At 46.4% G+C, this 137,595-nt stretch overlaps 5 protein-coding genes across 16 annotated transcripts; 1 reads left to right on the top strand and 4 right to left on the bottom strand.

Annotated features, from left to right (window-relative positions):
* Positions 1-20,108: 20,108 nt before the first annotated feature.
* NME6 (NME/NM23 nucleoside diphosphate kinase 6) lies at positions 20,109-29,589 on the bottom strand. Of its 11 annotated transcripts, XM_061637981.1 has the most exons (7): positions 29,486-29,589; positions 27,915-28,075; positions 25,946-26,129; positions 23,726-23,828; positions 22,999-23,038; positions 21,362-21,522; positions 20,109-20,803 (listed from the first exon to the last, which is right to left on the bottom strand). In XM_061637981.1, exons 3-7 carry the CDS (start codon positions 26,036-26,038, stop codon positions 20,640-20,642), a joined length of 561 nt encoding a protein of 186 aa, XP_061493965.1. In that variant the 5' UTR covers positions 26,039-26,129; positions 27,915-28,075; positions 29,486-29,589; the 3' UTR covers positions 20,109-20,639. The 11 variants fall into 11 exon arrangements, with proteins under 11 accessions (XP_061493965.1, XP_061493961.1, XP_061493960.1 ...); XM_061637977.1 differs by lacking the exons at positions 27,915-28,075; positions 29,486-29,589 and adding an exon at positions 28,841-28,858; XM_061637976.1 differs by lacking the exons at positions 27,915-28,075; positions 29,486-29,589 and adding an exon at positions 28,696-28,756.
* RABL2B (RAB, member of RAS oncogene family like 2B) lies at positions 27,879-39,466 on the top strand. 2 transcript variants are annotated; one of them, XM_061637982.1, is made up of 9 exons: positions 27,879-28,075; positions 29,486-29,637; positions 30,796-30,825; positions 32,967-33,046; positions 33,771-33,850; positions 36,068-36,179; positions 37,343-37,440; positions 37,625-37,708; positions 39,078-39,466. In XM_061637982.1, exons 2-9 carry the CDS (start codon positions 29,522-29,524, stop codon positions 39,147-39,149), a joined length of 672 nt encoding a protein of 223 aa, XP_061493966.1. In that variant the 5' UTR covers positions 27,879-28,075; positions 29,486-29,521; the 3' UTR covers positions 39,150-39,466. The 2 variants fall into 2 exon arrangements, with proteins under 2 accessions (XP_061493966.1, XP_061493968.1); XM_061637984.1 differs by lacking the exon at positions 27,879-28,075 and adding an exon at positions 28,659-28,806.
* A 23,818-nt stretch (positions 39,467-63,284) lies between these two features.
* On the bottom strand, positions 63,285-71,904 carry LOC133390840 (acrosin-like). Its single transcript, XM_061640259.1, has 5 exons — positions 71,900-71,904; positions 71,532-71,732; positions 69,811-70,082; positions 68,194-68,342; positions 63,285-63,905 (listed from the first exon to the last, which is right to left on the bottom strand). The coding sequence occupies exons 1-5, from the start codon at positions 71,902-71,904 to the stop codon at positions 63,285-63,287; spliced, it is 1,248 nt and encodes a 415-aa protein (XP_061496243.1).
* A 12,213-nt stretch (positions 71,905-84,117) lies between these two features.
* LOC133390839 (acrosin-like) lies at positions 84,118-94,182 on the bottom strand. The gene is made up of 6 exons (XM_061640258.1): positions 94,112-94,182; positions 92,428-92,628; positions 88,797-89,080; positions 86,547-86,692; positions 85,740-85,981; positions 84,118-84,142 (listed from the first exon to the last, which is right to left on the bottom strand). Exons 1-6 carry the CDS (start codon positions 94,180-94,182, stop codon positions 84,118-84,120), a joined length of 969 nt encoding a protein of 322 aa, XP_061496242.1.
* A 2,019-nt stretch (positions 94,183-96,201) lies between these two features.
* LOC133390837 (acrosin-like) lies at positions 96,202-122,183 on the bottom strand. Its single transcript, XM_061640257.1, has 8 exons — positions 122,172-122,183; positions 121,830-121,858; positions 109,200-109,400; positions 104,254-104,537; positions 103,159-103,304; positions 98,059-98,250; positions 97,441-97,834; positions 96,202-96,335 (listed from the first exon to the last, which is right to left on the bottom strand). Exons 1-8 carry the CDS (start codon positions 122,181-122,183, stop codon positions 96,202-96,204), a joined length of 1,392 nt encoding a protein of 463 aa, XP_061496241.1.
* Between the last annotated feature and the right edge of the window lie 15,412 nt (positions 122,184-137,595).

Below are 137,595 nucleotides of genomic sequence, written 5' to 3'. Positions count from 1 at the left end.
AATAAATAAAAATAAAAATAAAAATAAAAAATAAAGAGTAAAATATTGACTTCCCATTTGTCAAAGATCAGATCAGTTATAAGTCTATAATATATAACAATCCTGTCTCTTAAGTCATATTATAAAATCACTTTCCTCCAATAGTTATCTTACTTAATCATCAAATCTCATAAACATTACTATATTCTTTCCACAAAAAGTCAAAGAGAGGTTTCAATTCTTTAAGAAATATATCTATCAATTTTTTTTTCCAGATAAGCATATCGATTAATCCATCTCATTACTAATTATGATAATCTTATTGTCATAACCATAGTCAAAATAAACATTTCAATTAATCCATCACATCAGAATCTGTTAGGTTCAGTAATTTCAGTAGCCATTGTTCTATTATCCCTATTAATTCCATTTTCCATCTTCCATCTTCAGTAGTCTTGTTAAGTCCAGTAATTTCAGTATCCAATCTTCCATTATCAGTATTCCATAATAATCTTGCTGTCAAAGCCATAGTCATATAGTAAGAGTCTGATGGGAATTACCTCTATCCCAAATATTTTCTTGCCATCCATTCTAAATAGGTTGCTGAAATACTGCTGTAAAATCATATCTCTGTTCTTTTTTTCAAAATACACTGGGTCATCTCTTGAAAGTTTTTCCATTGTCACATGGCTGCAGTTAATTCCATAGATTTTCTCTATATTGGGCTCCATCACGTCATTCCAGTCCAGAAGATTATCCATGCCATTGATAACTTTATCTCTAGAATCTTCATTAATTTCTTCAGAGATAACATTGAGTTCCAAACAATAGATTTTATTTCTAAAGTCCATAGACTCCAAATCTTTTTCCTGTTCCACGTTTGTTCCAATCTCCGGGGTCTCCTCTCTCACAGGGACCCCTATTCCAGTCTCCAGGGTCTCCTCTCTCACAGGGACCCCTGTTCCAGTCTCCAGGGTCTCCTCTCTCACAAGGACCCCTATGTCTTTAATCTCCTGTGTCTCCAAACAATAGATTTTATTTCTAAAGTCCATAGACTCCAAATCTTTTTCCTGTTCCACGTTTGTTCCAATCTCCGGGGTCTCCTCTCTCACAGGGACCCCTTCCAGGGTCACCTCTCTCACAGGGACCCCTATATCTTTAATCTCCTGCGTCATTTTACTCAATTCAATTTTCAACTCCTTACAACCCTGTCGCAGGTTTTGTTTCGTTATCTCAATCTCATCCATTATTTTCTGAAACATAGTTATTTCCAGATTCTCAGCCACTTTCTTAATTGCCATTTTAAAAGAAAAATATAGGAAAACCACTTCTTATTTCAGCAACAATTGGGTTAATACTCCAAACTTGGTGACATCACAGTATAAACAGAGCAGACAGCCTTATCTCTCCATAGTTAAGTAAACAAAATGCAGTTCCCAGGATCGAAACAATTAATGGCAGTCGTCAGAAAACAGATTCGTCAAAATAAAATAGACCAAAAAGAGAGTAGTCTCAGACAATATAATATTCTTCAAAATAAAAATCTGGAATAGAAATCCCTCTTCTGTGTATATCTTTAGAATGCAAATCCAGGACAGCTTTTTGCAACAAAAACAGAGATAAGCTATTAATTAGTGCGTAGCAGAGAGAAGTTATGGCTCCCCAGTGAGATGTCAAAAACCGATCAATCTGGCAAATCTCTTTTAAACAGCAACAATTTAAGTCAAGTAAAAGAAAAATATAGAAAGAAGGGTGCTTGCCTGTTAGTGCGTTCTCTCTTAGAAGATAAGGTGAACGTTCGCTTTATCAGATAGAGCTTGCTGTTGAAAATCCGTCCCACCTTCGTCGGCTGGACCTCGTCCCATAAATTAATGAGATCTGGTCGCCCCAACAAAAATAGGCTTTGAGGTTAATCTCTTCGTTTCTCCCTACCCGGGAGAAGTTTAATCAGTCAAAAAAAAAGAAAAAACTGACTGATATATCTGAATAAGCTTCTTTTGAGGCAGGAGCCCGTCTCAAAAGCAGGCACAGGCTAAGTCACCCTTCCCGGAAGTCTATCCCTTTTTGAAGATTGGCGTTACATTTGCCACTTTCCAGTCCTCAGACACAGAGGAGGACCCGAGGGACAAGTTACATATTTTAGTTAGCAGATCAGCAATTTCACATTTGAGTTCTTTGAGAACTCTCAGGTGGATGCCATCCGGGCCTGGTGATTTGTCAGTTTTTATATTGTCCATTAAGCCTAGAACTTCCTCTCTCGTTACCACTATTTGTCTCAGTCCCTCAGAATCCCTTCCTGCAAATGTTAGTTCAGGTTCAGGGATCTGCCCTATATCTTCCACTGTGAAGACAGATGCAAAGAATTCATTTAGCTTCTTTGCAATCTCCTTATCGTTCTTTAGTACACCTTTGACTCCCTTATCATCCAAGGGTCCAATCGCCTCCCTAGATGGTCTCCTGCTTTGACTGTATTTATAGAATTTTTTGTTGTTGGTTTTTATGTTCTTAGCAATGTGCTCCTCAAATTCTTTTTTAGCATCCCTTATTGTCTTCTTGCATTTCTTTTGCCAGAGTTTGTGTTCTTTTTTATTTTCTTCATTCGGACAAGACTTCCATTTTCTGAAGGAAGACTTTTTGCCTCTAAGAGCTTCCTTGACTTTGCTCGTTAACTATGCTGGCATCTTCTTGGCCCTGGCGGTACCATTTCTGATCTGCGGTATGCACTCCAGTTGAGCTTCTAATGTAGTGTTTTTAAACAACTTCCAAGCATTTTCAATTGATGTGACCCTCTGGACTTTGTTTTTCAGCTTTCTTTTTAACAATCCCCTCATTTCTGTGAAGTTTCCTCTTTTGAAGTCAAATGTGACCGTGTTGGATTTTCTTGGCAATTGGCCATTTACATGTATGTTTAATTTAATAGCACTGTGGTCACTGCTCCCAATCGGTTCAACAACACTTACATCTCGCACCAGGTCCCGGTCCTCACTGAGGATTAAGTCCAGGGTTGCCGTCCCTCTGGTTGGTTCCATGACCAACTGGTCTAGGGAGTAGTCATTTAGAATATCTAGAAACTTTGCTTCTTTGTCGTGACTGGAGCACATATGCGGCCAGTCTATGTCTGGGTAGTTGAAGTCACCCATTACTACCATATTTCCTAGTTTGGATGCTTCCTCAATTTCATATCTCATCTCAAGGTCTCCCTGAGCATTTTGATCAGGGGGACGATAGATTGTTCCCAGTATTATATCCCTCCTGGGGCATGGTATCACCACCCACAATGATTCTGTGGAGGAGTCCGCCTCTTTGGGGGTTTCGAGCTTGCTGGATTCAATGCCTTCTTTCACGTATAGAGCGACTCCGCCACCAATACGTCCTGCCCTGTCCATCTGATATAGTTTATATCCAGCGATAACTGTATCCCACTGGTTTTCTCCATTCCACCAGGTCTCTGTTATGCTCACTATACCAATGCTCTCCTCTAAGACCAAGCACTCCAGTTCTCCCATCTTGGTTCGGAGGCTCCTAGCATTAGCGTACAGGCACTTGTAAGCAGTGTCTCTCTTCAAGTGTCTTTGGCACTTGTGGTTTGGCCTGTGGTAATTTTGCTCTTCTGAATTTATATCCTGTGCCCCTGCTCTCACAATGCCTACTTCTAGGCCTACCCCTTTTAAAATTTCATCATTTCTTTGGTTTTTATCCCAGGGGGGAGGTTTATTCTGAACTGGACCTTCCTCAGCTCCTGTCGGGTTTCCCCCCCTCAGTCAGTTTAAAAACTGCTCTGCCACCTTTTTAATTTTAAGTACCAGCAGTCTGGTTCCATTCTGGTTCAAGTGGAGCCCGTCTCTTTTGTACAGGCCCGGCTTGTCCCAAAATGTTCCCCAGTGCCTAACAAATCCAAACCCTTCCACCCGACACCATCGTCTCATCCACGCATTGAGACTGCAAAGCTGGGCCTGTCTGGCTGGTCCTGTGCGTGGAACTGGTAGCATTTCAGAGAAGGCCACCTTGGAGGTCCTGGCTTTCAGCATCCTGCCTAACAACCTAAATTTTGCTTCCAGGACCTCACGGCTGCATTTCCCCATGTCGTTGGTGCCAACGTGCACCACGACCACTGACTCCTCCCCAGCACTGTCTACCAAACTATCTAAACGACGGGCGATATCCGCAACCTTTGCACCAGGCAGGCAAAACACCTTGTGGTCTACATGCCCATCACACACCCCACTGTCTATGTTCCTAATGATCGAATCACCCACTACAAGGATCCCTCCACCCCCTGGAGATATATCCTCGGCACGAGAGGATAGCTGCTCATCCCCCAAGGAATGGGTCCCTTCTAAGGGATCGTTTCCCTCTTCCTCAGCTGGATGGTCTCCTTCCCCGAGACCATCGTTCTCCATGATAGCAGGAGAGCTATCATCCTTGGAGTGGGACACAGCTTTAACGTCCCTGAAGGCCTCCTCCACACACCTCTCTGCCTCTCTCAGCTTTTCCAGGTGAGCCACCTTGGCCTCAAGGAAATGAAGTCGTTCCTGGAGACCCAGGAGCTCATTGCACCGAGAGCACACCCACGGCTTCTGTCCAACAGGGAGATAGTCGTACATGCTGCAGGCGGTGCAAAACCAGAGCTTGGAAGATTACTTTTAAAAAGTAACAAATTACAGTTACAGTTACATGGCCCAAAAAGTAGTAATTACCGTTACAATTACAATTGCTCTGAAAGTAACTGATTACTTTACTTTTCCTCCAAAGTAATCACTACAATTACATTTCAGTTACTTTGTTAAAAAAAGCCTACAAGGTGCTGGCCTTGGCTTCTGCACATCTAAGTAGCCTAAAACAACATTAAAAATAAACAAACATACAGAGGTAGTAGAATAATTATTTTTATCCATAAGATAGCAATGGTGGTCTCTCTGCTGGTAAGGGAGGTGGGGAGGGAGGCTGAGGCCACTACTCAGATCGTTGCACGTCAAACCAAGTGCAACCCCCCCACTCAGCCAGCCAGCATAATCTCTCTCACTTAACCACCTCCCGGGCCCTGCCCTGCCCCCAACAAAGGGACACTCACCCAAGCAAACATTTTCCCCTGAGATGCAAAAATGTTAAAATACTGCAAATGCAGCACAGTAGCCAGAGTTGGTGGTGGAGGCCATTTTGTGTGCCAAGTGCAAACACAGTATTCACACACACACACACACTGTGTCATCTTTTGCCTCCACAGTTCTTTATCTCCATTCTGCTGCTGCCTCCTACTCCTTTATTCATGTTCTTGACCTCCGGATCCTTTTCCCCTCCACTCCATTCTTCACCACCACTATACATTTTTTTACATAATTGTTTTCTCCACTCCACCCCATCTCACTCTCCGCTTCCTCCCTCGTCGCCTCCTGCCCATCCACAGAGCATGAGGAAAGAGCGACGCTGCACAGAAGCCCAGTTTGAGGCACATGATTTTCATCCACAAATCAGAGGAGCAGAAGACTTCCCCTGCTCCCCCCCAAGTAATGCCCAAAAGTAATTCTGGGAAAGTTACAATTACTCCACAAAAGTAATAAAATTACTCCTAGTTCTATTACAATCAAAATGTAAAGGAATTACCCACTTGTTACTCAAAAAAGTAATGAATTACAAGTTCTGTTGTTCACCGCCCAGAGAGCTAATGCTAGTCGGGCGGTATATAAATCTAATCTAATAAAATAAATAAAAAAATAAAAAAATAATTCATTACTTGTAACTAGTTACTTCCAAGCTCTGTGCAAAACACTGGAAAGCCCCCACACCCCTGCTGGCTTCTTACCTGCATAGTTTTGTTTAAGGTTTATTACGTCAATGGGTTGGAAACTGCAGTTTAGTTGAGGTCAGGGAACAGATGGGCAGAGTGGGGGGCCCTGGCCTCCTCGCCCTGCTGCCGAACTTGCTCTGCTGCTTAACTCGCCTTGATGCTTTGTCAGCGGGGCCTTGACGCTTTGTCAGCTGGGGCCTTGACGCTTTGTCAGCTGGGGCTCCCGGCGTCCTGCTTTTCAGACTTCTGGGACACGGCTGGGCAGGAGCGCTTCCAGAGCATACATGCCTCCTACTACAACAAGGCCCACGCTTGCATCATGGTGAGGACGCGGGTCGTGTTGCCTGGCATGAGCCACAGAGTGGTGCCAGGGCTGGCGGGCTGGAAGTGGGGGATCTGGCGGCTTTGCGGAAGTTTGGGCGCCCAAAGGTTTGGGTGGTCTGTGAACGGGTTGGGCTATACTGTGCGACAACTTAGATCATAAATCATAGAATAGTAGAGTTGGAAGGGGCCTCTAAGGCCATCAAGTCCAACCCCCTGCTCAATGCAGGAATCCAAATCAAAGCATTCCCGACAGATGGCTGTCCAGCTGCCTCTTGAATGCCTCCAGTGCTGTAGAGCCCACTACCTCTCTAAGTAATTGGCTCCATTGTCGTATGGCTCTAACAGTTAGGAAGTTTTTCCTGATGTCCAGTGGAAATCTGGCTTCCTGCAACTTGAGCCCATTATTCTGTGTCCTGCACTCTGGGATGATCGAGAAGAGATCCCGGCCCTCCTGTATGTGACAACCTTTCAAGTACTTGAAGAGTGTTATCATATCTCCCCTCAGTCTTCTCTTCTCCAGGCTAAACATGCCCAGTTCTTTCAGTCTCTCCTCATAGGGCTTTGTTTCCAGTCCCCTGATCATCTTTGTTGCCCTCCTCTGAACCCGTTCCAGTTTGTCTGCATCCTTCTTGAAGTGCAGAGACCAGAACTGGACTCATGGCCCTCACCCTTGCTTGCCTTGTTTGTGTGGGTCGTCAACTGCTGTCTTTCAGTCTAATTGAGCTCCTTGCAGCCTATGTGGTTTACCTCCTGCTGTCTTCTTGTGGTATGTGGCTGAAGTCTAGAATTATTATGGATGCACAAAGAAACTGCCATTGGGGTTTGGGGAGGGTTAGACTGATTCCGTGCATTGAGCCTCAGATGTCCTACTGGAGGGGTCACTCACTGTTTTAGGCTCATAGGAAGTGCAGTGGGCACCATCCTTTCTGGTCACTCCCCCTCACCTGAATTAGCTCTACATGCATAGGAAAGAAAGAAAGAAAGAAAGAAAGAAAGAGAGAGAGAAAGAAAGAAAGAAAGAAAGAGAGAGAGAGAGAGAGAGAGAGAGAGAGAGAGAGAGAGAGAGAGAGAGAGAGAAAGAAAGAAAGAAAGAAAGAAAGAAAGAAAGAAAGAAAGAAAGAAAGAAAGAAAGAAAGAAAGAAAGAAAGAAAGAAAGAAAGAAAGAAAGAAAATGAAAATGTATACATGTGTATACACTTAGCTTTTCCAGGGGATCTGTTAAAAGTCAGATCTGCCAGATTCAATGGAACCTTGAAAAGCACATCGAGCTAAAAAAGGGAGTAGAAAAGAGTGGCACTCTTCTAACTTCCTCTTTCAACTTTGTACTTTTCAAAGGAAAAAAAGTAACCATCCTCACCACTCATGACCGAGGGGGCACCAGGGGTCAGTGGCTTCATGGACACCAGGGGAAGATCTCAAGGGTGCCATTGTGCCCACAGGCACCACATTGGCAATCCCTCTTCCACTGTACTCCCTGGAAAGCATCTAATATCCTTTTTGTGATGGGGAAAGGCATCTGAATTGACTCAACCTACATATCCTAGCAGTCAAGTAGGGGAGGAACCTGACCTTCAGAACCTGCATAGAATTAAGAGTTTCTTTCTAGCAGATCTGAAATGATTTTTTTTTTTTGTGGCAGTGTATGGCTTGACAACACAACCCCGGTCAGCTTCATGCAGGGCTCAGCTCAGATGTTGCTTCAGCAGTAGTCACCTTCAGACTAGGTCTTAAATAGGAGCTACAGCCTCTTCATTTAGTGGGTCCCAGCTTACTTTAGCAGCTGTTGACTTGGACAGAGTGGAAGAGACTGTGGTTGGTAGCACTAGGACTTCTGAACTGGAGCCGGTTGCTGGATCAGGCCAGTGGCCCATCTAGTCCAGCATCCTCTTCTAAGAGTAGCCAACCAAATACCCCTATGGGAAGCCCATAAGTAAGACTTGAGTACAACGGCACCCTCCCCAATTGAGATTCCCAGCATCTAGTATTCAGCGACATTCTGCCTCCGACACTGGAACAGAGCCATCATGGCTAGTAGCCATTGATAGTCTGATCCTCCATGAATTTGTATAATCTTATTCTAAGCCATCCAACCTGGTGGCCATCACTGCTGCTTGTGTCTGTCCTGAACTTTCCAACACTCAGCTTCATTTGTTGTTATATTCTGGACTCCTACTGGGAGCATGGGTGAGATATAAATCAAATCAAATTGTTGTTATGTGCCTTCAAGTCGGTTATGACTTATGGTGACCTTATAAATAAATATCCATGATATGCGCAAAGCTCTCTTCCAACACCACATTTCAAATGAGTTGATTTTTCTCTTATCTGCTTTTTTCACTGTCCAACTTTCACATGCATACATAGAGATCAGGAATACCATGGTCTGAATGATCCTGACTTTAGTGTTCAGTGATACATCTTTGCATTTGAAGTCCTTTTCTAGTTCTCTCACAGCTGCCCTCCCCAGTCCTAGCCTTCTTCTGATTTCTTGACTATTGTCTCCATTTTGGCTAATGACTGTGCCGAGGTATTGATAATCCTTGACAAGTTCAATGTCCTCATTGTCAACTTTAAATTTACATAAATCTTCTGTTGTCATTACGTTAGTCTTCTTGACATTCAGCTGTAGTCCTGCTTTTGTGCTTTCCCCTTGAACTTTCATCAGCATTCGTTTCAAATCATTACTGGTTTCTGCTAATAGTATGGTATTGTCTGCATATCTTAAATTATTGATATTTCTCCCTCCAGTTTTCACACCTCCTTCATCTTGGTCCAAACCTGCTTTCCGTATGATATGTTCTCCGTATAGATTAAATAAATAGGGTGATAAAATACACCCCTGTCTCACACCCTTTCCGATGGGGAATCAATTGGTTTCTCCATATTCTGTACTTACAGTACGCTCTTCTCCAAAGTATAGGTTGCGCATCAGGACAATCAGATGCTGTGGCACCCCCATTTCTTTTAAAGCATTCCATAGTTTTTCATGATCTACACAGTCAAAGGCTTTGCTGTAATCTATAAAGCGCAGGGTGATTTTCTTCTGAAATTCCTTGGTCCGTTCCAATATCTAATGTATGTTTGTGATATGATCTCTGGTGCCTCTTCCCTTTCTAGATCCAGCGTGGACATCTGGCATTTCTCACTCCATGTATGTAAGAGCCTTTGTTGTAGAATCATGAGCAGTACTTTACTTGCACAGGATATTAAAGCAACAGTTCAATAATTACTGCATTTCCTGGGATCCCCTTTCTTTGGAAATGGGATGTATATTGAACGCTTCCAGTCTGTGGGCCATTGTTTAGGTTTCCATATTAGGTTTCTTGGTCTAGACCCCTGATGCCATTGCTCTCAGCTTCAACACTCTCAAGCCCTCTCACCATGTTAAAGTGTGCATCCTAGAGGGGGATCAGCTTCATTGAATGTCCCCAAGTTCCAGTGTTATGAGACAGGGAACGATACGTACTACCTTGGATTTCTGATTGGGTGCAAATGCATGGCAAAGTTACTTTGGAGTGTGCTTCAGAGTCTGCAGGAAGACACAAAAATGGCACCCACCTACCATTTCTTAAACATGGGGGGAGGACTCCGAATTCAGGACAGAGTGTTGGGTGCTGTGGAATTTCCCCACAGTAAATGAGAAGCAGGTTGATATAGATGGCCATGATTAAATACACAGCGATATATAAAAGCTTTTAATAAATAAAATATACTTGAAGAGTTCCCTCAGAAAACTACTGTCCCAGCACTTCTGGGCTATTGAGTTCTTTGTCAGTTCTAGAGATGCTGCAGAGATGACACTACCGATTACTCCCTCAGCTTTTCCCAAACTTTGGGGTCCCCAGATGTGGCTGGACTACAATTCCCATCATTCCTGACACTTGGCCTTGCCTGCTGGGGCTGATGAGAGCTGTAAGCCAGCAACATCTGGGGACCCAAAAGCTAGGAAAGGCTGCAGTGTAAATAATGCTTCATCGCTGAAGTCTGAGTGGGACTTTTCCCATCCCTCCACTTGGGACTTGCACCCAATAGCCAGAAACTGTCTCTGTGGGCCGGGCCACAGGGCGATTGCTAATGGGAAGGAGCTGGCATTATCAGGGGGGTTCGTTAGCCAGCATGTTTATCTGTAACAACCAAATGAGAGGCAAAGGGAGTCATTAAAAGTTCAGTTGCAAGAGGCAGGCTGTGTTCACCTGCCGTTGTGTCCTTGTCAAAACGATCTTTAGATGAGAAATACAATGAATTTCATCATCTCCATCATGCTGTTGTGTGAAATTATATTATTGCCCCTGTCCTCCTTTCACCTCACTTCTGGTAAATGGCAACTCAGGTAAAGAGAGTACCTCAGGAACACATCAAGCACATCATTACTGTGCCCCAATGGAACCCACAACAAGGCTTAACATTTGAACCTGTTGCAAACTTGTTTGAGTGCTATTACAGCCCTCAGGCCAGGACCATCTCCCCCCCAGTGTACTTTAAAACTGTAATGATTTGATTGATTTGTCCATTACTGCCAGCATTTTTTGGAAAGGCGACAATCTGCCAAATGCGATGGCTTTTTTCGCAAGGTCTTGGGCAACTGACTCTCTGCCTCACAAATTTGCTTTCTGTAAGATGGATTGTGTGTTGCAGCAGCACATTTGAGGGTCAAATGAGGGCCTTGGGGCTCAAACCTCGTACATTTTGCTGCCTTGGATAAGTAGGGGAAGGGCCCTAGCTCAGCAGCAGAGCATCCGCCTTGTGTGCAGAAGGTTCAGTTGCCAATGGCATCTCCAGGTAGGGCTGGGAAACATTTATGCCTGAAATCCTGGGCAGCCTCTGCCAGTCAGTGTGGACAGTACTGAGCTAGAAGGACCTTTTGTCTGACCCAAGATATGAACACTTCTTAGGTGGACCAATTTGTCTGATGCGGTATAAGGCAACTTCCTATGTTCCCAGATCACATGGCTCCTGCCCCTTCCATGGACCCCCATCTATCTATTGATCATTCTAGCATCTTTCTCAGAAGCACTGGCCCTTCCTTTCTTTTCTTCCTCCTACTCCTTATATAAGATTACAACTTTAATTACCAGCTTCTGCTTCTAACTGCTCCATGATTAGTATGGCTAGGATTTTAGTGATGAATTGGCTCCTCATTGCACCTCAATTAGTTCTTGTTCCTAGACTGAGGAGGCAAACAGTCATTACTGGTTCTAGTTGTTGTTGTTGTTCTTGTTCTTTTTAAAAGTTGTTTGTTGGTAAAACACCAGTATTAAATGAAAACAATAATAAGAGGACGAAGCCAGTAATTAAAGCCCTGCCTTTGTGGGGAATGGAAACTGAGAAGTAAATTAAGAGTAAATTCAGAATTGGCATGTGAACACCAAGTAGAAGTAATTACAAGGGCAAAAGCTGCACGGTGGAAACCTCTAATGAAAGGCACAGTAGTCCTGGAAACTCAGATAACATTTTGCGCATCCATGCTGGGCAGGCTGATGCTGCAATTGCATTCTAAGTGAAAATAATTGTGACGATCATTGTCCCCTCTCAAAGAAATCTTGTTTTATTTGTATTTTTAATCTTGTGAGCCACCTTGACCACTGAATATTGAGACAAAATGGAAAATAAATGGATTTAATTAAAAAAATATAGATTGAAAGTTACTTGCCTGTCATTCTGATTACTCTGCAATGTACTGTGTACATTGTAGGGGTGTGTATCAGATTCAAACAAATCATGAATCCTGAGATGAAAGTGGGATGACCCAGAGGGGTTTAGGGACCTGTACAAGGCCAAGTGGGATCTGTACCAAACTTCATGCATAAGTCAAAGCAGCCCTCCTTGAAGTGCTTTGTAGCACCTTGGTGATCCAGATATAAAATAAATAGTGTAAACGAATGTACACTAACTGGGGGGGGGAATTCAATGCTAGTCTGTGTTGGGATTGCTTTGAAAGATGTTTTTAAAGCTTTTTTAAAAAATATGTTTCTAAAGATGTTTTGTTTTAACATATTTTAAAGTCTGTTTTAAGATGTTTTAGAGTGTTTTAATGTTTTGTTTGCCACCTTGGGCTCCTTCTAGGAGGAAGGGTGGAACTGAAATTTAATTAATTAAATAACAGTCCTACACAGAGTAGACCCATTGATGTTAATAGATATTACTAATTTAGGTGCATTAATTTCAGTGGGAGTAGGACTTAGTTGAATAAAACCAGAAGTTTACTGTAAGAGGAAGATGCCAAGGGGCAGGGGAAAAGAGGGAACAGCTTTGCAGAATTGAAATTTATGTCTCTGTCACAAGGAAAATGCTCGGATCAGGAACTCCTTCATGACTGACAGGTATAGGTTATAATCAGAGAGAATAATTTTGTCAGGAAAGCAAATCCCTTTTACTTCTTCTCACCCCAAAATCAAATTTAAAGGTGCCCAGTACAAAAGTCCCTGGACCTATTTGTCTGATTTGGCAGTCTTTTTTGCCTAGGGGCACCTCCCTTATATCTGCAATTTTCAGGCCAATGGTTCTACAGAACACTTGGGGAGATTAAGTAATTCCTTTTTTATACACTGAAAAATTGTAAGAGGTGCAGCAATTCTTCTGAAATTTGGCAGGAATTTGTCTCAGAAGGGACAAATTTGCTTGCAAAGTTAATCCAATTCTTCCCCAAATGAAAAAGTTATAGATGTTTCTTTTTATTTAAAAAATGGTGGCCAACACAATAGCCCCTGGACCTATTTGCTTGTAATTTGTCATACTTCATCCACTCTGGAAGGACTAGTATGCTGCAAATTTCTTCCATTTCTGCCAAAAGGGGGGTGATACAGCCTTTAAAAATTCCCAATAGTGAATGGGGTGGTGGCGTGAACTCAGAGAGGCCCCAAGCCAAATTGGGCAGCCTATGAAGCACCTAAGACTTAGGTGAGCTGTTTCCTGAAGTGCCAAATCAGGGTTCAAATTGAATGTTGTGACTGGTACACATCTCTAGTGCATCAATGGTGCTGTATAAGTGCATCTTTCAGGCAGAGGATTTCTGGTGATAGTGATGAAAACCTCCTATGACTAATAGAAAATGAATGTTGTCATCCACCCTAAGTAGTGCTTTTGCACCAGCAGAGTAGAATGGTAATAAAAAATAAATCTGAGTAATTCATGACATTGTTAGACAAAAACCCCTTTGACTCCCACAATCTAGATATGTGTAACTGCAAGATAATACAATGATGAATATGAAAGAAGCAATTGTTCTCGCCTCTGAAGGGTGGTCCACTCCAAGGCAATGGTGCGTTTTATATTTATACGAGCGTTGGCCACATTTGTACCTTCCAATGGGAACAGAGCAGATTGATTCTTAGATCCATCCACGTGTTCACACTTAGCTTGTGCAACTGAAACTCCGGTAGTTTTCTTCTTTCATGCATGCAGTTTACTGATCACATAGTTTTATTCTGTTTTTACTTCATTGTTAAGAAGTCTCATTTGAAAGTTATTGTATGGTTATATGAACTGATACTGATTTTTCCTGATTACATCGTATGTAAACTGCTCAGAGATTTTTTTTTAATATTAAGCAGTATTTACCTTCTATAAAGAAATAAATATGGAGATGCAAAATAAGCTGAGCAAGAACACTGAGATAAAGAAGGATGAGGCTTGGATGCCTACAAAATGGCAGCTTAAGTTGGGAGCTCCTGAGCCCTTTCTGATTATTCTGCCCTAGAACAAGAGGAAAAACACAGAACCCCATGTGCTCTCAACCGACCTGGGCAGGGAACACTACCAGGAGCACAATGGTAAAAATCTTAAGCTTTACTTTAAGCTGAATGGCAAGAAATTGGCTCTAAGGCCTACTGTGGACAGAGCAGAAGGAGGAAAGGTGGATATAGGGCCCGCCATCAGCAAGGCCTCCAAAGGTTTGCAAACAGAAGAGGTGATGGGGGCACCAACTGCATAACAGAGACAATCAAAGGAGAGATATCAAAACTGTTCCACACATTTAAACAAGGTTAAATGTCCCGTTGGATGGACACACTGGATGATAAACTGGGAGACGTGAAAACCAGATTGGACACTGTAGAAGTAAAAAGATTGACAGTGGAAAAGAAAATGAAAATGCAGGAGGATAAAGTCAGACAATTAAAAAGATGCAAAGGGAATCTAAACTTAAACTTGAAGATTTGGAGAAGTAGATGCTCAAACCTCCATTTTCAGGGCCTGGAAGAGGAGAAGAGAGCAAGGAAAAAGTTTTCTCATAAAATGGCTGACCTCATTATTACCAGAGTTTCCTTGGTGGAAGACTTGGAGAGAGTGCACAGGGTCCTAGGACCGGTCAGAAAGGATGGCCCAAGAGATATAATAGCGTGCTTTGCTAAATGCACTGAAAAGAATTAATTGCTCAGACATCTGCAGGAGCTGGAGCAAATAAAATATGAGGACTCAGTGATTCTGGCATTGCAGGATCTTGCCCCAGAATCCCTGCAGAGAAGGAGGAAATTGCAACCATGTACATTGGCATTACAAGAAGCAGGTCTAAAATAGTATTGGGGATTCCTTTTCAGACTGCTGTTGGGGTGACATACTTAGCAACAACTGCAGCAGAGGTAGCCAACGCCTTAACAATATTCCAGGCTGCCAGAAGGCGAAGGAGAGGAGGAAGATGAGGGAGAGTTGAGGATGACAGAAAAGATGTGGTAAAAAGGAAGAAACCGAGTAGAGGAAGACCAGATAAACACAGAGAGGCAATTTTAATTTTAAGAGCAACTTCGCACTGCATTGCAATCTGAGAGAACTGCCCAACAGGAGATGCTGAGATGGAAAAGGTTGACACAATGGGAAAGCTTGTTGGATCACTTGACGCACAAACAATGAGAATTGATTTCTTAGTTTGGGAGACTTGCTAGGGAAGAGATGGGGTTGTGGGGGAGGGGCAATTTGACTGAGGGTTTTTACTGAATTTTAGGGTACGGAGAGTCTTCTGTCTTACATGGTCGACCCATGGAGCAATAGGTCGGAATACCCATGAGTTTAAGTTTTTCTTTCTCTGTAATTGCAGTCTTTGGAAGATGCCCTAGAGCAAAAGGAGGTTCTTCAGTTTAACATGACAAAATAGTGCAGGAGAGAGTAGTTGAAACCAGAACACAAGGCAAGGGGTGCAATGGAAGTTTGGTAGCTGGGATGGGGGCATCAATACTGGTTTAGGGAATTGGGGATATAAAATATAGGGAGGGGGTTGGGAGAGGGTATTGTACGGGGAATTGTGGGAATACTATTGATTGGGGGAAAAGATGAAGAGAGGGGACAGCTGGAGCTCACAAAGATGGACAGTAAAATGAGAGTTTCCATGTTAAATATCAAAGGGATAGGCACCATAATTAAGCACAAAAGGCTACAGAAGTTGATGAGAGACCTACAGCCAACAGTGCTAATGTTACAAGAGACCCACAAGGCTAAGCTAATGGAAGAGTTTCTTAGCAGTAGACAGTGGAAACATACATTTCTGGTTAAAGGAACCACAAAGGCTAGAAGGGTGGCTTTACTTTTACATGAATGTTTGGAGTTTGAGCAGCACAGAAGCTTAATAGTTAAAAAAATGTAAATACCCCCCCCCCCCGGGCACATGTCACTTAGTACACTCGTGGGAAAAGGAATCCCTTGGATACCATGGTACCAAACGGGCACTTTTATTAGGAAAAAAATATAAAGGAACAAGGCAACTAACAGTGGATAAAAAGCTATTGCAAAATAGTGATACTATGGAGAAGGGCTAGGTCTCCAAATTATATAAATTTCTACTGGAGAAGTATATGGGTTCCAACCTAAATTTGAAAATGGGAAACAGAATTGGGATGTCAGATAGAGAAAGAGGACTGGAAGGGAATGTGGACCAAATTCCTTTTCAAATTGGTAGCTACATCTTTTAGAGAAACGGCCCTCAAAATTATTTAGAAATGGTATATGACTCCACTTCGTTTGGCAAACCACATATCACAAAACAGATTCCTTTCTTTGTTGGTGCGGATATGGTGGGACGGACTCATGTAAACACCTATGGTGGGAATGTAACAAAATGGCAGGATTTGGGGCCCTGACACAGGAGGAAATAAAAAAAATAAATAACAGGACAGCGATTACGTTTTACTGCAGAATTAATTTTATTGAACTTATTTACAGAAGAGAATCCAAATTTGCATTATAAAATATTGACTAGGTTTATGTTGGTAGCTGCCAAATCAGTGTGTAGTGCTGTCTTGGAAAACCCTGGAAGGCCCTTACATTGGACAGATGGTGACGCAAGCTATGGGAGACTGCTTTGCTGGAAACATTGGCTCATAAACGGAGATTAGCTGAGGCAGGGGGAGAAGATAAAAGGCACATCTGAGGCGGACTGGTGGCCTTTTATACTTCAGCCATCGCCAGATGAAAGGCGCTGTGAAGTACAAGTCCCAGTTAAATCTTTTTGGCTAACATAACATACGTCCCCGATTTTTGAGCCAACAATGAAACTTTTATACTGACTGAACACCTATGAGATATTTGTTGCGGAGGGTAAGCCAGGGGGGCGGGGAAGGGTGGGTAATAGGGAATAATAGCATTGACAGTCACTGTTATTGTGTAACATTTGAAAATTCAGTAAAAAATATTCCAACCCCCCAAAACACTGAAATAAGGGGTGCTTCCTGACCTGTTTAATGAGCATTCAACCTGTTTGAGATTAGAAGATGACAGCTATTTACAGGAAGGGCCGTGGCTTAGTGGTAGAGCATCTGTCTTGCATGCAGAAGGTTCAATCCCTGGCATCTCCAGGCAGGGCTAGGACAGACTCCTGTCTTGAAGCCCTGCAGAGCTGCTGCCAGTCAGTGTGGACAATACTGAACTAGATGGACCGACTCCATATAAGATAGCTTCCTCTTTAATGAGTGTTCATTCCAACTAGTTTGCAGGGAGATTATACGGCGTCAAGCATTATCCCAGTGCGTTCTCCCATGATTGTACCTTTAGGAAAAATCCGATCTTTTGGGAAAGTGAGTTTGTTGTGCAGGAGCTCCAAATCAGCTTCAATTGTGTAGTCTGAATTTGCCAGGAAGTAACTGAATCCCACCCCAAACATTGACATTCTGGAAGGGCTGGGAAACTGATAAAGTTGTGAAGATGCTAGCTCTCAAGGAAGCTGCGGAACTGAGTTCATTGCCAGATACAGGTCCCTGCCCCAGTGGACTTACAATCTACTCTTCATTCTGGATTATTTTCCAGCATGGAATTTTCAGGTTTCTGAAATACCCACAATGGTTGTATTCAACTAAGTCCTACTCACAGCAGGCCCACTGAGTGTAATGAATCTAAGTTAGCCATGTCCTTTGACTTCAGTGGAGTAGGAGTAGTGCTGAATGCCATGCTATTTCTCTATTGGCTTTTTGTACCTCCCACTTTTCAAGTTGCCTTTCTTAGTAGTCATGGCATAAAGCAGAGAGATCCTCTTCTGGATCTGTAACTGGATTAAAAGCACACACACAAAAGGCAGGAGCAAAGGGTGGGAACTAACTGGTAGTTTTCTCAATGGAAGCAGAGCGATGGATCCTTGCCGTCATCATGCTCTACACGTAAGTTTTCAGAAGCATCTCAAATATATGTCTACATTAAAAAATAGTGACCCATCAAGGTGAATGCAGACAACCAACTATGTTCAACAAGGTCTGCCAAGTGTTTGGAAACCACCGTTTTTGCAGCCCCGTGCAGTAAAACCAGGAACCTTTTAAATTTTGTGCCTTTCTGAGCCCACTCTAAATGTCAGTGAGCTGCATTCAGCATTGTAGGTCATGACTTGTCTACCTGGTTTTTATATTTTGTAAGCAGTTTAGAGCCCTATTTTGGCATTTCATGGTATATAAAAAGATGATTGAAGAGTAAAGTTGTGCAGCCACAGACTAGGTGGGTTCTGGTCTGGCCCACACTCCAAGCCTCAAGGAGCACAAAAAATGATGAGGTAAGCTACTTTTGCTTTTTTTAAAAAAAACTGGCACAATATGAGCAGATCGTTCAGGGCCCCTTAAAAGTCTTGTCACCCTATTCTGGAATAACTGACGTTTTTGGACCATTTTCAAAGATATCCCCATATGCAAAGCATTGCAAGAATAGGGTGTTACTAGAGCATGGACAACTGAAGCGAGTCCCTATCTACAGGGTCAGAACTGGCCTATTAGTCGGAGCTGCCTAAAGGTGGTTTGAGCCACAGTGGTCAGTTGAGCCTCTAATGACAATGTTGGATCAAAGGGGACCCCCAAACTGTGACCCTTAGGCTGCACAGACAAATCATCCACTTATCTGGGTGATTTTCTGGTGATGACTGACCAGGAACGAGACCTTCCCACAAGAGGCAGTGATGGCCACCAACTTGGATGGCTTTAAAAGAAAATTAAGACAAATTAATGGAGGAGGAAACGGCTGTCAGTGGCTACTGGCCATGATGGCTGTGCTCTGCCACCCTAGTCAGAGGCAGCATGCTTCTGAAAACCAGTTGCTGGAAGCTGCAGGAGGGGAGGGCGCACTTGCACTCAGGTCCCGCTTGTGGACTTCCCATGGCATCCAGGTGGCTACTGTAGGAACAGGATGCTGGATTATATGGGCCACTGGCCTGATCCAGCAGGCTCTTCCTATGGTCTTGTCTTATCTGGCTTGATTTCCAATTTATTAGCCTCCATCCAGTCCACTACAACCACGCTCAGGACCTGATTTAGGACGACGTCAAACATGGCAGCAAGTCTGCCACACAAGCAACTTTATTGACCCAAAGACTGGACCAGGTGCTGTTGTGCTGAACAATTCATACGGCCGGTTCAGTGTTTGTGTATCAGCTACAGGAGTACGCGGCACATCCAGAGGGGAACAAACAAACCCTACCCCAACAGACTTTCTGTTCTTTTAGTCCTAAAAATCCGGTCATTAATAGGTTACTCTAAACAACACTTTTACAGCTGAAGTTTGATCAGGAAATTTTCCATCTTTGCCACTCTCCACTAGGGACCTGCACCCAATAGCTTGAAACTGTCTCTGTGGACCAGATCACTTGGGGGTGCTAATGTGGAGGAGTTGACATCGCCAGGGGGTTCGTTAGTCAGGATAGCTTTCTGTAAGAACCAAATGAGAGGCAAAGGGAGTCATTAAAAGTTTCTCTGCCAGAGACAGGCGCCACAACTGTGTTTGTGTTTAAGCATGCCCTTGTCAAAGCCATCTTTTTTTGAGAAATACAATTAATTTCATCATGTTCATCTTGTAATTGTGTGAAATTATATTATTGTCCCCATCCACCTTTCACAGCAGGAGGTTCAGGAGTACATCAAGCACATTCATTATATCAAACCCCACTGCAACCCACATCAATTCTAAAAAAGAGAAAAGTTGTGTGCCCTCATTTTTAAGTGAAGCTATGTCCTTAGCAGTATTGGGTTAAGGAGAATGGTCATCATCTTTTGAATCTATAACTGTCAAGTGCCTGAAAGCCAGTTTTTGCAGTCCAAGCAATAAAATTAGAAAGTAAATTAATTTTGAACCTTTCTGGACTCCCCTCCCCCAAAAAAGTCTCAGTGGCCTTCATTCAGTGCTGTAGGTCACAAGTTACACAACCACAGACCAGGTTGATTGTGCAGCCTGGGCCAGTAAGACAATTTTTTATGTTCTTAATCTGATGCGAGACCCATTTGCATTGCCATACTTCAGTGCTCATTCACCACAATAAATCAAGAGACTCTTCTGAGAGTGAATTCCAGAATGCTTTGATATGGGGTTCCAGGCCTGTCCTGGATGCCTTTCAGCCTTGTTGGCATTTGCGTCCAAGTCCCTTCCGCTTAGAGTGGATGGGAGCAGGATTTTAAGCACTCTGCCACAGCAAAGTGCCCCAGCCCCACACCTGACTGCGCTAACACTGCACCCAAGATGCAGCTCCAGAGTGTGCTTTCAGTGTTAGCTCTCAACCATAGAACATAGAGTGCCTCTGAGCACATGTAGAGGGCTTGTCTCCACCATGACAAAGAAACCACAGCAAGTCAACACGTATTTTGGATTCGAAGGCAAGTTTATCGCTACTCAGAATCATGACCTTGTGACAATCTTAAGCCAAAGCACCTCTTCCATGAGCAATCAAACACTGGCTGCACCTTACCGTGCAAACCCTGCCCCACCCTCTGAACACTCCTGGGAAGGCGTTGGCCACAGTGAAGATTGCACATGGGCACGGATGCATATACTGTCTGGCACAGACTGTGGAAATGGCAGGGGAAAAAACAGAAAAAGGCATTATGAAGCCCAAAAGGAACGGAGCATTTCTGATGGATCCCCAAATGTGCACACCTTAATCCAGCCTGGGCTAGCTATAAACTGGTTTTAGTGGCTGTCGGGTACAGCTGAACGTGTCTGGCTGAGGCCTGTTCTTATCCAGGGAGGAGACATACACCGCAGCTATCCCTGAGCATGCCGTGATGCATTTAGCACTGATGCTCTTTGGGGACAGAAAGGTGCCCCCGTCATCAAGTGAGCATCCACGCGTCCTTTCTGGAACTCTGACCCGTCCTGATCCATGTGTCTCTCAGTCTGCCTCTGTCCAGCCATCTCTTGGCACGTGAACAATCGCCTTGATGTCAGAGCAACCTGCCCTGCCACGCAGCTGAGGCTCTTCATTCCGGTACCAGTCCTCTTCGCTGAAATCTGGGAAGAAGAAGGCGATTTCCCTGCTGGCTGATGCTGCTGAATCTGGGGGAGAGAAAAAGTGACCAAGAGCAATACCAGCACGTTTTCGCATTCAAAGTACTTGACAATGATTGTGACGCTTAACCTCACACTGTGATGACCACTTCCCGTCCTAAACACATTTTCAGGAATTCCCATTTCTCCAGATTTGATGGTAAGATGTACTTGTTTTCCAGCTGCCCTTCTTGGGCTGAATTCTACAGAAGAAGGCTCCCATCCCAGGCCGTTAGCCATGCTGGGCTGACGAGAGCTGGAGTCCAACCACACATTGGGTACCCCAGTACAGAACACCTTGGGACAATTTTAGTGCTTTTTTTGTTTTCGTTTGCCACCCTGGGCTCCCTCTGGGAGGAAGGGCAGGATATAAATTTAAAATAAACAAATAATAATCATTTCACTCTCGTGGCTGTAATGATTTCTTAGCCCAATCTGCTGTGCCCAGACGTCAGGGTTCCTTTCAAAAGACTCTTGGATCTTGCAAGCTGCTTTGAGAACTGTTAAAAATGTACCTAATCAGCTCCTCCATTCCCCAGTCAGTCCTCTGCCTCCTTTCTGACTCACCTGAGCCATGCACGGTGTTCCGAGTGTCGGTGAGGCCAAATGCCCCACGGATGGACTCTGGGTCTGTGTGCTGGGCATGGAACACCTTGGTGGGGCCCATCAGAGACCTCCAGAGTGAGATGGCTTCTTCATGGGCCAGGATGTAGGCCCTCATCGGGCCACTGGAGAGGAATGGGGAGGAAACACTAATAAGACCAAGGGATCAGGTTACACAGATCTCACAAAAGCGGCACAGGTCACCAATTTGCTCCCGTGCACAATTCAAAGCATTGGTGATAACCTTGAAAGCCCGAAGTGCCATAGGTCCAGGATACCTTAGGGCAGCCTACACCCACCTGGTGTCCTCCAGATGTTTTGGACTACAACTCCCATCAGCCGAGCTGTAGTTGAAAACATCTTGAGGCCACCAGGTTGGCAAAGGGTGCCTTAGGATTGACTTTCCCCATTGCATATGAGGAGAAACTGAAAGAACTGGGCAAGTTTAGCCTGAAGAGAAGACTGAGGGGAGATATGACAGCAGTACATGAAAGGTTGTCACATAGAGGAGGGCCGGGATCTCTTCTCGATCGTCCCAGAGTGCAGGGCATGGAATAATGGGCTCAAGTTGCAGGAAGCCAGATTTCGACTGGACATCAGGAAAAACTTCCTGTTAGAGCCATACGACAATGGAACCAATTACCTAGAGAAGTAGTGGGCTCTGCGACACTGCAGGCATTCAAGAGGCAGCTGGACAGCCATCTGCCGGGAATGCTTTGATTCGAATTCCTGCATTGAACAGGGGGTTGGACTTGATGGCCTTATAGGCCCCTTCCAACTCTACTATTCTATGGTTCTATGATTCTATGCATCCTGCCCGCTCCCCAAAATCAAAAGGAAAGGTCCTTTCTTGCATCCCTCCAAAGGTGGAAGCACAGCTGGGTGGTCTACAGCTGGCGCCCTCCCTCACTTTTGTGAATGGTTGAAAAAGACCACCTTATTCCAGCTAGCTTTTTTTTTATGAGCTAGGCAATCTTTAAGAGCTTTAAACTGCTGATCCTGACTCTTTTGTGTGGCCGGAGCTGATGGGTGTTGTAGTTCAAAACATCTGGAGGGCACCAAGTTGGCTACTCCTGTTCTAAGGGGTGGGAATGTGCCAAAGTCACCCACTGTGTGAGCAGCGATGCCTACCATCTGATTCTGACAGCAGGCGTAAGGATGTCTGAGGCAGAATCCATCAGATGAGGTTACTAGTTGTGTTCCTGCTGGCCAGCTGGGAATGACGAACAGAATGGGAAGGAAGTGGCATCTGAGGCCAGAGCTCTTCTACCCAAGGCTGCCATATGGCTGGCCAGAATTCAGCAGAGGAAAGCTACGAGGTTCACACAGCATGGAAGAGAGTCCAGGATTAGGAAGGGGGGGGCTGTGTGTGTGTGTGTGTGTGTTGTATTTTATGTATTTTAATTTATTTTATCATTGTTGTGATTTTACTGTTTACAATTTTATTATGTACGTGTTTGATTTTATTTTTGTAAGCCGCCCTGAGTGCCCTATTATAGGGTAGAAGGGCGGGATAGAAATATTTTAAATAAATAAATAAATAAAAGGCCTTCTTTGAAGATGAACTGCTGAGGAAATCTCCAAACACACCACAGACATACCTGGACATGAACTCCACCAGCCTCTGGTAGAAAAAGCGCCCTGGAAAAAAAATAAGGAGCGCTCCTAAGAGAAAGGCACGCATCTAGCGGAGGTCCTGAGAGAGTTCCTCAGCTGCTCCCACACCCATAATTGTCATCAGCTTTTTTTCTGCACACCAGGGGTGGCTAACATGTCGCCCTCCAAGGACAGTTGGACACCAACTCCCATCTGCCCCAGCCAGCATAGCCAATGGCCAGGGACGATGGCCACAGAGGTTCTCCATCCCTGCTGTGTACAAGCCACTATATCATTCCTGCCTCGTGCATCCTCCGAGGAAGTGGGCAAAGCACATCAGGCTGAGCATAAGGACTTGTCCGAAGAAGGGGCTGACCAGCGAGCCTCATGGCTAAGGACCTCTTCCAGGAAGACACAGCTCCTACTTGGATACATCAGTTCCCATGTAGGAAACTCACTGCATCCTATGTGCAGAACATCACATGTGACAGGCATGTAAGTGTATATGACGCTTCATGCCCATGCTGTGGGAATCTGGGACTTCTCACTCTTGCCTGTCAACAGCATGGACCGCTGTATTAGCCTACAGGTCTGGAAATATAGAAACCACCTCCCTAATCGCCCAGATTAGAGCCGCCTGTTTAAATGTCCTTTCCTTGCCAGATTCCAGCTGGATTTAGTAATGGGGGGTTTCTTGGGGGTGAGATGGGGTGGGGAGGGAATGCTCCTGACCTGAGTGCTCCTTGTAAAACCGCTGGCTCTCCTGCCTGCTCCATGTCAGATCCTTGCTCCTGACGATTAAGAATCTGTTGTTCAGGATCTTCTTGTGCACAGCCTAGCAAGACAAGAAGATGAGTCACAGGCTCTCCCAAGCCAGCCCTATGGACAAGGAGAGGGGCAGGAGGGTCAGTTGTGGATGTGCAAAGGGCAGAAGTCACGGGAGCCACATTTGAGTTTATTGGCCATACCCTCACACGTATCTCATCGCAGAACTCTTTGCAACAATTCTATAAGCACCTGGTCAGAGATATCCCTTCTGCCATGCACTTTGGCAGCTCTGAAGGGAAGCCGCCAAGGAGGTGTTATCCCTTTGGGTTTGTCCTTTGGGGTGTGGAAACAGTGAGGGCATCTCCCCATGGTGATTAGCTGTGGATGGGCTGGCTTCTAGGTGAGAGGCTGGAGTAGCCGACGTGTGTGAGTTAACATGCCTTCCAAGTGAAAACTGGCTTTGAGACTTTTAATAACGTGACTAATAAATGTAATTATTATTAATAATAATCATGAGAGGTGGGTGGACTACTGGGAAGCTGTGTCTGTGGTGAGAACATGAATACAGCTCACTAATGCATATCCAGTGTGATTCACTGGCATTTTGTGATTTGGCTATTTTATATTATTTGATTTACTTTATTCTATTTTTACTGTATTTATTGCACTTTTTTATATCTTTATTCTGTATTAACAACCATTCACAACTTTGGGGGCCTTTGGGCCAAAAAAGTGGTATACAAATAAACTGAGGGCTTCCCACTGGCATCTGGCCGGCCACTGTGAGAACAGGAGGGGCCGCTGGCCCGATTCAGCAGGCCGTTCTTAAGTACAGTGGAGATTTCAGAAGGGAAGCGAAGCGACCCTAACAGACTGTCAGAGGCTTAGGAGCGGCAGGACCCTTGCATTTTCTCCCACATAGGCACCCCCCAAAGCACTTAGGAGGGAGCATCACAGGTAAGGGCCAGCCTCCCTCAGTCACCTTTGGAGCACATCACTGGTTATGGTTGATGTGGTGGTGAAGAAGCTCTGACTCTTTTGTTCTGATCCACACCAAGCAATCCCGACTGATACCCTTCGAGCCTTAAGAATACACCACTGTGATGTGCTCTGTGTGGGGCCGTAGCTCAGTGGTGAGAGCACCTGCGTTGCATGCAGAAGCCAGGCTCAAACCCTGGCATTTCCAGGTAGCACTGGGAGACACCCCGTCTGAAACCTTGGGGAGCTGCTGCCAGTCAGTGCAGACAACACTGAGCTGGCATGGCTCAGGGTAAGGCGTTGTCCTACGTTCCTATGTGCCTCTGACAACTGTGGAGGAGTGGCTCCCCAGAAGCGCACTGCACCAATGCTCCACCATCTGAACTGACTTTTGATTGCCTTCTGGATGCACTCCTAAAATGCGGACGTCAAATGATAAGAAAATGGAAATGGACTGCCTTCAAGTCGATTCCGACTTTTGGCGACCCTATGAATAGGGTTTTCATGTTAAGAGGTATTCAGAGGGGGTTTCCTCTGAGGCTGAGAGGCAGTGACTGGCCCAAGGTCACCCAGTGAGCTTCATGGCTATGTGGGGATTTGAACCCTGGTCTCCCAGGGCGTAGTCCAGCACCTTAACCACTACACCACACTGGCTCTCCAAATGATAAAGCCCTAATCAGATTGGGCCTTGCATAGCTAGGGGTTGCCCCCTCCCTGCAGGCCATGGTGCTGTCACAGAGGGTGCCCCCCCTTCTCAATCCCACCCGTGCACCATGTTACGCACATCTGCAAAACTCTCTTCCCGTGAAGACTCGCCCAAGCAGAGCATTTAAGCACTCCAAGACTATTTTGAACTGGGCTGCCTTCTATCGGCCAGGGTAACGCATCAAGCTGCAAAGGTCCTGAAACATCAGCATTTAATCTGCTTTTTTCTGAATATATGTTTGACATGTAACTGATCCTGAGCACCACAGATGGGCTACAGGCAGAAAAAAGATAAAACTAAAAATGCCAAGGAACGATGCTGAGCCGACCACAGAAGGCAAACAGACGCCCGATTCCATCCCCACCAGTGCGGCCCTGATCCTTCTCACTGGGCTTATGGGCTCCTCAGAAGCATCTGGCTTCCCTCTGCGGTTAGCAGGACGATGGGCTAGACAGACCTTTGGCCACAGCCAGCTGCAGGGGCCTCCTTTAGGTGCTTACCTTGAGGAAAAGGGGGTGAGCCACAGCATCAGGTTTGACAATGGCAAGAGTGAGCTGCAGCACACACGGTGGAGCATGCAAAATGGCCCTCATCCTGATCTCGAGCTCCCTCTGCCCTGGCTGGACCTGGTGGGTGCTCTGCCTGCCAAGCTGGGTTCTGGGGCGGGGGCTTGAAAGCTTCAGCCTGGCAACAAACATCAAGCACATCACAGTAAGGCAAGGGGAAAAGAAGAGCAAGAGTGCTTAGAGGACGCTTAACAGCCAGCAAGTGGACATAACTTGCTGCCGGTGAGCTACTGGGCCAAATTCAAGGTGTTAGGACTTGCCCTAAATGTCTTAGGATCCAAGTATCTAAAAGAGTGCCTTCCCCAGTATCAACCATCTTAGAATCATAGAATAGTAGAGTTGGAAGGGGCCTATAAGGCCATCAAGTCCAACCCCTTGCTCAGTGCAACCCCCCTGCTCTTGGACCCTACAATCGGCAGGTGAGGCCCTTGTTGGTGATGCTGCCACCACCAGCTGCCTGGTTGGCGCTAGCCTGCAGCAGGGCCTTTTCATTGGTGGCTCCCGATTTGTGGAATGCCCTCCCCAGTGAGGTGTGTCTGCCTCCATCACTACTGACTTTCAGGAGGAATTTTTAAACATTCCTGTTGACCCAGGCACTTGATGGCTGAAGGGGACTGATCCTGGCAACCTAGAGATCACTGGATGGAAGAATGCTTTTACGCTGTAACTGTGTTTTTGAATGTTTTTCTTTTGGTTGTTTACATTGTTTTGTGGTGTTTGCCACCCTGAGCTCCTTCAGGAGAAAGGACGGGATAATAAAAAATAGTATGTCTCAGCTGCTGGTGTTAATCTTTTCTGCAACAATTTGAAGTGGCCAAATGCATCTAGAAGAGACTTCCCAACAACCTTTGGAAGGCAAGTGGGTTGCCTGCTATCCCCATTTCACAGAAAAAGAGTTGAGGTTGATGTTACCTTTCTGATATTAGGAGAAGCAGAGCCAGCAGGAAGTGCAAATCACATACACTTCCTGTCCCAATGTTCCTGTCCCAGTGTCTCAGCTGGGGAATGTCCACCCAGGTGTGGGATGTACAGGCTGGTCCTTGCATTATGCACGGAGGTGGAGAATGAGGGGGTCTTCTGTTCTGGATGTTGTGGGGGGAACAGGAGTCACTCAGGACTCCTGCAGCATCTGTCACTGCAAGGTGACCCAATGAGCCTGTGTTGGAGGTGGGACTTGAACCCGGGTCTCTGAGATCCATGTCTGCCTGTGCCTGCTTACCTACATGATCTCCCCCCACCCTTGCAGCAAGTCCCCAATCAAAATCCAGATTGGAGGAACGAAGAGTTATAGGGATGCAGGGAGTCCTATGCATACGCAAAAAATGGGTTCTGGGTTCAAATTTAGCCGTTAGCAAAGGGGATGGGAGCCAGTGAGAAGGGGGGGCAGCCAGGCCAAATGGGGAGTGGGAAAGGGGGCCTTGCCAGGCAGGCTCCTCCCAGCTGGACCCGTGCAGAGGTCTGGGGTGGGCTTAACAAAACAGAACATGGGGTTGCACAGCTTGGCTGCAAGTTTTGGGGGGGGGCAGCAACAAGAGGGGGTGTCTGTTGCGATCTAGAGGGGCTTCCATGGGGAGAGGGACGCCTTGCAAAGATGGGGTGCAGGGGGCCGAGAGTGAGGAAGGCGCTGCCTCCTTCCCACTGGAATCTAGCATGGGACTCCCCAAAGGAACCTCCGTCCCTCCCTTGTGGGATAGTGGGGGGGGGGCAAGAGAGAAACGAGGGCAGGCGCTGCCTTTGAGGATCCGTGGAGGGGCTCCTCTTTCCCGGGGGGCAGCAAGAGGGGCGGCGACCCAAAGAGCTGCCCTTTGAAGTGCTTCCCGGGGGGCGGAGGGTTGATTTCTGATCCTGGCGGGGGAGGGAGAAGAGGAGGGGCGCTCGGCCGCATCGGGTGCGGAGGACGTACCTGGCCGGGGGGGGCAGGGGGCTCAGCACCGGCGGCGAAGGCGCCCCCGGGACGAGCGGGCGAGGCCGGGCCTGCTTCGCGCTTCCCTCCCGTCGCGTAGCAGCCGCCGCCGGGGACGGAGAGCAGGCGGCGCCGGCGCCTGGGCGGGGAAGGAGGCCGAGGTGGGGCTCCCGCATTGGGGGCTGCGGGAGGGACGGAGGCGCCCCACTGCCCCGAGCAGCCGACCTGCGGGGAGGGGGGCGAGGGAGGAAGCCTCCTGCTCCTGGAGGGAGCCCCCGGGCCCTGCCAGAGCGGCGACGGGGGTCCCCCCTCTGCCCCCCAACCCCGGCGGGCTTCTCCGCGGGTCTCCTAACCCCCCAGCCTGGCTCCCCATTTAGGGCCTGGCTCAGTTTGGAAGGAGAGCCCAGGAATGGGGCGTTGTGGGGGCGACTGCGTCTCGGGGGCGGCATTTGGGGACCCTGCTTTGCTTAGGAGGCGGGGGGCTGGAGGGTGCCTGGTGGGGAGAAGGGGCAGCCCCTTCTGGGCAGCGGGGGGGAGTGGGGCCTGCCATGCTGGAGGGGGGCACGGGGGCTAAGCCAGGCCGAGGCGGCTGCAAAGGGCAGCTCACCTCCAGATGGGGGGCGGCGGCAGCGCCACGAAAGACGCACCCACGGTGGGTGGGGGGGCCCGGCGGGCTCTGCATTGTCCGGGCTGGTAGAGGTGGCCCTCTTGGCTTGCCCGTTAAGATGCACTTGGGGGAGCCTCTTTTTTTGGGGGGGGTGATGAGCACCAGGCTTGGTACCTTACAAGACCACTTGCCCAGGCCCCCAGAACGCCAGCGGTGTCCCTTTCTGTGCATGCTGCTTCCAAGGAGGTCCAGAGGGTGTCAAGGAGAGAACAGGCCTCCCCTGCGGTAGATTTACTTATTTCTTACATTCATAGCTCACCTTTCCTCCAAGGGGGGTTAGGGTGCTTAGCATGGTTCTCTCCCTCCTCATTTTGTCCTCACAATAACCCTGTGAGGTAGGTTAGGGTGAGAGGGAGTGATAGGCCCAAGGTCATCCAGCAAGGTTTGTGGCTGAGTAGGGATTTGAACCCTGCTCTCCCGGCCCCTAGTCCACTTAGTCCCCTAGTCCCTGCTCTAACCACTACACACACTGGCTCTCACAACTGAAAAAGTAAAGGCAACATTATAGTTGGTTTATTGTAGTGTCCACAAACCTGCCCCAGTTTATAGAACGCTGTACACAGGGAGGCCTGCCATCATTTCAGCACCAGGCAAAGATATTTTTGTTTTTCCAGGCATTTGAGCAGCACCAGTGATATGATATTGTATTAAACCTATTTCTAATAATGTTTATTTCTAATATTTCCTATTTGTAATAATGTTTGTGTGATTTTACTATTTTGCTTTTTATTTTTATTGTAAATCACCTTAGGACTTTCTTAGAGCGAAGTGGTGTATATATGTGAAAAACATAACTAACTGGGGACACTGGCAGCCCTTCTGGCCCATTGCAGGGACAGGAGAGGTGCAGAGCGCCAGTCCTATCAGGCTGTAGAGACCCACTCTTTTCCCTCTGGCCTTCTAGGCGCAGCACTGGTCCTGCCGTCGGATCCAGAGCCCAATGGCCAAGGAGATGGCCAATGGAGATGGCGGCCTGGAGCTGGACCAAGAGAAATATGATGCAGATGAGAACGTGAAGATTATCTGCCTGGGGGACAGCGCGGTGGGGAAGTCCAAGTGAGTAGCCTAAAGGGTCCAAAGCACGTCTGGCTTGTCTGCCTCTTCTCAGGACTGCGGTACGACCATGACCTTGACTGATGGCATTAGAAGTCAAGTGGCAGCTACTCCTGCTTGGAGGTTTTGTGTTTTATTTCCATTGCCGTTTTGGAGATGCAAGTCTACTAACAACTGTTTCCTTTTGATTGAGTACCATCCCTTAAATTAACTTAAGTTTATGCCAGCCTTTGCCAGCCCTGTGCCCTCCAGATATTTTGGAGTGCAACTCCCATCACCTCATGCTGGCTGGGGCTGATGGGAGTTGTAGTCCAAAACATCTGAAGGGCACTGGGTTGGTGATGGCTGTTAAAGGCGAAATGTAATGAACAAACAGAGGGTATGATCAGTTAATAAACAAAAGTATTAATCTACAAAATTAACCCCCCCTCCCACAACCAATATCAACTATCTGCTTAGGGTAGTTGAACGTTTGTATCTTGCTTTATTTCAAGTGTGAGGAACCTTTGGCCCCCCAGATGTTGCTGAACTACAACTTCCATCATCCTCAGCAAGCATGGCCAGTGGCCAGGGCTGATGGGAGTTGTAGTTTAGAAACATCAGGAGGGCCAAAGGTCCCCCACACCTGGTTTATTTGGCGGGCGGCTCTTGCTCTGATATTTAGTGTCTGAAAGGATAATCCCCCCCCCCATCTTTCAGTGGCGGGTTCACACAACACAGAAAGCCAAACTACGGTTTACGGGGGCCGCGCAAACTTATCTGCTCCCAGAGCTGAGCTCCCACCGCTTTGCTTCTCCCCGGTTTTTTTAGCTGCTGCACTCAGCTGCTGCTGAGCAAAGCTATGCCTTGGCTTTGTGTGCTGTCTAAGCGCTCTCCTCGCTAACCATAAGCTGTAGCCTTCCGCGTTGGCCTTGAACAGAAATTTCCACGTTGAATCCCTTGGAAAGACTCCCTCGCTTGAGTCCCTGGAGAATTGCTGCCCATCAGAGTAGACAGTACTAGGCTAGATGGGCAGATGGTCTGACTTTGCATAAGGCAGATTCATACAGTCAGTATTCTCTGTCTGACACATCTCAGGCTGGATGGTGCGGATTAATCGGGAGAATAGCCTAAAGGGCCTCTGTGTTTTTATGAATGGGCTTCTGTTTCCTTCTTTTTCAGATTAATGGAACGCTTTCTCCTGGATGGGTTGTATCCTTTGACATCTCACAGACTCACACAAACTGCAGCCCAGAGGAAATTATTTAATTCATTTAATTTCTTTGTTTGCTTGATTTTAAAATCCTCTTGCTTTCAGGGCAATGGTTCTCATAACCAAAGCGTATAGGTAACATCACTGTTGCCATATCATACACACCTCAAGTGCAGAACTCTCTTCCCTGAGCAGGAGACGTGTGAAAGGGGAGAGACTGGGGGAAAGGGTCTATTTTGTATATAGATAATGACTACATTAATTGATAAATGAATCTCCAAATGACTGCCATTTGAAAACAAATTTTACCAATAATGCCTGATATTATTATTAGACATTTATTATTTATTTATTACATTTATACCCCGCCTTTCTTTTCATGACTGAAACCCAAGGCGGCTTCCATATGGTTCCCAGGCGGTCTCCCATCCAGGCACTGACCAGACCTGACCCTGGAGCTAGCCTTACGTGCCTTCAGACCATAGCCTAATTTCACTTAAAAAGCACCTCAAGTGTTCTAAGCCATTATTACATGTTAAAAGACTAGACAGTCCCTGCCCATCTATTTGCAATCTAACAGGCACACACAAAAAAGATGGTGAGGGAAGAGGAAAGCAAGCCAATTCCAGGAGAATTACCATCAGAAGAGCCTTGCAGCTGGATGAGGCCCATCTAGTCCAGCACTCTGTTGTCCGGGGAAGGGGCCTGCAGGCAGGGCCTGGGCACAACTGCAACTCTCCCCACCTGCAGTCACCAGAAACCGAGTTCTTGAAGTTGTATCATTTCAGTAACTTCAGCAAGTTTTTATGTTGGCTTCTTATGCAAGAACTCAGTGTGGGTGAGCCATGGGGGAAAAGAAACCTTGTGAGTAGGTGAAAGAATGATGATGACTCAAAAAGACCTTTTGAGCATGTGCAGAATGTCCACACCAGGGAATATCTGCAGCTGCCCTAAAAAATCAGGTGGGAGAGGGTTATTTATATATTGATTTATTATTGCATGAGGTCCCAGACAACCTCAACAATTTAAAATTACAGTTTAAATTACAACAATTTAAAACAAGTTATGGTCACAAGAATAGGAAAGGTCCAAATATATATATATATATCTCAGCCATCAAAGGCCGGGGTAAAGAGGTTCTGTCCTTGACAGAAACTATAATCAAGTCATACAGCCTGTGACAGAAACTATACTGTGTAATGAAAGTACCAAGCATGCCCCTGAAGCTTTTAGGTGAAAGGATGTGGGTTCTTAGGCATCATTTATTTATTTTATGAAACACTTGCCATGAGGCATGCTGAAATAATTTAAGATACAATAAAAGCAAATATCAGATACAGTGCATATAGAAAAGCAATATTTGTCTGAACTTTTTAAAACAGCAGTATATACATAAAATTGGTATCCGATTGTGTTTCAGGCAAGACCGTCTCAAGTCAGCCGTTCCCTTTCCACTTCGGTTACAGCCACGAGCACAGATTCGTGGTCCAGGGGAGGAGGGAAGAGTGTTGCCTTCTTCGTGGGCGGCTCGTGGGCTTTTCAGAAGCATCTGGGAAGGGTGGTGTAGTGGTTAGAATACTGGACTAGGGCCTAGGGAGACCAGGGTTCAAATCCCCATTGAACCATGAAGCTCACTGGGTGATCTTTGGCCAGACACTGTCTCTCAGCCTAAGCTACCTCACAAGGTTGTTGTGAGGATAACAGGAAGGGGAAGAACTACCACCTTGAGTTCCGAGAAGGAGGGGATATAAATAAAGCAGGGTGAGAGGGGCTTTTGTGCTGATCCTGCGGGGCTCTTCTTGTGCTCTTAGATTAAATGCCCCTTTCACCACTGAGCCAGGGCTGAAAAGGGTGGGAGAAAGCCAGCCTCCTGCCACCCAGATTGTGAGCACAAGATGGCGTTAAAGGAGCAGCTGATATTCATTGCACAGCCTCAGAATCCTAAGAAGAGCTTGCTGGATCAAGCCAATGGCCCATCTGGCCATGCATCCGGGTCTCACAGAGGGAATCCCCACATCTGCTCACACTTTGGAGCTTCTCAAGAGCCCTGCTGTGTTTGCTCTCTGCACCCTTCCCTCGAGGGCCACCTTCCCGTCGTACCTCTCACCTCTGTACGCATCTCCTTGACTCCCACCCGCAGCAAACCTCATCAGCTGTCTACTTTTGCCCTGACACTCTACAAATATACCGCCACTGTGGATGGCAAGACGATCCTTGTGGGTAAGAGTCTTGCTGCGCATGGCAGCTGTGAGCCACATCAGCACGTGCCCTCTGGCGTCTGGCACAGCACCAGATCTGATAAAAGCTGTTTAAATCTTTCTCTGTGAGATCAGGCATTTCCCCAGAGGGGGGATTCATATGAAGTTGGATTGGCAACGGTGGGCAAGTTGGCAAGTAGTGGGCTAGCACAAGTGGGTGCTGGGGTCAGGAAGAGATGGGCCAGGCAGATCACAGCATGGGAATCCTGGTTTCCTGGCGGTTGCCTGCCACCCCGGTATCCGTAGGTACCATCCCTGCTATCTTTTCGGCTCCTTTTGAAGACTTTCCTCTTTCAACAAGCCATTTAGGTTCAGACCTATCCCAGTCTGTGTTAGAATTGCTTAATATGTTTTTAATAATGTTTTTAACCCTTTTTAAAGTTTTTTTTAAATGTTTTTAACACTGTATTGTTTTAATGTATTTTAAGATCTGTTTTTATGATGTTTTATAGTGTTTTAGTGCTTTGTTTGCCACCCTGGGCTCCTGCTGGGAGGAAAGGCGGGATACAAATTAAATAATAATAAATAAATAAATGGATAATGATTGAGCTTGGCTGGGAGAGTGTTTATTTCCTCTTCAGCCAACGTCGGCCTCGTGGATTCTGTGACCAGAGAGTCTTTGAGGCTAGAGATGGGGCTTTTTTCTCTGCTGTGACTAACTGAGCTCCCGGCGTCCTGCTTTTCAGACTTCTGGGACACGGCTGGGCAGGAGCGCTTCCAGAGCATACATGCCTCCTACTACCACAAGGCCCACGCTTGCATCATGGTGAGGACGCGGGTCGTGTTGCCTGGCATGAGCCACAGAGTGGTGCCAGGGCTGGCGGGCTGGAAGTGGGGGATCTGGCGGCTTTGCGGAAGTTTGGGCACCCAAGGGTTTGGGTGGTCTGTGAACGGGTTGGGCTATACTGTGCGACAACTTAGATCATAAATCATAGAATAGTAGAGTTGGAAGGGGCCTCTAAGGCCATCAAGTCCAACCCCCTGCTCAATGCAGGAATCCAAATCAAAGCATTCCTGACAGATGGCTGTCCAGCTGCCTCTTGAATGCCTCCAATGTCAGAGAGCCCACTACCTCGTATGGCTCTAACAGTTAGGAAGTTTTTCCGGATGTCCAGTCGAAATCTGGCTTCCTGCAACTTGAGCCCTTTATTCCGTGTCCTGCACTCTGGGACGATCGAAAAGAGATCCTGGCCCTCCTCTGTGTGGCAACCTTTCATGTACTTGAAGAGTGCTATCCTATCTCCCCTCAGTCTTCTCTTCTCCAGGCTAAACACGTCCAGTTCTTCCAGTCTCTCCTCATAGTTGCTCAAATTGAGGACCCAAACCAGAGATGGGACATTGCCAGCCTTTCAGATCACCTGGTCCTGTTTGGCTGAAAGCCACATTATTCCCTCTGCCCATCTGCAGGGGAGGCCCTGCAGATTAGGACAGCCGTTTCGGCTACACGGAAGCCGCCATTGCTACACCAGCAGCAGAATCTCTGATTTGAGATCCCATCCCCTGCATCTACCCCAGTACTGCCCTTCTAGGAACACAGGAAGGTGCCATATACTGAGTCAGACCATTGGCCCATCTGGCTCAGTATTGTCCACACTGACTGGCAGCTGCTCCCCAGGATTTCAGGCAAGGAATCTTTCCTGGCCCTGCCTGGAGATGTTTCTGGGACTGAACTTGGGACTTCCTGCATGCAAGGCGGATGCTGTGCCTCGGAGCTATGGCCCTTCTCCTGCTCCTGTAATGGGCCAGGCTAGAGCCTCCATGTGTGACGCATATTATGGGCTGTGAGTATTCTGTACAGCCAGGGTTCCCCCATACGAAATCCTGGGAAGGATTGCATGCATCCATAGGAATCCTAGCTTTAATTTTTAAACATTAAAAGCAACTGTCTGGCTGTTATGATTGTGAAAGTTGAATGCTGGAAACATTTGTGTCTGAAGAAAACTTTGAAGCCAGAGATGGATTTGGCATCCCTTCCAGTGCTGGGGCATCAGTGCTCAAACACAGAATATAAAATAGACAACACAAGCCAATATATACAAATGGGATACATTTATGCCGTTACTTTATTTTGATATGTGGTGTGCCCTGTTTGCAGAGTGCACATCTGAGAGTGCCCTTGCGTTGTGTGCAAGGCCCCTTTCCCAGGCCTGTTGTGCCTCCCTGTCACCCAGCTGGAGCTTTCCTCAGGGTCACTTCACAGCCCGCTTTGTGCTGACAGGACCCCTTCGTTATGGCCCAGCAGGGAGGGGTGAGCATGAGTGTAAGGCAAAGAAGGGCAACTGCTCCGGCCCTCTAGATGTTGTTGTTTGACTCCCAACTCCCATCAGCATGGCCAGCACCCAGAGAGGATGGGAGTTGTCGTACGAAAGCATCCGGAGGGCCACAGTTGCTCCCCCACTTCTGATGGAACTGGCTTCTGCTGTTCCTTGCCAAAAGGCGTAACTTGCCACCCACCCTCCTGTGTTCCACTGTGTCACAGGAGTAGCAGCGTCTGTAGTGACTTCCAGAAGGGCAGCGTGGAGGTGTGAGCCTAGCCATGAGGGCCCCAGCCAGAGGCAGGGGGTTTTCTTTTGGCCCCTTGTCCAAAACGGCAGCGGGTTCATCCACACCTTTCCTGGGGCCGTGCAAGCAACTTCTGGAGGTGCGCATATTCCCCAGCCGCCTTCCTGGCGCTCCGTTAACTCTCAGTAGCTCTATTACCAGGGGCAGGGATGGGGGGCATCCATTGCCCCATCCATGAGTCTTGTCCCATTGTGGTATGTTCTGGTCAGTGATGAGGGAAGAGAGCAGCCTTCTGCATGCTGCAAGGTGCAGCCTCGATTTAGTCTGGTGGCCTTTGGCATTCATGCTAGCTTTCACTGAACATGCTTTTCCGTGGGGGTGTTTGGACCTTGCAGGTCTCCCCAACCTGCTCCTGAGGTGATTTTTGTGGTTACTGCAGTCCAGAGATCCATCCAGCTGGCTCTTCCCTCTCTCTTGCCAGGTCTTTGATGCGCAGAGAAAGGTGACCTACAAGAACCTGAGCAATTGGTACAAGGAGCTGCGTGAATTCCGGCCACAGATCCCCTGTGTTGTGGTTGCCAACAAAATCGATGGTGGGTCACTTCAAAAGCTCAGGGCCTCTATAGGATCGCTGGGGAAGAACACTGGGTTAACAGAAGCTGATTTTGCCACTGCTGTGGGCTGGTGTAAATGTTTGGAAGTAAATTTGAAGCTGGAAACCAGGTTTTTAATTCTTTAAGGGGATTAATGTTGTGGAATGGGACTGAAAGGCAGACCTTTCATTCATTTTGTTTTCAAATGAATGAATCCTCTGCATCCTCTTCCAAAATGTGGTACTCATTGACATACCCAGACCTGCTTAGTTCCAGCTAGGTAGTGGTACTCATGGACTCATGTGCTTTTAGACAGTACCTTGGAGCCAATTTTAGCGCTGCAAGTGTTAAGTTGGAAATGTATTGTGATGGTTAGGGTTATTTAACTCTTGTAAATTGTGTTTTGTAAATCGTATTGCTTTATTGTATTGCGTTATTGTTTTATCGATGTATTCTTATATTGTATTTTGATATTTGTGTCTTCTGTAAGTTGCTTCGAGGGCCTTGGGCCGGTAGGCGGGGTATAAATAAATAATGATAATGATGATAATACTCAAAGCGTTGAACCAACAACAGAGTCCATTACAATGTCCTACATGCCCTATTCTTTTTATACAGTCCTTTGATTATTTTGGTAGCCCATTTCTGCACCTTTTCCATCTCTACAATCTCCCTCTTGAGGTGAGCCAACCAGAACTGTACACGGTATTCCAAGTTTGGTCGCACCATAAATTTGTATAATGGCGTTATGATATGGGCCGTTTGCTTTTCTTTACCATCTGTCAGGTTCTTTGGAGTTCCTCCTGCTGCCTCCTGAGGGCTCCTCCATCCTGGTGCCCCATATGTGGAATACTCTTCTCAAGGCGGCTGGCTTCACCTGATGTCTTTGGGGAGCAAGACAAGGGTCTTGTTAATCTGCCTGGGCCTTTCAGTGGGTCATCAAGGGATCATAACTCCACGGGTGTTATGGATTTTAGTCGCTTTGCTCCCAGATTGTTTTTTATCGTTGCTGATTTATTGCTGGCTGAGCTTTGCATATCAGTCTTTTAAATATATGTTTAAAAACCCATAAAAACAATGCAATGTGTTGTCCTGCAGTCGTAAAAGCAACCCTCACCAGGTCCAACAACCGGGTGAATCAAACTCCTCTCTTGCTTCTCTAGCCGACATGAAGGTGACTCAGAAAGGCTTCAACTTTCCACGGAAGTTCAACCTACCCTTCTATTTTGTGTCTGCTGCGGATGGCACCAATGTGGTGAAGGTGGGAGAAGGTTGTTGCCTGGGAAGAAAGCAGGTCTAGTAGCTGGCTGGCTTCCGAGGGAGGGGGAGAGTTGATTAGTGGTGGGATTGGCTGAGCAATTGCCCTCTTATGCCAGGAAAGGGGTGGGAAGAACTTGGTGTCCGTCTTGTTCTCTCTAGGATTGCTTCTCTTTCTGTCCCACCAGCTCTTCAATGATGCCATCAAGCTAGCCGTGGCCTACAAACAGAATTCAGAAGACTTTATGGATGAAGTCCTGAAGGAACTGGAAGTAAGAAAATCTCCCTGGTGTGCTCCATCAGTGTCCTCTTGTGAGGCACTCAACCCCTGGGAGGCTCACTCCGTATCCCTTTGGCAAAGCACACGGGCTGCCCTTTAATGCGTTGCTTTGTAGCCTCCCTGCACCTGTTGTGGCCTCTTGATTTTGACAGCCATTCCAGGTAGCTTCAGCTGAAGAGCCCCTTTTCTTGCCTGGCCTTATGCGCCTAGCTGCCAGTGCAGTCACTCCCCCCTTCAGCGGCGACAAGCTCCAGCTGTTTTCCTTCCCTGTTCTCTCTGGCAGTGCCTGCTTTTCCCCGCTCCTCTCTCTTACAGCTTCAGGCAAGAGCAGCTGCTGTCAGGGAGCAAGCGAGAGAAAAAAGCTAGAGCAGCAGGGCCCTTGATTCTTTAGCTACAGAAAAAGCAAAGGGCTGCAGCAAGAGGCATTGGGTGAGGACAGCAGTAGCTCTCCTTACAGGGCAGGATAGGGGAGTCTCATTAATCATTATACCTGCCTTTCAGGGCAAAAAACCCCTCTATTGCTGAACTACAGCTCCCATTACCCCCAGCCAGCATGGCTCCAGGGATGATGGGAACTGTCGTTCAGCAACATCTGAAGGGCCAAAGATTCTTCCAGTCTGGCTTAAAGACAATCACAGATGAAGCCAAACATACTTCTTCAGGGAGTGAATTCCAGTAATGTGGGGCCACTGCTGAGAAGGCCATGTCTATGGTACCCACCAATTTAACGGACCTTAATGGCAAGTCAGTCAGCAGGGTCTCCAAGACCAGTCGTGAGGGCCCAGGCAGTTTTGAGGGGTGTGAGTGGTCGCTGGATAACCTTGTCAAGACGGGTAGCCAGCATGGTGCCCTCCAGATGTTATGGTCTACAGTTCCCATCATCCCTAACCATTGGCCATGCTGGCTAGGGGCTGATGGGAGTTGGAATCCAACCGCATCTGGAAGGCTAACCCTGGTTCAAGGCTTTAAAGGTCAAAAGCAGCGCTTTAAACTCAGGCTGGAAACAAATCAGCAGCCAATGCATCTGGCACAGCACTGGCAGCGTATGATCAGAGTCCTGGAGGGTGCATTTTGTACCTGTTGAGGTTTCAGAGGCGTCTTTAAAGGCGGTACTGTGCACAGCACATTACAGTAGTCTATTCTGAGTGTAGCAAGGGAATTGTAACTGAGGCAAGAGTTCGAGATGGGAGAGCCAAAGCCTCCTTGGCTGCTGCCTCCTGTGCTGGCTGTTGGAAGGTAATGTGAGGAGGACTCAAACATCCACATTGCCTGTGCCATGTTGACTATTTCTTACTGGAATCCACAGAGCAGTGCTTCGTCTTTGACCCTTTGCTGTTCGGCTTTCTCTTCTCTTCCTGTAGAATTTTGAACTGGAGAAGGATTCAGATGACAAAGAGGAGAGTAGCCCAGAAGAAAACCTCCCGTCAACCTGAGCCCCTGGAATGGGGAGGCCTCCTTCTGCTTCCTCGTGTAGGTAGAGGCTGGCACTTCTGTAGGGGCTTGGGAAGGGTAGGTTGCCCTGAGGGAGGCCACCTGCCTGAGATCAGCTCTGTTGTGACGTGGGTGACCAAGAAGAGACCATAGCAGTTCCCTACCCTGGAGAATGGAGCGGGGGGCAGGAAGAGATACACAGTTTGATGTGAGTTGGGGGCTCACAGATGCCCCCACCCCACTCCTTGGGGAGCCTCAGTTTAAACCGCTGTTGATGGCATCTGCCTTGAGAAATTAATATTAAAGGACTAGTAGAAAAGTCTCGATATTTTTTTTGCATCTCCTCCAAGGATGCAAAGGAGCTCAGGTTGTGTTGCATACGAACATAAGGCCCTGCAGCCAGAGGTCCATCCAGTCCCAACATCCAGCTTTCAACAGGATGCTTCTAGGACACTGACAAAAAGGACTTCTGCTCCCCAACCTGTGGATGATAGCCATGGATAGATTTTTTGTCCGTGAGTTTCTTAACATCTTTTACACCACTGAAACTGGAGGCCACCAGCTTTTGCCCTGGCTGTTGCATCGTACGGCTTTTCCCTGTCTGCCTTGTTCCTTCCCAAGCCATTTCTGCCCCACACTTGTCACGTATCCACCCAGCCCATACCGATGCTTGTCTTACCTCCTTGATTCCATCTGGATCCAAATTTCCTCCGGCTTGTTGTCGAGTGCCACCATGGCCTGTTTCAGGACTGACCAGCGGGTGACCCACCCTGAGCGACTTCTGAACCGGAGGTGGCACTCCATGTGTGCCTTTTGCGCCACTCTGTAGAGTTTCGTTGGGCACAGGCACTGCCAGGGCAGACAGCAGCCCTCACTGTGTCATTTCTAAGCCCAGCATCACAGAGCAGTTGCCTTTTCCTCTGAGATGTGCATGGAGATGGGTCCCTTCTGATGTCTTTCAGCCTGGAGGTAGTTTCCGACCCACCCCGTCCAATTGGACCGGTGAACAATGGAAGACACAGTGCAGGGATAGCTGCTTGACCATGCTGGCTGGGGCTGATAGAGCGCTCAGCAACATCTGGAGGCTACCACCATGGTGGCTGCCCTGAGACAGTGGATGCGGGGAGGCCCTTAGCATCTTGAACAGGGTGTCTGTCCGGCCTCCCAAGTGAAAACCTCAGGCCAGTGCTGGCCCAGATGAGAGTACTGGGTTTCCAAACCACTTCTCACCCATTAATTTTTTAGCCTCAACAAGCTCTTGTGTCTTATATTCATTTTTTCCTCCGTCAGGAAAGGGATGTGACTTAACCTGCCCACAAATCATAGAATAGTAGAGTTGGAAGGGGCCTCTAAGGCCATCAAGTCCAACCCCCTGCTCAATGCAGGAATCCAAATCAAAGCATTCCTGACAGATGGCTGTCCAGCTGCCTCTTGAATGCCTCCAGTGTCAGAGAGCCCACTACCTCTCTAGGTAATTGGTTCCATTGTCGTATGGCTCTAACAGTTAGGAAGCTTTTCCTGATGTCCAGTTGAAATGTGGCTTCCTGCAACTTGAGCCCATTATTCCGCGTCCTGCACTCTGGGACGATCGAGAAGAGATCCCGGACCTCCTCTGTGTGACAACCTTTCAAATGTATATGTTTCACTTTCCAGCATATAAAGATTCATAATACTGTTGCAAATTCCCCCCCCCCACACACACACAACAACCTTATGAAGTAGGTGAGGGTGGTGAGCAATTGTGACATTGCCCAAGAACTTAACTGAAGCCCACTGAGCTTAGGAGTTGAGGGTTGTATCCCGTGCTAGTTCTACTCAGTTGAAATTAATAGACATGACTCACTTAGGCCCAATTATTTCAATGGGTCTATTCTGAGTAGAATAGTTGAATATAACTCAAGAGTTAGGATCTGACACACTCAAGTTTGTGATGTCACAAGGCAAGACATACGGGACACCTCATGTCTGTCTTGCATATTATCTTAAGCTAGAACTGAGAAGAAACTACTCTCAGGCATTGTCCTCTGCATAGCTGACGTGGAATATTCACATGGAATTCTCTTTTAATATTTACCAGATAGGAATTCGGGGGAATAATAACCAGAAACTGTTCGGTATTTGCCTTCACTGCATGATAGATGTCATGCTGTGCTTTTTGACTGACATTTCATATGTGAACTCTTGCTGAGATCATAGCCCCCAAGGGAAGCCAAAACACTCAATGTTGAAGTCAGATTTCAGCAATATCTGACATTCTTTGCCTTTGTACATTCATCTTTTCACAGACATTGTCATCCGAAGCCCCAACTAATCTATATACTGTAATGGCTCTGTGGGGGTGCAAATCAGGCTACGATTTGGAATGTTGACTATGGAGCACTGAAGAGCTTTATTTATTTATTGTTAAAGCACATAGCAGAGAGTTTCTTTTAAAAAGTTAAAGTCTTTCATTGTTTTCATTAAACAACCCCCCCCCCCCCGAGCTAACTCTGCAGGCAGCATTTTGGACAGCCTAATGTAAGGCCTATCAGAGCACATGAACAAGCCAGTGTGAAATGGCTATGTTTTTAAGTGCAAGCAAGGATACACACCACCCAGCCCATCTTGAATATTTTAAAATAAGAGCAAGACATTAACCCCCGGTCTGTGGGAGATTGTGGAGAAAAGGGAATCCCTTTTACTCTCCTCACAAAACGCTCCTGGACCTGTGTTCTGCAATTTGGTAGGGTTCATCCACTCTGAAGGGGCTCCTGCGTGTGTGAATTTCATTCACTTTGGCCATTTTTAGATTTCCCTTGATAGTGAATGGGGAAGTATACACTTTTAGATTTCACATGATAGTTGAAAAGGAAATGGACTGCCTTCCAGTCGATTCCAATTTATGGCAACCCTACGATTAGGGTTTTCATGGTAAGCGGTATTCAGAGGCGGTTTACCATTGCCTTCCTCTGAGGCTGAGAGGCAGTGACTGGCCCAAGGTCACCCAGTCAACTGCATGGCTGTGTGGGGATTTGAACCTTGGCCTCCCAGATCGTAGTACAACACTCTAACCACTGCACCATGGGGGATTATACAGAGTGGCTTGGAATGCAAATTACAGATTGATGTGGCAAGAGCACATCACAATTCAGAAGCTGATCTGAATTTTAAAAATCACACAGGTACAAGGTGAATCTTGGGGCCTGTGCACATACCAATTTGAGCCTTCCTGCCCTTTGCTTATGTAGCCCAAATTTCAGCACCAGTGCGCAAGATCAGCACCAAGACCCTCCTCTTTCAACAAGCCTTTTAAGTAGAGACCTTATCCCAGTCTGCATCTGTGCTGGAATTGCTTTTAAAGATTTTTTAATATATTTTAAAGTCTGTTTTTATGATGCTTTAAAGTTTTCTTTAGTGCTTTTGTTTGCCACCCTGGGCTCCTACTGGGAGGAAGGTCAGGATATAAATCAAATAAATAAATAATAAAAGAAAGGTATGTACTGGAAGACTTGGGGTAACCTTGAGGTACACACAAATACAAAGAATCTGGAGGAAAGCGTAAGGGGGACCCCCAAAACAGCTCCATAGAACAGTGGCGCAATGTTGAGTGTATGGGGGTGGTGGAACAGAACAGAGTGCTTGTAATGGGACGTAAGTATCTCATCGTCTGGCTAGACCTCTTTCCCACTCACAAAAGAGAAGCTATTTTTAAATGTCCCCAGGGATGGGAGAGAGCTGCCCATAAACATCCGTGGAGAAATTAAAGACCTTTGGTTGCATTTTCTACACAGTTACCTGGGAGTTAGTCCCACTTCATTCAGCGAGGCTGGCTTCTGAGTATACATGTGTTACAGGGTTACACTGTTGATGGAGCTGGAGTAGGCGGCGAGGGGTTCCCTAAGAAGAACCCTGCTGGATCAGACCAAAGGCACCGATTCGACCTCCCTTTCCCCCACCCGCAAAAGCATTAACACTGGAGGAGGAGGAGGGATGGAAAGGCGTGACTGGGAGCCTAAATGGGCACACCACTCTGCAATATTTTGGTGTGAGGTTACTCTTTTTTGTTCCTTTCTTTTGGACATGGTTATGTTTCTTTGCTGTAGCCAAGGGCCCCTTTCCTTTGTCATTGGTCCAGCCGCTACATTAGGTGTCTCAAGTGCCACTCTCAGACCTACAAGGCTTTTTATTCCCTCCATGTTCCCTGTCCACCCCTCCCAACTAGCGTGTGTGGGTCACACTGAGAGAGCAATGCTGACGTCTCACGCCATGAGACGGGAGCCCACACACTCCCGTTCAAATCTCACCTCAGGAGGGAATTCCCTGGGTAAGAGCACCAGAAGACCCCAGCTACGGGATCAGGCCGGGGGGGGGGGATCTGATCCAACATTCTGTTCTCATAGTGGCCAACCAGGTGCCTCTGGGAAGCTTGCAAACAGGATCTGCTTTGTTGAGCTATGGAACTTGCTCCCAGAAGAAGCAGTGATGGCCACCAACCTGGATAGCTTTAAAAGAGGGTTAGACAAATTTATTCCCGATCTCTATGTACGGATGTGAAAGATGGACAGTGACAAACGCGGATAAGAGAAGAATAAACTCATTTGAAACGTGGTGTTGGAGGAGAACTTTGCGGATACCATGGACTGCAAAAAAAGACCAATGATTGGGTGTTAGAACAAATTAAACCAGAACTATCACTAGGAGCCAAAATGATGAAACTGAGGTTATCATACTTTGGACACATCATGAGGAGACATGATTCACTAGAAAAGACAATGATGCTTAGAAAAACAGAAGAGAGTAGAAAAAGAGGAAGGCCAAACAAGAGATGGGTTGATTCCATCAAGGAAGCCACAGACCTGAACTTACAAGATCTGAACAGGGTGGTTCACGACAGATGCTCTTGGAGGTCGCTGATTCATAGGGTCACCATAAGTCGTAATCGACTTGAAGGCACCCAGGGCCGGCTCCAGGCATGTGGGGGCCCTTGGGTATCAGCTTGCCCTGCCCCCCTGGTGTGTGTGTGCACGTGCATGCGCATATGCACATGCGCAGCCCCTCACACTCCCCCCATGGCCCCCCTACCTGTCTAGTCTTTACCATTGCCCTTAATGAAGATGGTGGCCGCGGTTTCCCTAAGGGGAATGAAGCCTCCACCGCCATCTTTGTTGATGGCACACGTGCATGCTATGCGTGCACATCTCTGCCATCAACTAAGATGGCGGCAGCGGCTTAGGTACCTTAGGGAAGCTGCAGCCGCCATCTTCATTAAGGGCAATGCTAAAAAGCCGGCTGACAGGTAAGTGGGGGGGGCGCAGATCGCGGAGGGCCCCTCAGGGGCCCCTGTAGTTCTGGGGCCCTCGGGCCAGTGCCCAACCTGGCCACCCTTTAGAACTGGCCCTGAAGGCACCTAACAGCAAAAGGCTATCAGACGCTCCTAGCCACAATGGCTGTGCTCTGCCACCATATTTGGAGGGAGTATGCTTCCACATACCAATTGCTGGAAACTGCAGGAGGTGAGAGCTGCTCTTGTGCTCCGGTCCTGCTTACAGGCTTCCCTTTGGAGCGTCTGGCTGGCCACCATGATGGTACTGAAGTGTGCCCGCAAAACATTTCTTGGCAGACGTACTTCTTTGTTTCCAAGTGGTGCATCTTGCTCAAATCCTGTAACTTGTCATACAATAAATGTCCTGAGGGGAGAGGCCTTGTTCCACTTTTGTTGCTCTGTAGCACAAGAATACCCCTGCAGATGGCAATAATGCGGTAACATTGGGAAAGCACTGCAGAGTATCTACTAAAATGGAATGTAGATGTGTAGATGGTCCTGTCTAAATCCACCCCAAAGCATCATTATTGGGTCAATGACATGTCGCAGAAATCACCTGCAAAACAAATCATCAGTTTGGAACGGCCCTTCCTGTGATAAAATACGTAAAAGGTAAAGGTAACATTTGCTGGCTCCTCCATAAGAATGATACATTGTCACTGTATGTAATGATTAATATACCAAGATTACTAACATAACCCTGTGATTACTTGTTCAGGAGTAAGTCCTTGCTTACTCTCATAGAATCATAGAATAGTAGAGTTGGAAGGGGCCTACAAGGCCTTCGAGTCCAACCCCCTGCTCAATCCTGTAAGTGCGCACTGGATTGCAGCCTTGCCGTGATCTGCCTTCCATCCATCCTGCCTCTTGTTACCCGGAACCCACCAGCTCTTTGCCCCTCCAACTGCATGGGACCCCCAGCTGCCACAGTTTCCTCCTGGTTGTTTACATGCAGGAGTATCCCCCCCTTACACAGTGCATGCATATGCACAGCACCGGTGGATGTATGCAACCGGCAGGAGTGACCAGTTTGGGCCAGGTGATGGTCCCAGCAGGTGACGGATTATGGGGCTGAGCAGAACCTCAGAAGGGCCGTGTGTGGTGAGATGGGCAGCACATGCGGTGTAACAAATACAAGTTTATTTCCTTCTGGATTCAATATATAATCTGCCACAAGAGCTCCTCTTAGGGCATTTGGCAGTCACTGCTTAGACCTATTGGTCTAAGTGAGGCACTTGCGAGCCACGGGCCCATCAGGATTTTTCTTCTTGCAAGGACTCTCCACCTCCTCGGTCGGCCCAGCGTCCGATGAGCCTTGCGAATCCTGGAGAGAAGCTGCATTCTCTTCCTCTGTGAGCTCCAGCTCTGTCAGCTTTGGTACCACATTGCCTTTCTCCTTCCTGACTGCACGCAAGAATTTCTGAAGCAGCTTAAAGAAAGCAGCCACAGTGGTGTTGGTAGCTATGTGAAGTGTGGGTTGCTGTGGGGGTTTCGGTTTGGGCTGAAGTTTGGGGGCTTCTGGCTTTCGCTGAGGAGAAGGTTCAGGCTCAAGCACTACTGGGGCTTTGGTCTTGGGATGAGCTGGGGCTTCGAGTTCAGGCTTCAGTGGGGTTTCAGGCGTGGTCTGAGGTGAGGTTTTGGACGTGGTCCGAGTTGTAGTTTCAGGCGTGGTCTGAGTTGGGGTTTCAGATGTAGTATGAGATGAGGTTTCAGGCGTTGTCTGAGTTGGGGTTTTGGACATGGGCTGAGGTGGAGTTTCAGGAGTGGTCTGAGTTGGAATTTGGGGCGTGGTGTGAGGTGAGGTTTCGGGCATGGTCTGATATGAGACTTTGGACGTGGTCTGAGGTGAGGTTTCGGACATGGTCTGAGTTGGGGTTTCAGGTGTGGTCTGAGGTGAGGTTTCGGACGTGGTATGAGGAGAGGTTTCAGGTGTGGTCTGAGTTGGGGTTTCAGGCATAGTCTGAGATGAGGTTTCGGAAGTGGTCTGAGTTGGGGTTTCAGGCATAGTCTGAGATGAGGTTTCGGAAGTGGTCTGAGTTGGGGTTTCAGGCATAGTCTGAGATGAGGTTTCGGAAGTGGTCTGAGTTGGGGTTTCAGGTGTGGTCTGAGGTGAGGTTTCGGACGTGGTATGAGGAGAGGTTTCAGGTGTGGTCTGAGTTGGGGTTTCAGGCATAGTCTGAGATGAGGTTTCGGAAGTGGTCTGAGTTGGGGTTTCAGGTGTGGTCTGAGGTGAGGTTTCGGAAGTGGTCTGAGGTAAGGTTTCAGGCGTGGTCTGAGTTGGGGTTTTGGACATGGGCTGAGGTGGAGTTTCAGCAGTGGTCTGAGTTGGAATTTTGGTCGTGGTGTGAGGTGAGGTTTCGGGCATGGTCTGAGTTGGGGGTTCGGGCGTAGTATGAAATGGAGCTTCAGGCTCAGGCAAGGCTTCGGGCTCCAGCTCAGGTGGTGCCTCAGGCTCCGGCTCAGTTGAGGTTTCAGGTGTGGGCTGAGGTAGAGTTTCAGGCTCAGGCGGAGCTTGGGGTTTGAGGCTTGGCTGAGGTGGGGCTTCTGGCTCAGGTTCAGGTATGACTTCCGGCTTTGATTGAGGTGGAGGTGTGGGCTTTGGTGGAGATATGGCTTCCTGTGTTGGTTGAGATGGGTGTTCAGGTTTCGATTGAGATGTGGTTTCTGGCTTAGGCTGAGGTGAGGGCGTGGGCTTTGGTTGAGGCGTGGTTGGTGGCTTAGTATGAGGTGAGGTTGGTGGCTTTGCCTGAGGCGTGGTTGGTGGCTTACTTTGAGGCGTGGCTGTGAGCTTTGGCTGAGGTATGGTTTGTGGTGTTGCTTGAGGTGGGGTCCTGGGAATTGGTAGAGGAGGAGCTTCCGGCTCAGGTTGAGGTATGCCTTCTGGTTTCGCTTGAGGTGGGAGTGGGAGCTTTGGTTTAGGTGGGGTTAATGCAGGCTTGGATTGAGCTGGGGTTTTAGGCTTGGGTGAAGGTGCAATCATGGGTGTGGGCTTAGGTTGTGGCTTGGGCTGAGGCAAGGCTGTGGGCTTGCTGCTGGTCACAGGTGCTGAAGAAGATGTTTCTGGGGAATGGTAATAAATCTTCATTGAAAGCTTTGTATGGTTCTGGACTGGTTCTGGAGTTGAAGGAACAGGCTCTGGTGTGGGCGGGGGCTGGGGCATGGGTCCAGCCCACCCCTTCATCCAGGCATAGAAGTGCTGTGTGGCGGTGTAGACTCCTGGCCTGCGTGGTTTGCCACAGCCACGGCCCCAGCTGGTGACTCCAATCACCCAAAATGGCTGAGCTGTGTCTTGCCGGCACATGAGGGGGCCGCCACTGTCTCCCTGCAGCAACAAGACAGACAGAAGGAGGAGGGCTGAGCCACAGTTTGCATTTGTCTCAGGCCACATCTGCCCCATACATTTAAAGCACCATCATGCCACTTGAACAGCCATGGCTTCCCCCCAAAGAATCCTGAGAAGCCTAGTTTGTGCAGAGCTTGGAAAAGTTACTTTTTTGAACTACAACTCCCATCAGCCCCAGCCAGCATGGCCACTGGATTGGGCTGATGGGAGTTGTAGTTCAAAAAAGTAACTTTTCCAAGCTCTGAAGAGTTGTTAGGAGACACACACCCCATACCCGTCAGAGAGTACAATTCCCAGAGTTCCCTGGGAAGAAGGATTGACTGTCAAACTGCTCTGGAAATTGTAGCTCTGTGAGGAGAATGGGGGGGCTCTCCTAACAACTCTTAGCCCCCTTAACAAACTACACTTCCCAGGATTGTTTGGGGGAAGAAGCCATGACTGTTTAAAGTAGTATTCATACTGTTTTTTTAAAAAATATATATTGTAAAATGCTGCAGAAATGTGGAGAACTGAATTCCTGACTAGAAAAATGAGGAACCATGAGAAGCAGAAGAGAGAGATTGTCCCCCGCCCTAGTCAGAGGGGGTGCGTCTTTGCGTGGGGGACAACCAGCCTGTGAAGGAATGGAAAGTGGGAGTGGCAGGCATATTGCCACTAAATTACCTCACTTTTATTCTGGAATTAGTGCTTTCATTGAATGGGTTTCACAGTTCCTCAGAGAAACAACGGATCTGTTGGACAAGTCAAGCCAGTCTGCAAAAATGCAGGGCTAAAATGCATCATGGGGCTGTTGTCTTAGGACAGCAAGGGCCCTGAGAGGATGACCTCTGGGGCCCCTTCCAGACGACCTGCTTATTGAGCATTCAGCTCTGATCTGTTTGCAAGGAGAGTGGATGCCATTGCATCAAAGCAAGAGTTATCCCACTTCCCTTATTACAAAATGTCTGATCTTTTGGGGAAGCAAGTTTGACATGCCAGACCTCTCAGTCAACCTCAATTTGCGAGGATGGGATTGAATTCCACCCAAAAATATTGACCATTTGCAAGCACCCTGCAGCTGAAACCACTTTCCAACTCAGTTCCGCGTTTTTACTTGATTTAAACTTTTAACACTAAAAATGACCATCTGAACTGTGACTTTTTATTTCTCTCTAAATCCCAGGACCCTTGTTTGAGTCTGGAGCGCACAATCCTATGCCCTGAATTAAGCGAAGACTGGTTCCAAGTAAATGTGCAGAGGATAGGGTTGTGGATTACTTTTCCTTTTGTTCAAATTGGAAAGTTTACATCATTCACAGTTACGGATTGTAGGGTATTGAATTTGACACATGACTACATAAAGCCTTTGCCTTAAACGTTTCCAACAAGACTTTTTTTTAAAAAAGTCATTCCTCAAGAAGGTGGGTGAAGAAAGGGAAAGGGCTGTAGTGATAGAGCCCCTGTTTTGCATGCAGAAGTTCCCAGGTTCAACTCCCAATGACAGCTCAGGAAGAGATCCCTTCCTGAAACCCTTGAGAGTTTCAGTCAGTGTAGACTGACTGCCAGTCAGCGTAGACTGGGGGTATATTTTATTTATTTATTGTATTTATATACCGCCCCGTAGCCAAAGCTCTCTGGGCGGTTTACAGTAACTAAAAACATTAAAAACAAATATACAAATTTAAAACACATCTTCTAAAAACAATTTAAAACACAATTTAAAAAATTTAAAACAATTGAAAAACACATGCTAAAATGCTGCCAACCCAGCACCCACAGGTGCCCTGGCACCCAAGAAGGTCTTCCTTGGCACTTTTCAGGCAGGGGCCCCAGACTCCGAACTTTCATTTAATAATAAAAAAAAGTTAGTCTGTAATACTGAGCTAGATGATCCAAGGGTCTCAGCATGCAAGGCCACTTCCTATGTTCCAAAATTTCTACACCAAATTTCACAAATCAGCTAAATTTTGAATTTGCCGGTGATATTTCTTTTGATCATTGGATCTCAAGGAAACTCTTCCTCCTTGGATGGCACCACAGAGATAACGGTCTGGCTCTTCCCTGAGTGCCTTACCTGGCAGCTGTCGGCGCCTCCTTCCTCATATCCCGCACACAGGTTGTGATCTCGGATGGCCCCATTGTACCAGCTGCTGCTGTTGCACGACTCAGTGGAGAGGCGGTTGACCTTGGCCTCCTGCATGATGTCCAGGGCCTCTGTGTCAGCTGGGAGTGGAAGGCAGCTACTTAGTTTGTGGCATCTCCTCTTTGCTCAGCACCTTACAGACCTATCTTTGGTCAGCTTGACCCTGGAACTTCAACAAGAGCTGAAGCCCTACTGAGGAAAGCAGGTGGGCAGCCCCCATCCCAGGATCATTAAAGGAAGGCATCACCTGGAGTGCCGCTTGGGCCGTTGAACAGAGGCAATCTTATCAAATCTGACTCCACAAACCAAAGTATTTCTGACACATCCCTAACTGGGCTCAGGATGTGCTTGCTGGTCGATCTGAAGGTCACCAGAGACAACCCAAAGCCGTAAGATTCAGGGAGGTCCAAGCAAGGTTTAGTACAGTCTTCTTCACCAGCCTGGTAGGCTCCAGATATTTTGGACAACTTCCATCAGTCCCATCCAGCATAGGCTGTCATCCAAAACATCTGGAGCCAGAGGGCACCAGGCTAGCAAAGGCTGGTTAAGGATCATTACTTTATTTATGGATTTCTATATCATTCCAAAGCTCCTCAGGTTAATCGGGGAGGCTGATGAATACAACAATAAAAGAGCGATAGGGAGTCTCAGGCTCAGGGGCCTGGTGTGGCCTTCCAGGCCTCTCTGGCTGGCCCTTGGGATTCTTCTCACACTGCACCCCCTTCCCAGCCACCCTCATCCCCAAGCCACACCCCCTCACTGGCCTTGCTTTGCAACCTCCGTGACTATTTTGCGCGGCTGGAGAATGTGCCCTTGAATTTGGACATGCCTGTTGCTTGCCTGGGTGGTGGACAGAGAAGGGTGTGCCGAGTGCAGGTAGAAATGAGCTGACTGAACAAAGGTCAGATCCATAGTTACTGCTCTGGCCACTTTTGGCTGTGGCTCTGGCCACCACTAGCATGTGGCCTCTGGAAGGCTACCCAGAAGGGAACGTGGCCCTTGAGCTGATTACGGTTCCCTACCAGTGGTGTAATGGTTAAGGTGTTGGACTAGGACCTGGGAGACCAGGGTTCGAATCCCCACACAGCCATGAAGCTCCCTGGGTGACCTTGGGCCAGTCACTGCCTCTCAGCCGCAGAGGAAGGCAATGGTAAACCCCCTCTGAATACCGCTTACCATGAAAACCCTTTCATAGGGTCGCCATAAGTCGGGATGGACTTGAAGGCAGTCCATCATCATCATCATTCATAGGACTGTGGCTTGCAAGTGCACTTAAATGCCAATAATTATTAAACATAGAGCAGTTGTACAGTATATAAAAACAACAGGACTTCCTCCTGAACGGAATCTGATTAGGGCTTTATCATTTGGAGAGGCAGTGTGGTGTAGTGGTTAAGGTGCTGGACTACGCCCTGGGAGACCAGGGTTCAAATCCCCACATAGCCATGAAGCTCACTGGGTGACCTTGGGCCAGTCACTGCCTCTCAGCCTCAGAGAAAACCCCCTCTGAATACCTCTTAACATGAAAACCCTATTCATAGGGTCGCCATAAGTCGGAATCGACTTGAAGGCAGGCCATTTCCATTTTCAAACATGATTGCACAGAAATAAATCCCATTGAACTCAAAAAGTATGCAAATGATCAAACCCACCCTCCCTTCTCCTCCCTCCTATCCCCTCCCTTTTGCCCCTTCCCTCCCCCTTCCTTTGCCCCTCCCTCCCCATCCCCTCCTTCCCCTCCACCTTCCGCTCCCTCCTCCCCAACGGTCAGTTTTACCTATCCTAGGACTACAACCTGGGAGACCAGGGTTCAAATCCCCACATAGCCATGAAGCTCACTGGGTGTCCTTGGGCCAGTCGCTGCCTCTCAGCCTCATGAAAACCCTCTTCATAGGGTCGCCATAAGTCGGGATCAACTTGAAGGCAGTACATTTACATTTTACCCCTGACATAAAAGGGAAGTGAAAAAAGGAATCAATCAAGCCCTCAGGAGAAGATCATGTAGGCCTTTCCCACCCTCTCTTGGCTGGCCAAAGTTTAAAGCTACCCTGTGACTTGGGTTTCCAGGTGTGACTTGGAGGCCGGCCCCGACTGACATGGAGGAAGGAGCTGGATTCTCACCTGTCCATTTCATGACTCCCCATCCACTAATGTAGCAGTAGGACAAGGTGGACACGCTGACGGTGCTGTCAGGCAGGCAGGCAGGCTGGATGTAGTCACTGCACTTGACGGGTTGGTCCAGCTCCATCAGGGCAACGTCGTTGAGCTGTGTGGTCGGCTGGTACTCCTCATGCACCACCACTTGCTTGATGTAGCGCACATGAACTTCTGAGCCAAGGATGGAAAGCTTCGAAGCACCAATCACTGCGCGCCAGTGTGGAAGACTCCTGGAGAACATAAGAAGAGCCTGCTAGATCAGACACTTTCCAGACAGTGGCTAACCAGATGCCTACGAGAAGCCCACAAGCAGGATGAGGCTGCAACAGGCCTCTCCTGCCATCTTCCCCAGTGATTCATATTCAGCAACATGCTGCCTTTACTCCTGGAGACAACCCAAAGCCATAAGATTCAATCAGGTCCAAGCAAGGTTTAGTACAGCCTTCTTCACCAGCCTGGTAGGCTCCAGATATTTTGGACAACTTTCATCAGTCCCATCCAACTTTCATCAGTCCCATACATCCTTTGTGACTAGTAGCCATGGACGTCCTTATCCTCCGTAAGAAGAGTCATGTTGGATCAGGCCAGTGGCCCATCTAGTCCACCATCCTGTTCTCACAGTGACCAACTAGTTGCCTATTCTGGGAAGGCCACAAGCAGGAATTTGTCTGTTTAATTCATCTAATCCCTTTTAAAGCCATCTAAGTTGGTGGCCATCAACACACCTTGTGAAAGCCAGTCATACAATTTAACTAGGCATGGTGTGAAAAGGTCCTTCCCTTTTTCTGTTTTGAATCTGCCAACATTCAACTTCATTAGATTACCTTAGCTGGGTTCTGGTATTATAAGGGAGGGAGAAAAACGTCTCTCTATCCACTTTCTCCACATCATGCATAATTTTATTTACTTCTACCAAGTCCCTCCTAACTCACATTTTTTTGTAAACTAAACAGCCCCAAATGTTCCTCACAGGAAAGTTGTTCCATCCCTCTAATAATTTGATTGCCTTTTTCTGAACCTCTTCCCGGACTACAATATTCGTTCTGAAGTGCATTGACCAGAACTTTACACAATATTCTAAGTGAGGTTCCACTATAGATTTTCATTACAACATTACAATATTGGCAGTTTTATTTTCAATCACTTTCCTAATGATCCCTAGCATGGAATTCCCATTTCCCCCTCGCAGCTGCCGCCAAGTGGATTGATGTTTTCATTGAGCTATCTACCACACAACCCAAGGATCCCTTTCCTGGCCCATCAGTGCCAGCTCAGCCCTCACTAGTGTCTATGTGAAGTTAGCAATTTTGCCACAATCTGCATGACTTCACATATACAACCACACTTGCCATTTTAATGCCCATTTAGTTTCACCTAGTTTGGAGTTCAACAGCTGGTATAGCACAGTGGGGAGGACAGCCTGGCTGGGAGTCCAGAGTCTGTGAGTTCAAATCCCCGCTCATGTCTCCTGGGCGTCAAGGACCAGCTAAAAATCACCCCCACAGGGAGTGGCTCGGGTTACGTGCCCTGCCACCTCGGCAGCCGTGGGCAAGCTGCGCAGTCCCAAGGAGCCCAGTTGCCCCCCACCTGGCAGTTGCGGACAAGGAAGGGGCTGGCTTGTGCAGTAGTGGCAAGCTGAGCAGGCCCTAGCCAGCTGGGGAGGACTAGGCTCAGAGGGAGGCAATGGGAACCCCCCTTTGAATATCGCTTACCATGAAATGCCTATTCATAGGGTAGCCATAAGTTGGGATCGACTTGAAGGCAGTCCAACATTACATTAGTTTGGAGTTCAGGAAATAACAGGCTATGGGTAGGGTATTTCCAGGGACGGAAGAATCTGTTAGTTTCCATTCTTCCTGTTTCTCATTTTTCAAACTTTAAATTCAGTTCTGCAGGAATTTGTGGGTTTTTAAAAAAATCCTCATGAAAATTCCTCAGCATTTCTCTTAATAAACATTAATAACACACATTTTTAAAAGCAATTTCTCTTAACAAAATGCATTTTTGTATGTTATTTTCACTAATCTATTCATTTTTTTACACACACTTTCCCCTAATATATGCATTTTTGTAAACATTGGTTGGTTTAAAGAACGGCATCACAAAATGTGGATATGTGTGTATTTCAAAGGATGGCTATATTTTGGTTCCCATATTGTTTTGGAAAGTGTGATTTTGCTAGATTTCAGCTTTAAATAGAAACTGGATCAAATTCCTCCCCCACCCCTAGACTCCTAACTGTAAGGGTGGGTTAATAACAATCAACAGGCATAATGGAGTTGGACGCTAACATGCAAGCGTAAGAAAGGTTCATTCTGTCATCAGAGCAAATCAGGCAACCCTGTTAGAAGCAGGGAAGACTGTGCACAGGCCTAGGAAACGACAAGAGTTGCAGTCAGAAGACGACAAAGGAGAGAGCAGGACCCTCAGAAGAAAGGTTCCGCATTGACTACAACTTCAACTGGCTCATAGATGCTTCAGTGTTTAATCTACTTTCAGCAGTATTGCTTTTTACTGGAATGTCTTTTGAAGATGTTTTTAAAGCTTTTTTTTTTTAAAAGAAGATGTTTGTAAATATGTTTTGTTTTGATATATTTTAAAGCCTGTTTTTATTATGTTCTATAGTGTTTTTTGTTTGCCGCCCTGGGCTCCTACTGGAAGGAAGGGCGGGACAGAAAGAAAGAAAGAAAGAAAGAAAGAAAGAAAGAAAGAAAGAAAGAAAGAAAGAAAGAAAGAAAAAGCTGGCCCAGGGAGGCTGGAAGCTCCCACTTTTAAGGGTTTCAAGGGAGAAAAAAAGAACTGTTGTCATTTGTCAGTGTTACCAAGGTTTAGGTATAGGAGATCTCATCTTATTTATTTTATGTATTTAATATATATCCTGCCCTTCATGGCAAACAAGTGATAAAATCTTCATATAAATAAGGGATAGCAATATTTGGCTCCCTTTCATCTCAGTATTAAAAGCAGTTTAGCGCAATGGTTCCTCAAGAGCTTTTGAGCCAATGAGAGCCTCCCGCAGTATCACCCATCTTGGAGGCTACAATTGGCAGGTGAGGCTTTTTGGGTGGTGCAGCCACTGGAAGATGCCTTGTCGATGTTGACCCATGACAGGGCCTTTTCAGTGGCAGTCCCCTGATTGTGGAATGCCCTCCCTGGTGAGGTCTGTCTGCCTCCCTGTTTACCCAGGCATTTGATGGCTGAAAGAGACTGTTCCTGGCAACCCTGGGATCACTGATTGAGATAATTGCTGTTTTCGTTATTGTTGTGTTTGCCACCCTGGACTCCTTCGGGAGGAAAGGTGGGATATCAACTGAGTCCACAACATCCTTAAAGCAGCTATGGTGCCCACTTGGCCCCTCTGCCTGCAGGTGCCTGCGGTTGGCCAGGGGATTCCCTCCCTCCCTCCCTCCCTCCCTACAAACACACTTTGGCTGTTGCTCACCTTCTGTTTCCAAAGCAGTGGGCGGCCGTGAGAACCCACCGGGCAGTGATGAGGGAGCCTCCGCAGGTGTGCTTGTGCCCTGTTAACGTCGGTAGCTGCAAGCTGACGATCCAGGGCCAGGCCCCTGGGAGGGCATCGGCCCCCGCAACAATCCGCACTGTGCCACCACCCTGGCCTGGCACCAAGGGGCGCCTTCCACAGACACTGGAAAGAGACAGGCTGATCATCATCATCATGGCTTGCTCAGTGGCTCCCAGCGAGTGGCCCATGCCACACATCCTGTCTGGGGCTGGCTAGTCTCTTCCCTGCAGAGAGTGGCCGGGCCCACGTTCCTGCACGCCTTGCCACCCTACGGCTCTGCTCTCCCTTCTTCTCTGTCCGTGGACCTTTGCTCTGCTCTCCCACAGATGGCTTGGCCTTCCCTCCCTCTTCGTTGTTATTCCCCCATCTCCATCGGCTGAGCCGGCACTAGTGCTCTGCCCCCGCGTGGGAGCCCCTCCTGCTGCCTGAAGACTCGTCCTCCCAGTGGCGGCTGGTGGGCCCATGTCAGTGGGGTAACGGGATCTGCTCTGGGTTTTAGCCTGGCTGTTCAGCTCCTTGGACAGCTCCTTCAAAGTGTGGACTGAAACACTGAGTGGATTCTGCTGCCCCACTGGCATGCAGCCACCAGGCGCCACGGCTTCTTCCCCACATCCCAATTCTCGGACCTTCTACCCTCTTGGGACAAACTGTATGGCATTTGCTCCAAGGGATGCTGTGGTGCACTGGAGAAAAGCCCCCGACTTTCCATGTTGGACCCACCCAGGCTTCCCCCCCATCACTTACTCGCAAGTGTCAACTATGGCATGACTGGGCCAGACCGTGGCAAGGATCTGGAGTGGAAGGAGCAGCCATCTCATCCTCCTTGTGGCTCCAGATGCTCTACTCCCATCGCCACATTCTCCCACTACTCGTGACATCACAAATGCACGTAGCCTGGCCACATCCAATCAGCACGGAGGCAGTATGACATCACACAGAACACATGGCTTCCTGGGTGCTCTTTTTAAAATCTGGAATGCATTCTCTGCATCAGTAGAAGCGTCTGGGCCAGGCCCCCGAGCCAAGGTGCATTGGTACCGAAAGCATCCTCCATGTTGCTGGCTTGCAGCCTTTGGAGGCCTGCCGAGGTGCAACCCACATCACAAGCACAGCAGAAAGCGCATTCTAACCCCAGGGCTCTCCTCCATCCTGACCCTTTCGTGTCTGGTATCCTCCTAGTCTGTATGAGAATGCCCATAGCCCATTGCATTTCCCTTGTTAAGGTACCCTAAGAAGAGTAATATCAGGCAGGGCTCCCTTGACCTTGGGTCATCTGCATCACTATTGCATGGAGATGGGGAGGGGATAGGCTGCAGCTAGGCCAGTGCAGAGCAAATGCTGCGGTGGGAGCACAGGATTGGCTCCACCTGTGTGCTTGCACCATGCTGACCTTGCCAACGCCTTGCCTCTCCCCCTCTCTGTGCCAGTACATGGAAGACCAAAAGTCTGGTGAGCGCTACCCTGCCATCTGCTACTATGAGTCAGACAAAATAACCCCAAGTTTCGCCCAAAGGGGAATGAATGCTGGCAGAGAAGAAACAAGACGAACAGCCAAGGAGTGAAGATATATATATACAGGCATACCCCGCTTAACGTTGCCCCGCTTAACGTTGCCTCGCTATAACATACATGCTCCATATGTCCCCATACCCCGCTTAAGGTTCGCGAGCTTCGCAATAACGTACACTTTATTGGCATGACGCTGCTGCCATCTAGTGGTGATTGCTTGCAGTACAAGTGAAGACAATTGCTTCACTTAAAGTAGATTTTCGCTTAAAGCATCCTCCATGTTGCTGGCTTGCAGCCTTTGGAGGCCTGCCGAGGTGCAACCCACATCACAAGCACAGCAGAAAGCGCATTCTAACCCCAGGGCTCTCCTCCATCCTGACCCTTTCGTGTCTGGTATCCTCCTAGTCTGTATGAGAATGCCCATAGCCCATTGCATTTCCCTTGTTAAGGTACCCTAAGAAGAGTTAGGGTCTGCCCCGGTCCAAGGCGCTCAGGACCAGAGGCCTGGTGGTCTCCCCACCCAGCAGAGTGAGGCGGTAAGAACCCTGAGGCAGAGGAGTAGACCTTTCCTTTTCAGAGGACAGGTAGGGCTGCCCGTTTTGAATACCCGCCCTTGTAAAAGTAGCTCTCTGCACGTCAGGGGGGGATGTTCTGCATCTGTGTTGGAATTGCTTTTTAATATGCTCTTAAACTTTCTTTTTTAAAAAATGTTTTTAATCTTAGATGTTTTCATAGCATTTTTTAAGTAACATTTTTGAAGATGTTTTGTTTTAATGTGTTTTAAAGTTTGTTTCTATGATGTTTAAATGTTTTTAGTGCTTTTGTTTGCTGCCCTGGGCTCCTGCTGGGAGGAAGGGTGGGATATAATAATAATAATAATAATAATAATAATAATAATAATAATAATGGTCTAGCCCCGCACATTCCCTTTGTATTTTGCATGGCATTTGTCATGGAGAAGAGCCTTTGAAGAAAGAAATGTTCCCCCTGCCAGCAATGTGAAGTGGTATAGTCCATTCTCCCACATCCGGGCTCTACCACCTCATTCTGCTTTGTGTGTAATACACCAGGATGGCGTGTGTAGGATACAGACCAGCTTTCCCCATCCTGGTGCCCTCCAAAACGCCCCTCAAGCCAGCACACGTGGCAAGTGGCCATTAGCCTTAGAAATGAAGGCCTCGTAAAGAAATAGGAAGGGATTCCAAGGGGAAGGGGGGAAGGATCAGGAGAGTTTGGGGGTCAAAGCCTGAACAGTAGAGAGATGTTTTCTGTGGCAAGGAGGGAGAGGTGTGGGGGGGGAGGAGGGGGCGGGCAAATCTGCCAGTTGCCGTTCCTCTGCGTTCCCCAGTCTTCCATTCTCACATTTCCACATCAGTATGTGATATTTTTTCAGTCCTCCTGAAATTAATTCCGCATTTTAGTGTGAATATACACATTTGTATGCAATTTTGACTAATATAATCCATTTTTTGATGTTTTTTCACAAATATATGCTTTTTTTTCATACTTTACCATAGAATATGGACTTTTTTACACATGACTTGGCTGGGGAGCTGCACATTTTGAAGGCTGCCCATGTTTCGGTTCTTTGGAAAGTGCACATTAGGGAGGTTCGCCTTTAAGTGTGCACTGTATTGAATTTCTCCGCCCTCCCTAGTTGGGAGAGAAGGCATTCCAGTTATAAAAGGGAGCAGCAAGAGAGAAAGTCTGATCATGGAATCATTAAATAGTAGAGTTGGAAGGGTCCTAGGGTTTTGGACTGTGAGTCGGAGAACCTTTGGGAGGGACTGAAGGTAGAGCCTGACACTGATTTTATGCCTTCTACGTTAAATTTTACCTTTGTACTCCCTTTAGTACCAATCTTTCTCTATAGCAGCCTTTCCCAACCAGTGTGCCTCCAGATGTTGTTGGACCACAACTCCCATCAGCCTCAGCTAGCATTGCCAATGGTCAGGAAAGATGGGGATTGTGGTCCAACAACATCTGGAGGCACACTGGTTGGGAAAGGCTGCTGTATAGGTATATATGTGTGTGTGTGTGTATATATATATATATTGTATTTTATGTATTTTAATTGTATTTTATGTATTTTAGTTTATTTTAATGTTGTTGTGATTTTACTGTTTACAATTTTATTTTTGTAAGCCGCCCTGATTGCCCTATTATAGGTAAGAAGGGGGGATAGAAATATTTTAAATAAATAAATGTAATAGTAGAGTTGGAAGGGCCCTATAAGGCCATCTAGTCCAACCCCCCAGCTCAATGCAGGAATCATGTGAGGCAGCAATATCAGGCAGGGCTCCCTTGACCTTGGGTCATCTGCATCACTATTGCATGGAGATGGGGAGGGGATAGGCTGCAGCTAGGCCAGTGCAGTGCAAATGCTGCGGTGGGAGCACAGGATTGGCTCCACCTGTGTGCTTGCACCATGCTGACCTTGCCAACGCCTTGCCTCTCCCCCTCTCTGTGCCAGTACATGGAAGACCAAAAGTCTGGTGAGCGCTACCCTGCCATCTGCTACTATGAGTCAGACAAAATAACCCCAAGTTTCGCCCAAAGGGGAATGAATGCTGGCAGAGAAGAAACAAGACGAACAGCCAAGGAGTGAAGATATATATATACAGGCATACCCCACTTAACGTTGCCCCGCTTAACGTTGCCTCGCTATAACATACATGCTCCATATGTCCCCATACCCCGCTTAAGGTTCGCGAGCTTCGCAATAACGTACACTTTATTGGCATGACGCTGCTGCCATCTAGTGGTGATTGCTTGCAGTACAAGTGAAGACAATTGCTTCACTTAAAGTAGATTTTCGCTTAAAGTATACTCTCCGGTCCCATTGCGAACGTTAAAGCGCGGTATGCCTGTATATGTGACACCAGGAGCAGCCGGTGGGATCACATCACTCCAGTGTTGAAGGAGTTGCAGTGGTTACCGGTTGTCTTCCGGTCCCAATTCAAAGTAAGGAAACTGAAGCCAATAAAAGCAGTGGAGGCTGGTGGCTCTGATGTCAGTGGAGCAGTCAATCTGCCCCGGGATTTAGTCTGAACTTTCTATTTGGTTTAAATGAAACAGAAATAGTTTAGCAGTTCTCTTAGCAGAGTATATATCTTGCAAAGCGGAGTGAGAATTAACCAGCCCACCTTCCCTCATACAGACTAGCCAAATAAAAGCAATAGAGACAGTCTCCTTTGGTAAAAAGTATTAAGAATGTTTTTCTCACAACCTTTCATATGTTCAGGAAACACAGGCTCTAGCTTGGAGAGAAAAAATGGAAGCAGGTAGTAGATTTAGTCCATGATTGGGATCGTCTGGGAGAGAAACCTGTGGAGGCTTCTCTCTCCTGGGGCTTAATGGAGAATAGGCAAAATGCCGCCCTGGGCTCCTGCTGGGAGGAAGGGCAGGATATAAATCAAATAGTAATAAATAAATAAATAAATAAAAGCAATAACAACAGCTCTTGTAACAAAGAGGAAGAGAATAAAAAATCCACCTAGTCAATAGGAAATTACATCAGTAAACAAGCATAGAGGTGTTCCCTGATTCTGGTTAGAAATGACATCTCCCTATTAAAAGCATGCACGCTTGCTTATCCCAACACTTGCATGGAGCTTTCAGCACCTTGGACAGCTGCTTGACAGCTCAGACTAAGACACAGAGTGGATTCACTGTCCTGCTGACATCGGAGCCGCCAGTCTCCACTGAACAAAAGGATGAAATTAAAAAAAGAGGGATGTAGAGGAAAAGGGATGCCTGCAAAGCAGCCAGCCTATGTGTTCTTGGCGTCATCTGTGGTGACGGCCAGAGAGATGGCCCACAAAAAGGGGGTGCAGAAGTTAAATATTCCCATCGGTAGTACATACCCTTGTCTCCTCTCGACTAGACTACTGTAATGTGCTGTACATGGGGTTACCTGTGAAAACGGTCCGGAAGTTGCAACTGGTACAGAATGAGGCGGCTCACCTAATTAAGGGCAGCCGCCGGCGGGATCACATCACTCCAGTGTTGAAGGAGTTGCACTGGTTACTGGTTGTCTTCCGGGCCCAATTCAAGGTATTGGTTCTGACTTTTAAAACCCTACATGCTTTCAGCCCAGCCTATCTGAGGGAATGCCACCAGCCTCATCAGGGATGCCGCTCAACAAGATCAGCCTCAAAAGGCCTTCTCTCTGTCCCACCAATCAAAACAGCTAGACTGGTGAGGACTAGGGAGAGAGCCTTTTCAATTGTGGCCCCCACCTTGTGGAATTCCCTCCTAAACGATCTCCACCATGCCCCCGCTATGATGAGCTTCTGCTGGGCCTTGAAGATCTGGCTTTTCAGGCAGGCCTTTGGGGAGGGTTAGGTTTTGATTACTCTTGGTTGAGATTTTACTTTTTTAATGCATCTGTATGCTTTTCTGTGTACGTTGCTCAGAGTGCCTGGACAACCAGCCAGATGGGCGACTAACAAATATAATAAATAAATAAATAAAATTCACTCATTTATTAAATGGGTACCCTGCTTTCTTCAACGTTTAATCTGAAATATACTGAAATTTGAAAATGTAACCTTTAATGTTATGCTTTAAACTGTTTACTTTGAAGTCTAGTTCACAAGGTTTTAAGGTTGCTTTGGCACTCGGGCTGCTGGTCAAGACATGGATACTTCAGTGGGCTGAAGTCTTGTGCTGGATTGTTGTGGCATGTGTTTTTGAAAACTCAACAAATTAAGTTTGATTAATTATGGATTCAAGTACATTTTGGGCCTATAATTAATTATACTCTTTTTTAAAAAAGAAAATCAAATATCTATCTTGATTTGCTACGAACAAATGCACATTAGAAGAAGTTCCTTGCGTATTTGTCTCCCACCCCTAAGGTTCCCATCTGTTCTGGGCCTTCCAAGCTCATGTTGGCTCAAGTATCTGGAGGCAGGCACGGCATGGCACCATCAGGAAAGGGCTGCAGCTTGGTGGTGGAGCACCTGCTTGGCATGCAGAATGTCCCAAGTTGAGTCCCTTGCCCCTCCTGCGTCTCCATGTGGTGGGAAAGGCCCTGCTCTGTTGGAGACCTTGGAGAGCCAGTGAGAGGAGACAATGACGGCTTGGGTCACGGGTGGGGAAGTGCGGCCCTCAGGGCCAAATGTGGCCCTCTCCATCTGGCCTTCAGAACTCTCCCCATTCCACACCCTGTCCCAGCCACACCCTTCACTGAGCCTGCTTCGCACCCTCCATGCGTGTTCCTGACAGGCTGCAACGTGCCCTTGAACTCTCACTGTGCCTTTTGCCCAGCTGGAGATGAGAGTGTGTGTAGGAACTAGGTAAAATTTGCATCCCTTGCCCCGCCTACTTTTGCCTCTTGCCCCGCCCACCACCAGCATGTGGCCCTCAGAAGGTTGCCCAGAAGGGAACAGGCTGAAGAAGGTAGGTGCTTCCCTCCCAGCGCTGCACCGTGCCCTGCTCCACCCCAAGGGGAATAAATAAGCAGGATATGCTCTGTGGAAGTCTGGCACCACTTTTATGAGAAATAAAATGTGCTTTTACAAGACGTCCCCACGGGAGGGCCACTGCCAGGGCGCCGCGGGAGGAAGAGGCCTTCTCCAAGACTGTGGTATGAGTCGAGGAGGCTCCAGGGACTTTGGGAATCTTTCCGTATTCCTCAGGTGGGATTCCGTTTCTGGTTGGCTCTGACGGTGGGTCCTCGTGAGCTCCGAGCTGTCAGTTAAATAAGTGTCTTCAGGAAACCCTCCTGACATTTCCAGCTTCCCAGGATGGTTGGAAAAATACGTCTGGGCTGCTTTAGCGTGACCATCTGAGCCTTGACCTGCACTGGAGCCTGGCTGCGCTCTGTGGCCACGGATGGGATTTGAGTCAGGCCTATGGCTGTGTTTCTAAGTGGTGGCCAGAACCGGTGGGTCAAGTCACTGGTTAAAGACATCTTTGCCTGGCAGTGCCCTGGTTTGAGATCAGAGCAGGACTTGTGGTTTTAACTTGGTGCCTGAGTTGCTTTCATTTTTTTTTTTAACTGGATGTGCTTACAAACCTAACAAAAATGACGGACTGCAGGGGCAGATGGCAGGTAAGGCTAAGGTTGCTGGGGCTGGGTGCCACATCTGGAGCAAGCCAGAAGAACAGAGCTGTCGTCTTGGGCACATGATCTGGATGGTGGCCGTGACTGAGAAAGAGCCTCTGGCCTTGGTCAGGGCCTACGTGTGGCCCAGTAATTAGGCCTGGTCCAAACCGAGTACTGCCACTGGATCTGGGGCTTTGCTGTGGTCTTCCGCCTGGGCAGCCTATAGATGATGCTTGGCCCCACGTTCCAGCCAAGGAACTTTGTGGTGCTGTAGTACCGGGAAGGCGTTGGCCGGTATGGCGTCGGGCTGTACGGAGGGAAAGTCCTCTTCGGCCCTGTGTACCAGCCCCAGGTGCTACGCGGCCGTGCAGTCGTAGGGCTGTAACCAGGGCGTTCAAATGAATAGGTAGGCCGTGCCTTTCCCCCATACCCAAAATACACGCCATTCACCAATCCATATGTGGGTCTTGCTAAATTTTTTGCGGTAGCCCAAGCCGGGGGCACGAATGGGGAGGTGAGCCTGGTGGTGGGTGGTGTTGTTGGTGTTGTTGGCTTGAATGGTGGAACGAGAGCAGACTCCGGTGGATTCTTCAGTATCCTCTGGATCCAGTAATAGAAGTTCTGGGTGGCAGTGAAGATTCCTGGGACTTTCCCTACAGTGCAGCCGCTGCCCCAGCTGTTGAGTCCAACGACCCAGAAGCGCTCAGACCTTCTTAGCCGGCACATGAGGGGGCTGCCCCCGTCACCCTGTAGCAAGAAGAGAGGAGCAGGGAGACTCATCCATTCGTGCGTAGCTCAGGGGCCAGCTTCACACTAGCTTTAAACTAAGGCATTACTTTTTCAAAGATTGGAAAAGTTACTTTTTTGAACTGCAACTCCCATCAGCCCCAGCCAGCATGGCCACTGGAGTGGGCTGATGGGCTTTGTAGTTCAAAAAAGTAGCTTTTCCAAGCTCTGCTTTTGCTTTTTGGTGTTCTCGGTGTTCTATTGTAAGCCATCCCGTGTTTGAACATCAGAGATTTAAGTCTAAATAAATAAAATACCGATGAATGCAGAATCGACAGTACAGTAATGGATATGTCTGTGTGAACCATCACAGACCAAATGCCTCAGAGAGCAGGGCATGTCTGTCTAACACACCCCAGGGGAGAAAATTCACATGAGTAGTTTTGCATCTATAGATGGTGAGAAACTGCGCTGTGTGCATGCAGGTCAGGGTTGCTTACCCCCTTGTATCCTAGCAGATCATGGACAGCCCTGTCATTCCCCTGTTCAGCTGGGCCAAGTGATTATGGCAAGCAAGTATGTAACCACGGCTAATTCATCATTTTATTTTCATTGTCAAATGCAGTGTGGGAAGACAGGATATCAATGCCTAATCATCACTGTAGCTCCTTATCTTTCTGCACAGCCATTTCTGTCTTCAGAGTCAGACAGCACATGAAACAGCAGTGCTGTTATACAACGCACACACACACACACACACACACACACGTACATACGTTACTCGCTGAAATTTATTTAGATCAGTTGTGGGCTACAGTGCCATCCTGCCTAGGGTTGATAGTCCAAAAACACCTGGAGCCTGGAGGGTACCAGGTTGGCAAAGCCTGCTTGAGAGACACACTTTTGTCTTCACAGAAAATTTGGACAAATTCTGTCCCTAATAACATTCCTATTTATTACAGATAGAACTCTCCAAAAATGGGCAGGCCATACAACCCATGAACAGATGGCAGTCCTCTGAAGGGCAGGCCCAGCTGTTCTGGAGCCTGGAAAAGCTCAGAATGATGTCCATCAGCCCAAAGTTTAGATGGTCCTAGAAGCAGAGCTGGGGAACTAGAAGCTCCAACTCTCACAACAGGTGTATGCCCTGGATAAGTGAGAATTCTGAACGGGGTGGTGGTAGTTCAAAGCCTGCCCCTTTATTTGCTCAGGGCTAGGGGTTGAGAGAAATGTATATAAAATGTTGCTTTTTCAGAATATTCTAAGGATAAATAAAATATGTGATTTTATTGTTAAGAATAAATGGTTAATAGGTTAATAGACTGTTTGCAGTAGATAATTCTATAGAAGCTGGAGTTAACATAGATAGAGAAAAGGGGCTTTTTCTTAGAATAGGACATCTGTCTGAAGTTCAAACAAAGCAGCCAGAACAGACAGTTTGTGGTCAAGTTCCACTTCAAAATAGAAAGGGGATTTACACTTGACTAATTCAGCTGATGTTTTTAGCCCTTCATTGCTTTGTTTGATGTAAAGGGAGTTTTTATGCTTAGTTAATGAGGAGGGGAGGGGAGCAATATACCATATATGGGAAATAATAAATGGTATAAGGTAGCCTAAAACTGAGGAGTGGGAGATGTAAACAGGGGAGGAGTTTCATGTGGCAGGGACAGGCGGATCTGATAGGCTGTGAACCCTGGAAGTACCTGACCAATGGGGAAAACAGGGGAGGGCATGAAGCGTCGGGCTAGGGGATAAAAGATTTGTACCAATGTCATTTGGGTGTGTCTGCCTTCTGGTAGGACACCCGTCCTTGCAAGTACGAAATAAAAGCTTTTAAAATTGATTCACACTTGTCTCTGTCGTGGGTCTTCCACAGGAGACCATTTTTGGGGTCTCATAGGGGGTTTTTCCCTTAAGGAAAACCACGTTTCTTACAGGGTCGCCAACATGGTGCCTGTGGGTGCAGTAGCATCCTTGAGGTGTACCCCTGGTGCCCATGAACAGGGCTGGCTCCAGGAATGCCGGGGCCCTTGGGCATCAGCTTGCCCTGGGCCCCGGTATGTGTGCGTGTTCTCGTTTGCATTCGCACACATGTGCAGCCCCCCCCACCTACCTGTCGACTGTCTTTTACCGTTGCCCTTAACGAAGATGGCGGCCGTGGTTTCCCTAAGAGGATGAAGCCTCTGCTGCCATCTATGTGGAGGGCACGCATGCGTGCTATGCGTGCGCATCTCTGCCATCAACTACGATGACGGCAGGGGCTTCATCCCCTTAGGGAAACCACAGCTGCCATCTTCGTTAAGGGCAACAGTAAAAGACAGTAGACAGGTAAGTGGGGAGATGCGGGGGGGCGGATCACGGAAGGGGAGCGGAGGGGCGGCTGAGGGCCCCCCTGTAGCTCCAGGGGCCGTCGGGCCAGCGCTCAACCTGGCCACCCTTTAGAACCGGCCCTGCCCATGAACCCTCTGAGGCCATTCACAGCTCCCTTGGTCACGAGGTGGTGTGAAAGTGGTTACTTTTTTTTCCCCTTGAGAAGGGCATAGCACTGGAGGAGGAAGTTGGAAGCGTGACACTCTTTCTCATTTCCTCTTTCAGCTCTATGTGCTTTTCAGGGCTCAGATTAATTCTGCTGGATCCAACTTTTACCCAGATCACTTGGAAAAGCAAAGTATGGGGTGTATTCAACTAAGTCCTACTCAGGAGTAGACCCATTAAAAGAAAGGAACTTAATTTAGTCATGTCTGTTAATTCCAATGGGTCTACTCTGAGTAGCATTAAATACCATCCTTTGTGCACAAGCTTTCTCTCACCCTGTCTCTCAGGGGCAGGGGAGGGGGAAGGGATCAGAGGAGGTGACGCCTACTGCACATGCTCAAAAATTCTACACCTGCAGCGGAAATGTTTTTTAGATGTTTTGACAGTTTTATTATGTATTTATTAATTAAATATCTATCCCACCCTTCCTCCCATCAGGAGCCCAGGGCAGCTTGTGCATTTGCCACCTTGGGCTCCTTTTGGGCAGAAGGGTGGGATATAAATCTAATAACTGAAGGAACATCCAAATGTGTCCCCAGGCCTAAAAGGTTTGGTGACCCCTGGCTCAGAATGGTCTGCTTTTCCACACCTCTCTCTCTTATCCACAAAGTGACTCAAATACCCTCTCTTTTAGGAGGTGTGGGTGCAATGCACATCCAAAGGCAGATGCTGCCCATTGCTTTCAATGGGGTTTGCATTTGGATGTACAGCCCCATTCTCACCCTAACTAGCATGTGCAAGATTTTGCACATCCAGCTACCATTTTACCACTAACAGGAAGGAAATAAATCAGGGGGAAGGTGGTTGTGGCAAGTGTCCACACTAGCAGAACTACAACATCCATGTTGAAGCCAAACCTTCCTCCTTACTCTGAGCCAAATAGGGAGGGATCCCTAGACAACAAGAGCCCCCTGCACATCTTACTTGCTTGAAGGGGCAAAGAATGTTAAATGGGGCTGTGGGGTCACCCCGCTTTAACCCCTTCCACTGGTTGCGTGGCTCCTCCCAGCTTCCCATGCGCTGGGCCTTACACGGCATGGGACCGCAATACCTGGTGGAACGCCTCTCCCAATATGAACCTACCCGTACACTGCGCTCAACATCTAAGGCCCTCCTCCGAGTGCCATCTCATCGAGAAGCTCGGAGGGTGGCGACTAGATCTAGGGCCTTTTCGGTGGTGGCCCCCGAATTGTGGAACAGTCTTTCCAATGAGGTGCGCCTGGCGCCGACGCTGCTATCCTTTCGGCGTCAGGTGAAAACCTTTCTATTCTCCCAGGCATTTTAAAGTGTATTTTAATCTGTTTTTAAAGTGTATTTTAACTGTACTTTTAGTGTTGTATTATGATGCTGTTTGCTTTTTGTTGTTATTTGTTTGTTTTTGGTTTTTGACTTTATTATATTTACTGTAGTTATATATTGTGTTGTTTTTATCTCTTATGTACAATGCCCAGAGAGCCGTCAGGCTTAGGGTGGTATATAAATGAAATAAAATAAATAAATAAATAAATAAAAAATAAACTTCCGCAACAGGGACCCTGCTCTACCCTTGTGGCTTCTCTGTGCAATTTAGAACCCAGCATAGTTGGGAGCACCAAACGTAAGACCTCTGTTGGCTCCAGGCCCTTGCTGCTTTGTGTCTGCTCTAAACATGCTCTGCGCCACAGGAAGCTGCTTCTCAGGACTCCTCCTGGGTCTTCATCTTGGAAGAGAGGGCCAGGGCGGAGCTTGGAAGACCAGAGCGATGGGTCACGGCCCTGGCCCTTGGCACACCTACCTTGCAGCGGTCAATTTTTGCTTCATTAGATATGACACAGATGTTCTCTTCTCTGATTCGTGTGTGATACCAGTCGCTGCTGTTGCATATCTTGTTGGGCATCACCATCACCTTGGCCTCTTGTAGGATGTCCGCGTACTCGGCACGCCCTGTGAGCAGAAGGCAGGGAGAAGGCCCACTTTCATATCTCCTTGCCGGTGCCTAATTTCTGAAAGCAAGAGGGGCCATGGATGAAGCCCTCGGGGAACTGACAGCATTTGACCACCCGGCAGGAGCCTTGGCCCCTAAATCTAGGGGCAAGTAGGTGGGCAGTGGGTGTCTCAGAAATGAGGGGAAGCCACTCCGCACCTTCTCAGAGGCACCTCACAATGGCTCCACAAGTTCCAGCACTGGGAGGCAAATGCAGCCCTCCTTGTCCCCTTCCTGGCCACTGGGGTTCTCCCCAGGCAACTCTCCCTCCCCAGCCCCACCCTCATCCCCCAGGCCATCCCCCTCACTGACCCTGCTCCCCAAGCTGCACAAGATGTGCCCGTGAACTCTGGTCAGCCCTTTCGTTTGCCTGGATGAGGAACAGAGAGGGGTGAGTGTCTGTGGGAACTACCCATCCGTACAAAGGTATATTTTGCACTGATTGCTCCTCCCACTCTTGCCTCTGGCCATGCCCACCACTGGCATGTGTCCTCCCCCCCCCGGGAAGGTTGCCCAGAATGCAGCCCTTGGGCTGAAAAGCTTTCTCAGTCCCTCAATATAGGGGCCCTGGGGATTAGCTCTGGTTCCTCAGCGCTCAGCCCATCCTACCCCACAACGCCTACCAAGTCCCTCTAGTTGGCCTTTTTGTGGTTGTGGGGAGCACCTTCCAAAAAGAGGTCTGTCCCAAAGGGAAGGGGAGGGGAGGGGAGGGAAGGAGCGGGGCTCAGCAGCTCAGCGTGCGCTTCCCACGGAGAAGGTCCACGTTCAGTTGACTGGATCAGCCTTCCTCAACTCCAGACATTGCTGGACCATAGCTTCCCTGCCTCCTTCCTGACCATTGCCCATGCGGCACGTGGCTGATGGGAGCTGTGGTCCAAAACATGTACAGGGCACCACCGTGGGGAATGCTGCAGGAGGTGATGGGATGCAGCCCTCTACAAGAGATCCTGGAGAGCTGCTGCAAGTCAGAGCAGGCGGCAGTGGGATAGATGGGCCAATAGCTGGGAGCTCAGGATGAGGCAGCTTCATATGTATATATATGGCCACAATTCCTGGGCTAAATGACTAGTACAGGGCAGGCAAAGCTGTGGCCCTCCAGCTGCTGTTGGATTCCATCAGACCAGCCAGCATAGCCCATGTTCAGGAAGGATGGGGGCTGCAGTCCAGCCACAGCTTCCCACACCTGGATCAGTACCTCCGCTGCAGAATCACCCCACCCCCTGCACCCCATTCCCGTGCAAGGCTTCATAGGTCATTCTGGTCCCAGCAGCAGCATTTCATTCCCACAGCTCTCAGCAAGACCCTGGACGACGCCCAGCCTTTTCTCAAGGCTAGAGACTAGCAGCAAGACCGGGAGCTGATCGCATGGGTCCCCGGGAGCCTCTGCTTTCTTGGGGAGGGGAGGGGTGGTCCTCAGAAGACCCTCACACTTTATCTCCGTGATGCCCCAGCCGCAGGTGTAGCAATGGCTCAGGGATTCCAGGTTCAGGTTCTCGTCTGGCAAACAGGCCGGCTGGATGAAGTCATTGCAAAGCACCGGCTGGTCCAGCTCTATCAGGGAGATGTCGTTGAGGTACCCATTGTGGCTGAAGTGCTCGTGGTCCACCAGTCTCTTGATGGAGCGCATCTGGGCATCCTGGCCTGGGTTGGAGCGCTGAGTGACGCCAATCTGAACCCTCAAATAATCAACTTTTAGGAACCTGAGGGGAAAGAGTAAGGATGAGATTTGTGGAAGAACATATCAGGAGTAGCCCAGGGGCTGAGTGTTGTTGGGGAACTTCCAGGACCCCTATGCGGTGCGGTGGGAAGAAGCAGGTCGGCAGGGTGTGGCTGAGCTCTTGGTACAAACGGCGTGATTCACAGGACTCACCATTACGGCGTATGAGTCCTAGAAATCTGGAGCATGGGATAAGAGAGGGTCAGAGGGACTGCAAGAAGACCTGCCCATTTAGCTAGCCCAGAGGTAGCATCGTGGTGCTTGCCAGGAGTCATCTTCTCAATCGTCCCAGAGTGCAGGACATGGAATAATGGGATTTTGACGGGACATCAGGAAAAACTTCCTAACTGTTAGAGCCATACGACAATGGAACCAATGACCTAGAGAGGTAGTGGGCTCTCTGACACTGGAGGCCTTCAAGAGGCAGCTGGACAGCCATCTGTAGGGAATGCTTTGATTTGGATTCCTGCATTGAGCAGGGGGTTGGACTTGATGGCCTTAGAGGCCCCTTCCAACTCTACTATTCTATGATTTGTGGGCAGGTTAAGTCACATCCCTTTCCTGACGGAGGAAAAAATGAATATAAGACACAAGAGCTTGTTGAGGCTAAAAAATTAATGGGTGAGAAGTGGTTTGGAAACCCAGTACTCTCATCTGGGCCAGCACTGGCCTGAGGTTTTCACCAAAGCTTGGAAAAGTTACTTTTTTGAACTACAACTCCCATCAGCCCCAGCCAGCATGGCCACTGGATTGGGCTGATGGGAGTTGTAGTTCAAAAAAGTAACTTTTCCAAGCTCTGGTTTTCACTTGGCCTTGTAGGCCCCTTCCAATTCTACTAGTCTATGATTCTGTGAACTAGAACTCCCATCAACTTCCAGCACGGCCCATGGGGAGGAGTGATGGGGGTTACAGTCAAAAACCACTGGGGGACCACCCCACTGAGCAGTGTCTCAGAAGGTTGCGGTCAATGCTTGTCTTACTCAGAGTAGACTTATTGCAATAAATAGCCATAGCTAACTTTGGCCCATTAATTTTAGTGGGTCTACTCTCAGTAAAAGGTAGCTGAGTGACAGGAAAAAGCCCTCCTTTGCATTGAACCGAAACCCAACTATTCTTTGAAATTTGTACTTCTCTGAATTTTGTGATGCAGTTCTCCAAGTTAAAAATGCACATATTAGGGAAAGGTGCATGCAAACAAATTGCTTATATTAGTGAAAATAATGTTAAGAAACCCATTAGGGGAATTGATTGTGAAAATATGCATGTGTAGCAAAAATGCATACAAAAGTGCTTACAAATTTTCATGCAAGTGGATGTGGAAATGGGGAGAGCTAAAATGAGAAACTAAGAAAAACTGAAATGGACAGATTTGCCCCTCCTCCCCTCCCGGGGACTTCCCCTCCCCTTACAATGCTAACCTGGTTCTGCTCACCTTTGGATGACAAAGCAGTGAGCTGAAGAAAGTACCCAGCGGGCGTTGATAAGCGAGCCTGCACAGAAGTGCCTGTATCCTTCTCGTGTTGGGAACTGGAAGCTGACGACCCAGGGCCAAGTTCCTGGCAAAACACTGGAGCCGCCCACAATCCGCAGCGAATTGCCATGGCTCATAGCCAACGGACGGCTTCCACACACCCTACTGTAAAAAGACAGCCATTCAGGAGGCCCTGCAGCCAATGTACCATGTGCATATGCAGATGGAATAAGACAAGTGAGATAGCTGAGCCCTCTGGGCTCGTTACTTCCCTTATAGCAACCCAAACACTGGAGCCCAAAGAACATGGGTCCTAAACATTTCCTTACACCATGGAGCACCAGTCAGGTTCTAGGAACCTGCAGGCACACCTTCCTAAGCTCCTGAAACAAAGCCCTATGAGGAGAGACTGGAAGAGCTGGGCATGTTTAGCCCAGAGAAGAGAAGACTGAGGGGAGATATGATAGCACTCTTCAAGTACATGAAAGGTTGTCACATAGAGGAGGGCCGGGATCTCTTCTCGATCGTCCCAGAGTGCAGGACACGGAATAATGGGCTCAAGTTGCAGGAAGCCAGATTTCGACTGGACATCAGGAAAAACTTCCTGACTGTTAGAGCCATACGACAATGGAATCAATGACCTAGAGAGGTGGTGGGCTCTCTGACATTGGAGGCATTCAAGAGGCAGCTGGACAGCCATCTGTCGGGGATGCTTTGATTTGGATTCCTGCATTGAGCAGGGGGTTGGACTCGATGATAAAGACATTGATGCCATTCACAGCAAAAGTGAGATAGAAAACTCTATTGAATAAAGCACTTTAACAACTTAAATGAAGAAGACAAGAAAGAACAAGACAAAAATAAGAACACAAATGATGCCCTGAAAAAAAGAGACAGAAAACGCTGCACAGCCAAACTCTAATAAACAAGATGCAGCAGGACCTCCAGGAAAAGGACCTGAACCCACTCAAGCTGCAAGGTCAACAGAACCTGCTGGGGCAATGCAACAGGAAAAGGCGCAACCAATCAAGGAGATGGGAGAGGCAGCTGACACAGAGAATAAGCGACCAGGAACCCCCATCAATGAATATGCTCAAGCTCAGCTGCAAGAAGTCATCAAGAAAATGCGAGAAAAGACAGCCATGTGTAAACAAAAGCTGACTGATCCAGTCATCTCCTCTCCTGAGCCTAGTCCAACAGCCACACCCAAAAAGAAGGTGCCACCCCCTCCACCAAAAGAGGAGAAAAAGGCAGAAGAAGCCAAAGCAGAGGAGGAACATGACTGTGACATGCTATGCTGTAAATTCAAAAGGCCACCTATGGAAGGATACATAAAGGAAATGAAGCTACCAGAAAGCATAGATGCATACACAGACCGCTGCTACATAGGATGGTTGTTCTTCGTCGTCCTTGCTTATAACTGGAACTGCTGGTTCATCCCACTGCGATTAGTATTTCCAGTTCAGACATCAAGCATGCATTTTATAGTGTATTTTAAACAGTATCTTATTATTGTTATATTTTGATGTTGCTTGGTTTTTGTTGCTTGTTGTTTTGATTTTTGATTCTGTTATATTTACTGTATTTATATATCTTGCTTGTTTTATCTTTTATGTACACCGCCCAGAGAGCCTTTTTGGCTTAGGGCGGTATATAAATTAAATAAAATATATAAATAAATAAAATGGCCTTAAAGGCCCCTTCCAACTCTACTATTCTATGATTCTATGGAGCCACCCACCAGTCGTGGCTGGTGGCACTATGTCAGTGGAGCGGTGGAATCCAGTCCGGGTTAGCCGCCACAGCCACCCACTGAAATGGCACGATTAAGGAAAGGAAGGCAACATTAAGACAATGGTCTCTTAATTATATGAACAAGAAGTATAATTTGGAATTACACAAAGCTTCCTCACTTAAGTTATACATGGAAAGTATCTTGGGATCTCAACATTTGTAAGTTCAAACAAATATTTAATTAAAAAAAATATTGCGTATTGCTTTTTTTTTTTTTTTTTTTTTTTCAATAATTTTTATTCAGATTTTCATAAAACATACAAAACAAAATCATAAAACATTCAAAGACAAAAAACAAAATCAAAAATAGTTAAACAAAAAGAAAAAAAGAAAAAAAAAAAACAAAAATAAAAAATAAAGAGTAAAATATTTGACTTCCCATTTGTCAAAGATCAAATCAGTTATAAGTCTATAATATATAACAATCCTGTCTCTTAAGTCATATTATAAAATCACTTTCCTCCAGTAGTTATCTTACTTAATCATCAAATCTCATAAACATTACTTTATTCTTTCCACAAAAAGTCAAAGAGAGGTTTCAATTCTTTAAGAAATATATCTATCAATTTTTTTTTCCAGATAAGCATATCGATTAATCCATCTCATTACTAATTATGATAATCTTATTGTCATAACCATAGTCAAAATAAACATTTCAATTAATCCATCACATCAGAATCTGTTAGATTCAGTAATTTCAGTAGCCATTGTTCTATTATCTCTATTAGTTCCATTTTCCATCTTCCATCTTCAGTAGTCTTGTTAAGTCCAGTAATTTCAATATCCAATCTTCCATTATCAGTATTCCATAATAATCTTGCTGTCAAAGCCATAGTCATATAGTAAGAGTCTGATGGGAATTACCTCTATCCCAAATATTTTCTTGCCATCCATTCTGAATAGGTTGCTGAAATACTGCTGTAAAATCATATCTCTGTTCTTCTTTTCAAAATACACTGGGTCATCTCTTAAAAGTTTTTCCATTGTCACATGGCTGCAGTTAATTCCATAGATTTTCTCTATATTGGGCTCCATCACATCATTCCAGTCCAGAAGATAATCCATGCCATTGATAACTTTATCTCTAGAATCTTCATTAATTTCTTCAGAGATAACATTGAGTTCCAAACAATAGATTTTATTTCTAAAGTCCATAGACTCCAAATCTTGTTCCTGTTCCACGTTTGTTCCAATCTCCGGGATCTCCTCTCTCACAGGGACCCCTATTCCAGTCTCCAGGGTCTCCTCTCTCACAGGGACCCCTGTTCCAATCTCCGGGGTCTCCTCTCTCACAGGGACCCCTTCCAGGATCACCTCTCTCACAGGGACCCTTATATCTTTAATCTCCTGCTTCATTTTACTCAATTCAATTTTCGTTATCTCAATCTCATCCATTATTTTCTGAAACATAGTTATTTCCAGATTCTCAGCCACTTTCTTAATTGCCATTTTAAAAGAAAAATATAGGAAAACCACTTCTTATTTCAGCAACAATTGGGTTAATACTCCAAACTTGGTGACATCACAGTATAAACAGAGCAGACAGCCTTATCTCTCCAATAGTTAAGTAAACAAAATGCAGTTCCCAGGATCGAAACAATTAATGGCAATCGTCAAGAAACAGATTCGTCAAAATAAAATAGACCAAAAAGAGAGTAGTCTCAAAACAGTATAATATTTTTCAAAATAAAAATCTGGAATAGAAATCCCTCTTCTGTGTATATCTTTAGAATGCAAATCCAGGACAGCTTTTTGCAACAAAAACAGAGATAAGCTATTAATTAGTGCGTAGCAGAGAGAAGTTATGGCTCCCCAGTGAGATGTCAAAAACCGATCAATCTGGCAAATCTCTTTTAAACAGCAACAATTTAAGTCAAGTAAAAGAAAAATATAGAAAGAAGGGTGCTTGCCTGTTAGTGCGTTCTCTCTTAGAAGATAAGATGAACGTTCGCTTTAACAGATAGAGCTTGCTGTTGAAAATCCGTCCCACCTTCGTCGGCTGGACCTCGTCCCATAAATTAATGAGATCTGGTCGTCCCAACAAAAATAGGCTTTGAGGTTAATCTCTTCGTTTCTCCCTACCCGGGAGAAGTTTAATCAGTCAAAAAAAAAAGAAAAAACTGACTGATATATCTGAATAAGCTTCTTTTGAGGCAGGAGCCCGTCTCAAAAGCAGGCACAGGCTAAGTCACCCTTCCCCTAAAAAAAAAAAAAAAAAAAAAAAATATTGCGTATTGCATGAAGTGCCTCCTTATTTATTACTCTGCAGATTTCTACCCTGTCTTTCCATCCCTCGGGCACTCAAGGTGGTAACTAACAACCATTTTAAAAGATACAAATCCAACCATGAAGCACAATACAAGTGATATGAAATCACCCACACAACAAGCAGATGAGGGCAGCTAGCTCAAGTGAAAAGCATCCACCACCAGCAGAAGAATAATGAGCTTAGCATGGAAAGGTCTGTCTCAGAAAAAGGTCTTTGCTTCCCAGCGGAAGAGAGGCCTTTTAGGAGGGAGCCAAAGAGGCCTGCCTGGCCTGGGAGGTTCAGGGCCTGATGGCAGCAGACATGAAGCCTCTGTTGCCTTTCCTGAAACTAGTAACCCCCCTTTTCTCTCTCTCTCTTATTATTATAACAAGAAAAAGAAAAACATACTAAAAACAGTTGAAAACTTCCAAACCACAATTACAATTGCAAAACACAGTTTAAAAAACACAATAAAAATATAGTAAAACACAGCTTAAAAACATTCTTTCATTGGTGATCTTCAGATTGCCAGGAACAGTCCTCTTCCGCCAACCACTGCCTGGGTAAACAGGAATGTTTAAAAGCTCCTCCTGAAAGTCAATATTGATAGAGACAGACACACGTCATTCGGGAGGGCATTCCACAAATGGGGAGCTACCACAGAAAAGGCCAGGCTGCAGGCTAGCGCCAAGCAGGCAGTACTTGGTGGTGGCACCATCAAAGCGGCCTCATCTACTGATTGTAGGGTCCAAGTTGGTTGATACTTGGGAAGGCGCTCCCAAGCCATTTAGGGATTTATATGCTAGTACTAACAGTTTGAATTGAACCCTTTGGTTCACTGGCAGCCAGCGCAGAGCTTTCAGGACTGGTGACACCTGGTCCGATCAGGCTGCCCATTTACCAGACTAGCAGCCACATTCTGCACCAGCTGCACCCTCTGGACCATCTCCAAGGGAAGCCCCACAAATGGTGCATTACAGTAGCCCAGATGGGAAGTCACCACAGCATGGACAACTGAGGCCAGACTATCCCAATGCAAGAACGACCATAGTTGGAAATCGAGGAATATTCCCATACTACGAATCTGTTCCTTCACGAGGAGTACAACCCCTCCCAGAACAGGTCATTCACCTAATTCCCAGTCATGGGAACCACCCACCCACAGTACTTCTGTCTTATTAAGATTCAGCCTCCGTTTGTTGGCCCCATTGCTGCCTCCAGACATCTGTCCACCACCTTCACAGCCTCTCCTGACTCAGATGGAATGGAGAGACAGACCTGTGTGTCATCAGCACAACTAAGGACACCGTGCTCCAGATCCACGGATGACAGCTCCCAAAGGCTTCACATAGATGCCAAACAGCACAGGAGACAGAACAGACCCACAGCCCAAAAGCCATGGTGCTAAGCAACACTCTCCTACTCCTACTTTCTGGTAGCGGCCCTGCAGGTGGGAGCGGAACCACTGCTATGCAGTACCTCCAACTCCCACCTCCTTCAGTTGCTCCAGAAGGATGTCATGGTCAATGGTGTCAGTGCTTCTGTCTCTCCCATGAAAAAAGTCATCAGTCAGGGCCACCAAGTCTGTTTCTGTGCCAAAACCAGGCCGGAAGCCAGACTGGAATGTAGTCTGCAATTTATGGATAAAGTCCATGACTGGGGAGGGCAGCTATGAGAGAACTAGAAAAGGTCCTCAAATGCAAAGATGTATCAGTGAACACTAAAGTCAGGATCATTTAGACCATGGTATTCCCGATCTCTATGTATGGATGTGAAAGTTGGACAGTGCAAAAAGCGGATAAGAGAAAAATCAATGCATTTGAAACGTGGTGTTGGAGGAGAGTTTTGCAGATACCATGGACCATGAAAAAGACAAATAACTGGGTGTTGGAACAAATTAAACCAGAATTGTCACTAGAAGCTAAAATGATGAAACTGAGGTTATCATACTTTGGACTCATAATGAGAAGACATGATTCATTAGAAAAGACAGTAATGCTGGGGAAAACAGAAGGGAGTAGAAAAAGAGGAAGGCCAAACAAGAGATGGATTGATTCCATAAAGGAAGCCACAGAGCTGAACTTACAAGATCTGAACAGGGTGGTTCATGAGAGATGCTCTTGGAGGTCACTGATTCATAGGGTTGCCATAAGTCGTAGTCGACTTGAAGGCACATAACAACAACAATGGATAGTCATGCTATCTATACATAAAGCAAGGAAGCTGTATGAAACTAATCTGATGAGCAAAGAATCAGGGTTTCACAAATATGAGTGGCTGAGTGCAGTGGTGGGTGGTGCCCATTGGGACTTCAAAGGTGGAAGTCAGGGAGACCCACAGAAGGCGGAGCCAGAGCCAAGGACAGGCAGAGTCAGCTAATTCTAGATCTGTCCCCCTCCTCCGCTCAGCTGAGTTCTGCAAGGGCAACCCTGAGACTGAAGAGGAGGAGGAGGGAGCTGGCAGGCAGGGCCACCATCTGGACCGGATGTAAGTCAGGGAGGCAGGTGGAGGTTGGCTAAGGGCAAGCTGAGGTCAGTGGGGCAAACAGACCAGCCTCCAGTGGTGGAGTGAATGAGCAACACAACAGCCACGTCAGCCAGGAGGGGGACTTGCAGGCACCACAAGCACGTGTGGCATCGTGGTTTGCAGGAGGGGAAGAAGAGGCAGGGGCCTTAAAGGACCAGCCAGGGAGGGGCCTGTTGCTTTGTGGGGGCTGGTGCTGATGGATCTGATCTCCACGTAGACACAGGTGGGCTCGTATCTTCTTAGCAGTGGTGAATCTGGTGGAGTTACCCACTACACTGAGCATGTAAACATATAAGAAGAGCAGCACTGGATGAGGCCAAGGTGGGTCATTTAGTCTCCTTCTGCCATTGGCCAGCCAGATGCCTCTGGGAGACCCAAAAGCAAAGAGGGAATGGAACAGCCCTCCCCTTCTTCTGCTCTTCTCCACCACCATTTCCGCCCCAGAACAGGGCGTTATTATTTGTTCACTGGCGGACTGCCTTGGAGGTTCCAGATCATCATCCTGGCTAACTGCGATGTCCTCCCTCCTGCCTTTCCTCCCCCTGGATTCTGGCGTCACTTACGTGCAAGTATCATGTTGAGCACACATGGAACGAAACACGGAAAGGGCCAAAATGGGGAGAAGCAGCCACGTCATCCTACATGGGGCACTAGGCAACAGGTTCCACCAGCTCTTCCCATTGCTCGCGACGTCACAAACTGTCACTTCAGGCCCCAGCCTATCAGCTCACAGCCAATATGACATCACACATGGTAGCCTGCAGTTCTGTGTTCACTCTTTCCTCTCTGGAATGGATAAGAACATAAGAAGAGCCTGTTGGATCAGGCCAGTGGCCCATCTAGTCCAGCATCCTGTTGTCACAATGGCCAACCAGTTGCCCATGGGAAGCCCACAAGCAGGACCAGAGTGAAAGAGCACTCTCTCCTCCTGTGGCTTCCGGCAACTGACAACACACTCATTGATTAAAGCGTTGGGAGTCTGGGCCCAAAACACCCAAACCTCGTGGGATGAGCACAGTGTCTGAAGCCAAACAATTCTGAAGACAAGCAACAAGGACCTAGTGAATAACTTGACTTCCTTGGCTGAGGCCACTGGAGTTCAAACATCCTCCTTTCAGAAAAAGGTTCCCCTACCAATCCATCTGCTACAGAGTCTGTGTGAGTTACAAAGAATTCTGCAAGGCCATCGTCTTATGCAACCAGAAATTGTGCCATAGAATACTCTTTTACTCACTGACAACCGCACTGGGGAAGATTGGGAATGGAGACTTTTCACCCATGTCTTTGCATTGTAAAAGACCATTGATAAGATTCTGTGGGACCTCAGGATTCTGCATAACACAGTTCTGGACCTCTGTAGCCCTTCAGAGCATTTCAACACAAGTCGAGACTGTAAACAAACATGGCCTGGTAAAATTCTTCATAAAGGAGAGTTTATATTTCCAAATGCTTATATTTCCCATGCTCTTCAACGTCTATATGAAACTGCTGGGAGAGGTCATTCGGAGATTTGGAGTACAATGTCATCAATATGCTGATGACACTCAGCTCTGTCTCTCCCTGCCACCTGATTGCAGGGAGGGAGTGCTCATCCTAAACCAGTGCCTGGAGGCTGTGAAGGGCTGGATGTGGGCTAACAAACTGAAACTTAATCCAGACAAGACGGAAGTACTGCTGGTCAAGGGAAAAACTGCACCAGGGATAGGGTTGCAACCTATTCTGGATGGGGTTGCACTCCCCTTGAAGGAGCAGGTCCGCAGTCTGGGAGTCCTCCTGGATCCTGCCCTGCTGCTTGAATGTCAGGTGGTTGTGGCAGCCAGGAGTGCTTTTGGCCAACTCAAACTGGTCTACCAGCTGCGTCCATTCCTGGAGGCAGTTGACTTGGCCACAGTGACACATGCATTGGTGACATCAAGACTTGATTACTGTAACGCACTGTATGCCTTTGAAAACCGTTCGGAAATTGCAGTTGGTTCAAAATGCAGCAGCCAGAATGTTAACTGGAGCATGGCGCAGGGAGCATATCACCTGTGTTTTATCGACTTCGCTGGCTCCCAGTTTGCTTCTGGGCCCAATTCAAAGTGCTGGTTCTGACCTTTAAAGCCCTAAACGGCCTTGGACCAATGTACCTGAGGGACCGCTTAGGCCCATATGTACCTGCCCGGGATTTAAGATCTTCTGCCTCTGGTCTCCTCTGCGTGCCTGGAGTGAAAGATGTTAGATTGACCGGCACGTGCGACAGAGCCTTTTCAGTTGTGGCTCCCAGGTTTTGGAATTCCCTGCCTCAAGAAGCCCATTCTGCTCCCTCCCTGATAGTTTTTCCGGAAACTTGTGAAAACTATCTCGTTCCGGAGAGCCCTTTAACAGACTACATAATCCAGGTGTACGGAACCTTTTTCAGCCCAAGGGCCACATTTCCTTCTAGGCAAACCTTTGCGGGCCGCATGCCAGTGCTGGGCGGGGTCAGAGGCAAAAGTGGGTGGAGCTATCAATGTAAATTTTACCTTTGTCCAGCAGGCGAGTTCCTCCACACACTCGCGCCCCCCTCTCTATCCTCCACCTAGGAAGGCAAGATGCATTTGCAAGGTGCAAGGACTCATTCCAGGAAGGAAAAAATATTGGGGGTGTGAAGCAAAGCCAGTGGGGCGTGTGGCCTGGAGGGAGTTACAAGGACCAAATAGAGAGATCTGGAGGGCTATATTTGGCCCCTGGACCTGAGGTTCCGCACCCTTGATATAATATATAGTGACTTGCATTTCTAAAATGGCAAGGTTACTAATATTAGCACCCTAACCTACAAAGAACGTGGCAGGAAAAAGGGAGAAGGCTTTCTCGGTCACTGCACCCACCCTTTCAAGAACTCTCACCCAGGGGGGCCTGTTTGGCTCTGCTTTCTGTCGTTCTTCCACGGACGTCGAAAGACCTTAGTCTTTAGAGGCTGGTCTGAGCTGCTTGGCTTTGCCATAATTAGCATGTCATTCCCAGAGCTTGGAAAAGTTACTTTTTTGAACTACAACTCCCATCAGCCCCAGCCAGCTGGCTGGGGCTGATGGGAGTTGTAGTTCAAAAAAGTAACTTTTCCAAGCTCTGGTCATTCCTTAGATGGAATTGTTCCTAGGGACTCTCGACAATATTTCATTGCTGTGGCTTTAAATGTTCTTATATGTTGTGGCGTATATTTCTACATAACAACGTCACAACATAGGAAGACTCACTTCTTCTCTCAACTAAAAAGCCCCAAATGCTGCAACCTTTCCTCATAGGGGAGTCGCTCCATCCCCTTGATCATTCCGGTTGCCCTCTTCTGAACCTTTTCCAGCAGTACAACACCCTTTTTGAGGTGAGGCGACCAGAACAGTATTCCAAGTGTGGTTGCACCATATAACGGCGTTGGTTTTAATTTTTTGCCTTTTATTATTCTTGAAGTATACCAAGTATGGCAGGATGTTACGATTTTTAAAATAAACATTAAATTTTACAACTACAACAAAACAATTCAACTCATTGCTGTTAAAGTCAATTGAAACTTCTGGCCACCTAATCACATCACATGACATTTTATACAAGAGTGGTCAGACTGCAGGCTTCTGGAATCTATGTTGTTTCCTAGAACCCCAAGACCCACCAACTGGTGCCTGGCGTGAAAGACACACACTTAGAATTAAAGGAAAACAGATCCCAGAAATTTGTCTTGAGTACTAAACAAATTTCCCACTCTTTCCACATAAAAATCCAGTCCTGGTTATTGTTCGGTATATCTCATAGAATCATAGACTAATAGAGTCAAGGCCGTTGAGTCCAATCCCCTGTTCAATGCAGGAATCCAGGTGAAAGCATACCCGACAGGTGGCTGTCCAACTGTCTCTTGAAGGCCTGCAGTGTTGGAGAGCCCATCATCTCCCTAGGTCATGGGTTCCGTTGTCTTACTGCTCTACCAGTTTGGATGTCTTCCCTGATGTTCAGCCGAAATCTGGCTTCCTGCAACTTGAGCCCATTATTCCATGTCCTCCATTCCGGGACGATCAGGAAGAGATCCCGGCCCTCCTCTGTGTGCCAACCATTCAAGTACTTGATGAGTGCTATCTTATCTCCCCTCAGTCTTCTCTTCTCAAGGCTAAACATGCCTCATTCCTTCAGTCTCTCCTCATAGAGCTTTGTTTCCAGAGGCCTGATCATCCTGGTTGCACTTCTCCGAACCTGTTCCAGTTGGTCTGCATCCTTCTTTAAGTGTGGTGTCCAGAACTGGACACAGTACTCAAGATAAGGCATAACCAGTGCCAAATAGAGGGGAACTAGTACTTCATGCTATTTGGAAACGAATTGTCTGTTAATGCAGCTTAAAATAGCATTTGCCTTTTTTGCAGCTACTTCACACTCTTGGCTCATATTCAGCTTGAGATGAACAACAATTCCAAGATCCTTCTTGTGCACATGCATGCCCATCTGCCTGCCCGCACACACACAGAGCTTTCTTCATTTGAGCAGGATAATGAAGAGTGGGGGAGTCATTTTGTTATTGTTATTGTTAAAATGATTGGGGAGTCAGAAATCCTACTTTATATTATCCAGAAATCTACCATTAAATCCCAATTTACCTTTTGCCCCCCCCTAATATAATTCTTTAAAATGAACTTGAAGAATTTAAATGCTTTAAAGTCTAAAAATATGCACCACTGTGCTATTTTATAGGTTGAGTGGTATAGAAATTCCTAAAAATACATGAATAAATACCATATTCCGCTTAATAGCTAGGATTTTTGGAGGAGAGGAGTGTGCGTGCTATTTACTATGGAGGGCAGCTGCATTCTTCCAAGGCTGCTGGGCTGGGGCTGGGCACAGACAGGCTTTGTTGATAAAGTGTTCCACGTAGTGAGGGCCACAGCAGTGATGACTCAGAGCAAGCGTTTTTAAGAAAAAAAGAAGAGAAACTAAATTTTACAAGGTCTAGGGAAGTCACATGCTTGCTGAAGCTTATCAGTAAAATACGTGCTTGGAAACTGCTGCTGTAATGGCTAACTGGAATGCAGATATGGGTGGAGAAATTAATGTGCCGTGTGCATAAGAAGTGGAGGGCATAGTTAGACAATCAACCAATGGAAAGGTGACAGGTTGGCACTAAGGGGCCAATTAGAATGTGCCATGAATTTTTGCTTGCAATGTATAAAAGTGTAGCACCCCCATAAGGAGTGTGCTTGTTTTGCGAATTATCGCCTTGCACCTCTTTCTGGCCAGAACGAAATAAAGTTATTGGACCCTTCAACCTGGGTGTGGTCATTTGGCTGTACTGCGCACTGGGCAACGAACCCATTTGGGAGACAACAGCAGAGGAGGGTTATCTCTGCTTCCCAGCCAAAGCAACTATATAAAATGATGAGACTCTTGTCAGTCTTCATGGACTTAATGGGTGAGAAGAGCTTCCACATACGGCGTGTAGAAAAGCGGGGATAAATTTGATTTCAGTTGCATTTAAAGGAGAACTAATTCACTCTTTCCAAAAGAAAAATGAACAACCGAAGCACGGCTATCTTTTGAAATGCACACTCCTCTGAATTTGCAGAACAGTTCTCCAGTCCAGTAATGTGTACAAACATGCATATACCAGGGTAACTTGTATGTACGAAAATGCATGCTTGGTGAAAATAACATACCCAAATCCTTTAGGTTAATGGAAGTGTGTGCACTAGGCAAAACTGCATACAAAAATGTGTATATTTTTAAATTAAAACAAATGAAATATGAGGAGAAAGTTGCACTAAAATTTTAATGAGGACTTTTTTAAAAAGAAAAAGAAATGCAAACTAACGTGGAAACTGAAACTGACAGATTTGCCCCTCCCTGTTCTTTAGTCATGCTCTTCATTGACCTTCAAGATCCTCTGAGTTAGCCAAACAGTATGATTGTCAAGGACATCACCTGTGCCTGGAGTTGTGTGAGGGGAAAATGGGACCTGAGAAGAGAGCTCACAAGAGGCCCCTCTGCTCAGTGGCACGGCCTAAACGTGGATCTGCAACCGAAAGAAGGGAAGGGAATGGCAGCACCAAATAACACTAGCCACTCAGCTTTTAGGGCAGAGACACACTTACTGTTGTGCCAGTTCCAGTGCATCACCACCTCTCTTTTCTGAAAAGACGCTAGTCAAACACCGTCCCTTTTTACTCTAAACACTGGTCGGATCAGCTCTAATGTGATTTTTTTTAAAAAAATTCACCCTCAGACAGGTTTCAACTGATTGGTAGATCAACCCATTGTCGCTCCAGGTGCAGCCAATGGCAACACTTTGCTGCAGGCTCAGGCAGAGACGGTGATTGGCCCAACGCTTTGCTGCGAGCTGAAGTCAGTGGCAGGGAAGGAAGGTGTGTCCAGCCAAGGGCTAAGTCACTTTAAAACTCAGCCAGAAAAAACATTCTTGCTGCTATTGAAGTGACAAATGTGCCCACAGCCTTCACCCTCCCAGCTGGATTTCAGGTGCTGCTGCATTTCGTTCTGAAAAACACGACACCACCATCCACCCATTAGTCCATTCATTGCTTCATTAATTTTGAAAATGTGAACCTTTTTACAAAAGTGGAAAGGCCCCTCTTCCCATCTCCCCCTTTGCTAGCCCATGCAAGCAAGCTCTGAAGCCCCTCCCTCCCACAATGCCATTCTCAACGGGAAGCACTTTTTTGACTCTTTCCATAATTAAAACTGGAAATTGGAACAGCGAGGATTTAAGTTTAAGTGTCATTTTGAGACACTTTCAGGTATGTATTTGTTATGGGATGGGTGCTCCTCATGCCTACAATTTTTTTGCACAATCCCCACATCATCATCATCATCAAAATGCCAGCCTATGTCCCCCCGCCATTTTAATCCAGATTAACCCTTCCCAGGGGAAATCTACTAAAGTAAAAAAAAATTCTGTTACCCACAAGCTGTTTACAGTGTTTGAAATATGAAGCCCCCATCTGGAAGCACCCTAAATATAAAGTCCAGCTGAGAAAATGCAAGGGAACGAAGGCAAGGCAAAGAGGTTGATTTTGCCCTCCTTCTCCATTCTGGGCTAGATTGGAAGAAAAAAATCAAGAAGGGAGAATTTACATTTCGTTTATTGCAAGCAAAGATTGGGTCACAGGCAAGTGCTGGGTCTCTGAGATCCATCTGACAGGGCACCTCACCCACCATGCCCAGTGGCATCTGTGGTGTTGCCACCTAGTCTCCCACAGTTCTTAATGCACTCACCTCACTCCCGCCCCCTCGCTACAGCTCTGCTGGTGGTTAAGCTGTGGGCCTGGGACTAGCAAAACCCTGATTCCAGCTGTAAAAAGTGGGGCAATTTTGCTTTGCAGTGATAGCATTGCTGCGGTGATGCTCAGAATGTGGCTGGTGCCCTGTAAGTCTGCCCTCGCCAACCCAGCGACCTTCTCCCAAGATGCCATCTTGTGGCCACTGTTGTCCAGGGAGGATAGGTGGGAACATATTGTGTAGGCCTCATGTAAGAAGGCAAGCGCCATCTTGTGGGTCTTGGACCAGGACTCCATTCCATTGGCCAGCTTGTGGGAGGAGGCCTTGTCATGGGCCAGGACGTAGGTGGTGGCCTGGGATATGGCAAGTTTCCATACTGGACCTGTTGAGGTTGTGGCGTAGGAGGCGGTCTTGGTGTGGCCTTTAGTTGTGGGCGATTGGGAGTGGAAAGGTCCTCCATGGTCATCTGTTTGATCCAATCAAGGTAGCTCTGGGTGGAGATGAAGACACTCGGCTGTTGTGGGGCGCCACAGTCGGGCGCTCCCCAGCTGGCAACTCCAACCACCCAGTAACGTTCAGACATTTTTTCCCTACACATGAGGGGGCCGCCGCTGTCTCTCTGTGGGAGGAAAGAAAAGGTGAGTGCCCGTGAGGAGCATGTTGCGTGTCAGAACCAATCCTGATGTGCGTGGACACCCCTCAGCGACTGCTGATGTGAATGACCTTAGATGAAAGATTTGTGAAGAGATGTGAAACCTGGCTGGGAGACAGCCCGCCCAGGGGAATGCCCCAGGAGGAAGGCAGAAGAACCCCCCCCGCTTTGTCAGAGGAGCCATCAAACTGTGGCCTCAAAGGACAGAGGTGCTCACCTCTTTCCCTCCTCGTCTTTGAGCATCTTGGGCCCAGGTCAAACACGGAGACTGGCTGCAACTGGGGGCAGTTCCATCAGAGGTATGTATCTTCTGCGGAGTCAAGCCGCTGGGGAACTTTGCCCGCCATTCTCTAAGTGCAGCTCTTCAACGATTTGGCCACAGAGGGCCATTTCCTTCTCCCACTTCAGCTTCCTCTGCCACCCAGCTGCAGGCCATATCAACGGGCAGCAAATCTGTCTCCTCCTATGTAGCAATTCTAGGAGCCCTGGAAGGCATGGCCCCAAACCAGGCCCACACCCTTGAGTCGCCTACCCGGCAAGTAGCAGCACCTCCGTCCTCGTGTCCAGCGCAAAGGTTCTCGTCAAGGATGCGCCTGTACCACCACTCCATGCGGCTGCAGGTCTCCTTGGGAATGAGGTTAACGCTGCCCTCCTGCAAGATTTCAGGCCTTTTCCCTGCTGTAAGCAGAAGGCAAAAAGAGCCACAGATTTCTCCCCACCCCCAGGACTAATGGAGAGAGGCATGAAGACCTCTGGACCAGGAGTCCTGCCCCTAAATCCTTACTGATGGGCTGGAGGTTAGATCAGCTATTAGTGTAGGTCACTCTGGGGGACTGCCTTCAAGTTGATCCCGATTATGAATAGAGTTTTCATGGTAAGCGGTATTCAGAGGGGGTTTCCCATTGCCTCCTTCTGAGGCTAGTCCTCCCCAGCTGGCTAGGGCCTGCTCAGCTTGCCACAGCTGCACAAACCAGCCCCTTCCTTGCCCGCAACTGACAGCTAGGGGGCAACTGGGCTCCTTGGGACTCTGCAGCTTGCCCACAGCTGCACAGGTGGCAAGGCACATAACCCCTGAGCCACTCACTGCGGGGTTATCTTTAGCTGGCCCTTGACACCCAGGAGACACGAGCAGGGATTTGAACTCACAGACTCTGGACTCCCAGCCAGGCTCTCCTCCCCACTGGGCTATACTACAAAGTCTCAAAGGTGTTCTGTTCTCTTGGCTTCAGGGCTGGACCCTGGCCTTAAAAATAGGTCCCAAACACTATAAAATAAGCAACTGGTCCATCTATCATCTTAGTACTGTCTGCACTGACTGGCAACAGCTCACAAGGGTGTCAGGAGCTTTCTCCAGCCCTGCCTAAAGATGCCAGGGGTTTAAACTGAGTATCTGTGTGCACAGCATTGTAATGGGGGGGGGGGGAGTCTGCGTGCACGGTAAAGGTAATCATCCCAGAAACCATGAAGTGGAATGGAAGTAAATTTTGATCAAGAAGCTCTGGCCCATGAGTGAAGTAGGCCTGAATGCCTGTCTTGAAGACAAAGGTGTTTTTATCTCCGGAGTGTGAGAAGCAGAAATACTGGCAAGGCCTTCATGGAGCTCAGATGTATGCAGCAGTGAAGAAGATGCAAGATTCATTGCTCCTTGTGGCTAGCAGTGCTGAGTGACCTTCATGAGTCTCTTTGGCTCCTGATAGGACTTGGGAACACGTCCAACCCTAAAACAATGGAAAACTGTTTCTGCAAGTGTTTGTCCTGTGACCTGTCGTTTACCAGTACAGATGCTGGTTTTTATTTTAATTTTTGGTGAGAAAAAGTGAGGCAAGGGAACAGGACAAATTGGAGTGCAGAAAAGTTGGGGTGTCAAGGGGATCAAAAAGAGAGACTACACTCTGTGGAAGATCTTTGCTCTCTTTTCTTAATAGTTTAGCTCAGAGATGGAGAACTGGATCCGGATGGTGAGCTGGATCCAGGGTTCCCCCACCCCCAGCAGGCCACTTTGACAGGTGGGTGGAACTCTGCCCACCAGTCAAGTGACCCATCCTTCAGGCGATGCACTATGATGTCAGGAGATCAATCTGTAGCCACGCTAGACAGAGAAATCCAAACCTAACCACTCTGGGCTTGAAGTTCCCTCTGACCAGCTGATTGGTGCTGACTTGAAGCCGTGCTTTGTGGAGGGGACGGCTGTTCTGTGGGGTTCCTCATGGGGAACTCCATGGTGCAACTGATCCCAGCAGGCATGACGTCACTGCCTGTCAGCCGATCTCCAGGTGAAGGGGCTACGAGTACCAGGGATGGAAAAAATCTCTGTGTTCCATCCTGGAGAGCCAGGTCAGTCAGTCAGACTGGTCGATACTAGACTAGATGGGGCAATTTGACTAATTTAATACATTCCTACCCTGCACCTTCGGCCATTAGGATTCCTAAGGCAGCAAATACAACAATAAATCTAAAAATTATAATGATAATAAAAGCAAAACTAGGAATAGACAAGAGCAGAGGGGGAAAAAACCTCAGCAGCATCCTTGGGGGCAGCGGGGAGGAAGTCAGGACTTGGAATCTGAATGTAGCCCTTGAAGTACAACATCTGGTTTTCTGCCCGGTGGTGACGCCTCCCCCACCCTCCAGCATCGTTCCTAATGTTGTCTTTGTAATTTCTTATTTTTTTTTTAACTTTTCTGTGCCAATACTGCTCAGCATTGAAGGTGCAGGCTGCAAATTTACTTTAAGCACATAACCAGGCTGGTCCTTGAGGGCCTGGTTTTCCTGCAGATCTCACTTTTCACTTCCATGGAGCCAAAGCCGCTGACGTAGCAGTGGGTTAGCAACGACACCGTCACGCTCTTGTCAGGCAAGCAGGCTGGCTGTATGTAGTCACTGCAGTTGACCGGCCTGTCCAGCTCCACCAAGGAAATGTCATTATGTACTCCGCCATTCAGTGAAAGCAGCTCATTCTTGTAGAGTTCGTGCTCCACTACCCTTTTGATTGAGCGTCTCTGGGCATCAGGACCAGGGTCAGAGATGCGAGTGGCACCAATCACCACCCTGTACCATGGTATGTACCTGGAAGAAAGAATAGACATGTGGTTTATAAGGCAAACTTCTGGAACGATGTTAAGATCAGTATAAAACAGCTGGAAATTTTCTGGAAAATTGTGGACCCCACGAACTGACCGCTCAGCTGGGAGCACGCAGGCATAACCAGGAGGTGGGTGCCAGCTTTGGGGTTTAAGCCCCTTCTTCTTACTCCCATTCCCCAGTCCTCCCGCGCTTCGGTGATTCATATTGTCAACTTGTTTTGGTCAGTTGTTCTGGCCTCTTCATCTCCTGTCTCATATATTACCAATAGGTGAATTTGGAAAACCATACTGAAAAACTTGCTCCTCAGTGGTTCCTCCTCAAACTGGGGCAAGGTTTTCAGTGGGCCACTGCAGGGCTCTGTCCTGGACATAGTACTTTTCAACATTTTGATCAGTGGCTGAGCTGAAGGGTGGGTGGATAGGTGGACTCATCAGATTTGCAAATGACACAATGCTACACCCCAGGTGGCTGGAATAACATTCCAAAAGAGCTTGATGGAACAAAAAACTGTACCAAACCTATCAAAATGAAATTCAAGGGAGACTAATGCAAAGTTCTTCATTGCCACCCAATCAAATGCATGGGTATGGGGTGGGGAGGGGTGGGGGTAGGAGATACCTGGTTTTACGTGTGAAGAAGTAGGTAAGTTAGCACCGTGATGCAGCTGCAGAAAAGGCTAATGTGTATATTGACAGCATGGCTGGAACTTCCAAGTTATAGAAAGTAATAACTCAGGGGATTTTTTTCTGCGGAAGCCAGACTTAATCTGGGATCCTCTGTCCATTTCTGGGTTCTGCACTTGAAGAAGGATTTAGACCAGCTGGAACAGGTTCAGAGGACAGCAACAGAGTCATGGTATGGAAAAACTGCCCTTTGAAGAAAGGCTGAAATGTAAATGTAAATGTACTGCCTTCAAGTCGATTCCGACTTATGGCGATCCTATGAAGAGGGTTTTCATGAGGCTGAGAGGCAGTGACTGGCCCAAGGTCACCCAGTGAGCTTCATGGCTGTGTGGGGATTTGAACCCTGGTCTCCCAGGTCATAGTCCAACACCTTAACCACTACACCACACCGGCTCTAGAAGAAAGGCTGAAGGAGACAAGAAAGCAGAGGGAAATGTGACAGCACTCTTGAAATATGCGATGGGCCTTCATAGAGAAGAGGGCAAATATTTGTTCTCTGATGGGTTATAGGGTATTAGGAGAAACTTCTTGATGGTAAAAGCAGTCCAAGACCTCTCCTCGACTTGAAATCTTCAAGCAGAGCCTGGACAGCTTCCTGTTGGGCATGCCTTGTTGGATTCCTAGACTGAGCAGGGGGTTGGACTCAATGGCCTTATAGGCCCCTTCCAACTCTACTAATTATGATTCTAACTCTTGGGGATGCTTTAGCTCTGGATTTCCTGCATCCAGCAGGAGGTTGGACTAGATGGCCTTACAAAATACCTTCCAGCTCTTTGATTCTCTCATTTCAAAAAGTCTCCTGGTGTGGACAGCACTTGCTGCAGCCATATGAGCTAGACACATGCTTTCAGAATGTCAAAACTGAGACCAATTCCCAGAGGACTGGCCTATCTGTTGTATTTACCCATCATGGCAAAAGGAACTTTTCTGTTATCCTGAGCCCCACGATCCCAACCGGGTCTGGACTGGGATGAGAGTGTTTGGCAGACAAGGAGGAGGAGGGTGTTAATGAACTGGGACCAACTGGAAGGGGGGATGAGGAGCTGGTCCCCTTGACTCTGGATGTTAGAGATGTTGGATTTAAGCAAGCTTGCATGCAGCCCCCTTTGATAGGGAATGTCCCCTCAAGCTAGAATTAGAGGACATCTCTATGCTTGTTTACCATGATGTAACTTCCTAAAGGGTGGGGTTATTTACCTTCTCTTCCTCCTTCTTTGTTAAGAGGATATTGATCCTTTTTGCATATTCACCATTAAGCTTGAGGAGAGAGAAGCATCCACATACTTCTCTTCCAAGACGACCATTATCATGGACTAAGACTTCTACTTTTTCTATCTAAGCTAGAGCCTATGTTTCCTGAACATATGAAAGGTCGTGAGTAAATATTCTTTATACATTTTACCTAAGAAGACTGCCTGTGTTGTTTATTTCAATTTAACTGGTGTGCGTGAGAGAGGAAGGTGGGACAGGTTGTTCTCAATTCCGTTGCTGTATATATACTTTGCTAAGAAATAGGATTACAAACTGTTCCTATTTCATTTAAACCAAACAAGAGAAGGTGCGGCAGAGTCTCCGGCTCTCGTTCCTACCCCCCACCCAGGCAGGATGCTTCACTGGGAACTGGGGAAGTTGGCAATTCGATGGGAGAAGTGGCAGAGCAGGAGGAAAAGGAGGAGGGAGCAGGTCACGGTTTCCTTGCCTAGGACTCGGTGGCGTCTTCATCACTGCAAGCAGTTGTAGCCCCCTCCTGCAGAAGCGCCTGCCTGCAAGCACAGTCTTCTCATGTACGAGTTGTGCAAGTGAGCTTGCCACACCTTGCTCTTTTAAAGCTTGGCGGGAAGGGTCTGGCTGCCCATTGGGACATCTTCAGTGCTTGAACTCCAGACTCTGCATTGCGACCCTCTGAAACCCGAGCCAGCTGCTGAACTTGTATCTTGACTAAATCTCTCTCTAACTTCAAAATAAAAGCGTTGTGGTGTTCTTGGGACAGTGAGCCAGGACCAATCTTCTTGATCATCCCAGAGTGCAGGACACGGAATAATGGGCTCAAGTTGCAGGAAGCCAGATTTCAGATGGTCATCAGGAAAACCTTCCAAACTGTTAGAGCGGTATGGCAATGGAACCAATCACCTAGGGAGGCGGTGGACTCTCCAACACTGGAGGCCTTCAAGAGGCAGCTGGACAGACACTTAGCAGATTTATTTTAAGTTGGATTCCTGCATTGAGCAGGGGGTTGGACTCAATGGCCCTACAGGCCCCTTCCAACTCTACTATTCTATGATTCTATGAAACACGTCTAGACAGCATATGCTTCTGAATATCAGAAGCTTGAAGCAAACAAAAGGGGTGTGTGGTTTAGCCTTAGTACCCATACTTCTGAAGTTCTCAACTGGGTCACAAGCCTTATAGACATGATGCTAGACTAGACTGCCTTTACTTCTGATCCAGCAGGGCAGTTCCTGGCCTGTGGACTACACTTTCCTAAGAGGATGGCTCTGAACTCCAGCACCCCATGGCTCCTCCAAACATGGTGATGTTGACAGCCCTCAAGGCAAAAGATGGGAGTCTGCTTTTAAGAGATGCCCCCGGCTGCCTGCTTTGCAGCCTCTGCAACACTCCCCAGGAACACCAGCCCTTTTGGCTTACTTTTTTTTCTCAAAGCAGTGGGCTGAACTGAGGACCCAACGAGAGCTGATGAGCGAACCATCACAGGTATTAATGGTGCCCGTCCTTGTTGATAACTGGAAGCTGACCATCCAAGGCCACGCTCCTGGGGGAACATCGCTGCCGCCCACAATCCGCAGTGTGTAATGGCTGCCCGCCAATGGGCGTCTTCCACAGATGCCACTGGAAAGAGACACACATTGTCAACAGGTCTAATATACATACGCCCAATATACCTGTTTTTGTATGCAATTCTGCCTATGTACATATTTTAAAAATCAATTTTCTCTAATATAATGCATGCTTATATGTTATTTTTGTACACTTGGCTGGAGAACTGCACTTCAAAATTCAGAGAAGTACAGATTTAAAAGGATCACTGTAATTTTGGTTTGTGTATTGCTTCAGAAACTGCAGATTAGGTAGATTCGCCTTCAGGGAATTGGATTTTTTCCTCATCCCAAATGGGGCCACAGGGACAAGAAGGCAGAGCAACACATGCAAATTAGTCAGCTCTTCTCTACGCACACTCTCTCACCCTTCTCTGTTCTCCGTTAGGGGTGGGAAGATCTGTCTCTTGTGGTTCTCTCAGTTTCTCATTTTTTCAATCTTAAATTCAGTTCTCCACATTTCTGCAGCAATGTGAGAAATTGTTTTTTAAAAATCCTCATGAAAATTCTCCAGCATTTAATGCAAATTTCTCCTAATAAACATATGTTTGTAGGGGGGTTTGACTGATGCAGACATTTTTGCAAGCAATTTCTCGTTATAGAATGCATTTTTGTACGTTCCATCATATATTCATTTTTATGCACATTTTCACCTACTATATGCATTTTTGTCAACATTGCTTGGTTGGCGAACTGCATTGCAAAATTCAAATAAATGCAAATTTCGACAGATGGCTGTGTTTCAGTTCTCATATGGTTTCAGAAAGTGGAACTTTGATACATTTGACTTGAAATGCAAACTGACTTTCTCCCCCTTCCCTAAGCTCCATGCAAACAGGCAAGAGGCATTATCAAAGTTCAAGGCACTTTCCACGGTTGAGGCTTTCGCTACTTGCCTCCATTTTGTATTCTGGAGTGAACCAAAGGTTGACCTAGCCAACAAGGAATCCTGGGTAAAGCGCTATGCCTCCACCATATTTTCTGCTGTATTTACTCCTTGATGCCTGACCCTCTTGCTGGCAAGGTTACAGGGTGACAGGAACTCTGTTGATTAAAACACTAGGAAGGCTGGTCTGCAATGATGATAGTGGTAAATAATTGGCACACAAAAGGTCACCAAATGAGACCTAAGAACCCTGCATCAGACTCCAGAGACATGCCCTCTCGACCAACTGACGTCTTATAGAAATGCAGATGCAGACCAGACAGCACAACAGTGTCCCAATGCAGGTGTGCTGATAGCTCAGTAAACCACATGCCACAGTAATTGTCCCCAACTAGTAATCCATGCAGGAGAGCCATCTAACAGATAAGCTTTCTTGATGGCATCCCACCATGTAGGCAAACCAACATTCCCACTCTGTGTACACCCCCATCCCACCCCTCACTACTCCTTCTTACATTACAGGGCCTTCCCTCTGATCATCGCATCACTGAGTCCACCTCCAGAAAGGGGGTGATGCCTCCTTCCTACGTTGGCCTGTTTTCACACTTACTCGCAGGTGGTGTCGGCATGGGTGGCCTGGAGAGCAGCAAGGGCCAGAACTGGGAGGAGCAACCATCTCATCCTTCTGGCAGCTCTGAGTGTGACTTCTTCCACCATGTTTTCCTAGAATCTATGACATCACAAAACAGATGTGTCCAAGTTCTGACCAGTCAACATGTGAGCAGGCTGACATCACACAGCTGGCTTTGCCCAAGTTCACTTTTCTTTGGAATAAGGCAAGTGGTTTAAACCATGTTTCTCTTTTTAAAAACCCTTTGGTTGAAGAGAAAAGGAATTTACAAAATCAACCATGCACCCAGAACAAACACAGGAAAGGTAAGTTAAGGCTCCTGTCTTACCTTCCACATTTTTATAAACACTGTTTGGTTGGAGAATGGCATTGCGAAATTCAAATAAGTGTGACTTTCAAAGGATGGCTCTGTTTTGGCTCTCATATTGTTTCAGAAAACACAAATTTGATAGATTCTGCTTGAAATGTGAACTGAATCAAATTTATCACCCCATCCCTAGAGAGGTATAGAAATTCTGACAATTACGTAAACAAACATCTTATTCCATATAATAGCCAACTGTGAGGTGCGTGCCAATCACTTATGGAAATTAAGCTGCATTCTTCTAAGGCTGCTGGGTTGAGCACAGACAGGCCTTCACTGATAACACTGGAAGAAAACTTGAACACACAGCCAGAGTACACAGAATAAAACTTTATTAATGAATGCAAAAGTTTATAACAAAGAAGATAAACTTCAAACTAGCAAGACAACAGCATAACTGTCATATTGTAACTATCACCTGCAGACTAGCAGATGGAATGCAGCCTATACAACCATGTTTGCAGGCTCAGACACACGACTCGCATACTCTTGTAACTCCAGCAAATCAAGTATTCCACATGGTGAGGGCCACAACAGAGCAGGCTTTTCTCTGCCTCACAGCCAATGCAGCTATATGGAATGATAGGATTCTGCCAGGCTTCATGGACTAGATGGGCAAGAGGAGCTTCCTCATCTGGTGTCTCACACTCTTCACTGATCTTCAGGATCCTCATTAGGGTTGCCAGGTTCAGGGCCTGAGACTGATCCTGTATCTTTAGGAGAAGAGAAAGTCAGCCAAGTGCCGGTGTTCTTGCAAAACTGTAATGGGAAAAACCACAAGGTGGAATTCTCCCTTCCCCCTGCACAACCTTTAAAGATACAGAAGACCTCTTGGAGGCTGGGCCTGGCAACGAAGAGGTCTTCTGTATCTTTAAAAGTTGTGCAGGTGGAAGGGAGAATTCCACCTTGTGGTTTTTCCCATTATAGAGTTGCAAGAACACCTGCACTTGGCTGACTTTCTCTTCTCCTAAAGATACAGGATCAGTCTCAGGCCCTGAACCTGGCAACCTTAATCTTCATGTGTACCTGTGTTAACCAAACAGTATGGCCCCATCCACACCACACATTTAAAGCACTATTACACCACTTCAACAGTCATGGCTTCCCCCAATGCATCCTGTATATCCTGTATAACTGTAATTTGTTAAGGGTGCTGAGAGTGGTGACCCCTAAACTCCACATAGAGCTACAGTTCCCAGAGTTCCCTGGGAAGAAAGATTGATTGGTAAACTACTCTGGAAATTATAGCTCTGGGAGGGGAATAGGGGTCTCCCAACAACTGTCAGCATCCTTAACAAACTACAGTTCCCAGGATGCTTTGGGGGAAGCCATGACTGTAAAAATATCATAGTGCTTTTAATGAACGGTGTGCTTGTGGTATAACTGCCAGGGAAATAACCTGTGCTTGTAGTCAAAGAGCTGTGCTGTGCTTTGAAGTCTCACCAGCCAGCTGATCACCAACTAGGCAGAAGCCAGGGGCACAGAGCCTCCGAGGCCCCAACGATCAGCTGATTGTTGAGATGTTGAAAAATGGAAATGGACTGCCTTCAAGTCAATCCCAACTTATGGGGACCCTATGAACAGGGTTTTCATGGCAAGTGGTATTCAAAGGTGGTTTCCCATTGCCAAGGTCACCCAGTGAGCTTCGTGGCTGTGTGGGGATTCGAATCCTGGTCTCCCAGGTCGTAGTCCAACACCTTAACCACTACACCACACTGTTAGAAGCCCCTTTTGGCCCAACCACCTTTTTACCTGCCCATATATGGCATGGCTTGGCCAAAATGGCCTGGCAGGACAAACGGCGCATGGGCTGGAGGTTCTGCACCCCTCTCCTAATGCCTGCAGCACGAGGTAAAAACAGAACATGAGAAGAGAGCTGACAAGAGGCCTCTGTGCTCAGCGGCATGGCAGAAGCCTGGATCTGCAACTGAAATAACAGACCCTCCCAGCATTTTGTTCTGAAAAACATCATACCACCATCCACATATAAATATGTTCATTTGTTGCTTTATTAATTTTGAAAATGGAAATAAAAGTGGGAAAGTGGGGGAAACCCTTCCTACCCCCCCCATGCTAGCCCACACAAGCAAGCTCTGAAGCCCCCCCTCCCACAACACCATTCTCAATGGGAAGTATGTTTTTTGCACTGGCAGTCTTTCCGTAATTTAAACTGGAAATTCAAACAGCAAAGTTTTAAGTTTAAATGTCATTTTGAGACACTTTCAGGTGGGTATTTGTTATGGGTTAGGTGCTCCTCCTGCCTACAGGTTTTTTGCACCATCCCCACATCATCATCGTCACAAAATATTTTAGAGTGTATCTAATGTTTTTGTTTGCTGCCCTGGTCTCCTTCCGGGAGGAAGGGTGGGATATAAATTTAATCAATAATACTAATAATAATCAAAATGCCAGCCTTTGTCCTCCTGCCGTTTTAATCCAGATTAACCCTTCCCAGGGGAAATCTACTAAAGTAAAACAACCCAAACTATTACCCAAAAGCTGTTTGCAGTGTTTGAAATATGAATCCCCCATCTGAAAGCACCCTAAATATAAAGTCCAGCTGAGAAACTGCAAGGAAACGATGGCAAGGCAAAGAGGTTGATTTTGCCCTCCTTCTCCATTCTGGGCTAGATTGGAAGAAAAAAGAAATCAAGTAGGGAGAATTTACATTTCGTTTATTGCAAGCAAAGATCATGTCACGGGCAGGTGCTGGGTCTCTGAGATCCATCTGACAGGGCACCTCACCCACCGTGCCCAGTGGCAATCATGGTGTTGCCACCTAGTCTCCCACAGTTCTTAATGCACTCACCCCACTCCCGCCCCCTCGCTACAGCTCTGCTGGTGGTTAAGCTGTGGGCCTGGGACTGGCAAAATCCTGATTCCAGGGGTAAACAGTGTAGTAGCCCGGTGGAGCTGGAACCTGGCTTTGCAGCGGCTGCCGTACTTGACGCTGGAACTGTTGTCGTGGCGCTGTGTGAAATGCGGCCCATGGCCTGTAAATCTGCCCATGCCATCTTGGGGAACTTGTCCTGGCATGCCATCTTACAGGCCCTGTTGTCCAGGGAGGAAATGTTAGGCCCCATATTGGGGGCCCTGTTGTCCAGGGAGGACGGGTGGGACCCCATGGTGATGGCCTTGTCCCAGGAGGCACGTACCATATTGTGGGCCTTGGAATGGGACCCCATCCTGTTGGCCTCATCATGGGAGGAGGACTTGGCCTGGTGGTGAGCCAGGTTGTGGGAGGGGGGCTGGGCTTGGTTGTGAGAGGAGGCCATGGCCTGGTTGTGCCCCAGGTCATGGGAGGGGGCCTTGGCTTGGCTGTGGAAGGGGGCCAGGGCCTGGTAGGGGGCCAGGTCATGGGGAGTGGCTTAGGCCTTGTTGTGCCCCAGGTCACGGGAGGGGGCCTGGGCTTGGTTGTGGGGGGAGGCCAGGGCCTGTTCGTGGGCCAGGTCACGGGAGGGGGCCTGGGATGCGCCAAGATCCCATTTTGGCCCTGCTGAGTGCTGGGCTGAGGCTGTGGCATTGGAGGCGGTTGTGGAGTGGTCTTGGCCTGTGCCATTACTGGTGCGTGACTGGGTGTGAAAAGGTTCTCTTTGGTTGTCAGTTGGATCCAGTCAAGGTAGCGTTGAGTGGAGGTGTAGATCCCTGGCTTCTTTGGCTCGCCACAACTGTGCGATCCCCAGCTGGTGACTCCAACCAACCAGTAACGTTCAGACCTTTCTTCCCTACACACGAGGGGGCCGCCACTGTCACCCTGTAGCAGGAAAGAAGAGGTGAGTGCCTGTGAGGAGGAGCGTCTCGCTTGCCAGATCCAGTCTAGACATACACAGACACCTTTCAGCGAAGGGCAGTGTGAATTGCCTGAGGTGAAAGATTTGGGTTTGGGCTTATTTTTATTTTCACTTTATTGAAGATATTATCATTCATACCATTATACAAAAATATCTACATGGAAAAGAATAAGGTGACTAGCAAAAATAAAAATGACTTCCAATACCTGAAGGCACAAACAAATTCTACATTTGTTATACTAAAATCCCTTTTTACCTCAGGCTGAGATTACACAGTCTAATAACAACTTAAGCTCTCTATATATATTACATCATAAACGTCAGAATGAAAGATCTCAGTTTGACACAGTACTCACAGGAAGGCATAGATCCATTCACTGGTTGTATAGAAAATCGAGGTAAGTAGGACAATAAATATGAAATATTATAAATTAAATTAATCTAGCCTTTTTTCTTCTATCCCTGAGTTAAAATCTTACATTCAAACTTTATGAAGTTTATGTCAGCCATGTATGTGCATGCGCTGTTGGAGAAGGCCTGTCATTTTGACTGATTTGTGTACCTGATAAAATCAGACCGAACGGGGGGAAAAGCATCTTTAGTTTTTTTACTGTAAGGACATATATAAAGCTTTAGCTGATGAAATATTTGTGAAGAGTTTGTAGCGTACACACCAATGTTTCTATTCCTCTAGGGCTGTTTTCATCCTTTGCCATCAAGTAGTCAAGAAAAATGGAAAAAAAATAGCCACTATGACTATAAGTATAGTGAGTGCTTTAAAAAAGTAAAGGGTAGCCATTTTTTTCAGATCACTTTAAGTTACCTTTTTATTTAACTCTTTCACAATAAGCACACAATCCTGCTCTACCCATTATAATAACTGCAGACAGGGCTGGCTCCAGGAATGCCGGGGCCCTTTGCATTCGTGCACATGCGCAGCCCCCCCACCTGCCTGTCGGCTGTCTTTTACCGTTCCCCTTAATGAAGATGGCGGCTGCGGTTTCCCTAAGGGGATGAAGCCTCTGCTGCCATCTTTGTTGAGGGCACGCATGTGTGCTATGCGCGCACATCTCTGCCATCAACTAAGATGGCGGCAGGGGCTTCAGTACCTTAGGGAAACCGCAGCCTCCATCTTCGTTAAGGGCAATGGTAAAAGACAGCAGACAGGTCAGTGGGGAGAGGTGGGGGGGTGCGGATCACGGAAGGGGAGAGGAGGGGCGGCTGAGGGCCCCCTGTAGCTCCAGGGGCCATCGGGCCAGTGCCCAACCTGGCCGGCCTTTAGAACCAGCCCTGACTGCAGAATAAGCAAACTATTACTTCTTACTGTAGGCAAACAACCATGCTTCCTTAACTCTGGCTGGGTACACAGCACAGCTGAAAGTGACACTGAAAAGCAGAGCAAAGGAAAGTGCAAGGGGTGGAGTCTAACTCTAGCCCATAATACAAAGGTCTAACATTTAACTCTTCAAGGGTCATGCTCCTATACAGGCTGCTTCCCCTCCGCCACCCCAGAATCACTTCAGTAATTATAGGGTGATCATGAAAACTCCACCCTCAGTCAGGGAGAGTCTTGAGTGAGCAGACTTTCAGGGCTCTTCCAGATGAGGCTTTTGTTATGCACTCAACCTGCCTTATGCACTGAATTTTTCAGAGGGTCCTATTCTTAAATTGCTCCTGTTCTTAAAACAAGATTTCATTATTTAAAGGGAGGTTGCCATTGTCCTCAGTGGCTAGGAGTGTTTTTTACCAGCTTCAGCTGGTAGCACAGCTGTGGCCATTTCTGTACCAGGATAGCCTGACCACTGTTGTCCATGCACTGGTAACCTCCAGGCTGGATTACTATAATGCGCTCTATGTGCGGCTGCCCTTGAGGTTGGTCAGGAAGCTGCAGCTGGTGCAACATGTGGCGGTGCGACTGCTCACTGGGGCAGGATATCGCTAACATGTCACCCCACTGCTGAAAGAATTGTACTGGCTGCCCATTAACTACTGGGCTAAATTGAAGGTTCTGGTTTTTGGTGCACAAAGCTCTATACAGCTTGGGACGGGGATACCCCTTATATACTCAGTAGATCACTGTGCTCTGCAGATGAGGGCCTCCTGCAGATATCATCTTATCAGGAGGTCCATTCTGCACAACGTAGGAAGCGGCTCTTTAGTGTAGTGGTACCTACCCTTTGGAATTCCATCCTCTTAAATATTAGGCAGGCGCCATCTCTGTTATCTTTTCAGCGCCTAGTGAAGACTTTCCTCTTTCAATAAGTCTTTTAAGTAGAGGCCTTATCCCAGTCTGCGTCTGTGTTAAAATGTAAATGTACTGCCTTCAAGTTGATTCCGACTTATGGTGACTCTATGAATAGGGTTTTCATGAGGCTGAGAGGCAGTGACTGGCCCAAGGTCACCCAGTGAGCTTCATGGCTATGTGGGGATTCGAGCTCTGGTCTCCCAGGTCGTAGTCCAACACCTTAACCACTACACTACACTGGCTCTCGCGTCTGTGTTAGAATTGCTTTTTAAGGTTTTTAAAGCTTTTTTAAAAATGATGTTTTTAAAGATGTTTTGTTATATTTTAAAGTCTGTTTTTGAGATTTTAGTGTTTTTAGTGTTTTTCTGGTTGCCGCCCTGGGCTCCTACTGGGAGGAAGGGTGGGATATAGATTTAATAAATAAATAATAAATAAATAATGACTGACTGGCAAAATCATCATCTTCATCATTTTCTGTGGTCAACAGACTTGAGATGAGATAAAAAAACCACACAGTACACCAAAGTCTTAAATACAGGACAAATACAAAAGAGTATATAACTACATAGTAACAGCTCAGTTATATGCAAAACAACAAATAACCTTAGGACAGCCCCTGGAAACAATTCCTCCAGTTTCAGATGGTCAATTGCCACTTTATACACACTGCTGCTACAGAGAGAAAGCATTTTCTCTCTGCCCAGAGTGATATTTAGCTACATGTTTCAGTTTAGTTTATTTGCGGTCAAAGACCCGTCTTTATTTAGCTACATGAAGATTCCTAAAGTAAGCTGTTAACCCAACAAGAACACCGTTAGAAGTACCCGAGGAGCAAGATGATCTGGCTGGACCTGAGCATCCCAAAATGTCCTAAAAGGAAATATGCCATTGTCTTTGCTTTACCAGGGCTAGTGCAGAAGCCAATCCCATTTGAAGAAGAAAGGAGGATGACAGTCTAACATAACAAGCTTCTTGGGCAACAGACTTTGTCCAAGCACTACAGTGGCTATAATCAAGGAAATCTGTCAGGAGCCATCTTGAAGATAAAGTCCTTAAGCCAAAGTGTTAAGGCTGCCAACCTACTAGGAGGAAGGGTGGGATATAGATTTAACAGATAAAATTAAAACTCTTAATCTGAAAAGGGCCTTGTCCTGTTTCCAGTAATTTAGCTGCATTAAGAACACATCTTGGAATATGTAAGAAAGGCTTGTAAGAAGTTTGCTGGAACACCACTTAAATCGAGTGACACACCCTTGAACCCAGCAGCAGCTCCATAAAGGAACTAGGAAGTTATCTTAGTACCGAAAACTAATAGCTGCCCCAAGGATAAACGGGCCCTCTTTGGTGTAATATAGCCGACTGGCAAACTGAAGAATTTATGCATAGCCCAAGAGATACGATGATGGCCGAACACCCTCAAATATTAGAAACTTTTAACCTGTTCCACAAGTTAGTCATCCAGAATCCAACTACACTGGAAAAACATCTTTAAAAGTGTCAAAAAGAAGCTCTGGCAGACTCCTGAGATGGATTCTGAACGTTGTCATAGCTGACCAACAGATGAAAGTGGATAGCATTCAAAACCAGAAAAAAGAAAAAAAAGGGGGGAACCCCAAGATGCTAGAAACATATATTTTATTCAATAGCCCAATGCGTTTCAGCCACTATGTAAAGGCCTTCATCAGGGGCTGTAAATATAATAAAATAGCAGGGACAAACTGCATTAATACACATATACATCTTTCTTTGCACAAAATTGCTAACAATTCAACCACCACACGAAGGAGTTCATTGGGTGTATTCATATACATCCTTTGCAATTTTGTGCGAAGAAAGATATTATACACCAGCTATTGTAAGTAAAAAATTTATATTGAGATTCACCATGTCTGGTTTTAATGTATATGTGTATTAATGCAGTTTGTCCCTGCTATTTTATTATATTTACAGCCCCTGATGAAGGCCTATATATAGTGCCTGAAACGCGTTGGGCTCTTGAATAAAATATATGTTTCTAGCATCTTGGGGTTCCCCCCTTTTTTCCGTTGTCATAGCTGAACAAAAGCGGCCTTACAGCAGGTTGAAACATTGGTACATTTAACTCAGTGTTGACTACTCTGAGTGGCAGTCCTTCTCCAGGATTTTCAGGCAGGGGCCTTTCCCATCACCTGCTCCTTTTTTAAAAAAAATGGAGACACAATGGATTGAATGTGGGACTCTCTGCTTTCACAGTGGCCATTTCCTTTACTTGGGTGATGAGTCCAGAGCCAAGAAAATAAGGAAGGCTACCTCTTAAGCAGAGCTCAGCTAGACGAGTAGAGCAAAGGTGGTCATTTCATTCGCCTTGCATTTCTGGAAAGAGACCTCAGGGTTCCAGTGACATCCTTAGTATAAAGATGTCCTATGCTGAGTACGGCCGTTGGTGAATCTAGCCCCGCTTTCTCTGCTCTAAGTGCAGCTCTGCAAGGATTTGGCCCAAGGGTATTTATTAGCAGGCAAAGCCAGTGCCGTGCCCCTCAGCTACAGGCCCCCTTTTCGTTAGATGGGACAAGCGCAGCAGGTCTGCGATTCTAGGAGTGCTGGAAGGCTTGGTCCCACACCAAGCCCATAACCTTCACTCGCTTACCGCGCAAGTACTAACACCTCCTTTCTCGTGTCCAGCGCAGAGGTTCTCGTCAAGGATGTGATGGTGCCACCACTCCACGTTCCTGCAGGTCTCCTTGGGAATGAGGTTAACTCGCCCCTCCTGCATGACATCAGGCACTTTGCCTGCTGTGAACAGAAGGCAAAAGGAATGACTTGGTTTGGATTTCAGTCACCCACCGACCCACCCCCGGGACTAATGGAGAGAGGCATAAGGCATTAGAGAGAGAGAGCACTGCCCCAAAATCCTTACTGATGGGCTGGGGCTTAGATCAGCAATCAGTGCAGGTCACTCTGTGAAAGAGGGCTCACTGCAGGTTTCTGGGGGGCCTTGAGTGTAAAGTGTACTCTAGGCATAAAGGATCATGACCAGCAGTGGGGCCTTTGGCCTCTCCCTTTCCTCGTCAAACCACACCCCTCCCTTTTTCTCCCACCCCTTTAAACTAAAGCAAATTTTGACCAATATGGCAACCCGCTATTGTCAAAGAAAAACACAGCCTTTAGTAGTTCACTAGTTGCGTTTTTATTTATTTTTGTCAACAGTAAAACTTAGAGCTAACTTAATCCTCTCTCCTATATACACTTCCTTGGAAGTCCCATCGACCTAATTGGGGTTTACTTCTGAATAGACATATATATAGGATTGCACGGTCAGAGGCAGAACTTACGAGACATAGAGGTAGACAGAAAACGTACATATCAAAAGTAAACCACCAGAATAAATTTTACCTCTCCTTCAGCAATTACAAATGTAGGCCACATCCGCACCATACATTTAAAGCACTATTATGCCACTAATCATCATGAGTTCCCCCAAAGAATCCTAGGAACTGTAGTTTGTTAAAGGTGCTGACACTTGTTACGGAACCCTATTCCCCCGACACAATTCCTACAATTCCCAGGTGATTTACCAACCACTACCTCTTCCATTGGCATTGCAATTACTATTTTACTTTTTAAAACTTTTTTTAACTTTTCTGTGCCAATACTGCTCAGCATTGAAGGTGCAGGCTGCAAATTTACTTTAAGCACATAACCAGGCTGGTCCTTGAGGGCCTGGTTTTCCTGCAGATCTCACTTTTCACTTCCATGGAGCCAAAGCCGCTGACGTAGCAGTGGGTTAGCAACGACACCGTCACGCTCTTGTCAGGCAAGCAGGCTGGCTGTATGTAGTCACTGCAGTTGACCGGCCTGTCCAGCTCCACCAAGGAAATGTCATTATGTACTCCGCCATCATTCAAGGTCATGTCACTCTTGTAGAACTCATGATTCACCACATTCTTGATCAAGCGTCTCTGGACATCAGGACCAGGGTTGGAGATGCGGTTAGTACCAATCACTACCCTGTACCATGGTATGTCCCTGCAACAAAAAATAGGTACACAGTTTATGGGACAGTGTTCCTGAGCAACATAACGATCAGCATAAGAGGGTTGGGTGTTGTCAGGAAAGTCTTGGAGCTCTAAGTACTGACAGCTCAACTGGTGGAGAGGCTGGAAGCGAGCACCCAGGCTTAACCAGGAGGTGTATGCCAGCTTTTTGGCGTAAGCCCCTTTTTCTTACTCCCCTTCCCCACCTCCTCTCTAGCTTTTGGTGATCCATATTGCCAATTAGTTTTGGTCAGGATTTGTTCTGATTGCTCATCTCCCCTCTCCTAATACCATCAAGTGGGTTTGGAAAACTACTCAAAGACGTGCTCATAAAAACATCGGAAGAGCCTGCTGGATCAGGCCAGTGGCACATCTAGTCCAGCATCGTGTTCTCACAGTGGCCAACCAGATGCCCCGATGGGAAGCTCTCAAGCAGGACCTGAGTGCAACAGCAGCACTCTCCTCCTGTGGTATTCGGAAGCATGCTGCCTCTCACAGTGGGAGTCTGAGCATAGCCACCATGTCTAGTAGCCACTGAAAGCCTTATCCTCCACGGATTTGTCTAATCTGAAATCATTCAGGTTGTTATTTTGTGAGAGTACTTTCTTTTATGTGTCTTGCATAATTTTATACACATCATGTCACTTCTTAATCGCCTTTTCTCTCAACTAAAAAGCCCCAAATGCTGCAATCTTTCCTCATAGGGGAGTCACTCTGTCCCCTTGATCATTCTGGTTACCCTTTTCTGAATCTTTTCCAGCTCTACAATATTCTTTTTGAGGTGAGGCAACCAAAACTGTACACACTATTCCAAATGTGGTCACACCATAGATTTGTATAACTGCATTATGATACCGGCAGTTTTGTTTTCAATTCCTTTCCGAATGATCCCTAGGATGGAATTTGCCTTTTTCACAGCTGCCGCACGCTGGGACGACATCTTCATCGAGCTGTCCACTACAACCCCAAGGCCTCGTTTCTTCCTGGTCAGTCACTGCCAGTTCAGACCCCATGAGCATATATGTAAAATTAAGATTTTTTAATGCTTGTTTAGATTAAATTGCATTTGCCATTTTACAACCCAGTCTCTCCGTTTGAAGAGGTCCTTTTGGAGCTCTTCGCAATCCCTTTTTTGTTTTTCATTTTTTAAATATTTTCTTTAAAACATTTTTAATGAAAATTTTTAAAAACCAATCCTTCCCTTTTTAATGACCCTGAAGAATTTAATATTGTCAGCAAATGTGACCACCTCACTGCTCACTCCTAACTCTAGATTGTTTATGAACATGTTAAAAAGCACAGTTCCCAGTACAGATCCTTGGGGGACTCCACTTCCTACAACCCTCCATTGGGAGAATTGTCCATTTATTTCTACTCTCTGCTTCCTGTGACTTAACCAGTCCCTGATCCACAAGAGACCTCTCCTCTAATTCCATGACTGCTAAGCTTACTCATAAGAATCATAGAATAGTAGAGTTGGAAGGGGCCTATAAGGCCATTGAGCCAACCCCCTGCTCAATGCAGGGATCCAAATTAAAACATCCCCAACAGGTGGCTGTCCAGCTGCCTCTTGAAAGCCTCCAGTGTTGGACATAGAACCATAGAATAGTAGAGTTCTATGCAGCTCAATGCAGGACAGCCCACCACCTTCCTAGGTCGTTGGGTCCATTGTCATACCACTGTAACAGTTAGAACGTTTTTCCTGATGTTCAGCCGAAACCTGGTTTCCTGTAACTTGAGTTCTGTGTCCCACACTCTGGGATGATCGAGAAGAGATCCTGGCCCTCCTCTGTGTGGCAATCTTTCAAACACTTGAACAGTGCTATCATATCTCCTTTCAGTCTTCTCTTCTAAACATGCCCAGTTCTTTCAGTCTCACCTCACAGGGCTTTGTTTCCAGTCCCCTGATCATCCTCGTTGCCTTTCTCTGAACCTGTTCTAGTTTGTCTGCATTTTTCTTAAAGTGCGGTGTCCAGAACTGTACACAGTATTCAAGATGAGGCCTAACCAGTGCCAAATAGAGGGGAACCAATACATCACGTGTTTTGGAAATTAATTGTCTGTTAATGCAGCCTAAAATAGTATTTGCCTTTTTTGCAGCCACATCATACTGTTGGCTCATATTCAGCTTGTGATCAACAACAATTCGAAGACCCTTCTCGCATGTAGTTGTCCCGTTCAGAGCCGGAAGGACGAGGCTGAAGCGTAGGTGCAAGTAAATCTCATTTTATTAGAGTAATGGATACATCAAAGGCATTGTGCTTCATAGAAAACCCTGCGCTAACTCACTAGAATTCCTAACTACACTCTAGACATGCTCTGCAGCATGTGAAGGAAGTTGACTCAACGACTCCCCACTGTAAGCGGCAAGCTTAAGAAGGGAACGTTTTCAAACGTAATCTCTGACTCCTGCGTAATTCCTGTCTTTGCCCTGTCCGTTTCTCGTGGCGGCGGGAGCGCGGGGACAGAGGGCATGTTTCCGACGGCTCATCGGAAGACACCTGCTCCTGAGCAACAGGCTCAAGATCAGGGGGCTGTGCCACACTGGTATCCTCCTGGGAACTGCTTGGCAAGGGAGGAGCTGGCACTCTCTCTGGAGCCTCCCCCAACAAGTCTTCTGCAGCAGCTGGGGGCGGCGCGCTCTGTTCCTCAGAGAGTGCGGGACCCGTGGGAATTGGCTGGTGAGCAGGCTGACCCCCTCCCGCAAGGTCCTGCTCAGACTCAACAATTCCCAACTCTGCTTCCTCTGGCAGTGGAGGCGCCTGAAACTCATGCCTGCCCCTTCCCTGTCCATTCTGGGTTAGCTGAGGCTCAACAGTAGTATTGCTGAGCCAGGTATCCCCCATCTCATAACTATGCGTTTGGTTTCTTTTTCCTAGGTGTAGAACTTTGCATTTATCCCTGTTAAATTTAATTCTGTTACTTTCAACCCAATGCTCCAGCCAATCAAAATCACTTCAAATTTTGTTTCTGTCTTCCCAGGTATTAGCTACCCCTCCCAATTTTGTATCATTTACCGTGGTACAAAACTCAGAAGTCTTTGGTGAGGTCCTTTGTCAAAAGCTTTTTGAACATCCAAGTGTACTATGTAAACTGGATCGTCAATGGTTCCTCATCAAACTGGAGCAAAATGGTAAATGGGGTACCATAGAGTTATTTTTATCAATGACTCAGCCACAGGAGTGGGGGAAATCTTCATCAAGTTAGCGAATTATCTTTGGGAATGGCAAATCTGTTGTTTCAGATTCCATTTCTCATTTTCCCAATCTTCAGTTTTCCATGTTTCCACGTCAGTTTGTGAATTATTATTTTTGAAGTCCTCATAAAAAGTCATCATCATTTTAGTGTGAATTTCTCCTAATATATACATGTATGCAATTTGTATGCAATTTTGCCTAATATACACATTTTTACAAAGCAATGTTTTGTATATTATTTTCACTAACAACTGCATTTTGATGGATACTTCAGCCCAGTTGTCATGTCCCGCTCAGAGGACTCATCTGAGGAGGAAGAGGAATAGGAGACTGCAGACCTGAGGAGAGGGGACAAGTAGGGAGACAGCTCAGGATCCTTCGCCAGACCAGGGGCAAGCCCCTGAGCGAGCCTGCCTGTCAGAGTCGGGAAGCGACCAGGAGGCTGCCCCTTCCCTAGCAGAGAAGAGATGCCAACAGGTGTTGCAGCAACGAAGGCAGTCAGCACGATTAAGGAGCAGGAATGCTCGCAAGAACACAGGCTGATTGTAAGCACCTGGCCTCAAACGCTGAGCATAAAAGACTGGAAGGAATGGGAGAATTCTTGCTAGAGTCAATGTCAAGCCTTGCTGCAGACAGTACTCTGGCTCTCCTGTTGACACGTGCCTTGAACCCTGCCCTGCCTAATCGGATCTCCTGGTTCCTGGACGTTTGGACTGCCTTAAGAACTCGACTTTCTGCATCCCTCTTCGACACCTCCCAAACAGTAAACATGCTGGCTGGCCCCCTGGTTCCTCCTGCCTGGCAGATTTATGGTCTGGCCTGTGGCTGGTATCTGTTAATAAGTTGCTCGCTGCTGTGAACTCCTCGCATTTGACACCAGTATGTTTTCTCATATACATTGCTGTTTATTAATTGTTTAATATATATATAATATTAAAAAATGCTGATTCCCTTTTTGATATAATAAAGTTGACTCTTGATATATCTTTGTTGTCCATGTTAACCCTTGTGGTGCCAAATTCTGGAGTGCATTTAGATCTCGACATAAGAAAACTGCAGGCTTGCATGCAAACTGAACATTTCATAACACTTCTCAGCCAAATGAACCTCCATATCCAGTCAGAATGGCTCTGAATATCAGAAGCCTGAGTCAAATAAAAAGGGACCTCTTTAGCCCTAGGGCTCAACCCTTTGAGGTACATAACAGTTGCAGGCAGGATGCTAGATTAGCTGGACGGGCCTTAGTTCTAATCCAGCAGGGCAGCTCCTTGGCTGTGGACTGCGCTGTCCTATGAGGATGGCTGTGAGTTCCGGCACCCCATGACTCCCACAAACACTGTGATGCTAATGACCCACCCACAGGCAAACGATGGGCTTCTGTCTCCATGAGATGCCCCAGGCTGCCTGGCTTGCAGACCCTGCCACACTCCCCAGGAATGCCTGCCCATTTTGCTTACTTTTTGACCTGAAAGCAGTGGGCTGCACTGAGGACCCAGCGAGGGCTGATGAGCGAACCTCCGCAGGTATTCACATTTCCCTTCCGTGTTACTACCTGGAAGCTGACCATCCAGGGCCACGTTCCTGGAAGAACATCGCTGCCGCTCACAACCCGCATCATATGATGGCTGCCTGCCAACGGGCGTCTTCCACAGACACCACTGAAAAGAGACACACGTTGTCAAAAGTCTACATGCATAACCCTGAGGATAGTGTGGCTGGCGCAGAAAGCTTGGAATCTCAGAGCCACCCCATTTAAATCATCTTGCTCCAAATAATCCCTTCTGCTGGACAGTCATCTCCTCTGAATCAACCTGGAAGGATGTCATGAACCTGGAGATGCCCCAGCTGCCTTCCTGTATCCATTCCGGATGCCTCTCACGTGCTGCCCAGGGGCTACTGAACAAGCTGTGGCTTTGGGGAGGCTTGGGAAACCTTTTGCAGCCCAACAGACACATTACTTTCCCCTGCCTCTAGGTGTATGGCCGTGGTCCAAGGCCCTCTCCCACAGGGCCCTGTTTGACCCCATCACTACTAACTTCCATGGAGTTTCCTCCCAGTAGGAGCCAAGGGTGGCAAACAAAAACGTTAAGAACACTCTAAAACATCATTAAAAACAGACTTTAAAATATATTAAAACACAACAACTTTAAAAACATTAAAAAAACTTTTTAAAAAGCTTTAAAAGCATCTTAAAAAGCAGTTCCAACACAGACTCAGAGTGGGATAAGGTCTCTACTTAAAAGGCTTGTTGAAGGACATCAGAAAGTGCCAAAAAGATAACAGAGATGGTGGCTGTCTAATATTTAAGGGGAGGGAATTCCAAAGGGGAGGTGCCACTACACTAAAGGTCCATTTCCTATGTTATGCAGAACAGACCTCCTGATAAGATGATATCTGCAGGAGGCTGTCCCTTGCACAGTGCAGTAATTGATTGGGTATATAAGTTGCTGAAAGGCACTCCTAGCCAATGAGGTCACCTGGGCCTCTAGCAACAAAGATGGATCCAGGAGCACCCCCCAGACTACAAAGCTGCTCTTTCAGAGGGAATACGACCCCATCCAAAGCCCACAACTGACCGATTATCCAAACTTGGGAACCACCAACCCACAGCGCCTCTATCTTACTAGGGTTCAGAACACAGTTTATTGGCCCTCATCCAGCCCACCACCGAGTCCAGGCGCTAGTCCAGGGCTTGCACAGCCTCTCCAGATCCAGATGTTACAGAGAAACAGAGATGGGTATCATGAGCATACTGCTGACACCTTGCCCCAGATCTCCTGATGACCACTCTCAAGGGCTTCCTATAGATGTTAAACAGCATGGGGGAACAAGATGGTACCCTGTGGCACCACACAGCACAGCTGCCAGGGGGCCAAAATACAATAGCCCAATGCTGTTATCTGAAACCGTCCCCGGAGATAGGATCAGGACCACTGTAAAACAGGGCCTCCAATACCCATCTCACCAAGTCGGCCCAGAAGGATACCATGGTCAATGGTATCAAAAGCCACTGAGAGATAAAGTAAGAAAAATAGGGTTGCACTCCCTCTGTCCTTCTCCCGATAAAGGTCATCCATCAGGGTGAACAAGGCCAATGCAGTCATATAATGCAGTTCGGAAACTTCAGCTAGTGCAAAATGCAGCAGCTAGGCTGTTGACAAGGACCAATCGGTCTGCGCATATAACACCTGTCCTGGCTCGCTTGCACTGTTACCTATTTGTTTCCGAGCTAGATTCAAGGTGCTGGTGTTGACCTATAAAGCCTTACACGGTGTGGGACCGCAATACCTTGTGGAACGCCTCTCCCACTATGAACCTACCCGTTCACTTCGTTCAGTATCTAAGGCCCTCCTCCGGGTACCAACTCACCAGGATGCCCGGAGGACTGTTACTAGATCTAGGGCCTTTTCTGTGGTGGCCTCCGAATTGTGGAACAACTTACCGGAGGAAATACGCCTGGCGCCTACGGTTCTTTCTTTTAGGCGCCAGGTTAAGACCTGGCTATACTCCCAGGCATTTTAATGTTTAATGCTTTATGTTTAATGTTTTTAGTTTAATGTGTTCCTTTGTTACTGATTTTATTCTATATTGTATTTTAATCTCGTTTTGTACACCGCCCAGAGAGCTATTAACTATGGGCGGTCTAGAAATGAAAATAAAATAAATAAATAAATAAATAAATATAACCCAGATTGGAATGGGTCAAGGTAATCTGTTTCATCCAAGAGTACTCACAATTGATGCGCCACAATCCTCTCAATCACCTTCCCTAAAATGGGGATATTTGTGACTGTGAGGTAGTTGTCACAAACCAATGGTTCCAGGGTTGGCTTTTTTAGGAGCAGTTGGATCATTGCCTCTTTCAGGGCTGTGACGATCCCACCTTTGGCTCCACCTGTCAGGTTCCCACCTGCTTGTGGCTACCGCTTTTCACTAGGCACCACCTCAGGACGCCACCAGTCAGGATCGTCGTTTTTATTCTTTCTCACTCCGCTCTAGCACAGATCTTTCAAGATCCCACTGCTAGGCAGCACCACCAGGCACTCCCTGTAAACAATACTGCTAGAGACTTCGCCTTAGTCTCCCTATGGCTTGTCACTCTGTGTCTGGGTGCCCTCGCTGTCCACAACCCCCTTGTATCTTTGTCTATAAAGCATACAATCCTGGGTTGCTCTGGATACTTGACGATGTTACACTTTCTTCCTTCACCGCTGCCACCATTAGATACGGTTTCCCTTCAGCCTTGGTAATTCCCCTGCCCTCCCTTCTGGTCTGTGTATCCCCAGCCAAGGACCAGGCTTTTGGTAAACCAATAAAAGTATTTATTTGATAACACTAGGAAATAACAAGATTACTTTAGGAATGTTTAACAAGCGTATGGTTTCCTATAGTGTCACTCTTATGTTTCCAGTTATATATATTCCGTCCAAATGTCAGACTAATAGAATGCAAACCTCCCCCAGAACTCTGTCAACTCATTCCCAACTGCCTCCCACTTCAACTCCTTTCCAATCACTTTCCTCTCAACTCCCCCCAACCAACCTCTCATTTATACCTTCAGCCATTCAAACACTCAGCCAATCATCATCCAACATTCTCCAGCATTCTAGCCCATGTACTCCCCCCTCTTACTCAATTCACTTACCATATATCCCTATATAAACCCACACTTACCATATTTACAGTTTTTAACATGTAAGGACATCACAAGGGCATCTGGGACCACTCCCTCCCACAACAACGTGTTGACCACACCCTGGATCCACATGGTCATATCCCCTTGGTAAGCTTTAATAAGCCAAGAAGGGCAAGGGTTGAGAGGACATGTTGCTGGTTGCATCATCACAAGCACCTTGTCCATGTCATCAGGCTGCATCAACAGAAACTGATCCCAAGAAATTGCAGCAGACGTTGCACTGGACACCTCATTGGGGACTACAGTAGATGTGGATGGGGCATCAAGATTGCTATGGAGGTGAGCAACTTTACCCTCAAAGTGGCTCGCAAACAATTCAGTGGGTTTCTGAAGGGTGTAAAACACAATTTATTGGAGCTGATGTCAACTGATCTCTCACAATATGGAAAAGCTCCACTGGACAGCTACTTGAGGATACGATGGTGGCAGAGAAGTGGGCCTTCTTGGCTGCCCTCACCACCACACAGTAGGCACAGTTATGATGTTTTACTTGTGCCCGATCAGCCTCATATATCATCTTTTGCCGCTCTAGCCATCGTCCAGCCTGTTTCATTGTCTTTAGTTCACTAGTATACCAAGGTGCAAACTGGGCTGCACAATGCCAGAGAGCGTGCTCAGGGCCAACTGTGTTAAGAGCCTGATGTGTCGCATTCCACAGTGTGACAAGGGCTTCAACTACTCGCAGCATTGAGGAATCCAGTGGATTCCATTAGTCTCTGGGAGCAGACCATCGTAATCTGTCCACCACCCCTGCAGGGGAGGATCGGAGTTGTAAGTCTAAATTTCATGAGTAAGTGGTCTGACCATGACAATAGGGAGACATACATCCCCCCCCCATCTCCAGAACTCCCCTTCCTCCATCTGGAGCAAAAACCAAATCGAGGGTGTGGGGATGGGGGGGGGAGAAGGAGGGCTGTAGAACAAAAAATGACACCCTGGCAGTTTTTATGTATTGCTTGCCACTAGGAGCTCCTACTTGTCTTTAGCTACACTGAGGGCCTTTTTTCAAGACAGAAAGACTGGACTACTACTACTACTTCTAATACAATAATAATTTCTATTATTATGCAATGGGTGAAAAAAGTTTAATTTTTAAAAACAAAATCTTTAGTAGAAGATACAGTAAGAGGTTTCCAATTATCTCTTCTCAGACATTTTAGTATTGAGTATTGGATTTTTGGTAAAGTCATAGCATGATTTGTTGTTGTTATGTGCCTCCAAGTCGACTACGACTTATGGCGACCCTATGAATCAGTGACCTCCAAGAGCATCTGTCATGAACCACCCTGTTCAGATCTTGTAAGTTCAGCTCTGTGGCTTCCTTTAGGGAATCAATCCATCTCTTGTTTGGCTTTCCTCTTTTTCTACTTCCTTCTATTTTTCCAAGCATTATTATCTTTTCTAATGAATCATGTCTTCTCATTATGTGTCCAAAGTATGATAACCTCAGTTTCGTTTTATTTCTTCCAAAATTAATTGCATTTTCTGTTGTTTCTTTTTTTTTAATTCAGAGTTACATTTAATAAGATATCCCCTCATAAATGCCTTACTTGTATCCCAAACGATATTTTCACTTGTTCCTTTATGTAAATTATGTTCAAAAAACTCTTTTAATTTCTTCTTAAATTCTTGTACTACTTTGTCATTCTGTAATAAAGATTCATTTAGTCTCCATCTAAATCCAAGATTTTTCTTTTTTAAAGTTAATATCACAGGGTTATGATCCGAAAAAGTTTTTGGTAATATATCCATTTTAAAAGTGTCCTTCACTAAAATTTTAGACATCCAGATCATATCAATCCTCGAGAATGTTTTGTGTCTATCTGAAAAATAAGTAAATTCCTTTGCATTATCATTTATATATCTCCAGGTATCCACCAATTCTAAATGTTCCATCAGTTCAAAGCAAATCTTCGGTAATTTACCCTGTGTCTCTTTGATATTTTTTTCAAATAAGGAAGAATTGAAAAAGAATCCAACTAAAGTTTCTATTGTAAATCAAATCAAAATGTTACAGAAGCAAGTATCAATGCTGACAGTTAGAGAAATTGAAAGAAAACTAAATTTTGCTAAACAAAGGACTTTTGAATTTGCAAATAAACCTGGGAAATGGTTAGCATATAAATTAAGAAAAGAACGTCAAAAAATATCATTTTAAAGATACAAGAAGGAGATGAGACGTTGACAGATAATGTAAAAATTAAAACGATTTTTCATCAATATTATTCAACATTGTACAAATGTCAGGAAATTCCATCTGAAAAAATAGAAGAGTATATATCTAAACAGAATTTGCCTAAAATTACAGACTTTCAGAGACAAGCTATTAATGGCCCTATTACGTTAAGAGAGATATCTGAAGCTATAAACAAAATTAAATTAGGAAAGGCACCAGGACCAGATGGGTTATCTGCAATGTATTATAAATGTTTGGAGGAAGAACTCTTACTACCTTTACAGTCTACAATGAATCTTATTCTGCAAGAGGGAAAGATACCGGATAGTTGGAAAAATGCTAATATAACATTAATACCTAAAGAGGAGCAAGATTTAACTAAAACAAAAAATTATCGACCAATATCTCTATTGAATAATGACTATAAAATTTTTACAATGATCTTGGCAGAAAGATTGAAAATAATATTGCAACAATTTATTCAGGAAGATCAATCAGGGTTTTTACCTAAAAGACAATTACGTGACAACGTCAGGAATGTCTTGAATGTCTTGGAATATTTAGAACAACGAAATGATAAACAAGCAGCTTTGATTTTTTTAGATGCTGAAAAAGCATTTGATAATTTGAATTGGAAATTTATGTTTCAGGTTTTGGAGCAAATGGATTTTGGAGACAATTTTATAAAATGGATTAGATCGATTTATACATCTCAGAAGGCTCAGATAATTGTTAACGGAGATTTAACGGATTCATGTGAAATACAAAAGGGTACAAGACAGGGATGTCCTTTATCTCCTCTTTTATTTATTCTGGTCTTAGAAGTGCTGCTTAGAGATATAACGCAAGATAAAAGAATTTCGGGATTAAAGATAAAAAAAGAAGAATATAAATTGAGAGCATTTGCTGATGATTTGATAATTGTACTAGAAAATCCTTTGGAAGGAATTAATGTATTGATGGACAAATTAAAAGAATTTGGACCGTTAGCAGTATTTAAGATCAACAATCAAAAAACAAAGATGTTGGTGAAAAATTTAACTTTAAGGGAACAGAAAGAGTTAATGGACAAGACAGATTTTACAATAGAGAAAAAGTTGAAATATTTAGGTATCATTATGACAAATAAAAATTCAAAGTTGTTTCATAATAATTATGAAAAATTATGGACAGAGATTAAGAAAGACTTGCTAAAATGGGATAAACTACAACTGTCATTAATGGGTAGAATATCTGTGATAAAAATGAATGTATTACCGAGAATGATGTTTTTGTTCCAAACAATACCTGTAATATCCTCTGATTTACCTTTTAAACAATGGCAAAAAGATATCTCTAAATTTGTATGGCAAGGAAAAAAACCAAGAGTCAAATTTAAATTACTACAAGATGCCAAAGAAAGAGGAGGACTGGGATTACCAAATCTGAGACTTTATTTTGCTGCCTGCTGTCTAGTCTGGATAAAGGAATGGATCTTATTGAGGAATAAAAGACTATTGGATTTGGAGGGCCATAATTTGAAGTGGGGATGGCATGGATATCTATGGTATGACAAAGTAAAAGTAAATGTAGACTTTAACAATCATTTTATAAGACGTCCTCTGTTGAAAATATGGAATAGATATAAACCAAGGTTTTATTCGAAAATACCATTATGTGTCTCAAGTCAAGAAGCGTTTTATAGAAGAGAAATGGCTGGAAAAGAGAAATGGTTAACTTATCAAGAACTATTAGAAAATGTACATGGAGAATATATAATGAAAGAGAGAGAACAACTGACAAAGGAAGGATATAGTTTTCAATGGTTTGCCTATTTACAATTGTTAGAAAGATATAAAATGGACAAGAAAATGTATGGGTTTGAAATAAGTAAATCTGATTTTGAAATAGGACTGTGTACAAATGATGAAAATATAATTGCGAAAATGTATAAACTCTTATTGAAAATGGATATGGAGGAAGAACAAGTAAAAGAGTGTATGGTAAAGTGGGCAAAAAATTTTGGTTATAATATACAAATGGATCAATGGGAAAATATGTGGAAAAAAGGTTTGAAATTTACACTATGCTATAATCTTAAAGAAAATTTTTATAAAATGATGTACCGTTGGTACATGACTCCAGAAAAGTTGTCAAAAATGTATAGTAATGTTTCTAATGTTTGTTGGAAATGTAAACAACAAGAAGGATCATTTTATCATATGTGGTGGTTATGTAAAAAGGCAAAATCATTTTGGGCACAGATAGGTAGGAAGATGCAAAAAATTCTAAAGATAAATATTCAGTCAAAACCAGAATTTTTTTTATTGGGTTTTATGGATAAACAAATAGAAAAGAAATATGGAAGAATAATATTATATATGATTACGGCAGCAAGATTATTATATGCACAAAAGTGGAAAATGGAATTAACACCAACAATGGAAGAATGGCTATTGAAATTAATGGACTTAGTAGAAATGGATAAATTGACATGTTTACTTAGAGAAAAATCGACGGATACATTTCTTAAGGAATGGAAGCCTCTCTTGGACTTTTTGTTGAAAGATCAAAATAAAATGATGATACTGGGATTTGACGATTAATTAAGACAGCCTATGGAGAAAAGGGATTCTGTATGTATATATTAAGGGACAGGTTTGATGTATATTATATACTTATAGCTGATCTGTGACAAATCGGAAGTCAACTATTTTATTTTCATTTCTTGTTGTTGTATGTTATGTTTTTTTGACTTTGTTTTGTTTGTTTTTGGAAAAATTTGAATAAAAATTATATATATAAAAAAAGATAACCTCAGTTTCATCATTTTAGCTTCTAGTGATAGTTCTGGTTTAAATTGTTCTAACACCCAATTATTTGTCTTTTTCGCAGTCCATGGTATCCACAAATCTCTTCTCCAACACCACATTTCAAATGCGTTGATTTTTCTCTTATCCGCTTTTTTCACTGTCCAACTTTCACATCCATACATAGAGATCAGAAATACCATGGTCTGAATGATCCTGACTTTAGTGTTCAGTGATACATCTTTACATTTGAGGACCTTTTCTAGTTCTCTCACAGCTGCCCTCCCCATTCCTAGCCTTCTTCTGATTTCTTGACTATTGTCTCCATTTTGGTTAATGACTGTGCCAAGGTATTGATAATCCTTGACAGGTTCAATGTCCTCATTGTCAACTTTAAATTTACATAAATCTTCTGTTGTCATTACGTTAGTCTTCTTGACATTCAGCTGTAGTCCTGCTTTTGTGCTTTCCTCTTTAACTTTCATCAGCATTCGTTTCAAATCATTACTGCTTTCTGCTAGTAGTATGGTATCGTCTGCATATCTTAAATTATTGATATTTCTCCCTCCAATTTTCACACCTCCTTCTTCTTGGTCCAATCCTGCTTTCCGTATGATATGTACTCCATATAGATTAAATAAATAGGGTGATAAAATACAACCCTGTCTCACAACCTTTCTGATGGGGAACCAATCGGTTTCTCCATATTCTGTCCTTACAGTAGCCTCTTGTGCAGAGTATACGTTGCGCATCAGGACAATCAGATGCTGTGGCACCCCCATTTCTTTTAAAGCATTCCACAGTTTTTCATGATCTACACAGTCAAAGGCTTTGCTGTAATCTATAAAGCACAGGGTGATTTTCTTCTGAAATTCTTTGCTCCGTTCCATTATCCAACGTATGTTTGCGATATGATCTCTGGTGCCTCTTCCCTTTCTAAATCCAGCTTGGATGTCTGGCATTTCTCGCTCCATATATGGCAAGAGCCTTTGTTGTAGAATCTTGAGCATTACTTTACTTGCATGGGATAATAAGGCAATAGTTCGATAATTACTGCATTCCCTGGGATCCCCTTTCTTTGGAATTGGGATGTATATGGAACGCTTCCTGTCTGTGGGCCATTGTTTAGTTTTCCATATTTCTTGACAGATTTTTGTCAAAATTTGGACAGATTCAGTCTCAGTAGCTTGTAGCAACTCTATAGGTATGCCATCTATTCCTGGTGATTTGTTTCTTCCAAGTATTTTAAGAGCAGCTTTCACCTCACATTCTAAAATTTCTGGTTCTTCATCATATGGTTCTTCCGTGAATGAATCTGTCATCCTGGCATCTCTTTTATAGAGTTCTTCAGTGTATTGCTTCCATCTTCCTTTTATTTCATCTCGGTCATTCAGTGTGTTCCCCATTATTCAACATTCCTCCTCTTGGTTTAAATTTCCCTTTCATTTTTCTAATCTTTAGGAACAGGGCTCTTGTTCTTCCCTTTTTGTTGTTCTCTTCTATTTCTGTACAGTAACTATTGTAATAGTTCTCTTTGTCCCTACGTATTAGTCGCTGTATTGTTGCATTGACGGTTCTGACTGTGTTTCTATCTCCTTTTGCTTTTGCTTTCCTTCTCTCTTTAACCATTTGAAGAGATTCTTCAGTCATCCATTGAGGTCTTTCTCTCTTTTTAACTAGAGGTATTGTCTTTTTGCATTTTTCTCTGATAACGTCTCTGACTTCATTCCATAGTTCTTCTGGTTCTCTGTCAACTAAGTTTAAAGCCTCAAACCTGTTCCTTATTTGATATTTATATGCTTCTGGGATGTTATTTAAATTGTATTTTGGCGTTATGATTGCTTTGTTGGTCTTCTTTAGCTTTACTCTGATTTTCGATATGACCAGTTCGTGATCTGTACCGCAGTATGCTCCTGGTCTTGTTTTTGCAGAAAGTATGGAACTTCTCCACCTTCTGCTACCAATTATATAATCAATAGCATGATAGTTAAGTAATATTTACTGACCTATACTGTGCTTGCCTCGAGGGACCCCCCCGTCAATCCAGCCATTTACCCCTGCAGCTAACTCAGATTGCTCAAGCCAGTCAGACCATGCCTGTCCTTCCTCACTCGGAGTAGGTAAATTGAATACAGTAGGGCCCCGCTTTACGGCGCTTTGCTTTAAGGCGCATCGCTAATGCAGCAGTCTCAATTAGATGCAATTAGACTAAAGCCCCACTCATACGGCACTTGTTCCACTTTTACGGCGGTTTTCGGGTGTTGCGTGCCATTTTCTTCAATGAGTTCCGCTTTTCAGTGGGGGTCCGGAACGTAACCTGCCGTATGAGTGGGGCCCTACTGTATAGGTCACCTGACTGGCTCAGGAGCAACAGTTCCCCCATTGCTTCAGAGACCCTGCAACTGGATTAGGACAAAGGGGGCCCATCTAGGGCAAGGTCCTGTTGTCACAGCAGCCAACCTGATGCCAGTGGGAAGCCGGCAAGCAGGACTTGAGCGCAGGATCAGCTCTCCCCGCTTGTGGTTCCCAGTAACTGGCATTCCAAGGCATAACCGCCTTCAACAGTGGAGAAAGAACATAGCCATCATGATGAATAGCCTTCTCCTCCATGAATTTGTGTAATCCCCTGTAATTTGGTGGCCATCACCCCATCTTCTGGGAGTGAATTCCACAGTTTAACTGTGCACTGTGTAAAGTCCTTTCTTTTGTCTGCCCTGAGTCTTCCACCATTCAGCTTCATTGGATGGCCCAACTGGGTTCTAGTCAGGCCTGTAGCCGGGGAGGGGGGGCATATGGGAGCACTGCCCCCCCAAAGCTGTGCTTCGCCCGCCCCCCAGGATTTTTTGGGAAATTGTCTTTTTAATTTGTGACATGACAGACAATGGCAACCTCCATTTAAAGAATGATAGCTAGTTTAAAGAGCAATTTAAGAATAGGACTCTCTGAAAATTTAGTGAACAAGACAGGGCGAGTGTACAACAAAAGCCTCATCTGGAAGATTCCCCCAAAGTCTGCTCACTCAAGATTCCCTGACTATGGGTGGATTTTTCAGCATCACAATCAAACTATGCTTACTTAAGTGATCCTGAAAAATCCAGCCTGTACAGTAACATGACCCTTGAAGAGTTAAATATTAGAACTTTTTATTAGAGTTAGGACTCCACCCCTTGGACTTTCCTGTACTCTGCTTCTCAGTTTCAGTTTCATTTATGCTCTCTTTCCGGTCAGCAAAAAAGAAGCACTTTTGTTTGCCTGTAGTAAAAAGTAAGAGTTTGTTTTTTCTGCAGGTATTATCATGAGTAGAGCAGGATTGGGTGCTTATTGCTAACAGGTGAAATCCACAGATAACTTAAATCGATCTAAAAAAATTGGCAACCCTAATTTACCCTTTAAAGCACTCACTATACTCACAATCATAGTGGCTATTTTTTCTTCTTTCTCATGAGTGTTTGATGGCAAAGGATGCAAACAGCCCTAGAGAAATAGAAATATTGCTATGTACAGCTGGCCACGTAGGCTGTACCTGAGGCCTAATTGCTGATTTTCCCAATACGTGCAGCTCAGTATGAGGTCTTCTATACAGAAAAATCAACCCAGCAATCAGTAGAAAAAATAATTCAAATTGCTTCCCAGAATTAGTTTCCAAACGGTTAGTTAGTCCTTTATATAGGAGCCAGTCAGGAACAAGACTAGAAGGAGGGACTTTCAAGAGGGAGTTAACAAACATGGAAATGGAAATGGACTGCCTTCAAGTCGCTCCCGACTTATGGCGACCCTATGAATAGGGTTTTCATGGTAAGCGGTATTCAGAGGGGGTTTCCCATTGCCTTCCTCTGCGGCTGAGAGGCAGTGACTGGCCCAAGGTCACCCAGTGAGCTTCGTGGCTGTGCGGGGATTCGAACCCTGGTCTCCCAGGGCGTAGTCCAACACCTTAAATCTAAACTGAGATACCTAATGCAGCATCAAAGCCAAGCCCAGGAACTCATTGTCCTTACCAAAGAAGCTCAGTTCATGAAGAATCAGAACACAGGGACAGACTGCATGCGAAAGAGGGCTGTACTTCTAGGCAAAATCAGCTCTTGAGTCTGATATTCCTGGGGGTCTTTCAAAAAAGGGTGAGGCAATTCAGTGAATTAAACTTCATTCATACGCAAAGAACAATGAGGCCCTCACCCCCAATGCCCCACCTAGAAATGTGGTTGCCTCACCTAACAAGGAAGGCTGGCTACAGGGTTGGTTCTAGTATTATGAGAAAGAGAGAGAAATGCCCTCCAAGAACAGACTTCTCTTTTCATACTAGCTCTGACCAACCACAGTGAGTATGAGTTGGAGCAGCAGGAGATCACTTGTGCCTCCCATGTGACCAAGTCTGCCTCCAGAAAGGGGGTGATGCCTCCTTGCTACGTCGGCCTCTCTTCTCACTTACTCGCAGGTGGTGTCGTCGGCATGTGTGGCCTGGAGAGCAGCAAAGGCCAGAACTGGGAGGAGCAACCATCTCATCCTTCTGGCGGCTCTGCATGCAGCTTCCTCCGCCATGTTTTCCTAGAATCCATGACATCACAAAACGGATGTTCTGTCCAATCAGCACAAGGACAGTCTAACATCACACAGCTTGCTTTGCCCAAGTTCTCTTTTCCTTGGAATAGGCAAGTGGTTTTAACTTTTTTAAAAAAATCCTTTTGGCTTAAGAGAAGAATTGAGGAGCTTACAAAATCAGCGATGCCCCCAGAACAAGCACATGAGATATAATTTAAGGCTCCCGCCTTACCTTCTGCACCATGTAGCGGACATGTTGTAGTGCTGATTCTTGTGGATGATAACCAGTTCAACATTTGTTATTTGCATCACGGAGGTGCTCTTCCCTTGCTCATGTTAGGTTCTGAGCAGCAGCAAGGCAAGGCGACCATTAGGAAGAGAAGCACTGGAACTGTTTGCTCAAGATCCTGTGTGTTCTGGAGACAGGTTGTTTGTGCAAAGTACTCCAAAGTGACCTTTCTCCCTCCCATTGGCAGACTTCTCTCCCTTGAAAGCTGTAACTGTGCACAATATAAGGCCACAATGATATAGCCCCATGGTGTACCTGCATCCAGGGCTGGCTCCAAAGGGCGGCCAGGTGGAGCCCTGGCTGAGGGCCCCTGAGGGGCCCCTCTGCTCCCCTTCTGCAATTCGTGGCAGGATTGCTGCCATGGATCACACGGTGAGAGCTCCGGAGCCCCCACCATTCCATTGCTCAACCTACCTTTCTCAGCCGTGTTGTGCGGTTGCACACACAGTGTTGCCCTTAACCAAGATGGCAGCCGAGGTTTCCCTAAGGGGCTGAAGCCTCTGCACCATTTTGGCTGATGGCATGCATGTGTCCCTGCCATAAGCCAAGATGGTGGCAGAGACTTCAGCCCCTTAGGGAAACCTCGGCTGCCATCTTGGTTAAGGGCAGCGCTGCACTCGCAACCGCACAACACAGCCAGGAAAGTAGTTTGAGCAAGGGAATGGTGGGGGCTCTGAAGCTCTTGCCATGCGATCCGCGGCAGCAATCCTGCTGCGAATCGCGGAAGGGGAGCGCCAGGGCCCTGGGCAGGTTTGTGCCCAAGGACCCCGACATGTCTGGGGCCAGCCTTGCCCCCATCGTCTGGGTTTATATTTACAGGTACTGTGTGCTGTGTCAGGGGTGGGGAATCTTTTCTGCCAGTGGGCCAGATCATTATTTTCCCACTCCCTGGCAGCAAACTTGACAGGTGGGCAGGTCAACCCACCTGTCAGTCACCTGACATCATAGTGACATCAGGTGATGCTGCATTTTGAAGCCCCAGTTATCGAGATCTGCACTGTGGCAATGTGGGTGGAACATGCATGAATGGAGTGGTGCTTTTTAATTTATTCTTTCTCCACAAAGGGGATAAAAATTCCTTGTACCAGCTCAGTGGTCATTGTAAGTTTCTGCTGTCAATGGAGGTGTGCTCATGGTTTGAAGAAGCATAGGATATAGCATAAGGATATTGCCTTCGATACGATCGACCATGGTTTCCTTCTGGACCGTCTAGCTGGGATGGGATTGGGAGGCACTGTATTACGGTGACTCCGGTCCTACCTGACGGACAGGACCCAGAATGTGGTGCTGGGAGGGAGACTACTGCTCGACCCCCTGGCCATTGGCCTGTGGGGTACCGCAAGGTTCCATTCTGTCTCCCATGCTCTTCAACGTCTATATGAAACCGCTGGGAGAGGTCATCCGGAGATTTGGAGTACAATGTCATCAATATGCTGATGACACTCAGCTCTGTCTCTCCCTGCCACCTGATTGCAGGGAGGGAGTGCTCATCCTAAACCGGTGCCTGGAGGCTGTGAAGGGCTGGATGTGGGCTAACAAACTGAAACTTAATCCAGACAAGACGGAAGTACTGCTGGTCAAGGGAAAAACTGCACCAGGGATAGGGTTGCAACCTATTCTGGATGGGGTTGCACTCCCCTTGAAGGAGCAGGTCCGCAGTCTGGGAGTCCTCCTGGATCCTGCCCTGCTGCTTGAATGTCAGGTGGTTGTGGCAGCCAGGAGTGCTTTTGGCCAACTCAAACTGGTCTACCAGCTGCGTCCATTCCTGGAGGCAGTTGACTTGGCCACAGTGACATATGCATTGGTGACATTGAGGCTTGATTACTGTAACGCACTGTATGTGGGGCTGCCTTTGAAAACGGTTCAGAAATTGCAGTTGGTCCAAAATGCAGCAGCCGAAATGTTAACTGGAGCACAGTGCAGGGAGCATATCACCCTGTGTTTTATCAACTACACTGGCTCCCAATTTGTTTCCGGGCCCAATTCAAAGTGCTGGTTCTGACCTTTAAAGCCCTAAACGGTCTTGGACCAATGTACCTGAGGGACTGCTTATGCCCATATGTACCTGCCCGGGATTTAAGATCTTCTGCCTCTGGTCTCCTTTGCGTGCCTGGAGTGAAAGATGTTAGATTGACAAGCACGCGGGAGAGAGCTTTTTCAGCTGTGGCCCCCAAGCTTTGGAACATCCTGCCCCAAGAAGTCCGCTCTGCTCCCTCCTTGTTGGTTTTCCGGAGACTTCTGAAAATGATCTTGTTCAGGAGAGCCTTTGGGAGGGACTGAAGGTAGAGCCTGACACTGTTTTTATGCCTTCTACGTTAAATTTTACCTTTATAGTCCCTTTAGTACCAATCTCTCTATATATGTATATATGTGTGTATATATATAATATTGTATTTTATCTATTTTAATTGTATTTTATGTATTTTAATTTATTTTAATGTTGTGATTTTACTGTTTACAATTTTATTATGTACATATTTGATTTTATTATAGGGTAGAAGGGCGGGATAGAAATATCTTAAATAAATAAATAAATAAATAACATAAATAAATAACATAAAGGTGCTCCTCCACTGTGCCACTCACAGCTGTGCTCCACTTTGGCTGTTATGCTCCATCAGCGTAGCAGATATCCTAGTGGAATGTCCTGCCAGCATATTTGAGTGGTGCCGGCATCTTTGTTTTGCAGGGGAGGCATATCTTGCCTTGTGTCATGGGCCCCAAGAAGCTCCGGCACGATTGGGAGAATGGAGAAGGGTTACCGACATTGGGGAGGACATTGCCAGCACTGATGAAGGAAATGAGGGGGTTATAGAGGATGAGTCTCCAGAAGCCTTGAAGCTGGCTGCTGGAGTTACTGAGGAAGGCTCAGACAGCCTTTCTTTGCCCCAGGTGTCTAGTGAGGACTCTCTGCAGGCGCCAAGGCCAAGTGTAACGACAAAAGAGAAAAGCACGAACAAAAAACAGTGGAACTTTTCAGGCAGAGGAAAATGAAAGTGACTCAGCAGAGTCAGAAACTAGCCTATCTCCAAGGTTGCAAAGGATAGAAAAGAGACGGTTACAAGTAGCCCAGTTTCATCCACCCCAGTCATTGCCCCCGCCTTGCAGCTCATATTTAAAAGATCCTTAATTAATAGTATTAACTGCCTGCCCTATTTCTGTATATAAGAAGTAGCACTGCTTGTATTTGCTGTTGTGACAACTTGTCTGCTGTTTGCTTCCGACATCTAGTATGCTTGTTCCTGTTTGAATCCTGGTTTGGCCTAGCATGAGATGCTAGATCCCTGTTCTGATTTCTGGCATAAACCTTTATGCAGAAAACCCCCGAGTCTGCTTCTCTGGCTGGGAGCCAGGACTGCTTGTGCTGGCGTGACCTTCCACCATATCTCCTAACTGTTAAGAGCCATACGACAATGGAACCAATTACCTGGGGAGGTAGCGGGCTCTCCGACACTGGAGGCATTCAAGAGGCAGCTGGACAGCCATCTGTCGGGAATGGTTTGATTTGGATTCCTGCATTGAGCAGGGGGTTGGACCTGATGGCCTTATAGACCCCTTCCAACTCTACTATTCTATGATTGTATGATATCCTAAAGCCTCCTAGCCACCATATCTCACATACTGGACTGGGCTATAAGTATTTAATGAATTCACTTCAAACAGAGCCATCCTGTTGCAAAGGGTGACCCTGTGCAGCTTTGCTCATAAACAGGTAACCCTCTTCCTTTCTCATCCCGGTTTGTGTCTTCTTGTGATAAAACCGTGACATGCCTCAGTGTCTGTCTTTCCCAGTCTTCTGTGTCTCTGTGCATCAGGTTTTGCCAGCCCGGTACCCTCCAAGTGTTTTGGACTACAATTTGAACTACAATTTGTGCAGACTGGGAGTGATAGGAGATATAAACACCCGGGGGGCACTGGGTTGGTGACAGCTGCTCTACATTCTCAATCAACCTTGTACCCACCTCCACCTCAATTTTCAGTCTGGCCCTACTAGCATATGCCATACTCTCTCTCTCCAACTCAAATGAAGCATATAGAGACTAGGGATGGGTGAGAATTTCGATTCAGTTCGCATTTCAAGCAGAATTTATCAAATTCTCACTTTCCGAAACAATTTGAGAAGCGAAACACAGCCATCCTTTGAAATTCGCATTTATTAGAATTTTGGGATGCAGTTTGCCAACTAAACAGTATTTACAAAAATGCATATATTAGGGGGAAATGTGCATAAAAATGAATATATGAGTGAAAATAATATGAAAAGCATGAAATTATGAGAAATGGCTTGCAAAAATGTGCATCTTTGTCAAAACTGCCTACAAAAATATGTTTATTTGGAGAAATTCGCGCTAAAATGGTGGAGAATTTTGATGAGGATTTAAAAAAAAAAATTCACAGATTGGTGCAGAAATGTAGAGAACTGAGTTTAACATTAGAAAAGGGAGACACTAAGAGAACCGAAATGGATAGTTCTTGCCATCGTCAGCCAGAGATCAGAGTGAAGGTAGCTGATCACTGCCCCCCCCCAAGTGTACTGAGCATCAGCATTGCTCATAACCTGCATAGGACTATTCTGGTCATATATACATAACAATAAAGAACCAGTCAATCCTTCAATCAATCAACCTGCACAGGACAAAATCTGGGGCTCAAAGATCAAGCTTAAGTGCAGGGAGACTAAGCAGACAATCACAGGAATGCAGATTTTGGGCTTCAGGATCTACTTTGTTTTTTACTAGAGCCCCAAACAGAGCCAGGAGCAAAATGGTGGCTCGTGGGCAGAGCCAATTATCTACTGTACACACAATCCCTCTAATAGCCAGCTACAATCCCAGACACAGTTACTTGACAAAAAGCCCCACTGAATTCATGGGCCTTGTTTCAGAGTAGGGATGCGGGAGAAATTCAGTCATTTGCATTTGAAGCTGAGTCTTTCTAATTGGCATTTTCTGAAACAACATGAGAACCGAACGGCAATCATCCTTTGAAATCTGCGCATGTGAATTATCCAATGCAGTTCTCCCATCAAGGAGTGTTTATAAAAAAGCATAGACTAGAGGAAAGTGCGCATAAAAATGAATATATTAGTGGAAATAACAGACAAAAATTCACTATATTAGGAGAAACAGCTTGCAAAAATGTGTTTATTAGGAGAAATTTATACAACAATGCTGAAGAACTTTTGTGAAGTCCCCCCCCCAAAAAATCACACATTGCTGCAGAAAGATCCAAAATGGACAGATCCTTCCATCCCTGCTTCAGAGTAAACACGCATAGGACTGAAGAGGACAAGGGGAGAGTATGTCATACAGCCCCCCTCCTAAAATCCATCCCTTACAGTCTGCTGGAGAGGCCCTTGAGTGACCCACTATCGGCTGTGGCATGACTATGGGAAACCCTGCCCCACTTTGCTCCATTTCTTCCAGCATCCTCCCTGTCAAGGCTTTCCCCACCTCTCTCCTTATAGTGTTTGTAGAATTCCTTTCTATGTCTTTCAAAGCTGAAACTGATCCTGTAGATGTCTACTTGCAAGTAAACCGCACTTAATGTAATAGGCTTACTTCAAATAAACTTCCTGCATGCTTCATTTCATTTACCCTCTGCAAGAGATCTGAAAAGGGGTGAGAAGAGGAAAGCCCACTTCTTGTCTTAGTCACTGAAAGCTGATCCTGATTCTGTCGGCTTCTTGGGACCTTGACCAGGGGGACATGTGCCATCTTGTGGACCTCATCCAGCAGCCAAAGCAGGACAGATTTCATCTCTGCTGGCAGACAGCAGCTGGACTCAGAGGATTGTAGCCAATGCTAGTACTACTCAGAATATGCCTATTGGTCAATGGATCTACTCTGAGTAGGGCTAGCATTACCTACGACCCAGAGAGGCCGCCGTGTTACATTTTGACAGTGCGGAACTTTCATTTTCAAAAACAGACATGTTTTGATAGATGCCCTTCTTATATAAACCAATGAAGAATTTAAATTTTATACCCCATAACTTGGTATATGTCACATGGAATTTCATAAAAATAGGAAGAGCAACTACTCTGCATTAAATATTTCAAACCACTCAAAAGAAAGAGGACACAACGATACATATTTTGGCAAGAATAAACAGCAGAATATTGCCCTAATTTCGGTCATTTTTCAACCCATCTGTCTGAAATTTGGTTAAATGATGGCACTGATCATGTAGGCATTCACTGACAAGTTCCAAACAGTTTGGTCAAACTGTCTTCATTTTATTCTACAGAATATTCAGGACTTATTATGGTGGACTGTCCATTTTGATATTACAATAGACCCCCCTCACTTCAGCTCTCCTGGTGTCAGTACTGGAGACTGAGCATGGGGTCTGGGGTTGACATACCCCTGATTCCAATAGTAAAAAGTCTGATAATCTGGAGGTGCTACACCTTGGCTTTGCAGTGGTGGCAGTGCCTGAAGCTGGAACTGTGGCGGTGACTGTTGATATGGAGGCCCTGGCCTGTGAATAGGCCTGAACCAACTTGGGAGCCTTTTGCTGGGATGCTGTATAGTGGGCCTCTGCCAGTGAGGTGGTGTGGGACTCCATTGTGGGGGGCTTGCCCAGGGAGGATGTCTAGGCCTATTTATGGGATTACTGGTGGGCCTCGGTGTGAGCACTCCCATGCTGGCAACTCCAATCACCCAGTAGCGCTCAGACCGGACTTCCCTACACATGAGGGAGGCACCAGTATCACTCTGCAACAGGAAGGAAAGAAGGTGGAAAACAGTCAGAGGGAGATGGCTACAAGGAGACAGGCAGGCTTGCAGGGACGTGGGACAACCAGCCACTTCTGGAGAAGGACAAGGGACAATCCCATCCAAGCTCAACTGTGTGTTCATCCATACAGCTGAGCAGAGAACTTCCCTGCAAGGCACCACCTGGACTGGAGAGAAGAACCATATCTCAGTGGTAGAACACTTGCTTTGCATGAAGAAAGTCCTAGGCTCAATCCATGGCATCTCCAGGTCCCCTGTCCTGAAAGTTTGGAGCGCTGCTACCAGTACATATAGACAATTCTGAGCTAGGTGGACCACAAAAGTCTGATCCAGTATAGATACAGATTCCTGTGCCCCTCTGCTGGACCTAAACTCCTTCCTCCCTGGGGCAGCTCTCGGGCAGCGAGAGTTATCTCTCCTTGCCTGTGCTGCAGAGACAACATTGCTGCCGGTCGGCCCATTTGGACTCAGGTGACCTGAGAAAACAATAGCAGCCTGTCTGGCTGTGTGTAACTGTTCCACCAGGCCAGCTTCATCAGTGCAAGCAACTTATCTCGGCAAGTAGCAGTACAGAGTGCCTCGGCTGGGTATCAGTCTGGGGGCTTTTCCATGGAAAACAAGTGCTCTGAGCTCTAGCCGTCGTATGAGCCCTTGACCTTGGTCCGCCTACCTCGCAGATATTACCACCTCCTTCATATCCAGCACAGAGGATCTCACCGGAGACATTCCTGTTCCCCCAGGTCCTGCTGCCACAGGTTATTTTGGGAATGAGTTTGATTTTTGATTCTTGTAGGATGCCAGAGAGTTTTTGCACTGTGAGGAGAAGGCAGGAAGAAGTCTTCAGTTGGTATCTCTCCCATCTCCACCCCCAAGAACCGAGAGATGTTATTTATTTATAATTAAGATTTATAACCCACCCTTCAATCAAATGAGTGTGGCTGGCAGGTATTAAGACACCTGACCCAGGAGCCTGCCCCTAAATCCTCAGGGATAGGCTGGCGGTATGGGTAGGTAGCTCTGCATAGTTTGAAAAGCACTTCAACCCCATAGGGTGGGGTCGTCCTCATGAGGGACTGCATTTGTGGTGATGGTGGGGCTCTCACTTTCCTCATCCATCTTGCCCCAGCCACTGATATAGCAATGAGTTAGCATCGAAACCTCCATGCTGTCATCAGGCAAACAGGCCGGCTGGATGTAGTCATTGCAGCTGACCGGCTCTGCCAGCTCTACCAAGGAGATGTCAAAGCGTAATGGCACGTCATCGTACAGCTCATAGTCCACCACCCTCTTGATCCAGCGTTGCTGGGCATCAGGGCCAGGATTGGAGAGCTGGGTGACACCAGCCACCACCTTGTAAACTTTTCTAAACCTGGAACAAAGACGATGATGATGATTTAATTAAATTTATATCCCAGCCTTCCTAAAAGGAGCCCATGGTGTGAAACAATAAAAACATATTTAAAGCAATTCCAATCAGCTGCAGACTGGGATAAAGGTGTCCGCTTGTTGGGAGAGGGAGGTCTTCAGTAGTCACCAAAAAGATAACAGACACCATCTGTGAAATATTTAAGGGGAGGGAATCCATTGAATTGGAAGAGTTGGAAGGGGCCTACAAGGCCACTGAGTACAACCCCCTGCTCAACGCAGGAATCTGTTAAATTCCAAAGGGTAGGTACCACAACACCAAAGGCCGATTCCTGGGATTAGGAATGTGGATCATAGAATCATAGAATAGTAGAGTTGGAAGGGGCCTATAAGGCCATCAAGTCCAACCCCCTGCTCAATGCAGGAATCCAAATCAAACCATTCCTGACAGATGGGGTCTATCAGACCCATTAAAAAAAATCCAAAATGTTTCCAACAGTGGCCAACCAGATGCTTGTATAGGAGGGTCATGGCATGACAACAGAAGAGAAGGCACTCTCCGTGGTGACTTTACTTCCTGGGCTGTGGACTTCACTCTCTTGAGATAATGGTTCTGAGTTCTAGCACCCCATGACTCCCCCAAGCATTGTGATGCTGCCCCCCCCAAAGGCAGAAGATGGGTCTCTGCTTCCATGAGATGCCCCCAGGCCGCCTGGTTTGCAGACCCTGCAACACTCCCCAGGAGTAGCTTCCTGTTTCGCTTACTTTTTCATTTTCAAGCAATGGGCTGCACTGAGGACCCAACGAGAGCTGATGAGCGAACTTCCGCAGAAATGTACCCAGTTCCCACCTTGTGTTGGATACTGGAAGCTGACCTGCCAGGGCCACGTTCCTGGCAGGACATTGGTGCCAGACATGATCCGCATCACCTCCTGGCTGACCGCCAATGGACGTCTTCCACAGTCCCCCCTGCAAAGGCACATTCTCGTTAGGTCAGCGCATGTGATTCTGCGGCTGTAAAACTTGAAGGATTTGGGGAGTCTGCCTCTTTAGAATTGACTTTGTTTCCTATGTTCTTCATGCCATGAGCTACTCTGATGACCAAAGGATAGTAAAGATAGTAGTAACTGAGGGACCTTTGTGTTACGGCATCTTAAAATGTAATGCCAATAATATACCTGTTGAAGCCACAAAAGCAGAGGTACTCACTTCACAGAAGATTTTACATTGCCTAGTTACCTCAGCAACTCAGGGTTGATCAACGCAGGAATATAAAAAACTGCCTTATACTGGGTCAGACTCACTGGTCCTTCTAGCGTCAGTATTGTCTACACTGAGTAGCAGCAACCTTCCAAGACTTCAGGCAGGGTTCTCTCCCAGCCCTATCTGGAGATGCTGGGGATTGAACCTGATGCTCTTCCCCTGAGCTATAGCCCCTCTCCTAGATACCAGGTGTGTGAAAATTTCTCCATAAAGGCAAAACATGCTGCCCTCTCAAAAAACAGGCTTTGTCTTTCTTTACTCAACGTCACCAAGTGCAGTGGCTAGCTATAGACCAGGGCCAGCTGGGGTCAGTTGTGCCTCTCTCGTCATCGAGTCCACCTCCAGAAAGGGGGTGATGCCCCCTTGCTATATCGGCTTCTTTCCCCACTTACTCGCAGGTGGTGTCTTCACCATGGGTGGGCTGGAAAGCAGTAAAGGCCAGAATTGGAAGGAGCAACCATCTCATCCTTCTGGCAGCTCCGGGTGCACCTTCCTCCGCCATGTTTTCCTAGAATCTATGACATCACAAAACGGGTGTCTCCAGGTTCTGACAAGTCAAGATGTGAACAGGCTGACGTCACTCAGCTGGCTTTGGCGAATCCGTGACAAGGGAAGAAGTGTGGCCGTTACTCTGAGTCCTTCGGGAGTGGGAAGAGAAAGAGAGGGGAACTAAAATGGACAGCTGAAAGACAGAGATCAGCTTGCGGCATCAGGAGAACTTGGGCAGACAGCTGAGTGTGTTTGGAAGTCTCAGGGAAGACTTGAGCCAAGTGTGTGTGTATGTGGAGGGGAGAGGGGGCTGGGGAGGGTGGTATGGCATTTATTTATTCTATTAAAACATTTTTATGCAACCCTTCATTAGAAACCCCAGGGCAGTTTGCAAACAGTCTCCATAAAACCAATACAATAAAAGCCACAGAATCCGCAGTAGCTAAAACAAATGTGAGAAAAAGGTTGTCTCCAGACAGAGCTTTAGTCCATAAATGCTGAGCCTGCAAACTCACTGTGGGCCTTGTGAAGAGAGGAGACTGTCATGGGCTTGGGCATTAGCTCACAGGTGGGGGACCTTGCCCAGCCTGAGGGCTGCATTCCCTTTTGGAACAGGCCAGTGGTGGCTGGGGAGGGGACACAAGCGAGAGTGGGTGGAGCAATGAATAAATATAGAGATCAGGGCTGTGGAGTCGGAGTCGGAAGCAATTTTGGGTGGAGTCGGAGTCGACAGAAATGTACCGACTCTGACTTCAAAATAAAAACTTTCATAGGAATTTAGGAAAGTTTTCTTGTTCAGAAATTTTAATCAAATAAATATATTTTATGTTCTGTCAATCTAGCCTGATGATTCACGTGGTGGTGATGAAATGCCTTGTGCTACCATTTTACTGCAGTAAATTTGTTATTACTAGTTAATATACATTTGCCATTTATGAAGGACTCGGAGTCGAAGTCAAAGGTTTGGCGTACCGACTCCACAACCCTGATAGAGATTACCTTGGTTTCTACCCACAACTCCCACACCCCTCTCTGTCCTCCATCCAGTCAAGCAAGAGGTATTATCAGAGTTCAAGGACACATTTCAGCCAGGCAAAATACACTTATGGAGGGTGTGGATCAGGGCTGAGGAAGGGCATGGCCTAGGGAGAGGAAGGGTGGCATGGAGACAGTCCTAAGGGCCATATAAAAAGACTTGGAGGGCCACCTTTGGCCTCCTCTCTGAAGTTCCCTATGCCTGTTTTAGTTAGACCAGCCTTTGCCAACCAGGTCCCCTCCAGCTGTTTGGACTGTGATTCCCATCGGTCCCAGTAGCGCGGCTGTGCTCACTAGCGCTGATGGGATTTGTAGTGCAAAACAACTGGAGGGCACCAGGTTGGTGAACGCTGAGTAAGAGCATATGAGTTATTTATGTTGCCAGTATTTATTTACTTATTACATTTGTATACGGCCCCATAGCTGAAGCTCTCTGGGCGGTTTACAACAATTAAAACATTAAAAACAAATATACAAATTTAAAAACACATCTTTAAAAGCCAATTAAAACACATGCTAAAATGCCTGGGAGAAGAGGAAAATGTTGACCTGGCGCCGAAAAGATAACAGTATTGGCGCCAGGTGCGCCTTGTCAGGGAGATCATTCCATAATTTGGGGGCCACCACTGAGAAGGCCCTCTCCCTTGTCGCCTATTGAGTTACTTGTTCACCCAAAAATTCAAAATAAATCCTAGTCAAAATCTTGAAGAGTCAAGGAGTGCGGTATTTCCTAGCCAGAATTGATGTTCGTTAAGGTTTGGATTCCACCTCCCATCTCTAACTTAATATTTTTAAAATAATTTGTTGGTAGAGATATCATCTGTTTGGCTGACCATGTCATTCTGATAAGATATAAGTCCAGGATATTCTGGTCTGGACCAGAATAATAAATCAGGACTGGGCTGTAATAAATTAGGAAGGGCCATAGCTCAGTGGCAGAGTGTCTCCTTTGCATGCGGATTCAGTCCCCAGCCTGAAACCCTGGCTAAAGACTGCCAGTCAGTGTAGACCAGTGGTTTCCAACCTGGGGGCTGGGACCCCCAGGGGGGCCATGAAGTAATCCAGAGGGGGCCGTGAACAGTAAAGAAATTAATTATTAATTTTTTAAAAAAGTCTTCACTCCCTCTACACTGTCTGCTTCCCACTGCCGCTGCAGATGACACCTCCCCCTTGCTCCAAATGAGAGGGGAGGCCTTTTGCTGAAGCGCCAGAGCCTCTTTCAGACGCACCAAGGGCAGGCATCTGCCTATAAAATACATGGCAGATGCCAAAGGAGGCTGAGGGTGGAGCTACCAGGAAGAAGAGGGGATTACTATCACTGATTCCCATCTCCTTGCACTGCCGCTACTGGCAACGCCCTTTCTTAGAATGAGAGGAGAGGGCTTCTTGTGAAGCAAAAAGAAGCAAGCCTGCACAGACAGGCTGCTTTCCCCCTTCCTTCCTGGCAGCCAGCCTGCCTCCCTGCTTATAAAGGGGTCCCGTGCTCATAAAGGTTGGGAACCACTGGTGTAGACAGTACTGACCTGGATGGGCTGAATCGTGTGACTCAGTATAAAGGCAGCTTCCTGTGTCCCCAGCTGAACTTTGATCTCATTGAAATCAAGTGGACAAGGTAGTTGTGATGACTTAACTGTTTTCTGCCTACATCATCATCATCGCTATTATAATTAGAATTTATTACATGGCATAGAAGTGTTAGGCGACGGCCTTAACTAACAAGTGAACAAATTTGTAAATGCCCTAAATCTTCTCTTCATGTGATTTTTATATATAGGTATTACAGTGCCCTTTTCCTGAAAACCAAATTCAGTAAAATACATGAGGTATTCATGTTTTGCGGCGGGGCAGAATAGGCAAAAATTCTCCCTGCTTTTGAACAATTCTTGTTTTGAGGCAAGGCTCTTGTGGAATACACAAAGTGAACAATATTTTTGAAACAGCAAATTACTGAACCTTTATCCATGTCATAATGTTGCTATCAAATTTTATTTTGATTTTCTAGACCAACCTCAGTGGCATAGAGAGCGTTACAGTAACACTGCCTGGAGGTTACCAGTGCATAGCCAGCAGTGGTCAGGCTATCCCGGTTTAGAAATGGCTGCAGCTGTCTTACCAGCTGAAGCTGGTAAAAGGCACTCCTAGCTACTGAGGTCACCTGGGCCTATAGCGACAAGGATGGATCCAGGTGCACCCCCAGACTATGGACCTGCTCTTTCAGAGGGAGTACGACCCCATCCAAAGCAGGCAACTGACCAATTATCCGAACTCGGGAACCACCAACCCACAGTGCTTCCATTTTGCTAGGATTCAGAGTCAGTTTATTGGCCCTCATCCAGCCCACTACTGAGTCCAGACACATGTCCAAGGCTTGCGTGGTCTCTCCCGATTCAAATGTTACAGAGAAATAGAACTGGCTATTGTCAGCATACTGCTGACATTTTGCCCGAAATCTCCTGATGACTGCTCCCAAGGGCTTCCTATAGATGTTAAACAGCATTGGGGACAAGAAAGGGTCCCTGCGTCACCCCAGAGCACAACTGCCAGAAGGCTGAGAGATAACCCAATGCTACTCTCTGAAAACAAAATCAGAGGTAGGATTGGAACCACTGCAAAACATGCCTCCAATACCCATCTCACCAAGTCGGCCCAGAAGGATACCATTGTTGATGGTATCAAAAGCTGCTGAGAGATCAAGTAAGAATAACAGGGTCGCACTTTCACCCAATAAATGTTATCCATCAGAGTGACCAAGGCTAATTCAGTCCCATAATCAGGCCTGAAACCAGGTTGGAATGGGTCAAGACATAACATGTGCTGTTTGCGTTTCTTGAACTTGCTAATTTCTAGCCATTGTAATGGTGACATCCATTGTGGTGGTAATTAAATAATAATGATAAACGTCAGTGATGATGTAATATCCAACTAAGTCATAATCAAAATAAATTTCTGCTGGGAGGAAGGGCGGGTTATAAATCAAATAATAAATAAATAAATCCATTCAAATTCAGTCGGTCTGCCATGAATAAGTAGCATTGGATATCACCCAGTATAAAGTTCTTACTTGAGACGTATTTAGATTATATTGCTATTAGGATTTTGAAAGTGTGAGGCTGGTCTAAAATGATGACATAAAAAGTAACCAACAGTTTGTTCCATAGAGCAAGCACCCAGGACTTTCATTCGAAGGCAGACCCCTGCGCTTGATGTCCATTAATGTTGAGATAATCACACCTCACCTCACTCTGCATTTTTGGAATCTACCCAGCAATTCATCACCGTGCTCCCTGTGCCATGTGGTTTGCACTGGCTCTTGATTTGGTCTTTTCCTAGTCAAAGAGATCTGGAGTAAACTATTAAGGGTGGCTGCAATCCTAGGCACAGCTGCCTGATAATAAGCCCCATTGAGCTGCAATGGCCTTGCTTCAGAGAACATGCAGAGAACTCAACTAGGAAAGGGGAGAAGGGGTCATTTGTACCTCCTTCCAACATCAAAACCCAGAAATATAGAAAAACCTTGGGCAGATACTTCTCATGCAAACTATCCTTTATTAACCTTAGAGACCCCATATTGTTACCATGTATAGTACAACTCTATGAATGTTTACTCAGATGTAAGATTTACTTTTGTTCAGTTGGGGCTTACTTCCTAGCAAGCGTGTTTAGGATTGGAGCCGTCATCTCCTAATTCTACTATTGTGTTTAACATTCATGTGTGTTTCGTTTTTTACTTTTCCATTATTTTAATGTACCTTTTGTGACTATTGAATACACAACAAATTGTAATTAATAGCAGCCTCGTACCTGGCATTGCTTGGGAAGAAACCCACAAACCAGTGCAGTTTTGAAAGTTTCAGTCCGTCATCTTGAATCAAAATGGTGTCTGACTGTATCCTCAGGGCTGGCACCAGAGTGTAGTAGACTCTTGAAGGCAGTGGTGGAGACACAGTGGCGCCACCGCCACCATGGGCTTAAATAGGCTGGATGTGTCAGTGCGCTAGCCTGCAGCTTGTGCACAGCTGCCATTATCCAAGGTACCCCCGCTGCTATCTTGGGTGATGGCAAGAATGTGGCAACGCAGCAAGCAATGCAGGAAGTGGTGCAGCTAGCCCACGCTGGTGGGGTGTGTGTGTTGCTTAAGAGGGTGGCTCCTGTGCTATGATCCACACAGCTTCAGGTCGTGGGGCACGTGGTCCACAACCTGATGCTAGCACAGATTGTGGGCCCGCCCAGCCCCAGCAGCAAGGACCCCTCTCAGCTGCAGGTGTCCTCGTCCAGTGCCCAACCTGGCCACCCGCTGGCACCGAGTCTGCTGATCCTTGATCTCAGGAGCCATCATGCAAAATTTGGTTAAAATCAGACCAGTTATGACAGTTTCAATCTGCCATCTTAATTTAAAATGGTGTCCAGCTGTATCCAAACATAGATAATAAACCAGCTTCTTGATCTCATGAACCCTCATTCAAAATGCGTTTATG

Source organism: Rhineura floridana, chromosome 8, assembly GCF_030035675.1.
Source record: "Rhineura floridana isolate rRhiFlo1 chromosome 8, rRhiFlo1.hap2, whole genome shotgun sequence".
Lineage (NCBI taxonomy): Eukaryota > Metazoa > Chordata > Lepidosauria > Squamata > Rhineuridae > Rhineura > Rhineura floridana.
This window is presented reverse-complemented; position numbering and strand designations above follow the sequence as displayed.

Excerpts from the sequence above, each read along its gene's own strand:
- NME6 (XM_061637970.1), bottom strand. The coding sequence starts at position 27,324 with ATGCATAGGACTCCCTGCATCCCTATAACTCTTCGTTCCTCCAATCTG. Across the intron at positions 26,130-26,923 it reads CTTCTCCTAATATCAGAAAG|GCTGAAGCTTTCAAGCCCCC; the intron begins GTAACATCAACC and ends GTTTGTTGCCAG. Across the intron at positions 20,804-21,361 it reads GAACACCGTGCATGGCTCAG|ATTCAGCAGCATCAGCCAGC; the intron begins GTGAGTCAGAAA and ends TCTCTCCCCCAG.
- RABL2B (XM_061637982.1), top strand. The coding sequence starts at position 29,522 with ATGGCCAAGGAGATGGCCAATGGAGATGGCGGCCTGGAGCTGGACCAA. Across the intron at positions 36,180-37,342 it reads GGTTGCCAACAAAATCGATG|CCGACATGAAGGTGACTCAG; the intron begins GTGGGTCACTTC and ends TTGCTTCTCTAG. Across the intron at positions 37,441-37,624 it reads ATGGCACCAATGTGGTGAAG|CTCTTCAATGATGCCATCAA; the intron begins GTGGGAGAAGGT and ends CTGTCCCACCAG.
- LOC133390839 (XM_061640258.1), bottom strand. The coding sequence starts at position 94,182 with ATGAGATGGTTGCTCCTCCCAGTTCTGGCCCTTGCTGCTCTCCAGGCC. Across the intron at positions 89,081-92,427 it reads CACTGCTTTGAGAAAAAAAA|GTACATACCATGGTACAGGG; the intron begins GTAAGCCAAAAG and ends TCTTTCTTCCAG. Across the intron at positions 85,982-86,546 it reads GAGGTGCTGCTACTTGCCGG|AGAGACAGCGGCGGCCCCCT; the intron begins GTAGGCGACTCA and ends TTCCTCCCACAG.
- LOC133390837 (XM_061640257.1), bottom strand. Across the intron at positions 103,305-104,253 it reads TGGCTCCATGGAAGTGAAAA|CAGGCAAAGTGCCTGATGTC; the intron begins GTGAGATCTGCA and ends TTCTGTTCACAG. Across the intron at positions 96,336-97,440 it reads GACAACAGTTCCAGCGTCAA|GCATTAGGAGAGGGGTGCAG; the intron begins GTACGGCAGCCG and ends CTCGTGCTGCAG.
- LOC133390840 (XM_061640259.1), bottom strand. Across the intron at positions 70,083-71,531 it reads CACTGCTTTGTCATCCAAAG|GTTCCTAAAAGTTGATTATT; the intron begins GTGAGCAGAACC and ends CTTTCCCCTCAG. Across the intron at positions 68,343-69,810 it reads GGGCATCACGGAGATAAAGT|GGCGTGCCGAGTACGCGGAC; the intron begins GTGAGGGTCTTC and ends TTCTGCTCACAG.